The following is a 144,179-nucleotide window of genomic DNA, read 5'->3' as shown; positions in this document are numbered from 1 at the left end:
ATTGAATGGCCAGCAGAGGCCGTGTTGCAGAGGAGAATCTCTCTGCGTTGCTGAGACAAAATAAAATAAGAAATCAAATTCATCAGCCTTCTCCTTCCCTCTATCAATTTATATAGTAAGTTAAACTCGCGTTTAATCATATTGCTCTCATTAAAAGAAGTTCATAACATCTGATGGCTCTCAGGACCTTTTAGTGGGGTCTTCTGCGTAAATATAACTTTTCAAGACGGTAGTAATATAGGTTAACTGATAGGGATGTGCTAAAATGAAGAGGTTAGAATCTGTTACTCATAGTTTTTAATATTTCCACTAACTGTAGTATACCTTTTCCTCCCTTAACTTATCAGATCACTGAATTGCAATTGGTGTACCATACCCTAAAATAATTCCAGTGAGAAGGGTACGCTGTCACTTGGCTGCTAAATAGTTCTTTCTATCTACGTCCTCATATAGGTGCTAGAGTTGTGTAGAGAGTCGTAGCCAATGAGGCATAGGATTGAGAGAAGTGTGCTAGGTTGAAATTAGAATGGAGAATAGAATTTTTAGTGAACTTTGAATTTTCACAATATTATAGACGCTATTGTACTAATTATTAACGCTTTATGAAAATAATTTTATTTGGTAGTGTTGTCTTTAGTTTGGAAATATTCAAGTTCTAATAATGGACTAACTGGGTTTTTCCATCTGCAGATTATATTGAATGGCCAGCAGAGGCAGTGTTGCAGAGGAGAATCTCTCTGCGTTGCTGAGACAAAAAAAAAAGAAATCAAATTCATCAGCCTTCTCCATGCCTCTTTCAATTCATATGGTAAGTCAAACTCATGTTTTTTCGTTTTGCTCTCATTAAAAGAAGTTCATAACATCTGATGGCTTTCGGAACCTTTTAGTGGGGTCTTTCGCATAAATATAACTTTTCAAGACGGTAGCAATATAGGTTAACTGATAGGGATGTGCTAAAATGAAGAGGTTAAAATCTGTCACTCATAGTTTTTATTATTTCCACTAACTGTAGCATAAATCTTCCTCCCTTAACTTATTAGATCACTGAATTGCTATTGGTGTACCATACCCTAAAATAATTCCAGTGAGAAGGGTACACTGTCACTTGGCTGCTAAATAGTTCTTTCTATCTACGTCCTCATATAGGTGATAGAGTTGTGTAGAGAGTCGTAGCCAATGAGGCCTAGGATTGAGAGAAGTGTGCTAGGTTGAAATTAAACTGGAGAATAGAATTTTTAGTGAACTTTGAATTTTCACAATATTACAGACGCTATTGTACTAATTATTAGCGCTTTATGAAAATAATTGTATTTGCTAGTGTTGTCTTTAGTTTGGAAATATTCAAGTTCTAATAATGGACTAACAGTGGACTTTTCCATCTGCAGATTATATTGAATGGCCAGCAGAGGCCGTGTTGCAGAGGAGAATCTCTCTGCGTTGCTGAGACAAAATAAAATAAGAAATCAAATTCATCAGCCTTCTCCATCCCTCTATCAATTTATATGGTAAGTTAAACTCGCGTTTAATCATTTTGCTCTCATTAAAAGAAGTTCATAACATCTGATGGCTCTCAGGACCTTTTAGTGGGGTCTTCTGCGTAAATATAACTTTTCAAGACGGTAGTAATATAGGTTAACTGATAGGGATGTGCTAAAATGAAGAGGTTAGAATCTGTTACTCATAGTTTTTAATATTTCCACTAACTGTAGTATACCTTTTCCTCCCTTAACTTATCAGATCACTGAATTGCTATTGGTGTACCATAACCTAAAATAATTCCAGTGAGAAGGGTACGCTGTCACTTGGCTGCTAAATAGTTGTTTCTATCTACGTCCTCATATAGGTGCTAGAGTTGTGTAGAGAGTCGTAGCCAATGAGGCATAGGATTGATAGAAGTGTGCTAGGTTGAAATTAGAATGGAGAATAGAATTTTTAGTGAACTTTGAATTTTCACAATATTATAGACGCTATTGTACTAATAACGCTTTATGAAAATAATTGTATTTGGTAGTGTTGTCTTTAGTTTGGAAATATTCAAGTTCTAATAATGGACTAACAGTGGATTTTTCCATCTGCAGATTATATTGAATGGCCAGCAGGGGCAGTGATGCAGAGGAGAATCTCTCTGCGTTGCTGAGACAAAGAAAAAGAAATCAAATTCATCAGCCTTCTCCATGCCTCTTTCAATTCGTATGGTGAGTCAAACTCATGTTTTTTCATTTTGCTCTCATTAAAAGAAGTTCATAACATCTGATGGCTTTCGGGACCTTTTAGTGGGGTCTTTCGCATAAATATAACTTTTCAAGACGGTAGCAATATAGGTTAACTGATAGGGATGTGCTAAAATTAAGAGGTTAAAATCTGTCACTCATAGTTTTTATTATTTCCACTAACTGTAGCATAAATCTTCCTCCCTTAACTTATCAGATCACTGAATTGCTATTGGTGTACCATACCCTAAAAAAATTCCAGTGAGAAGGGTACGCTGTCACTTGGCTGCTAAATAGTTCTTTCTATCTACGTCCTCATATAGGTGCTAGAGTTGTGTAGAGAGTCGTAGCCAATGAGGCATAGGATTGAGAGAAGTGTGCTAGGTTGAAATTAGAATGGAGAATAGAATTTTTAGTGAACTTTGAATTTTCACAATATTATAGACGCTTTTGTACTAATAACGCTTTATGAAAATAATTTTATTTGGTAGTGTTGTCTTTAGTTTGGAAATATTCAAGTTCTAATAATGGACTAACAGTGGACTTTTCCATCTGCAGATTATATTGAATGGCCAGCAGAGGCAGTGATGCAGAGGAGAATCTCTCTGCGTTGCTGAGACAAAGAAAAAGAAATCAAATTCATCAGCCTTCTCCATGCCTCTTTCAATTCATATGGTAAGTCAAACTTATTTTTTTTTCGTTTTGCTCTCATTAAAAGGAGTTCATAACATCTGATGGCTTTCGGGACCTTTTAGTGGGGTCTTTCGCATAAATATAACTTTTCAAGACGGTAGCAATATAGGTTAACTGATAGGGATGTGCTAAAATGAAGAGGTTAAAATCTGTCACTCATAGTTTTTATTATTTCCACTAACTGTAGCATAAATCTTCCTCCCTTAACTTATTAGATCACTGAATTGCTATTGGTGTACCATACCCTAAAATAATTCCAGTGAGAAGGGTACGCTGTCACTTGGCTGCTAAATAGTTCTTTCTATCTACGTCCTCATATAGGTGCTAGAGTTGTGTAGAGAGTCGTAGCCAATGAGGCCTAGGATTGAGAGAAGTGTGCTAGGTTGAAATTAAACTGGAGAATAGAATTTTTAGTGAACTTTGAATTTTCACAATATTACAGACGCTATTGTACTAATTATTAGCGCTTTATGAAAATAATTGTATTTGCTAGTGTTGTCTTTAGTTTGGAAATATTCAAGTTCTAATAATGGACTAACAGTGGACTTTTCCATCTGCAGATTATATTGAATGGCCAGCAGAGGCCGTGTTGCAGAGGAGAATCTCTTTGCGTTGCTGAGACAAAATAAAAAAAGAAATCAATTTCATCAGCCTTCTCCATGCCTCTATCAATTTATATGGTAAATTAAACTCGCGTTTAATCATTTTGCTCTCATTAAAAGAAGTTCATAACATCTGATGGCTCTCAGGACCTTTTAGTGGGGTCTTCTGCGTAAATATAACTTTTCAAGACGGTAGTAATATAGGTTAACTGATAGGGATGTGCTAAAATGAAGAGGTTAGAATCTGTTACTCATAGTTTTTAATATTTCCACTAACTGTAGTATACCTTTTCCTCCCTTAACTTATCAGATCACTGAATTGCTATTGGTGTACCATAACCTAAAATAATTCCAGTGAGAAGGGTACGCTGTCACTTGGCTGCTAAATAGTTGTTTCTATCTACGTCCTCATATAGGTGCTAGAGTTGTGTAGAGAGTCGTAGCCAATGAGGCATAGGATTGATAGAAGTGTGCTAGGTTGAAATTAGAATGGAGAATAGAATTTTTAGTGAACTTTGAATTTTCACAATATTATAGACGCTATTGTACTAATAACGCTTTATGAAAATAATTTTATTTGGTAGTGTTGTCTTTAGTTTGGAAATATTCAAGTTCTAATAATGGACTAACAGTGGACTTTTCCATCTGCAGATTATATTGAATGGCCAGCAGAGGCAGTGATGCAGAGGAGAATCTCTCTGCGTTGCTGAGACAAAGAAAAAGAAATCAAATTCATCAGCCTTCTCCATGCCTCTTTCAATTCATATGGTAAGTCAAACTCATGTTTTTTCGTTTTGATCTCATTAAAAGAAGTTCATAACATCTGATGGCTTTCGGGACCTTTTAGTGGGGTCTTTCGCATAAATATAACTTTTCAAGACGGTAGCAATATAGGTTAACTGATAGGGATGTGCTAAAATGAAGAGGTTAAAATCTGTCACTCATAGTTTTTATTATTTCCACTAACTGTAGCATAAATCTTCCTCCCTTAACTTATCAGATCACTGAATTGCTATTGGTGTACCATACCCTAAAATAATTCCAGTGAGAAGGGTACGCTGTCACTTGGCTGCTAAATAGTTCTTTCTATCTACGTCCTCATATAGGTGCTAGAGTTGTGTAGAGAGTCATAGCCAATGAGGCATAGGATTGAGAGAAGTGTGCTAGGTTGAAATTAGAATGGAGAATATAATTTTTAGTGAACTTTGAATTTTCACAATATTATAGACGCTATTGTACTAATTATTAACGCTTTATGAAAATAATTTTATTTGGTAGTGTTGTCTTTAGTTTGGAAATATTCAAGTTCTAATAATGGACTAACAGTGGATTTTTCCATCTGCAGATTATATTGAATGGCCAGCAGAGGCAGTGTTGCAGAGGAGAATCTCTCTGCGTTGCTGAGACAAAAAAAAAAGAAATCAAATTCATCAGCCTTCTCCATGCCTCTTTCAATTCATATGGTAAGTCAAACTCATGTTTTTCCGTTTTGCTCTCATTAAAAGAAGTTCATAACATCTGATGGCTTTCGGGACCTTTTAGTGGGGTCTTTCGCATAAATATAACTTTTCAAGACGGTAGCAATATAGGTGAACTGATAGGGATGTGCTAAAATGAAGAGGTTAAAATCTGTCACTCATAGTTTTTATTATTTCCACTAACTGTAGCATAAATCTTCCTCCCTTAACTTATTAGATCACTGAATTGCTATTGGTGTACCATACCCTAAAATAATTCCAGTGAGAAGGGTACACTGTCACTTGGCTGCTAAATAGTTCTTTCTATCTACGTCCTCCTATAGGTGATAGAGTTGTGTAGAGAGTCGTAGCCAATGAGGCCTAGGATTGAGAGAAGTGTGCTAGGTTGAAATTAAACTGGAGAATAGAATTTTTAGTGAACTTTGAATTTTCACAATATTACAGACGCTATTGTACTAATTATTAGCGCTTTATGAAAATAATTTTATTTGCTAGTGTTGTCTTTAGTTTGGAAATATTCAAGTTCTAATAATGGACTAACAGTGGACTTTTCCATCTGCAGATTATATTGAATGGCCAGCAGAGGCCGTGTTGCAGAGGAGAATCTCTCTGCGTTGCTGAGACAAAATAAAATAAGAAATCAAATTCATCAGCCTTCTCCATCCCTCTATCAATTTATATGGTAAGTTAAACACGCGTTTAATTATTTTGCTCTCATTAAAAGAAGTTCATAACATCTGATGGCTCTCAGGACCTTTTAGTGGGGTCTTCTGCGTAAATATAACTTTTCAAGACGGTAGTAATATAGGTTAACTGATAGGGATGTGCTAAAATGAAGAGGTTAGAATCTGTTACTCATAGTTTTTAATATTTCCACTAACTGTAGTATACCTTTTCCTCCCTTAACTTATCAAATCACTGAATTGCTATTGGTGTACCATACCCTAAAATAATTCCAGTGAGAAGGGTACGCTGTCACTTGGCTGCTAAATAGTTCTTTCTATCTACGTCCTCATATAGGTGCTAGAGTTGTGTAGAGAGTCGTAGCCAATGAGGCATAGGATTGAGAGAAGTGTGCTAGGTTGAAATTAGAATGGAGAATAGAATTTTTAGTGAACTTTGAATTTTCACAATATTATAGACGCTATTGTACTAATAACGCTTTATGAAAATAATTGTATTTGGTAGTGTTGTCTTTAGTTTGGAAATATTCAAGTTCTAATAATGGACTAACAGTGGACTTTTCCATCTGCAGATTATATTGAATGGCCAGCAGAGGCAGTGATGCAGAGGAGAATCTCTCTGCGTTACTGAGACAAAGAAAAAGAAATCAAATTCATCAGCCTTCTCCATGCCTCTTTCAATTCATATGGTAAGTCAAACTCATGTTTTTTCGTTTTGCTCTCATTAAAAGAAGTTCATAACATCTGATGGCTTTCGGGACCTTTTAGTGGGGTCTTTCGCATAAATATAACTTTTCAAGACGGTAGCAATATAGGTCAACTGATAGGGATGTGCTAAAATGAAGAGGTTAAAATCTGTCACTCATAGTTTTTATTATTTCCACTAACTGTAGCATAAATCTTCCTCCCTTAACTTATCAGATCACTGAATTGCTATTGGTGTACCATACCCTAAAATAATTCCAGTGAGAAGGGTACGCTGTCACTTGGCTGCTAAATAGTTCTTTCTATCTACGTCCTCATATAGGTGCTAGAGTTGTGTAGAGAGTCGTAGCCAATGAGGCATAGGATTGAGAGAAGTGTGCTAGGTTGAAATTAGAATGGAGAATAGAATTTTTAGTGAACTTTGAATTTTCACAATATTATAGACGCTATTGTACTAATTATTAACGCTTTATGAAAATAATTTTATTTGGTAGTGTTGTCTTTAGTTTGGAAATATTCAAGTTCTAATAATGGACTAACAGTGGATTTTTCCATCTGCAGATTATATTGAATGGCCAGCAGAGGCAGTGTTGCAGAGGAGAATCTCTCTGCGTTGCTGAGACAAAAAAAAAAGAAATCAAATTCATCAGCCTTCTCCATGCCTCTTTCAATTCATATGGTAAGTCAAACTCATGTTTTTCCGTTTTGCTCTCATTAAAAGAAGTTCATAACATCTGATGGCTTTCGGGACCTTTTAGTGGGGTCTTTCGCATAAATATAACTTTTCAAGACGGTAGCAATATAGGTTAACTGATAGGGATGTGCTAAAATGAAGAGGTTAAAATCTGTCACTCATAGTTTTTATTATTTCCACTAACTGTAGCATAAATCTTCCTCCCTTAACTTATTAGATCACTGAATTGCTATTGGTGTACCATACCCTAAAATAATTCCAGTGAGAAGGGTACACTGTCACTTGGCTGCTAAATAGTTCTTTCTATCTACGTCCTCCTATAGGTGATAGAGTTGTGTAGAGAGTCGTAGCCAATGAGGCCTAGGATTGAGAGAAGTGTGCTAGGTTGAAATTAAACTGGAGAATAGAATTTTTAGTGAACTTTGAATTTTCACAATATTACAGACGCTATTGTACTAATTATTAGCGCTTTATGAAAATAATTGTATTTGCTAGTGTTGTCTTTAGTTTGGAAATATTCAAGTTCTAATAATGGACTAACAGTGGACTTTTCCATCTGCAGATTATATTGAATGGCCAGCAGAGGCCGTGTTGCAGAGGAGAATCTCTCTGCGTTGCTGAGACAAAATAAAATAAGAAATCAAATTCATCAGCCTTCTCCATCCCTCTATCAATTTATATGGTAAGTTAAACACGCGTTTAATTATTTTGCTCTCATTAAAAGAAGTTCATAACATCTGATGGCTCTCAGGACCTTTTAGTGGGGTCTTCTGCGTAAATATAACTTTTCAAGACGGTAGTAATATAGGTTAACTGATAGGGATGTGCTAAAATGAAGAGGTTAGAATCTGTTACTCATAGTTTTTAATATTTCCACTAACTGTAGTATACCTTTTCCTCCCTTAACTTATCAGATCACTGAATTGCTATTGGTGTACCATAACCTAAAATAATTCCAGTGAGAAGGGTACGCTGTCACTTGGCTGCTAAATAGTTGTTTCTATCTACGTCCTCATATAGGTGCTAGAGTTGTGTAGAGAGTCGTAGCCAATGAGGCATAGGATTGATAGAAGTGTGCTAGGTTGAAATTAGAATGGAGAATAGAATTTTTAGTGAACTTTGAATTTTCACAATATTATAGACGCTATTGTACTAATAACGCTTTATGAAAATATTTTTATTTGGTAGTGTTGTCTTTAGTTTGGAAATATTCAAGTTCTAATAATGGACTAACAGTGGACTTTTCCATCTGCAGATTATATTGAATGGCCAGCAGAGGCAGTGATGCAGAGGAGAATCTCTGTGCGTTGCTGAGACAAAGAAAAAGAAATCAAATTCATCAGCCTTCTCCATGCCTCTTTCAATTCATATGGTAAGTCAAACTCATGTTTTTTCGTTTTGCTCTCATTAAAAGAAGTTCATAACATCTGATGGCTTTCGGGACCTTTTAGTGGGGTCTTTCGCATAAATATAACTTTTCAAGACGGTAGCAATATAGGTTAACTGATAGGGATGTGCTAAAATGAAGAGGTTAAAATCTGTCACTCATAGTTTTTATTATTTCCACTAACTGTAGCATAAATCTTCCTCCCTTAACTTATCAGATCACTGAATTGCTATTGGTGTACCATACCCTAAAATAATTCCAGTGAGAAGGGTACGCTGTCACTTGGCTGCTAAATAGTTCTTTCTATCTACGTCCTCATATAGGTGCTAGAGTTGTGTAGAGAGTCGTAGCCAATGAGGCATAGGATTGAGAGAAGTGTGCTAGGTTGAAATTAGAATGGAGAATAGAATTTTTAGTGAACTTTGAATTTTCACAATATTATAGACGCTATTGTACTAATTATTAACGCTTTATGAAAATAATTTTATTTGGTAGTGTTGTCTTTAGTTTGGAAATATTCAAGTTCTAATAATGGACTAACAGTGGATTTTTCCATCTGCAGATTATATTGAATGGCCAGCAGAGGCAGTGTTGCAGAGGAGAATCTCTCTGCGTTGCTGAGACAAAAAAAAAAGAAATCAATTCATCAGCCTTCTCCATGCCTCTTTCAATTCATATGGTAAGTCAAACTCATGTTTTTCCGTTTTGCTCTCATTAAAAGAAGTTCATAACATCTGATGGCTTTCGGGACCTTTTAGTGGGGTCTTTCGCATAAATATAACTTTTCAAGACGGTAGCAATATAGGTTAACTGATAGGGATGTGCTAAAATGAAGAGGTTAAAATCTGTCACTCATAGTTTTTATTATTTCCACTAACTGTAGCATAAATCTTCCTCCCTTAACTTATTAGATCACTGAATTGCTATTGGTGTACCATACCCTAAAATAATTCCAGTGAGAAGGGTACACTGTCACTTGGCTGCTAAATAGTTCTTTCTATCTACGTCCTCATATAGGTGATAGAGTTGTGTAGAGAGTCGTAGCCAATGAGGCCTAGGATTGAGAGAAGTGTGCTAGGTTGAAATTAAACTGGAGAATAGAATTTTTAGTGAACTTTGAATTTTCACAATATTACAGACGCTATTGTACTAATTATTAGCGCTTTATGAAAATAATTGTTTTTGCTAGTGTTGTCTTTAGTTTGGAAATATTCAAGTTCTAATAATGGACTAACAGTGGACTTTTCCATCTGCAGATTATATTGAATGGCCAGCAGAGGCCGTGTTGCAGAGGAGAATCTCTCTGCGTTGCTGAGACAAAATAAAATAAGAAATCAAATTCATCAGCCTTCTCCATGCCTCTATCAATTTATATGGTAAATTAAACTCGCGTTTAATCATTTTGCTCTCATTAAAAGAAGTTCATAACATCTGATGGCTCTCAGGACCTTTTAGTGGGGTCTTCTGCGTAAATATAACTTTTCAAGACGGTAGTAATATAGGTTAACTGATAGGGATGTGCTAAAATGAAGAGGTTAGAATCTGTTACTCATAGTTTTTAATATTTCCACTAACTGTAGTATACATTTTCCTCCCTTAACTTATCAGATCACTGAATTGCTATTGGTGTACCATAACCTAAAATATTTCCAGTGAGAAGGGTACGCTGTCACTTGGCTGCTAAATAGTTGTTTCTATGTACGTCCTCATATAGGTGCTAGAGTTGTGTAGAGAGTCGTAGCCAATGAGGCATAGGATTGATAGAAGTGTGCTAGGTTGAAATTAGAATGGAGAATAGAATTTTTAGTGAACTTTGAATTTTCACAATATTATAGACGCTATTGTACTAATTATTAACGCTTTATGAAAATAATTGTATTTGGTAGTGTTGTCTTTAGTTTGGAAATATTCAAGTTCTAATAATGGACTAACAGTGGACTTTTCCATCTGCAGATTATATTGAATGGCCAGCAGAGGCAGTGATGCAGAGGAGAATCTCTCAGCGTTGCTGAGACAAAAAAAAAAGAAATCAAATTCATCAGCCTTCTCCATGCCTCTTTCAATTCATATGGTAAGTCAAACTCATGTTTTTCCGTTTTGCTCTCATTAAAAGAAGTTCATAACATCTGATGGCTTTCGGGACCTTTTAGTGGGGTCTTTCGCATAAATATAACTTTTCAAGACGGTAGCAATATAGGTTAACTGATAGGGATGTGCTAAAATGAAGAGGTTAAAATCTGTCACTCATAGTTTTTATTATTTCCACTAACTGTAGCATAAATCTTCCTCCCTTAACTTATTAGATCACTGAATTGCTATTGGTGTACCATACCCTAAAATAATTCCAGTGAGAAGGGTACACTGTCACTTGGCTGCTAAATAGTTCTTTCTATCTACGTCCTCCTATAGGTGATAGAGTTGTGTAGAGAGTCGTAGCCAATGAGGCCTAGGATTGAGAGAAGTGTGCTAGGTTGAAATTAAACTGGAGAATAGAATTTTTAGTGAACTTTGAATTTTCACAATATTACAGACGCTATTGTACTAATTATTAGCGCTTTATGAAAATAATTGTATTTGCTAGTGTTGTCTTTAGTTTGGAAATATTCAAGTTCTAATAATGGACTAACAGTGGACTTTTCCATCTGCAGATTATATTGAATGGCCAGCAGAGGCCGTGTTGCAGAGGAGAATCTCTCTGCGTTGCTGAGACAAAATAAAATAAGAAATCAAATTCATCAGCCTTCTCCATCCCTCTATCAATTTATATGGTAAGTTAAACACGCGTTTAATTATTTTGCTCTCATTAAAAGAAGTTCATAACATCTGATGGCTCTCAGGACCTTTTAGTGGGGTCTTCTGCGTAAATATAACTTTTCAAGACGGTAGTAATATAGGTTAACTGATAGGGATGTGCTAAAATGAAGAGGTTAGAATCTGTTACTCATAGTTTTTAATATTTCCACTAACTGTAGTATACCTTTTCCTCCCTTAACTTATCAGATCACTGAATTGCTATTGGTGTACCATAACCTAAAATAATTCCAGTGAGAAGGGTACGCTGTCACTTGGCTGCTAAATAGTTGTTTCTATGTACGTCCTCATATAGGTGCTAGAGTTGTGTAGAGAGTCGTAGCCAATGAGGCATAGGATTGATAGAAGTGTGCTAGGTTGAAATTAGAATGGAGAATAGAATTTTTAGTGAACTTTGAATTTTCACAATATTATAGACGCTATTGTACTAATTATTAACGCTTTATGAAAATAATTGTATTTGGTAGTGTTGTCTTTAGTTTGGAAATATTCAAGTTCTAATAATGGACTAACAGTGGACTTTTCCATCTGCAGATTATATTGAATGGCCAGCAGAGGCAGTGATGCAGAGGAGAATCTCTCTGCGTTGCTGAGACAAAGAAAAAGAAATCAAATTCATCAGCCTTCTCCATGCCTCTTTCAATTCATATGGTAAGTCAAACTCATGTTTTTCCGTTTTGCTCTCATTAAAAGAAGTTCATAACATCTGATGGCTTTCGGGACCTTTTAGTGGGGTCTTTCGCATAAATATAACTTTTCAAGACGGTAGCAATATAGGTTAACTGATAGGGATGTGCTAAAATGAAGATGTTAAAATCTGTCACTCATAGTTTTTATTATTTCCACTAACTGTAGCATAAATCTTCCTCCCTTAACTTATTAGATCACTGAATTGCTATTGGTGTACCATACCCTAAAATAATTCCAGTGAGAAGGGTACGCTCTCACTTGGCTGCTAAATAGTTTTCTATCTACGTCCTCATATAGGTGATAGAGTTGTGTAGAGAGTCGTAGCCAATGAGGCCTAGGATTGAGAGAAGTGTGCTAGGTTGAAATTAAACTGGAGAATAGAATTTTTAGTGAACTTTGAATTTTCACAATATTACAGACGCTATTGTACTAATTATTAGCGCTTTATGAAAATAATTGTATTTGCTAGTGTTGTCTTTAGTTTGGAAATATTCAAGTTCTAATAATGGACTAACAGTGGACTTTTCCATCTGCAGATTATATTGAATGGCCAGCAGAGGCCGTGTTGCAGAGGAGAATCTCTTTGCGTTGCTGAGACAAAATAAAAAAAGAAATCAAATTCATCAGCCTTCTCCATGCCTCTATCAATTTATATGGTAAATTAAACTCGCGTTTAATCATTTTGCTCTCATTAAAAGAAGTTCATAACATCTGATGGCTCTCAGGACCTTTTAGTGGGGTCTTCTGCGTAAATATAACTTTTCAAGACGGTAGTAATATAGGTTAACTGATAGGGATGTGCTAAAATGAAGAGGTTAGAATCTGTTACTCATAGTTTTTAATATTTCCACTAACTGTAGTATACCTTTTCCTCCCTTAACTTATCAGATCACTGAATTGCTATTGGTGTACCATACCCTAAAATAATTCCAGTGAGAAGGGTACGCTGTCACTTGGCTGCTAAATAGTTCTTTCTATCTACGTCCTCATATAGGTGCTAGAGTTGTGTAGAGAGTCGTAGCCAATGAGGCATAGGATTGAGAGAAGTGTGCTAGGTTGAAATTAGAATGGAGAATAGAATTTTTAGTGAACTTTGAATTTTCACAATATTATAGACGCTATTGTACTAATAACGCTTTATGAAAATAATTGTATTTGGTAGTGTTGTCTTTAGTTTGGAAATATTCAAGTTCTAATAATGGACTAACAGTGGACTTTTCCATCTGCAGATTATATTGAATGGCCAGCAGAGGCAGTGATGCAGAGGAGAATCTCTCTGCGTTACTGAGACAAAGAAAAAGAAATCAAATTCATCAGCCTTCTCCATGCCTCTTTCAATTCATATGGTAAGTCAAACTCATGTTTTTTCGTTTTGCTCTCATTAAAAGAAGTTCATAACATCTGATGGCTTTCGGGACCTTTTAGTGGGGTCTTTCGCATAAATATAACTTTTCAAGACGGTAGCAATATAGGTCAACTGATAGGGATGTGCTAAAATGAAGAGGTTAAAATCTGTCACTCATAGTTTTTATTATTTCCACTAACTGTAGCATAAATCTTCCTCCCTTAACTTATCAGATCACTGAATTGCTATTGGTGTACCATACCCTAAAATAATTCCAGTGAGAAGGGTACGCTGTCACTTGGCTGCTAAATAGTTCTTTCTATCTACGTCCTCATATAGGTGCTAGAGTTGTGTAGAGAGTCGTAGCCAATGAGGCATAGGATTGAGAGAAGTGTGCTAGGTTGAAATTAGAATGGAGAATAGAATTTTTAGTGAACTTTGAATTTTCACAATATTATAGACGCTATTGTACTAATTATTAACGCTTTATGAAAATAATTTTATTTGGTAGTGTTGTCTTTAGTTTGGAAATATTCAAGTTCTAATAATGGACTAACAGTGGATTTTTCCATCTGCAGATTATATTGAATGGCCAGCAGAGGCAGTGTTGCAGAGGAGAATCTCTCTGCGTTGCTGAGACAAAAAAAAAAGAAATCAAATTCATCAGCCTTCTCCATGCCTCTTTCAATTCATATGGTAAGTCAAACTCATGTTTTTCCGTTTTGCTCTCATTAAAAGAAGTTCATAACATCTGATGGCTTTCGGGACCTTTTAGTGGGGTCTTTCGCATAAATATAACTTTTCAAGACGGTAGCAATATAGGTTAACTGATAGGGATGTGCTAAAATGAAGAGGTTAAAATCTGTCACTCATAGTTTTTATTATTTCCACTAACTGTAGCATAAATCTTCCTCCCTTAACTTATTAGATCACTGAATTGCTATTGGTGTACCATACCCTAAAATAATTCCAGTGAGAAGGGTACACTGTCACTTGGCTGCTAAATAGTTCTTTCTATCTACGTCCTCCTATAGGTGATAGAGTTGTGTAGAGAGTCGTAGCCAATGAGGCCTAGGATTGAGAGAAGTGTGCTAGGTTGAAATTAAACTGGAGAATAGAATTTTTAGTGAACTTTGAATTTTCACAATATTACAGACGCTATTGTACTAATTATTAGCGCTTTATGAAAATAATTGTATTTGCTAGTGTTGTCTTTAGTTTGGAAATATTCAAGTTCTAATAATGGACTAACAGTGGACTTTTCCATCTGCAGATTATATTGAATGGCCAGCAGAGGCCGTGTTGCAGAGGAGAATCTCTCTGCGTTGCTGAGACAAAATAAAATAAGAAATCAAATTCATCAGCCTTCTCCATCCCTCTATCAATTTATATGGTAAGTTAAACACGCGTTTAATTATTTTGCTCTCATTAAAAGAAGTTCATAACATCTGATGGCTCTCAGGACCTTTTAGTGGGGTCTTCTGCGTAAATATAACTTTTCAAGACGGTAGTAATATAGGTTAACTGATAGGGATGTGCTAAAATGAAGAGGTTAGAATCTGTTACTCATAGTTTTTAATATTTCCACTAACTGTAGTATACCTTTTCCTCCCTTAACTTATCAGATCACTGAATTGCTATTGGTGTACCATAACCTAAAATAATTCCAGTGAGAAGGGTACGCTGTCACTTGGCTGCTAAATAGTTGTTTCTATCTACGTCCTCATATAGGTGCTAGAGTTGTGTAGAGAGTCGTAGCCAATGAGGCATAGGATTGATAGAAGTGTGCTAGGTTGAAATTAGAATGGAGAATAGAATTTTTAGTGAACTTTGAATTTTCACAATATTATAGACGCTATTGTACTAATAACGCTTTATGAAAATATTTTTATTTGGTAGTGTTGTCTTTAGTTTGGAAATATTCAAGTTCTAATAATGGACTAACAGTGGACTTTTCCATCTGCAGATTATATTGAATGGCCAGCAGAGGCAGTGATGCAGAGGAGAATCTCTGTGCGTTGCTGAGACAAAGAAAAAGAAATCAAATTCATCAGCCTTCTCCATGCCTCTTTCAATTCATATGGTAAGTCAAACTCATGTTTTTTCGTTTTGCTCTCATTAAAAGAAGTTCATAACATCTGATGGCTTTCGGGACCTTTTAGTGGGGTCTTTCGCATAAATATAACTTTTCAAGACGGTAGCAATATAGGTTAACTGATAGGGATGTGCTAAAATGAAGAGGTTAAAATCTGTCACTCATAGTTTTTATTATTTCCACTAACTGTAGCATAAATCTTCCTCCCTTAACTTATCAGATCACTGAATTGCTATTGGTGTACCATACCCTAAAATAATTCCAGTGAGAAGGGTACGCTGTCACTTGGCTGCTAAATAGTTCTTTCTATCTACGTCCTCATATAGGTGCTAGAGTTGTGTAGAGAGTCGTAGCCAATGAGGCATAGGATTGAGAGAAGTGTGCTAGGTTGAAATTAGAATGGAGAATAGAATTTTTAGTGAACTTTGAATTTTCACAATATTATAGACGCTATTGTACTAATTATTAACGCTTTATGAAAATAATTTTATTTGGTAGTGTTGTCTTTAGTTTGGAAATATTCAAGTTCTAATAATGGACTAACAGTGGATTTTTCCATCTGCAGATTATATTGAATGGCCAGCAGAGGCAGTGTTGCAGAGGAGAATCTCTCTGCGTTGCTGAGACAAAAAAAAAAGAAATCAATTCATCAGCCTTCTCCATGCCTCTTTCAATTCATATGGTAAGTCAAACTCATGTTTTTCCGTTTTGCTCTCATTAAAAGAAGTTCATAACATCTGATGGCTTTCGGGACCTTTTAGTGGGGTCTTTCGCATAAATATAACTTTTCAAGACGGTAGCAATATAGGTTAACTGATAGGGATGTGCTAAAATGAAGAGGTTAAAATCTGTCACTCATAGTTTTTATTATTTCCACTAACTGTAGCATAAATCTTCCTCCCTTAACTTATTAGATCACTGAATTGCTATTGGTGTACCATACCCTAAAATAATTCCAGTGAGAAGGGTACACTGTCACTTGGCTGCTAAATAGTTCTTTCTATCTACGTCCTCATATAGGTGATAGAGTTGTGTAGAGAGTCGTAGCCAATGAGGCCTAGGATTGAGAGAAGTGTGCTAGGTTGAAATTAAACTGGAGAATAGAATTTTTAGTGAACTTTGAATTTTCACAATATTACAGACGCTATTGTACTAATTATTAGCGCTTTATGAAAATAATTGTTTTTGCTAGTGTTGTCTTTAGTTTGGAAATATTCAAGTTCTAATAATGGACTAACAGTGGACTTTTCCATCTGCAGATTATATTGAATGGCCAGCAGAGGCCGTGTTGCAGAGGAGAATCTCTCTGCGTTGCTGAGACAAAATAAAATAAGAAATCAAATTCATCAGCCTTCTCCATGCCTCTATCAATTTATATGGTAAATTAAACTCGCGTTTAATCATTTTGCTCTCATTAAAAGAAGTTCATAACATCTGATGGCTCTCAGGACCTTTTAGTGGGGTCTTCTGCGTAAATATAACTTTTCAAGACGGTAGTAATATAGGTTAACTGATAGGGATGTGCTAAAATGAAGAGGTTAGAATCTGTTACTCATAGTTTTTAATATTTCCACTAACTGTAGTATACATTTTCCTCCCTTAACTTATCAGATCACTGAATTGCTATTGGTGTACCATAACCTAAAATATTTCCAGTGAGAAGGGTACGCTGTCACTTGGCTGCTAAATAGTTGTTTCTATGTACGTCCTCATATAGGTGCTAGAGTTGTGTAGAGAGTCGTAGCCAATGAGGCATAGGATTGATAGAAGTGTGCTAGGTTGAAATTAGAATGGAGAATAGAATTTTTAGTGAACTTTGAATTTTCACAATATTATAGACGCTATTGTACTAATTATTAACGCTTTATGAAAATAATTGTATTTGGTAGTGTTGTCTTTAGTTTGGAAATATTCAAGTTCTAATAATGGACTAACAGTGGACTTTTCCATCTGCAGATTATATTGAATGGCCAGCAGAGGCAGTGATGCAGAGGAGAATCTCTCAGCGTTGCTGAGACAAAAAAAAAAGAAATCAAATTCATCAGCCTTCTCCATGCCTCTTTCAATTCATATGGTAAGTCAAACTCATGTTTTTCCGTTTTGCTCTCATTAAAAGAAGTTCATAACATCTGATGGCTTTCGGGACCTTTTAGTGGGGTCTTTCGCATAAATATAACTTTTCAAGACGGTAGCAATATAGGTTAACTGATAGGGATGTGCTAAAATGAAGAGGTTAAAATCTGTCACTCATAGTTTTTATTATTTCCACTAACTGTAGCATAAATCTTCCTCCCTTAACTTATTAGATCACTGAATTGCTATTGGTGTACCATACCCTAAAATAATTCCAGTGAGAAGGGTACACTGTCACTTGGCTGCTAAATAGTTCTTTCTATCTACGTCCTCCTATAGGTGATAGAGTTGTGTAGAGAGTCGTAGCCAATGAGGCCTAGGATTGAGAGAAGTGTGCTAGGTTGAAATTAAACTGGAGAATAGAATTTTTAGTGAACTTTGAATTTTCACAATATTACAGACGCTATTGTACTAATTATTAGCGCTTTATGAAAATAATTGTATTTGCTAGTGTTGTCTTTAGTTTGGAAATATTCAAGTTCTAATAATGGACTAACAGTGGACTTTTCCATCTGCAGATTATATTGAATGGCCAGCAGAGGCCGTGTTGCAGAGGAGAATCTCTCTGCGTTGCTGAGACAAAATAAAATAAGAAATCAAATTCATCAGCCTTCTCCATCCCTCTATCAATTTATATGGTAAGTTAAACACGCGTTTAATTATTTTGCTCTCATTAAAAGAAGTTCATAACATCTGATGGCTCTCAGGACCTTTTAGTGGGGTCTTCTGCGTAAATATAACTTTTCAAGACGGTAGTAATATAGGTTAACTGATAGGGATGTGCTAAAATGAAGAGGTTAGAATCTGTTACTCATAGTTTTTAATATTTCCACTAACTGTAGTATACCTTTTCCTCCCTTAACTTATCAGATCACTGAATTGCTATTGGTGTACCATAACCTAAAATAATTCCAGTGAGAAGGGTACGCTGTCACTTGGCTGCTAAATAGTTGTTTCTATGTACGTCCTCATATAGGTGCTAGAGTTGTGTAGAGAGTCGTAGCCAATGAGGCATAGGATTGATAGAAGTGTGCTAGGTTGAAATTAGAATGGAGAATAGAATTTTTAGTGAACTTTGAATTTTCACAATATTATAGACGCTATTGTACTAATTATTAACGCTTTATGAAAATAATTGTATTTGGTAGTGTTGTCTTTAGTTTGGAAATATTCAAGTTCTAATAATGGACTAACAGTGGACTTTTCCATCTGCAGATTATATTGAATGGCCAGCAGAGGCAGTGATGCAGAGGAGAATCTCTCTGCGTTGCTGAGACAAAGAAAAAGAAATCAAATTCATCAGCCTTCTCCATGCCTCTTTCAATTCATATGGTAAGTCAAACTCATGTTTTTCCGTTTTGCTCTCATTAAAAGAAGTTCATAACATCTGATGGCTTTCGGGACCTTTTAGTGGGGTCTTTCGCATAAATATAACTTTTCAAGACGGTAGCAATATAGGTTAACTGATAGGGATGTGCTAAAATGAAGATGTTAAAATCTGTCACTCATAGTTTTTATTATTTCCACTAACTGTAGCATAAATCTTCCTCCCTTAACTTATTAGATCACTGAATTGCTATTGGTGTACCATACCCTAAAATAATTCCAGTGAGAAGGGTACGCTCTCACTTGGCTGCTAAATAGTTTTCTATCTACGTCCTCATATAGGTGATAGAGTTGTGTAGAGAGTCGTAGCCAATGAGGCCTAGGATTGAGAGAAGTGTGCTAGGTTGAAATTAAACTGGAGAATAGAATTTTTAGTGAACTTTGAATTTTCACAATATTACAGACGCTATTGTACTAATTATTAGCGCTTTATGAAAATAATTGTATTTGCTAGTGTTGTCTTTAGTTTGGAAATATTCAAGTTCTAATAATGGACTAACAGTGGACTTTTCCATCTGCAGATTATATTGAATGGCCAGCAGAGGCCGTGTTGCAGAGGAGAATCTCTTTGCGTTGCTGAGACAAAATAAAAAAAGAAATCAAATTCATCAGCCTTCTCCATGCCTCTATCAATTTATATGGTAAATTAAACTCGCGTTTAATCATTTTGCTCTCATTAAAAGAAGTTCATAACATCTGATGGCTCTCAGGACCTTTTAGTGGGGTCTTCTGCGTAAATATAACTTTTCAAGACGGTAGTAATATAGGTTAACTGATAGGGATGTGCTAAAATGAAGAGGTTAGAATCTGTTACTCATAGTTTTTAATATTTCCACTAACTGTAGTATACCTTTTCCTCCCTTAACTTATCAGATCACTGAATTGCTATTGGTGTACCATAACCTAAAATAATTCCAGTGAGAAGGGTACGCTGTCACTTGGCTGCTAAATAGTTGTTTCTATCTACGTCCTCATATAGGTGCTAGAGTTGTGTAGAGAGTCGTAGCCAATGAGGCATAGGATTGATAGAAGTGTGCTAGGTTGAAATTAGAATGGAGAATAGAATTTTTAGTGAACTTTGAATTTTCACAATATTATAGACGCTATTGTACTAATAACGCTTTATGAAAATAATTTTATTTGGTAGTGTTGTCTTTAGTTTGGAAATATTCAAGTTCTAATAATGGACTAACAGTGGACTTTTCCATCTGCAGATTATATTGAATGGCCAGCAGGGGCAGTGATGCAGAGGAGAATCTCTCTGCGTTGCTGAGACAAAGAAAAAGAAATCAAATTCATCAGCCTTCTCCATGCCTCTTTCAATTCATATGGTGAGTCAAACTCATGTTTTTTCGTTTTGCTCTCATTAAAAGAAGTTCATAACATCTGATGGCTTTCGGGACCTTTTAGTGGGGTCTTTCGCATAAATATAACTTTTCAAGACGGTAGCAATATAGGTTAACTGATAGGGATGTGCTAAAATGAAGAGGTTAAAATCTGTCACTCATAGTTTTTATTATTTCCACTAACTGTAGCATAAATCTTCCTCCCTTAACTTATCAGATCACTGAATTGCTATTGGTGTACCATACCCTAAAATAATTCCAGTGAGAAGGGTACGCTGTCACTTGGCTGCTAAATAGTTCTTTCTATCTACGTCCTCATATAGGTGCTAGAGTTGTGTAGAGAGTCGTAGCCAATGAGGCATAGGATTGAGAGAAGTGTGCTAGGTTGAAATTAGAATGGAGAATAGAATTTTTAGTGAACTTTGAATTTTCACAATATTATAGACGCTATTGTACTAATTATTAACGCTTTATGAAAATAATTTTATTTGGTAGTGTTGTCTTTAGTTTGGAAATATTCAAGTTCTAATAATGGACTAACAGTGGATTTTTCCATCTGCAGATTATATTGAATGGCCAGCAGAGGCAGTGTTGCAGAGGAGAATCTCTTTGCGTTGCTGAGACAAAAAAAAAAGAAATCAAATTCATCAGCCTTCTCCATGCCTCTTTCAATTCATATGGTAAGTCAAACTCATGTTTTTCCGTTTTGCTCTCATTAAAAGAAGTTCATAACATCTGATGGCTTTCGGGACCTTTTAGTGGGGTCTTTCGCATAAATATAACTTTTCAAGACGGTAGCAATATAGGTTAACTGATAGGGATGTGCTAAAATGAAGATGTTAAAATCTGTCACTCATAGTTTTTATTATTTCCACTAACTGTAGCATAAATCTTCCTCCCTTAACTTATTAGATCACTGAATTGCTATTGGTGTACCATACCCTAAAATAATTCCAGTGAGAAGGGTACGCTCTCACTTGGCTGCTAAATAGTTTTCTATCTACGTCCTCATATAGGTGCTAGAGTTGTGTAGAGAGTCGTAGCCAATGAGGCCTAGGATTGAGAGAAGTGTGCTAGGTTGAAATTAAACTGGAGAATAGAATTTTTAGTGAACTTTGAATTTTCACAATATTACAGACGCTATTGTACTAATTATTAGCGCTTTATGAAAATAATTGTATTTGCTAGTGTTGTCTTTAGTTTGGAAATATTCAAGTTCTAATAATGGACTAACAGTGGACTTTTCCATCTGCAGATTATATTGAATGGCCAGCAGAGGCCGTGTTGCAGAGGAGAATCTCTTTGCGTTGCTGAGACAAAATAAAAAAAGAAATCAAATTCATCAGCCTTCTCCATGCCTTTATCAATTTATATGGTAAATTAAACTCGCGTTTAATCATTTTGCTCTCATTAAAAGAAGTTCATAACATCTGATGGCTCTCAGGACCTTTTAGTGGGGTCTTCTGCGTAAATATAACTTTTCAAGACGGTAGTAATATAGGTTAACTGATAGGGATGTGCTAAAATGAAGAGGTTAGAATCTGTTACTCATAGTTTTTAATATTTCCACTAACTGTAGTATACATTTTCCTCCCTTAACTTATCAGATCACTGAATTGCTATTGGTGTACCATAACCTAAAATAATTCCAGTGAGAAGGGTATGCTGTCACTTGGCTGCTAAATAGTTGTTTCTATCTACGTCCTCATATAGGTGCTAGAGTTGTGTAGAGAGTCGTAGCCAATGAGGCATAGGATTGATAGAAGTGTGCCAGGTTGAAATTAGAATGGAGAATAGAATTTTTAGTGAACTTTGAATTTTCACAATATTATAGACGCTATTGTACTAATTATTAACGCTTTATGAAAATAATTGTATTTGGTAGTGTTGTCTTTAGTTTGGAAATATTCAAGTTCTAATAATGGACTAACAGTGGACTTTTCCATCTGCAGATTATATTGAATGGCCAGCAGAGGCAGTGATGCAGAGGAGAATCTCTCTGCGTTGCTGAGACAAAGAAAAAGAAATCAAATTCATCAGCCTTCTCCATGCCTCTTTCAATTCATATGGTAAGTCAAACTCATGTTTTTTCGTTTTGCTCTCATTAAAAGAAGTTCATAACATCTGATGGCTTTCGGAACCTTTTAGTGGGGTCTTTCGCATAAATATAACTTTTCAAGACGGTAGCAATATAGGTTAACTGATAGGGATGTGCTAAAATGAAGAGGTTAAAATCTGTCACTCATAGTTTTTATTATTTCCACTAACTGTAGCATAAATCTTCCTCCCTTAACTTATCAGATCACTGAATTGCTATTGGTGTACCATACCCTAAAATAATTCCAGTGAGAAGGGTACGCTGTCACTTGGCTGCTAAATAGTTCTTTCTATCTACGTCCTCATATAGGTGCTAGAGTTGTTTAGAGAGTCGTAGCCAATGAGGCATAGGATTGAGAGAAGTGTGCTAGGTTGAAATTAGAATGGAGAATAGAATTTTTAGTGAACTTTGAATTTTCACAATATTATAGACGCTATTGTACTAATAACGCTTTATGAAAATAATTTTATTTGGTAGTGTTGTCTTTAGTTTGGAAATATTCAAGTTCTAATAATGGACTAACAGTGGATTTTTCCATCTGCAGATTATATTGAATGGCCAGCAGAGGCAGTGTTGCAGAGGAGAATCTCTCTGCGTTGCTGAGACAAAAAAAAAAAGAAATCAAATTCATCAGCCTTCTCCATGCCTCTTTCAATTCATATGGTAAGTCAAACTCATGTTTTTCCGTTTTGCTCTCATTAAAAGAAGTTCATAACATCTGATGGCTTTCGGGACCTTTTAGTGGGGTCTTTCGCATAAATATAACTTTTCAAGACGGTAGCAATATAGGTTAACTGATAGGGATGTGCTAAAATGAAGAGGTTAAAATCTGTCACTCATAGTTTTTATTATTTCCACTAACTGTAGCATAAATCTTCCTCCCTTAACTTATTAGATCACTGAATTGCTATTGGTGTACCATACCCTAAAATAATTCCAGTGAGAAGGGTACACTGTCACTTGGCTGCTAAATAGTTCTTTCTATCTACGTCCTCATATAGGTGATAGAGTTGTGTAGAGAGTCGTAGCCAATGAGGCCTAGGATTGAGAGAAGTGTGCTAGGTTGAAATTAAACTGGAGAATAGAATTTTTAGTGAACTTTGAATTTTCACAATATTACAGACGCTATTGTACTAATTATTAGCGCTTTATGAAAATAATTGTATTTGCTAGTGTTGTCTTTAGTTTGGAAATATTCAAGTTCTAATAATGGACTAACAGTGGACTTTTCCATCTGCAGATTATATTGAATGGCCAGCAGAGGCCGTGTTGCAGAGGAGAATCTCTCTGCGTTGCTGAGACAAAATAAAATAAGAAATCAAATTCATCAGCCTTCTCCATCCCTCTATCAATTTATATGGTAAGTTAAACTCGCGTTTAATCATTTTGCTCTCATTAAAAGAAGTTCATAACATCTGATGGCTCTCAGGACCTTTTAGTGGGGTCTTCTGCGTAAATATAACTTTTCAAGACGGTAGTAATATAGGTTAACTGATAGGGATGTGCTAAAATGAAGAGGTTAGAATCTGTTACTCATAGTTTTTAATATTTCCACTAACTGTAGTATACCTTTTCCTCCCTTAACTTATCAGATCACTGAATTGCTATTGGTGTACCATAACCTAAAATAATTCCAGTGAGAAGGGTACGCTGTCACTTGGCTGCTAAATAGTTGTTTCTATCTACGTCCTCATATAGGTGCTAGAGTTGTGTAGAGAGTCGTAGCCAATGAGGCATAGGATTGATAGAAGTGTGCTAGGTTGAAATTAGAATGGAGAATAGAATTTTTAGTGAACTTTGAATTTTCACAATATTATAGACGCTATTGTACTAATAACGCTTTATGAAAATAATTTTATTTGGTAGTGTTGTCTTTAGTTTGGAAATATTCAAGTTCTAATAATGGACTAACAGTGGACTTTTCCATCTGCAGATTATATTGAATGGCCAGCAGGGGCAGTGATGCAGAGGAGAATCTCTCTGCGTTGCTGAGACAAAGAAAAAGAAATCAAATTCATCAGCCTTCTCCATGCCTCTTTCAATTCGTATGGTGAGTCAAACTCATGTTTTTTCGTTTTGCTCTCATTAAAAGAAGTTCATAACATCTGATGGCTTTCGGGACCTTTTAGTGGGGTCTTTCGCATAAATATAACTTTTCAAGACGGTAGCAATATAGGTTAACTGATAGGGATGTGCTAAAATTAAGAGGTTAAAATCTGTCACTCATAGTTTTTATTATTTCCACTAACTGTAGCATAAATCTTCCTCCCTTAACTTATCAGATCACTGAATTGCTATTGGTGTACCATACCCTAAAATAATTCCAGTGAGAAGGGTACGCTGTCACTTGGCTGCTAAATAGTTCTTTCTATCTACGTCCTCATATAGGTGCTAGAGTTGTGTAGAGAGTCGTAGCCAATGAGGCATAGGATTGAGAGAAGTGTGCTAGGTTGAAATTAGAATGGAGAATAGAATTTTTAGTGAACTTTGAATTTTCACAATATTATAGACGCTATTGTACTAATTATTAACGCTTTATGAAAATAATTTTATTTGGTAGTGTTGTCTTTAGTTTGGAAATATTCAAGTTCTAATAATGGACTAACAGTGGATTTTTCCATCTGCAGATTATATTGAATGGCCAGCAGAGGCAGTGTTGCAGAGGAGAATCTCTCTGCGTTGCTGAGACAAAAAAAAAAGAAATCAATTCATCAGCCTTCTCCATGCCTCTTTCAATTCATATGGTAAGTCAAACTCATGTTTTTCCGTTTTGCTCTCATTAAAAGAAGTTCATAACATCTGATGGCTTTCGGGACCTTTTAGTGGGGTCTTTCGCATAAATATAACTTTTCAAGACGGTAGCAATATAGGTTAACTGATAGGGATGTGCTAAAATGAAGAGGTTAAAATCTGTCACTCATAGTTTTTATTATTTCCACTAACTGTAGCATAAATCTTCCTCCCTTAACTTATTAGATCACTGAATTGCTATTGGTGTACCATACCCTAAAATAATTCCAGTGAGAAGGGTACACTGTCACTTGGCTGCTAAATAGTTCTTTCTATCTACGTCCTCATATAGGTGATAGAGTTGTGTAGAGAGTCGTAGCCAATGAGGCCTAGGATTGAGAGAAGTGTGCTAGGTTGAAATTAAACTGGAGAATAGAATTTTTAGTGAACTTTGAATTTTCACAATATTACAGACGCTATTGTACTAATTATTAGCGCTTTATGAAAATAATTGTATTTGCTAGTGTTGTCTTTAGTTTGGAAATATTCAAGTTCTAATAATGGACTAACAGTGGACTTTTCCATCTGCAGATTATATTGAATGGCCAGCAGAGGCCGTGTTGCAGAGGAGAATCTCTCTGCGTTGCTGAGACAAAATAAAATAAGAAATCAAATTCATCAGCCTTCTCCATGCCTCTATCAATTTATATGGTAAATTAAACTCGCGTTTAATCATTTTGCTCTCATTAAAAGAAGTTCATAACATCTGATGGCTCTCAGGACCTTTTAGTGGGGTCTTCTGCGTAAATATAACTTTTCAAGACGGTAGTAATATAGGTTAACTGATAGGGATGTGCTAAAATGAAGAGGTTAGAATCTGTTACTCATAGTTTTTAATATTTCCACTAACTGTAGTATACATTTTCCTCCCTTAACTTATCAGATCACTGAATTGCTATTGGTGTACCATAACCTAAAATATTTCCAGTGAGAAGGGTACGCTGTCACTTGGCTGCTAAATAGTTGTTTCTATGTACGTCCTCATATAGGTGCTAGAGTTGTGTAGAGAGTCGTAGCCAATGAGGCATAGGATTGATAGAAGTGTGCTAGGTTGAAATTAGAATGGAGAATAGAATTTTTAGTGAACTTTGAATTTTCACAATATTATAGACGCTATTGTACTAATTATTAACGCTTTATGAAAATAATTGTATTTGGTAGTGTTGTCTTTAGTTTGGAAATATTCAAGTTCTAATAATGGACTAACAGTGGACTTTTCCATCTGCAGATTATATTGAATGGCCAGCAGAGGCAGTGATGCAGAGGAGAATCTCTCTGCGTTGCTGAGACAAAGAAAAAGAAATCAAATTCATCAGCCTTCTCCATGCCTCTTTCAATTCATATGGTAAGTCAAACTCATGTTTTTTCGTTTTGATCTCATTAAAAGAAGTTCATAACATCTGATGGCTTTCGGGACCTTTTAGTGGGGTCTTTCGCATAAATATAACTTTTCAAGACGGTAGCAATATAGGTTAACTGATAGGGATGTGCTAAAATGAAGAGGTTAAAATCTGTCACTCATAGTTTTTATTATTTCCACTAACTGTAGCATAAATCTTCCTCCCTTAACTTATCAGATCACTGAATTGCTATTGGTGTACCATACCCTAAAATAATTCCAGTGAGAAGGGTACGCTGTCACTTGGCTGCTAAATAGTTCTTTCTATCTACGTCCTCATATAGGTGCTAGAGTTGTGTAGAGAGTCATAGCCAATGAGGCATAGGATTGAGAGAAGTGTGCTAGGTTGAAATTAGAATGGAGAATATAATTTTTAGTGAACTTTGAATTTTCACAATATTATAGACGCTATTGTACTAATTATTAACGCTTTATGAAAATAATTTTATTTGGTAGTGTTGTCTTTAGTTTGGAAATATTCAAGTTCTAATAATGGACTAACAGTGGATTTTTCCATCTGCAGATTATATTGAATGGCCAGCAGAGGCAGTGTTGCAGAGGAGAATCTCTCTGCGTTGCTGAGACAAAAAAAAAAGAAATCAAATTCATCAGCCTTCTCCATGCCTCTTTCAATTCATATGGTAAGTCAAACTCATGTTTTTCCGTTTTGCTCTCATTAAAAGAAGTTCATAACATCTGATGGCTTTCGGGACCTTTTAGTGGGGTCTTTCGCATAAATATAACTTTTCAAGACGGTAGCAATATAGGTGAACTGATAGGGATGTGCTAAAATGAAGAGGTTAAAATCTGTCACTCATAGTTTTTATTATTTCCACTAACTGTAGCATAAATCTTCCTCCCTTAACTTATTAGATCACTGAATTGCTATTGGTGTACCATACCCTAAAATAATTCCAGTGAGAAGGGTACACTGTCACTTGGCTGCTAAATAGTTCTTTCTATCTACGTCCTCCTATAGGTGATAGAGTTGTGTAGAGAGTCGTAGCCAATGAGGGCTAGGATTGAGAGAAGTGTGCTAGGTTGAAATTAAACTGGAGAATAGAATTTTTAGTGAACTTTGAATTTTCACAATATTACAGACGCTATTGTACTAATTATTAGCGCTTTATGAAAATAATTTTATTTGCTAGTGTTGTCTTTAGTTTGGAAATATTCAAGTTCTAATAATGGACTAACAGTGGACTTTTCCATCTGCAGATTATATTGAATGGCCAGCAGAGGCCGTGTTGCAGAGGAGAATCTCTCTGCGTTGCTGAGACAAAATAAAATAAGAAATCAAATTCATCAGCCTTCTCCATCCCTCTATCAATTTATATGGTAAGTTAAACACGCGTTTAATTATTTTGCTCTCATTAAAAGAAGTTCATAACATCTGATGGCTCTCAGGACCTTTTAGTGGGGTCTTCTGCGTAAATATAACTTTTCAAGACGGTAGTAATATAGGTTAACTGATAGGGATGTGCTAAAATGAAGAGGTTAGAATCTGTTACTCATAGTTTTTAATATTTCCACTAACTGTAGTATACCTTTTCCTCCCTTAACTTATCAAATCACTGAATTGCTATTGGTGTACCATACCCTAAAATAATTCCAGTGAGAAGGGTACGCTGTCACTTGGCTGCTAAATAGTTCTTTCTATCTACGTCCTCATATAGGTGCTAGAGTTGTGTAGAGAGTCGTAGCCAATGAGGCATAGGATTGAGAGAAGTGTGCTAGGTTGAAATTAGAATGGAGAATAGAATTTTTAGTGAACTTTGAATTTTCACAATATTATAGACGCTATTGTACTAATAACGCTTTATGAAAATAATTGTATTTGGTAGTGTTGTCTTTAGTTTGGAAATATTCAAGTTCTAATAATGGACTAACAGTGGACTTTTCCATCTGCAGATTATATTGAATGGCCAGCAGAGGCAGTGATGCAGAGGAGAATCTCTCTGCGTTACTGAGACAAAGAAAAAGAAATCAAATTCATCAGCCTTCTCCATGCCTCTTTCAATTCATATGGTAAGTCAAACTCATGTTTTTTCGTTTTGCTCTCATTAAAAGAAGTTCATAACATCTGATGGCTTTCGGGACCTTTTAGTGGGGTCTTTCGCATAAATATAACTTTTCAAGACGGTAGCAATATAGGTTAACTGATAGGGATGTGCTAAAATGAAGAGGTTAAAATCTGTCACTCATAGTTTTTATTATTTCCACTAACTGTAGCATAAATCTTCCTCCCTTAACTTATCAGATCACTGAATTGCTATTGGTGTACCATACCCTAAAATAATTCCAGTGAGAAGGGTACGCTGTCACTTGGCTGCTAAATAGTTCTTTCTATCTACGTCCTCATATAGGTGCTAGAGTTGTGTAGAGAGTCGTAGCCAATGAGGCATAGGATTGAGAGAAGTGTGCTAGGTTGAAATTAGAATGGAGAATAGAATTTTTAGTGAACTTTGAATTTTCACAATATTATAGACGCTATTGTACTAATTATTAACGCTTTATGAAAATAATTTTATTTGGTAGTGTTGTCTTTAGTTTGGAAATATTCAAGTTCTAATAATGGACTAACAGTGGACTTTTCCATCTGCAGATTATATTGAATGGCCAGCAGAGGCCGTGTTGCAGAGGAGAATCTCTCTGCGTTGCTGAGACAAAATAAAATAAGAAATCAAATTCATCAGCCTTCTCCATGCCTCTATCAATTTATATGGTAAATTAAACTCGCGTTTAATCATTTTGCTCTCATTAAAAGAAGTTCATAACATCTGATGGCTCTCAGGACCTTTTAGTGGGGTCTTCTGCGTAAATATAACTTTTCAAGACGGTAGTAATATAGGTTAACTGATAGGGATGTGCTAAAATGAAGAGGTTAGAATCTGTTACTCATAGTTTTTAATATTTCCACTAACTGTAGTATACATTTTCCTCCCTTTACTTATCAGATCACTGAATTGCTATTGGTGTACCATAACCTAAAATATTTCCAGTGAGAAGGGTACGCTGTCACTTGGCTGCTAAATAGTTGTTTCTATGTACGTCCTCATATAGGTGCTAGAGTTGTGTAGAGAGTCGTAGCCAATGAGGCATAGGATTGATAGAAGTGTGCTAGGTTGAAATTAGAATGGAGAATAGAATTTTTAGTGAACTTTGAATTTTCACAATATTATAGACGCTATTGTACTAATTATTAACGCTTTATGAAAATAATTGTATTTGGTAGTGTTGTCTTTAGTTTGGAAATATTCAAGTTCTAATAATGGACTAACAGTGGACTTTTCCATCTGCAGATTATATTGAATGGCCAGCAGAGGCAGTGATGCAGAGGAGAATCTCTCTGCGTTGCTGAGACAAAGAAAAAGAAATCAAATTCATCAGCCTTCTCCATGCCTCTTTCAATTCATATGGTAAGTCAAACTCATGTTTTTTCGTTTTGATCTCATTAAAAGAAGTTCATAACATCTGATGGCTTTCGGGACCTTTTAGTGGGGTCTTTCGCATAAATATAACTTTTCAAGACGGTAGCAATATAGGTTAACTGATAGGGATGTGCTAAAATGAAGAGGTTAAAATCTGTCACTCATAGTTTTTATTATTTCCACTAACTGTAGCATAAATCTTCCTCCCTTAACTTATCAGATCACTGAATTGCTATTGGTGTACCATACCCTAAAATAATTCCAGTGAGAAGGGTACGCTGTCACTTGGCTGCTAAATAGTTCTTTCTATCTACGTCCTCATATAGGTGCTAGAGTTGTGTAGAGAGTCATAGCCAATGAGGCATAGGATTGAGAGAAGTGTGCTAGGTTGAAATTAGAATGGAGAATATAATTTTTAGTGAACTTTGAATTTTCACAATATTATAGACGCTATTGTACTAATTATTAACGCTTTATGAAAATAATTTTATTTGGTAGTGTTGTCTTTAGTTTGGAAATATTCAAGTTCTAATAATGGACTAACAGTGGATTTTTCCATCTGCAGATTATATTGAATGGCCAGCAGAGGCAGTGTTGCAGAGGAGAATCTCTCTGCGTTGCTGAGACAAAAAAAAAAGAAATCAAATTCATCAGCCTTCTCCATGCCTCTTTCAATTCATATGGTAAGTCAAACTCATGTTTTTCCGTTTTGCTCTCATTAAAAGAAGTTCATAACATCTGATGGCTTTCGGGACCTTTTAGTGGGGTCTTTCGCATAAATATAACTTTTCAAGACGGTAGCAATATAGGTGAACTGATAGGGATGTGCTAAAATGAAGAGGTTAAAATCTGTCACTCATAGTTTTTATTATTTCCACTAACTGTAGCATAAATCTTCCTCCCTTAACTTATTAGATCACTGAATTGCTATTGGTGTACCATACCCTAAAATAATTCCAGTGAGAAGGGTACACTGTCACTTGGCTGCTAAATAGTTCTTTCTATCTACGTCCTCCTATAGGTGATAGAGTTGTGTAGAGAGTCGTAGCCAATGAGGCCTAGGATTGAGAGAAGTGTGCTAGGTTGAAATTAAACTGGAGAATAGAATTTTTAGTGAACTTTGAATTTTCACAATATTACAGACGCTATTGTACTAATTATTAGCGCTTTATGAAAATAATTTTATTTGCTAGTGTTGTCTTTAGTTTGGAAATATTCAAGTTCTAATAATGGACTAACAGTGGACTTTTCCATCTGCAGATTATATTGAATGGCCAGCAGAGGCCGTGTTGCAGAGGAGAATCTCTCTGCGTTGCTGAGACAAAATAAAATAAGAAATCAAATTCATCAGCCTTCTCCATCCCTCTATCAATTTATATGGTAAGTTAAACACGCGTTTAATTATTTTGCTCTCATTAAAAGAAGTTCATAACATCTGATGGCTCTCAGGACCTTTTAGTGGGGTCTTCTGCGTAAATATAACTTTTCAAGACGGTAGTAATATAGGTTAACTGATAGGGATGTGCTAAAATGAAGAGGTTAGAATCTGTTACTCATAGTTTTTAATATTTCCACTAACTGTAGTATACCTTTTCCTCCCTTAACTTATCAAATCACTGAATTGCTATTGGTGTACCATACCCTAAAATAATTCCAGTGAGAAGGGTACGCTGTCACTTGGCTGCTAAATAGTTCTTTCTATCTACGTCCTCATATAGGTGCTAGAGTTGTGTAGAGAGTCGTAGCCAATGAGGCATAGGATTGAGAGAAGTGTGCTAGGTTGAAATTAGAATGGAGAATAGAATTTTTAGTGAACTTTGAATTTTCACAATATTATAGACGCTATTGTACTAATAACGCTTTATGAAAATAATTGTATTTGGTAGTGTTGTCTTTAGTTTGGAAATATTCAAGTTCTAATAATGGACCAACAGTGGACTTTTCCATCTGCAGATTATATTGAATGGCCAGCAGAGGCAGTGATGCAGAGGAGAATCTCTCTGCGTTACTGAGACAAAGAAAAAGAAATCAAATTCATCAGCCTTCTCCATGCCTCTTTCAATTCATATGGTAAGTCAAACTCATGTTTTTTCGTTTTGCTCTCATTAAAAGAAGTTCATAACATCTGATGGCTTTCGGGACCTTTTAGTGGGGTCTTTCGCATAAATATAACTTTTCAAGACGGTAGCAATATAGGTCAACTGATAGGGATGTGCTAAAATGAAGAGGTTAAAATCTGTCACTCATAGTTTTTATTATTTCCACTAACTGTAGCATAAATCTTCCTCCCTTAACTTATCAGATCACTGAATTGCTATTGGTGTACCATACCCTAAAATAATTCCAGTGAGAAGGGTACGCTGTCACTTGGCTGCTAAATAGTTCTTTCTATCTACGTCCTCATATAGGTGCTAGAGTTGTGTAGAGAGTCGTAGCCAATGAGGCATAGGATTGAGAGAAGTGTGCTAGGTTGAAATTAGAATGGAGAATAGAATTTTTAGTGAACTTTGAATTTTCACAATATTATAGACGCTATTGTACTAATTATTAACGCTTTATGAAAATAATTTTATTTGGTAGTGTTGTCTTTAGTTTGGAAATATTCAAGTTCTAATAATGGACTAACAGTGGATTTTTCCATCTGCAGATTATATTGAATGGCCAGCAGAGGCAGTGTTGCAGAGGAGAATCTCTCTGCGTTGCTGAGACAAAAAAAAAAGAAATCAAATTCATCAGCCTTCTCCATGCCTCTTTCAATTCATATGGTAAGTCAAACTCATGTTTTTCCGTTTTGCTCTCATTAAAAGAAGTTCATAACATCTGATGGCTTTCGGGACCTTTTAGTGGGGTCTTTCGCATAAATATAACTTTTCAAGACGGTAGCAATATAGGTTAACTGATAGGGATGTGCTAAAATGAAGAGGTTAAAATCTGTCACTCATAGTTTTTATTATTTCCACTAACTGTAGCATAAATCTTCCTCCCTTAACTTATTAGATCACTGAATTGCTATTGGTGTACCATACCCTAAAATAATTCCAGTGAGAAGGGTACACTGTCACTTGGCTGCTAAATAGTTCTTTCTATCTACGTCCTCCTATAGGTGATAGAGTTGTGTAGAGAGTCGTAGCCAATGAGGCCTAGGATTGAGAGAAGTGTGCTAGGTTGAAATTAAACTGGAGAATAGAATTTTTAGTGAACTTTGAATTTTCACAATATTACAGACGCTATTGTACTAATTATTAGCGCTTTATGAAAATAATTGTATTTGCTAGTGTTGTCTTTAGTTTGGAAATATTCAAGTTCTAATAATGGACTAACAGTGGACTTTTCCATCTGCAGATTATATTGAATGGCCAGCAGAGGCCGTGTTGCAGAGGAGAATCTCTCTGCGTTGCTGAGACAAAATAAAATAAGAAATCAAATTCATCAGCCTTCTCCATCCCTCTATCAATTTATATGGTAAGTTAAACACGCGTTTAATTATTTTGCTCTCATTAAAAGAAGTTCATAACATCTGATGGCTCTCAGGACCTTTTAGTGGGGTCTTCTGCGTAAATATAACTTTTCAAGACGGTAGTAATATAGGTTAACTGATAGGGATGTGCTAAAATGAAGAGGTTAGAATCTGTTACTCATAGTTTTTAATATTTCCACTAACTGTAGTATACCTTTTCCTCCCTTAACTTATCAGATCACTGAATTGCTATTGGTGTACCATAACCTAAAATAATTCCAGTGAGAAGGGTACGCTGTCACTTGGCTGCTAAATAGTTGTTTCTATCTACGTCCTCATATAGGTGCTAGAGTTGTGTAGAGAGTCGTAGCCAATGAGGCATAGGATTGATAGAAGTGTGCTAGGTTGAAATTAGAATGGAGAATAGAATTTTTAGTGAACTTTGAATTTTCACAATATTATAGACGCTATTGTACTAATAACGCTTTATGAAAATATTTTTATTTGGTAGTGTTGTCTTTAGTTTGGAAATATTCAAGTTCTAATAATGGACTAACAGTGGACTTTTCCATCTGCAGATTATATTGAATGGCCAGCAGAGGCCGTGTTGCAGAGGAGAATCTCTCTGCGTTGCTGAGACAAAATAAAATAAGAAATCAAATTCATCAGCCTTCTCCATGCCTCTATCAATTTATATGGTAAATTAAACTCGCGTTTAATCATTTTGCTCTCATTAAAAGAAGTTCATAACATCTGATGGCTCTCAGGACCTTTTAGTGGGGTCTTCTGCGTAAATATAACTTTTCAAGACGGTAGTAATATAGGTTAACTGATAGGGATGTGCTAAAATGAAGAGGTTAGAATCTGTTACTCATAGTTTTTAATATTTCCACTAACTGTAGTATACATTTTCCTCCCTTAACTTATCAGATCACTGAATTGCTATTGGTGTACCATAACCTAAAATATTTCCAGTGAGAAGGGTACGCTGTCACTTGGCTGCTAAATAGTTGTTTCTATGTACGTCCTCATATAGGTGCTAGAGTTGTGTAGAGAGTCGTAGCCAATGAGGCATAGGATTGATAGAAGTGTGCTAGGTTGAAATTAGAATGGAGAATAGAATTTTTAGTGAACTTTGAATTTTCACAATATTATAGACGCTATTGTACTAATTATTAACGCTTTATGAAAATAATTGTATTTGGTAGTGTTGTCTTTAGTTTGGAAATATTCAAGTTCTAATAATGGACTAACAGTGGACTTTTCCATCTGCAGATTATATTGAATGGCCAGCAGAGGCAGTGATGCAGAGGAGAATCTCTCTGCGTTGCTGAGACAAAAAAAAAAGAAATCAAATTCATCAGCCTTCTCCATGCCTCTTTCAATTCATATGGTAAGTCAAACTCATGTTTTTCCGTTTTGCTCTCATTAAAAGAAGTTCATAACATCTGATGGCTTTCGGGACCTTTTAGTGGGGTCTTTCGCATAAATATAACTTTTCAAGACGGTAGCAATATAGGTTAACTGATAGGGATGTGCTAAAATGAAGAGGTTAAAATCTGTCACTCATAGTTTTTATTATTTCCACTAACTGTAGCATAAATCTTCCTCCCTTAACTTATTAGATCACTGAATTGCTATTGGTGTACCATACCCTAAAATAATTCCAGTGAGAAGGGTACGCTCTCACTTGGCTGCTAAATAGTTTTCTATCTACGTCCTCATATAGGTGATAGAGTTGTGTAGAGAGTCGTAGCCAATGAGGCCTAGGATTGAGAGAAGTGTGCTAGGTTGAAATTAAACTGGAGAATAGAATTTTTAGTGAACTTTGAATTTTCACAATATTACAGACGCTATTGTACTAATTATTAGCGCTTTATGAAAATAATTGTATTTGCTAGTGTTGTCTTTAGTTTGGAAATATTCAAGTTCTAATAATGGACTAACAGTGGACTTTTCCATCTGCAGATTATATTGAATGGCCAGCAGAGGCCGTGTTGCAGAGGAGAATCTCTTTGCGTTGCTGAGACAAAATAAAAAAAGAAATCAAATTCATCAGCCTTCTCCATGCCTCTATCAATTTATATGGTAAATTAAACTCGCGTTTAATCATTTTGCTCTCATTAAAAGAAGTTCATAACATCTGATGGCTCTCAGGACCTTTTAGTGGGGTCTTCTGCGTAAATATAACTTTTCAAGACGGTAGTAATATAGGTTAACTGATAGGGATGTGCTAAAATGAAGAGGTTAGAATCTGTTACTCATAGTTTTTAATATTTCCACTAACTGTAGTATACCTTTTCCTCCCTTAACTTATCAGATCACTGAATTGCTATTGGTGTACCATAACCTAAAATAATTCCAGTGAGAAGGGTACGCTGTCACTTGGCTGCTAAATAGTTGTTTCTATCTACGTCCTCATATAGGTGCTAGAGTTGTGTAGAGAGTCGTAGCCAATGAGGCATAGGATTGATAGAAGTGTGCTAGGTTGAAATTAGAATGGAGAATAGAATTTTTAGTGAACTTTGAATTTTCACAATATTATAGACGCTATTGTACTAATAACGCTTTATGAAAATAATTTTATTTGGTAGTGTTGTCTTTAGTTTGGAAATATTCAAGTTCTAATAATGGACTAACAGTGGACTTTTCCATCTGCAGATTATATTGAATGGCCAGCAGGGGGAGTGATGCAGAGGAGAATCTCTCTGCGTTGCTGAGACAAAGAAAAAGAAATCAAATTCATCAGCCTTCTCCATGCCTCTTTCAATTCATATGGTGAGTCAAACTCATGTTTTTTCGTTTTGCTCTCATTAAAAGAAGTTCATAACATCTGATGGCTTTCGGGACCTTTTAGTGGGGTCTTTCGCATAAATATAACTTTTCAAGACGGTAGCAATATAGGTTAACTGATAGGGATGTGCTAAAATGAAGAGGTTAAAATCTGTCACTCATAGTTTTTATTATTTCCACTAACTGTAGCATAAATCTTCCTCCCTTAACTTATCAGATCACTGAATTGCTATTGGTGTACCATACCCTAAAATAATTCCAGTGAGAAGGGTACGCTGTCACTTGGCTGCTAAATAGTTCTTTCTATCTACGTCCTCATATAGGTGCTAGAGTTGTGTAGAGAGTCGTAGCCAATGAGGCATAGGATTGAGAGAAGTGTGCTAGGTTGAAATTAGAATGGAGAATAGAATTTTTAGTGAACTTTGAATTTTCACAATATTATAGACGCTATTGTACTAATTATTAACGCTTTATGAAAATAATTTTATTTGGTAGTGTTGTCTTTAGTTTGGAAATATTCAAGTTCTAATAATGGACTAACAGTGGATTTTTCCATCTGCAGATTATATTGAATGGCCAGCAGAGGCAGTGTTGCAGAGGAGAATCTCTTTGCGTTGCTGAGACAAAAAAAAAAGAAATCAAATTCATCAGCCTTCTCCATGCCTCTTTCAATTCATATGGTAAGTCAAACTCATGTTTTTCCGTTTTGCTCTCATTAAAAGAAGTTCATAACATCTGATGGCTTTCGGGACCTTTTAGTGGGGTCTTTCGCATAAATATAACTTTTCAAGACGGTAGCAATATAGGTTAACTGATAGGGATGTGCTAAAATGAAGATGTTAAAATCTGTCACTCATAGTTTTTATTATTTCCACTAACTGTAGCATAAATCTTCCTCCCTTAACTTATTAGATCACTGAATTGCTATTGGTGTACCATACCCTAAAATAATTCCAGTGAGAAGGGTACGCTCTCACTTGGCTGCTAAATAGTTTTCTATCTACGTCCTCATATAGGTGCTAGAGTTGTGTAGAGAGTCGTAGCCAATGAGGCCTAGGATTGAGAGAAGTGTGCTAGGTTGAAATTAAACTGGAGAATAGAATTTTTAGTGAACTTTGAATTTTCACAATATTACAGACGCTATTGTACTAATTATTAGCGCTTTATGAAAATAATTGTATTTGCTAGTGTTGTCTTTAGTTTGGAAATATTCAAGTTCTAATAATGGACTAACAGTGGACTTTTCCATCTGCAGATTATATTGAATGGCCAGCAGAGGCCGTGTTGCAGAGGAGAATCTCTTTGCGTTGCTGAGACAAAATAAAAAAAGAAATCAAATTCATCAGCCTTCTCCATGCCTTTATCAATTTATATGGTAAATTAAACTCGCGTTTAATCATTTTGCTCTCATTAAAAGAAGTTCATAACATCTGATGGCTCTCAGGACCTTTTAGTGGGGTCTTCTGCGTAAATATAACTTTTCAAGACGGTAGTAATATAGGTTAACTGATAGGGATGTGCTAAAATGAAGAGGTTAGAATCTGTTACTCATAGTTTTTAATATTTCCACTAACTGTAGTATACATTTTCCTCCCTTAACTTATCAGATCACTGAATTGCTATTGGTGTACCATAACCTAAAATAATTCCAGTGAGAAGGGTATGCTGTCACTTGGCTGCTAAATAGTTGTTTCTATCTACGTCCTCATATAGGTGCTAGAGTTGTGTAGAGAGTCGTAGCCAATGAGGCATAGGATTGATAGAAGTGTGCCAGGTTGAAATTAGAATGGAGAATAGAATTTTTAGTGAACTTTGAATTTTCACAATATTATAGACGCTATTGTACTAATTATTAACGCTTTATGAAAATAATTGTATTTGGTAGTGTTGTCTTTAGTTTGGAAATATTCAAGTTCTAATAATGGACTAACAGTGGACTTTTCCATCTGCAGATTATATTGAATGGCCAGCAGAGGCAGTGATGCAGAGGAGAATCTCTCTGCGTTGCTGAGACAAAGAAAAAGAAATCAAATTCATCAGCCTTCTCCATGCCTCTTTCAATTCATATGGTAAGTCAAACTCATGTTTTTTCGTTTTGCTCTCATTAAAAGAAGTTCATAACATCTGATGGCTTTCGGAACCTTTTAGTGGGGTCTTTCGCATAAATATAACTTTTCAAGACGGTAGCAATATAGGTTAACTGATAGGGATGTGCTAAAATGAAGAGGTTAAAATCTGTCACTCATAGTTTTTATTATTTCCACTAACTGTAGCATAAATCTTCCTCCCTTAACTTATCAGATCACTGAATTGCTATTGGTGTACCATACCCTAAAATAATTCCAGTGAGAAGGGTACGCTGTCACTTGGCTGCTAAATAGTTCTTTCTATCTACGTCCTCATATAGGTGCTAGAGTTGTTTAGAGAGTCGTAGCCAATGAGGCATAGGATTGAGAGAAGTGTGCTAGGTTGAAATTAGAATGGAGAATAGAATTTTTAGTGAACTTTGAATTTTCACAATATTATAGACGCTATTGTACTAATAACGCTTTATGAAAATAATTTTATTTGGTAGTGTTGTCTTTAGTTTGGAAATATTCAAGTTCTAATAATGGACTAACAGTGGATTTTTCCATCTGCAGATTATATTGAATGGCCAGCAGAGGCAGTGTTGCAGAGGAGAATCTCTCTGCGTTGCTGAGACAAAAAAAAAAAGAAATCAAATTCATCAGCCTTCTCCATGCCTCTTTCAATTCATATGGTAAGTCAAACTCATGTTTTTCCGTTTTGCTCTCATTAAAAGAAGTTCATAACATCTGATGGCTTTCGGGACCTTTTAGTGGGGTCTTTCGCATAAATATAACTTTTCAAGACGGTAGCAATATAGGTTAACTGATAGGGATGTGCTAAAATGAAGAGGTTAAAATCTGTCACTCATAGTTTTTATTATTTCCACTAACTGTAGCATAAATCTTCCTCCCTTAACTTATTAGATCACTGAATTGCTATTGGTGTACCATACCCTAAAATAATTCCAGTGAGAAGGGTACACTGTCACTTGGCTGCTAAATAGTTCTTTCTATCTACGTCCTCATATAGGTGATAGAGTTGTGTAGAGAGTCGTAGCCAATGAGGCCTAGGATTGAGAGAAGTGTGCTAGGTTGAAATTAAACTGGAGAATAGAATTTTTAGTGAACTTTGAATTTTCACAATATTACAGACGCTATTGTACTAATTATTAGCGCTTTATGAAAATAATTGTATTTGCTAGTGTTGTCTTTAGTTTGGAAATATTCAAGTTCTAATAATGGACTAACAGTGGACTTTTCCATCTGCAGATTATATTGAATGGCCAGCAGAGGCCGTGTTGCAGAGGAGAATCTCTCTGCGTTGCTGAGACAAAATAAAATAAGAAATCAAATTCATCAGCCTTCTCCATCCCTCTATCAATTTATATGGTAAGTTAAACTCGCGTTTAATCATTTTGCTCTCATTAAAAGAAGTTCATAACATCTGATGGCTCTCAGGACCTTTTAGTGGGGTCTTCTGCGTAAATATAACTTTTCAAGACGGTAGTAATATAGGTTAACTGATAGGGATGTGCTAAAATGAAGAGGTTAGAATCTGTTACTCATAGTTTTTAATATTTCCACTAACTGTAGTATACCTTTTCCTCCCTTAACTTATCAGATCACTGAATTGCTATTGGTGTACCATAACCTAAAATAATTCCAGTGAGAAGGGTACGCTGTCACTTGGCTGCTAAATAGTTGTTTCTATCTACGTCCTCATATAGGTGCTAGAGTTGTGTAGAGAGTCGTAGCCAATGAGGCATAGGATTGATAGAAGTGTGCTAGGTTGAAATTAGAATGGAGAATAGAATTTTTAGTGAACTTTGAATTTTCACAATATTATAGACGCTATTGTACTAATAACGCTTTATGAAAATAATTTTATTTGGTAGTGTTGTCTTTAGTTTGGAAATATTCAAGTTCTAATAATGGACTAACAGTGGACTTTTCCATCTGCAGATTATATTGAATGGCCAGCAGGGGCAGTGATGCAGAGGAGAATCTCTCTGCGTTGCTGAGACAAAGAAAAAGAAATCAAATTCATCAGCCTTCTCCATGCCTCTTTCAATTCGTATGGTGAGTCAAACTCATGTTTTTTCGTTTTGCTCTCATTAAAAGAAGTTCATAACATCTGATGGCTTTCGGGACCTTTTAGTGGGGTCTTTCGCATAAATATAACTTTTCAAGACGGTAGCAATATAGGTTAACTGATAGGGATGTGCTAAAATTAAGAGGTTAAAATCTGTCACTCATAGTTTTTATTATTTCCACTAACTGTAGCATAAATCTTCCTCCCTTAACTTATCAGATCACTGAATTGCTATTGGTGTACCATACCCTAAAATAATTCCAGTGAGAAGGGTACGCTGTCACTTGGCTGCTAAATAGTTCTTTCTATCTACGTCCTCATATAGGTGCTAGAGTTGTGTAGAGAGTCGTAGCCAATGAGGCATAGGATTGAGAGAAGTGTGCTAGGTTGAAATTAGAATGGAGAATAGAATTTTTAGTGAACTTTGAATTTTCACAATATTATAGACGCTATTGTACTAATAACGCTTTATGAAAATAATTTTATTTGGTAGTGTTGTCTTTAGTTTGGAAATATTCAAGTTCTAATAATGGACTAACAGTGGACTTTTCCATCTGCAGATTATATTGAATGGCCAGCAGAGGCAGTGATGCAGAGGAGAATCTCTCTGCGTTGCTGAGACAAAGAAAAAGAAATCAAATTCATCAGCCTTCTCCATGCCTCTTTCAATTCATATGGTCAGTCAAACTTATTTTTTTTTCGTTTTGCTCTCATTAAAAGGAGTTCATAACATCTGATGGCTTTCGGGACCTTTTAGTGGGGTCTTTCGCATAAATATAACTTTTCAAGACGGTAGCAATATAGGTTAACTGATAGGGATGTGCTAAAATGAAGAGGTTAAAATCTGTCACTCATAGTTTTTATTATTTCCACTAACTGTAGCATAAATCTTCCTCCCTTAACTTATTAGATCACTGAATTGCTATTGGTGTACCATACCCTAAAATAATTCCAGTGAGAAGGGTACGCTGTCACTTGGCTGCTAAATAGTTCTTTCTATCTACGTCCTCATATAGGTGCTAGAGTTGTGTAGAGAGTCGTAGCCAATGAGGCCTAGGATTGAGAGAAGTGTGCTAGGTTGAAATTAAACTGGAGAATAGAATTTTTAGTGAACTTTGAATTTTCACAATATTACAGACGCTATTGTACTAATTATTAGCGCTTTATGAAAATAATTGTATTTGCTAGTGTTGTCTTTAGTTTGGAAATATTCAAGTTCTAATAATGGACTAACAGTGGACTTTTCCATCTGCAGATTATATTGAATGGCCAGCAGAGGCCGTGTTGCAGAGGAGAATCTCTTTGCGTTGCTGAGACAAAATAAAAAAAGAAATCAATTTCATCAGCCTTCTCCATGCCTCTATCAATTTATATGGTAAATTAAACTCGCGTTTAATCATTTTGCTCTCATTAAAAGAAGTTCATAACATCTGATGGCTCTCAGGACCTTTTAGTGGGGTCTTCTGCGTAAATATAACTTTTCAAGACGGTAGTAATATAGGTTAACTGATAGGGATGTGCTAAAATGAAGAGGTTAGAATCTGTTACTCATAGTTTTTAATATTTCCACTAACTGTAGTATACCTTTTCCTCCCTTAACTTATCAGATCACTGAATTGCTATTGGTGTACCATAACCTAAAATAATTCCAGTGAGAAGGGTACGCTGTCACTTGGCTGCTAAATAGTTGTTTCTATCTACGTCCTCATATAGGTGCTAGAGTTGTGTAGAGAGTTGTAGCCAATGAGGCATAGGATTGAGAGAAGTGTGCTAGGTTGAAATTAGAATGGAGAATAGAATTTTTAGTGAACTTTGAATTTTCACAATATTATAGACGCTATTGTACTAATTATTAACGCTTTATGAAAATAATTTTATTTGGTAGTGTTGTCTTTAGTTTGGAAATATTCAAGTTCTAATAATGGACTAACAGTGGATTTTTCCATCTGCAGATTATATTGAATGGCCAGCAGAGGCAGTGTTGCAGAGGAGAATCTCTCTGCGTTGCTGAGACAAAAAAAAAAGAAATCAATTCATCAGCCTTCTCCATGCCTCTTTCAATTCATATGGTAAGTCAAACTCATGTTTTTCCGTTTTGCTCTCATTAAAAGAAGTTCATAACATCTGATGGCTTTCGGGACCTTTTAGTGGGGTCTTTCGCATAAATATAACTTTTCAAGACGGTAGCAATATAGGTTAACTGATAGGGATGTGCTAAAATGAAGAGGTTAAAATCTGTCACTCATAGTTTTTATTATTTCCACTAACTGTAGCATAAATCTTCCTCCCTTAACTTATTAGATCACTGAATTGCTATTGGTGTACCATACCCTAAAATAATTCCAGTGAGAAGGGTACACTGTCACTTGGCTGCTAAATAGTTCTTTCTATCTACGTCCTCATATAGGTGATAGAGTTGTGTAGAGAGTCGTAGCCAATGAGGCCTAGGATTGAGAGAAGTGTGCTAGGTTGAAATTAAACTGGAGAATAGAATTTTTAGTGAACTTTGAATTTTCACAATATTACAGACGCTATTGTACTAATTATTAGCGCTTTATGAAAATAATTGTATTTGCTAGTGTTGTCTTTAGTTTGGAAATATTCAAGTTCTAATAATGGACTAACAGTGGACTTTTCCATCTGCAGATTATATTGAATGGCCAGCAGAGGCCGTGTTGCAGAGGAGAATCTCTCTGCGTTGCTGAGACAAAATAAAATAAGAAATCAAATTCATCAGCCTTCTCCATGCCTCTATCAATTTATATGGTAAATTAAACTCGCGTTTAATCATTTTGCTCTCATTAAAAGAAGTTCATAACATCTGATGGCTCTCAGGACCTTTTAGTGGGGTCTTCTGCGTAAATATAACTTTTCAAGACGGTAGTAATATAGGTTAACTGATAGGGATGTGCTAAAATGAAGAGGTTAGAATCTGTTACTCATAGTTTTTAATATTTCCACTAACTGTAGTATACATTTTCCTCCCTTAACTTATCAGATCACTGAATTGCTATTGGTGTACCATAACCTAAAATAATTCCAGTGAGAAGGGTACGCTGTCACTTGGCTGCTAAATAGTTGTTTCTATCTACGTCCTCATATAGGTGCTAGAGTTGTGTAGAGAGTCGTAGCCAATGAGGCATAGGATTGATAGAAGTGTGCTAGGTTGAAATTAGAATGGAGAATAGAATTTTTAGTGAACTTTGAATTTTCACAATATTATAGACGCTATTGTACTAATAACGCTTTATGAAAATAATTTTATTTGGTAGTGTTGTCTTTAGTTTGGAAATATTCAAGTTCTAATAATGGACTAACAGTGGACTTTTCCATCTGCAGATTATATTGAATGGCCAGCAGGGGCAGTGATGCAGAGGAGAATCTCTCTGCGTTGCTGAGACAAAGAAAAATAAATCAAATTCATCAGCCTTCTCCATGCCTCTTTCAATTCATATGGTGAGTCAAACTCATGTTTTTTCGTTTTGCTCTCATTAAAAGAAGTTCATAACATCTGATGGCTTTCGGGACCTTTTAGTGGGGTCTTTCGCATAAATATAACTTTTCAAGACGGTAGCAATATAGGTTAACTGATAGGGATGTGCTAAAATGAAGAGGTTAAAATCTGTCACTCATAGTTTTTATTATTTCCACTAACTGTAGCATAAATCTTCCTCCCTTAACTTATCAGATCACTGAATTGCTCTTGGTGTACCATACCCTAAAATAATTCCAGTGAGAAGGGTACGCTGTCACTTGGCTGCTAAATAGTTCTTTCTATCTACGTCCTCATATAGGTGCTAGAGTTGTGTAGAGAGTCGTAGCCAATGAGGCATAGGATTGAGAGAAGTGTGCTAGGTTGAAATTAGAATGGAGAATAGAATTTTTAGTGAACTTTGAATTTTCACAATATTATAGACGCTATTGTACTAATAACGCTTTATGAAAATAATTTTATTTGGTAGTGTTGTCTTTAGTTTGGAAATATTCAAGTTCTAATAATGGACTAACAGTGGATTTTTCCATCTGCAGATTATATTGAATGGCCAGCAGAGGCAGTGTTGCAGAGGAGAATCTCTCTGCGTTGCTGAGACAAAAAAAAAAGAAATCAAATTCATCAGCCTTCTCCATGCCTCTTTCAATTCATATGGTAAGTCAAACTCATGTTTTTCCGTTTTGCTCTCATTAAAAGAAGTTCATAACATCTGATGGCTTTCGGGACCTTTTAGTGGGGTCTTTCGCATAAATATAACTTTTCAAGACGGTAGCAATATAGGTTAACTGATAGGGATGTGCTAAAATGAAGAGGTTAAAATCTGTCACTCATAGTTTTTATTATTTCCACTAACTGTAGCATAAATCTTCCTCCCTTAACTTATTAGATCACTGAATTGCTATTGGTGTACCATACCCTAAAATAATTCCAGTGAGAAGGGTACACTGTCACTTGGCTGCTAAATAGTTCTTTCTATCTACGTCCTCATATAGGTGATAGAGATGTGTAGAGAGTAGTAGCCAATGAGGCCTAGGATTGAGAGAAGTGTGCTAGGTTGAAATTAAACTGGAGAATAGAATTTTTAGTGAACTTTGAATTTTCACAATATTACAGACGCTATTGTACTAATTATTAGCGCTTTATGGAAATAATTGTATTTGCTAGTGTTGTCTTTAGTTTGGAAATATTCAATTTCTAATAATGGACTAACAGTGGACTTTTCCATCTGCAGATTATATTGAATGGCCAGCAGAGGCCGTGTTGCAGAGGAGAATCTCTCTGCGTTGCTGAGACAAAATAAAATAAGAAATCAAATTCATCAGCCTTCTCCTTCCCTCTATCAATTTATATGGTAAGTTAAACTCGCGTTTAATCATTTTGCTCTCATTAAAAGAAGTTCATAACATCTGATGGCTCTCAGGACCTTTTAGTGGGGTCTTCTGCGTAAATATAACTTTTCAAGACGGTAGTAATATAGGTTAACTGATAGGGATGTGCTAAAATGAAGAGGTTAGAATCTGTTACTCATAGTTTTTAATATTTCCACTAACTGTAGTATACCTTTTCCTCCCTTAACTTATCAGATCACTGAATTGCAATTGGTGTACCATACCCTAAAATAATTCCAGTGAGAAGGGTACGCTGTCACTTGGCTGCTAAATAGTTGTTTCTATCTACGTCCTCATATAGGTGCTAGAGTTGTGTAGAGAGTCGTAGCCAATGAGGCATAGGATTGAGAGAAGTGTGCTAGGTTGAAATGGGAATGGAGAATAGAATTTTTAGTGAACTTTGAATTTTCACAATATTATAGACGCTATTGTACTAATTATTAACGCTTTATGAAAATAATTTTATTTGGTAGTGTTGTCTTTAGTTTGGAAATATTCAAGTTCTAATAATGGACTAACAGTGGACTTTTCCATCTGCAGATTATATTGAATGGCCAGCAGGGGCAGTGATGCAGAGGAGAATCTCTCTGCGTTGCTGAGACAAAGAAAAAGAAATCAAATTCATCAGCCTTCTCCATGCCTCTTTCAATTCGTATGGTGAGTCAAACTCATTTTTTTTCGTTTTGCTCTCATTAAAAGGAGTTCATAACATCTGATGGCTTTCGGGACCTTTTAGTGGGGTCTTTCGCATAAATATAACTTTTCAAGACGGTAGCAATATAGGTTAACTGATAGGGATGTGCTAAAATGAAGAGGTTAAAATCTTTCACTCATAGTTTTTATTATTTCCACTAACTGTAGCATAAATCTTCCTCCCTTAACTTATTAGATCACTGAATTGCTATTGGTGTACCATACCCTAAAATAATTCCAGTGAGAAGGGTACGCTGTCACTTGGCTGCTAAATAGTTCTTTCTATCTACGTCCTCATATAGGTGCTAGAGTTGTGTAGAGAGTCGTAGCCAATGAGGCCTAGGATTGAGAGAAGTGTGCTAGGTTGAAATTAAACTGGAGAATAGAATTTTTAGTGAACTTTGAATTTTCACAATATTACAGACGCTATTGTACTAATTATTAGCGCTTTATGAAAATAATTGTATTTGCTAGTGTTGTCTTTAGTTTGGAAATATTCAAGTTCTAATAATGGACTAACAGTGGACTTTTCCATCTGCAGATTATATTGAATGGCCAGCAGAGGCCGTGTTGCAGAGGAGAATCTCTCTGCGTTGCTGAGACAAAATAAAATAAGAAATCAAATTCATCAGCCTTCTCCATGCCTCTATCAATTTATATGGTAAATTAAACTCGCGTTTAATCATTTTGCTCTCATTAAAAGAAGTTCATAACATCTGATGGCTCTCAGGACCTTTTAGTGGGGTCTTCTGCGTAAATATAACTTTTCAAGACGGTAGTAATATAGGTTAACTGATAGGGATGTGCTAAAATGAAGAGGTTAGAATCTGTTACTCATAGTTTTTAATATTTCCACTAACTGTAGTATACATTTTCCTCCCTTAACTTATCAGATCACTGAATTGCTATTGGTGTACCATAACCTAAAATAATTCCAGTGAGAAGGGTACGCTGTCACTTGGCTGCTAAATAGTTGTTTCTATCTACGTCCTCATATAGGTGCTAGAGTTGTGTAGAGAGTCGTAGCCAATGAGGCATAGGATTGATAGAAGTGTGCTAGGTTGAAATTAGAATGGAGAATAGAATTTTTAGTGAACTTTGAATTTTCACAATATTATAGACGCTATTGTACTAATTATTAACGCTTTATGAAAATAATTTTATTTGGTAGTGTTGTCTTTAGTTTGGAAATATTCAAGTTCTAATAATGGACTAACAGTGGACTTTTCCATCTGCAGATTATATTGAATGGCCAGCAGAGGCAGTGATGCAGAGGAGAATCTCTCTGCGTTGCTGAGACAAAGAAAAAGAAATCAAATTCATCAGCCTTCTCCATGCCTCTTTCAATTCATATGGTAAGTCAAACTCATGTTTTTTCGTTTTGCTCTCATTAAAAGAAGTTCATAACATCTGATGGCTTTCGGAACCTTTTAGTGGGGTCTTTCGCATAAATATAACTTTTCAAGACGGTAGCAATATAGGTTAACTGATAGGGATGTGCTAAAATGAAGAGGTTAAAATCTGTCACTCATAGTTTTTATTATTTCCACTAACTGTAGCATAAATCTTCCTCCCTTAACTTATCAGATCACTGAATTGCTATTGGTGTACCATACCCTAAAATAATTCCAGTGAGAAGGGTACGCTGTCACTTGGCTGCTAAATAGTTCTTTCTATCTACGTCCTCATATAGGTGCTAGAGTTGTGTAGAGAGTCGTAGCCAATGAGGCATAGGATTGAGAGAAGTGTGCTAGGTTGAAATTAGAATGGAGAATAGAATTTTTAGTGAACTTTGAATTTTCACAATATTATAGACGCTATTGTACTAATTATTAACGCTTTATGAAAATAATTTTATTTGGTAGTGTTGTCTTTAGTTTGGAAATATTCAAGTTATAATAATGGACTAACAGTGGATTTTTCCATCTGCAGATTATATTGAATGGCCAGCAGAGGCAGTGTTGCAGAGGAGAATCTCTCTGCGTTGCTGAGACAAAAAAAAAAGAAATCAATTCATCAGCCTTCTCCATGCCTCTTTCAATTCATATGGTAAGTCAAACTCATGTTTTTCCGTTTTGCTCTCATTAAAAGAAGTTCATAACATCTGATGGCTTTCGGGACCTTTTAGTGGGGTCTTTCGCATAAATATAACTTTTCAAGACGGTAGCAATATAGGTTAACTGATAGGGATGTGCTAAAATGAAGAGGTTAAAATCTGTCACTCATAGTTTTTATTATTTCCACTAACTGTAGCATAAATCTTCCTCCCTTAACTTATTAGATCACTGAATTGCTATTGGTGTACCATACCCTAAAATAATTCCAGTGAGAAGGGTACACTGTCACTTGGCTGCTAAATAGTTCTTTCTATCTACGTCCTCATATAGGTGATAGAGTTGTGTAGAGAGTCGTAGCCAATGAGGCCTAGGATTGAGAGAAGTGTGCTAGGTTGAAATTAAACTGGAGAATAGAATTTTTAGTGAACTTTGAATTTTCACAATATTACAGACGCTATTGTACTAATTATTAGCGCTTTATGAAAATAATTGTATTTGCTAGTGTTGTCTTTAGTTTGGAAATATTCAAGTTCTAATAATGGACTAACAGTGGACTTTTCCATCTGCAGATTATATTGAATGGCCAGCAGAGGCCGTGTTGCAGAGGAGAATCTCTCTGCGTTGCTGAGACAAAATAAAATAAGAAATCAAATTCATCAGCCTTCTCCATGCCTCTATCAATTTATATGGTAAATTAAACTCGCGTTTAATCATTTTGCTCTCATTAAAAGAAGTTCATAACATCTGATGGCTCTCAGGACCTTTTAGTGGGGTCTTCTGCGTAAATATAACTTTTCAAGACGGTAGTAATATAGGTTAACTGATAGGGATGTGCTAAAATGAAGAGGTTAGAATCTGTTACTCATAGTTTTTAATATTTCCACTAACTGTAGTATACATTTTCCTCCCTTAACTTATCAGATCACTGAATTGCTATTGGTGTACCATAACCTAAAATATTTCCAGTGAGAAGGGTACGCTGTCACTTGGCTGCTAAATAGTTGTTTCTATGTACGTCCTCATATAGGTGCTAGAGTTGTGTAGAGAGTCGTAGCCAATGAGGCATAGGATTGATAGAAGTGTGCTAGGTTGAAATTAGAATGGAGAATAGAATTTTTAGTGAACTTTGAATTTTCACAATATTATAGACGCTATTGTACTAATTATTAACGCTTTATGAAAATAATTGTATTTGGTAGTGTTGTCTTTAGTTTGGAAATATTCAAGTTCTAATAATGGACTAACAGTGGACTTTTCCATCTGCAGATTATATTGAATGGCCAGCAGAGGCAGTGATGCAGAGGAGAATCTCTCTGCGTTGCTGAGACAAAGAAAAAGAAATCAAATTCATCAGCCTTCTCCATGCCTCTTTCAATTCATATGGTAAGTCAAACTCATGTTTTTTCGTTTTGCTCTCATTAAAAGAAGTTCATAACATCTGATGGCTTTCGGGACCTTTTAGTGGGGTCTTTCGCATAAATATAACTTTTCAAGACGGTAGCAATATAGGTTAACTGATAGGGATGTGCTAAAATGAAGAGGTTAAAATCTGTCACTCATAGTTTTTATTATTTCCACTAACTGTAGCATAAATCTTCCTCCCTTAACTTATTAGATTACTGAATTGCTATTGGTGTACCATACCCTAAAATAATTCCAGTGAGAAGGGTACACTGTCACTTGGCTGCTAAATAGTTCTTTCTATCTACGTCCTCATATAGGTGATAGTTGTGTAGAGAGTCGTAGCCAATGAGGCCTAGGATTGAGAGAAGTGTGCTAGGTTGAAATTAAACTGGAGAATAGAATTTTTAGTGAACTTTGAATTTTCACAATATTACAGACGCTATTGTACTAATTATTAGCGCTTTATGAAAATAATTGTATTTGCTAGTGTTGTCTTTAGTTTGGAAATATTCAAGTTCTAATAATGGACTAACAGTGGACTTTTCCATCTGCAGATTATATTGAATGGCCAGCAGAGGCCGTGTTGCAGAGGAGAATCTCTCTGCGTTGCTGAGACAAAATAAAATAAGAAATCAAATTCATCAGCCTTCTCCATGCCTCTATCAATTTATATGGTAAATTAAACTCGCGTTTAATCATTTTGCTCTCATTAAAAGAAGTTCATAACATCTGATGGCTCTCAGGACCTTTTAGTGGGGTCTTCTGCGTAAATATAACTTTTCAAGACGGTAGTAATATAGGTTAACTGATAGGGATGTGCTAAAATGAAGAGGTTAGAATCTGTTACTCATAGTTTTTAATATTTCCACTAACTGTAGTATACATTTTCCTCCCTTAACTTATCAGATCACTGAATTGCTATTGGTGTACCATAACCTAAAATATTTCCAGTGAGAAGGGTACGCTGTCACTTGGCTGCTAAATAGTTGTTTCTATGTACGTCCTCATATAGGTGCTAGAGTTGTGTAGAGAGTCGTAGCCAATGAGGCATAGGATTGATAGAAGTGTGCTAGGTTGAAATTAGAATGGAGAATAGAATTTTTAGTGAACTTTGAATTTTCACAATATTATAGACGCTATTGTACTAATTATTAACGCTTTATGAAAATAATTGTATTTGGTAGTGTTGTCTTTAGTTTGGAAATATTCAAGTTCTAATAATGGACTAACAGTGGACTTTTCCATCTGCAGATTATATTGAATGGCCAGCAGAGGCAGTGATGCAGAGGAGAATCTCTCTGCGTTGCTGAGACAAAGAAAAAGAAATCAAATTCATCAGCCTTCTCCATGCCTCTTTCAATTCATATGGTAAGTCAAACTCATGTTTTTTCGTTTTGCTCTCATTAAAAGAAGTTCATAACATCTGATGGCTTTCGGGACCTTTTAGTGGGGTCTTTCGCATAAATATAACTTTTCAAGACGGTAGCAATATAGGTTAACTGATAGGGATGTGCTAAAATGAAGAGGTTAAAATCTGTCACTCATAGTTTTTATTATTTCCACTAACTGTAGCATAAATCTTCCTCCCTTAACTTATCAGATCACTGAATTGCTATTGGTGTACCATACCCTAAAATAATTCCAGTGAGAAGGGTACGCTGTCACTTGGCTGCTAAATAGTTCTTTCTATCTACGTCCTCATATAGGTGCTAGAGTTGTGTAGAGAGTCGTAGCCAATGAGGCATAGGATTGAGAGAAGTGTGCTAGGTTGAAATTAGAATGGAGAATAGAATTTTTAGTGAACTTTGAATTTTCACAATATTATAGACGCTATTGTACTAATTATTAACGCTTTATGAAAATAATTTTATTTGGTAGTGTTGTCTTTATTTGGAAATATTCAAGTTCTAATAATGGACTAACAGTGGATTTTTCCATCTGCAGATTATATTGAATGGCCAGCAGAGGCAGTGTTGCAGAGGAGAATCTCTCTGCGTTGCTGAGACAAAAAAAAAAGAAATCAAATTCATCAGCCTTCTCCATGCCTCTTTCAATTCATATGGTAAGTCAAACTCATGTTTTTCCGTTTTGCTCTCCTTAAAAGAAGTTCATAACATCTGATGGCTTTCGGGACCTTTTAGTGGGGTCTTTCGCATAAATATAACTTTTCAAGACGGTAGCAATATAGGTGAACTGATAGGGATGTGCTAAAATGAAGAGGTTAAAATCTGTCACTCATAGTTTTTATTATTTCCACTAACTGTAGCATAAATCTTCCTCCCTTAACTTATTAGATCACTGAATTGCTATTGGTGTACCATACCCTAAAATAATTCGAGTGAGAAGGGTACACTGTCACTTGGCTGCTAAATAGTTCTTTCTATCTACGTCCTCATATAGGTGCTAGAGTTGTGTAGAGAGTCGTAGCCAATGAGGCCTAGGATTGAGAGAAGTGTGCTAGGTTGAAATTAAACTGGAGAATAGAATTTTTAGTGAACTTTGAATTTTCACAATATTACAGACGCTATTGTACTAATTATTAGCGCTTTATGAAAATAATTGTATTTGCTAGTGTTGTCTTTAGTTTGGAAATATTCAATTTCTAATAATGGACTAACAGTGGACTTTTCCATCTGCAGATTATATTGAATGGCCAGCAGAGGCCGTGTTGCAGAGGAGAATCTCTCTGCGTTGCTGAGACAAAATAAAATAAGAAATCAAATTCATCAGCCTTCTCCATCCCTCTATCAATTTATATGGTAAGTTAAACTCGCGTTTAATCATTTTGCTCTCATTAAAAGAAGTTCATAACATCTGATGGCTCTCAGGACCTTTTAGTGGGGTCTTCTGCGTAAATATAACTTTTCAAGACGGTAGTAATATAGGTTAACTGATAGGGATGTGCTAAAATGAAGAGGTTAGAATCTGTTACTCATAGTTTTTAATATTTCCACTAACTGTAGTATACCTTTTCCTCCCTTAACTTATCAGATCACTGAATTGCTATTGGTGTACCATAACCTAAAATAATTCCAGTGAGAAGGGTACGCTGTCACTTGGCTGCTAAATAGTTGTTTCTATCTACGTCCTCATATAGGTGCTAGAGTTGTGTAGAGAGTCGTAGCCAATGAGGCATAGGATTGAGAGAAGTGTGCTAGGTTGAAATTAGAATGGAGAATAGAATTTTTAGTGAACTTTGAATTTTCACAATATTATAGACGCTATTGTACTAATAACGCTTTATGAAAATAATTTTATTTGGTAGTGTTGTCTTTAGTTTGGAAATATTCAAGTTCTAATAATGGACTAACAGTGGACTTTTCCATCTGCAGATTATATTGAATGGCCAGCAGAGGCAGTGATGCAGAGGAGAATCTCTCTGCGTTGCTGAGACAAAGAAAAAGAAATCAAATTCATCAGCCTTCTCCATGCCTCTTTCAATTCATATGGTCAGTCAAACTTATTTTTTTTTCGTTTTGCTCTCATTAAAAGGAGTTCATAACATCTGATGGCTTTCGGGACCTTTTAGTGGGGTCTTTCGCATAAATATAACTTTTCAAGACGGTAGCAATATAGGTTAACTGATAGGGATGTGCTAAAATGAAGAGGTTAAAATCTGTCACTCATAGTTTTTATTATTTCCACTAACTGTAGCATAAATCTTCCTCCCTTAACTTATTAGATCACTGAATTGCTATTGGTGTACCATACCCTAAAATAATTCCAGTGAGAAGGGTACGCTGTCACTTGGCTGCTAAATAGTTCTTTCTATCTACGTCCTCATATAGGTGCTAGAGTTGTGTAGAGAGTCGTAGCCAATGAGGCCTAGGATTGAGAGAAGTGTGCTAGGTTGAAATTAAACTGGAGAATAGAATTTTTAGTGAACTTTGAATTTTCACAATATTACAGACGCTATTGTACTAATTATTAGCGCTTTATGAAAATAATTGTATTTGCTAGTGTTGTCTTTAGTTTGGAAATATTCAAGTTCTAATAATGGACTAACAGTGGACTTTTCCATCTGCAGATTATATTGAATGGCCAGCAGAGGCCGTGTTGCAGAGGAGAATCTCTTTGCGTTGCTGAGACAAAATAAAAAAAGAAATCAATTTCATCAGCCTTCTCCATGCCTCTATCAATTTATATGGTAAATTAAACTCGCGTTTAATCATTTTGCTCTCATTAAAAGAAGTTCATAACATCTGATGGCTCTCAGGACCTTTTAGTGGGGTCTTCTGCGTAAATATAACTTTTCAAGACGGTAGTAATATAGGTTAACTGATAGGGATGTGCTAAAATGAAGAGGTTAGAATCTGTTACTCATAGTTTTTAATATTTCCACTAACTGTAGTATACCTTTTCCTCCCTTAACTTATCAGATCACTGAATTGCTATTGGTGTACCATAACCTAAAATAATTCCAGTGAGAAGGGTACGCTGTCACTTGGCTGCTAAATAGTTGTTTCTATCTACGTCCTCATATAGGTGCTAGAGTTGTGTAGAGAGTCGTAGCCAATGAGGCATAGGATTGATAGAAGTGTGCTAGGTTGAAATTAGAATGGAGAATAGAATTTTTAGTGAACTTTGAATTTTCACAATATTATAGACGCTATTGTACTAATAACGCTTTATGAAAATAATTTTATTTGGTAGTGTTGTCTTTAGTTTGGAAATATTCAAGTTCTAATAATGGACTAACAGTGGACTTTTCCATCTGCAGATTATATTGAATGGCCAGCAGAGGCAGTGATGCAGAGGAGAATCTCTCTGCGTTGCTGAGACAAAGAAAAAGAAATCAAATTCATCAGCCTTCTCCATGCCTCTTTCAATTCATATGGTAAGTCAAACTTATTTTTTTTTCGTTTTGCTCTCATTAAAAGGAGTTCATAACATCTGATGGCTTTCGGGACCTTTTAGTGGGGTCTTTCGCATAAATATAACTTTTCAAGACGGTAGCAATATAGGTTAACTGATAGGGATGTGCTAAAATGAAGAGGTTAAAATCTTTCACTCATAGTTTTTATTATTTCCACTAACTGTAGCATAAATCTTCCTCCCTTAACTTATTAGATCACTGAATTGCTATTGGTGTACCATACCCTAAAATAATTCCAGTGAGAAGGGTACGCTGTCACTTGGCTGCTAAATAGTTCTTTCTATCTACGTCCTCATATAGGTGCTAGAGTTGTGTAGAGAGTCGTAGCCAATGAGGCCTAGGATTGAGAGAAGTGTGCTAGGTTGAAATTAAACTGGAGAATAGAATTTTTAGTGAACTTTGAATTTTCACAATATTACAGACGCTATTGTACTAATTATTAGCGCTTTATGAAAATAATTGTATTTGCTAGTGTTGTCTTTAGTTTGGAAATATTCAAGTTCTAATAATGGACTAACAGTGGACTTTTCCATCTGCAGATTATATTGAATGGCCAGCAGAGGCCGTGTTGCAGAGGAGAATCTCTTTGCGTTGCTGAGACAAAATAAAAAAAGAAATCAATTTCATCAGCCTTCTCCATGCCTCTATCAATTTATATGGTAAATTAAACTCGCGTTTAATCATTTTGCTCTCATTAAAAGAAGTTCATAACATCTGATGGCTCTCAGGACCTTTTAGTGGGGTCTTCTGCGTAAATATAACTTTTCAAGACGGTAGTAATATAGGTTAACTGATAGGGATGTGCTAAAATGAAGAGGTTAGAATCTGTTACTCATAGTTTTTAATATTTCCACTAACTGTAGTATACCTTTTCCTCCCTTAACTTATCAGATCACTGAATTGCTATTGGTGTACCATAACCTAAAATAATTCCAGTGAGAAGGGTACGCTGTCACTTGGCTGCTAAATAGTTGTTTCTATCTACATCCTCATATAGGTGCTAGAGTTGTGTAGAGAGTCGTAGCCAATGAGGCATAGGATTGATAGAAGTGTGCTAGGTTGAAATTAGAATGGAGAATAGAATTTTTAGTGAACTTTGAATTTTCACAATATTATAGACGCTATTGTACTAATTATTAACGCTTTATGAAAATAATTTTATTTGGTAGTGTTGTCTTTAGTTTGGAAATATTCAAGTTCTAATAATGGACTAACAGTGGACTTTTCCATCTGCAGATTATATTGAATGGCCAGCAGAGGCAGTGATGCAGAGGAGAATCTCTCTGCGTTGCTGAGACAAAGAAAAAGAAATCAAATTCATCAGCCTTCTCCATGCCTCTTTCAATTCATATGGTAAGTCAAACTCATGTTTTTTCGTTTTGCTCTCATTAAAAGAAGTTCATAACATCTGATGGCTTTCGGAACCTTTTAGTGGGGTCTTTCGCATAAATATAACTTTTCAAGACGGTAGCAATATAGGTTAACTGATAGGGATGTGCTAAAATGAAGAGGTTAAAATCTGTCACTCATAGTTTTTATTATTTCCACTAACTGTAGCATAAATCTTCCTCCCTTAACTTATCAGATCATTGAATTGCTATTGGTGTACCATACCCTAAAATAATTCCAGTGAGAAGGGTACGCTGTCACTTGGCTGCTAAATAGTTCTTTCTATCTACGTCCTCATATAGGTGCTAGAGTTGTGTAGAGAGTCGTAGCCAATGAGGCATAGGATTGAGAGAAGTGTGCTAGGTTGAAATTAGAATGGAGAATAGAATTTTTAGTGAACTTTGAATTTTCACAATATTATAGACGCTATTGTACTAATTATTAACGCTTTATGAAAATAATTTTATTTGGTAGTGTTGTCTTTAGTTTGGAAATATTCAAGTTCTAATAATGGACTAACAGTGGATTTTTCCATCTGCAGATTATATTGAATGGCCAGCAGAGGCAGTGTTGCAGAGGAGAATCTCTCTGCGTTGCTGAGACAAAAAAAAAAGAAATCAATTCATCAGCCTTCTCCATGCCTCTTTCAATTCATATGGTAAGTCAAACTCATGTTTTTCCGTTTTGCTCTCATTAAAAGAAGTTCATAACATCTGATGGCTTTCGGGACCTTTTAGTGGGGTCTTTCGCATAAATATAACTTTTCAAGACGGTAGCAATATAGGTTAACTGATAGGGATGTGCTAAAATGAAGAGGTTAAAATCTGTCACTCATAGTTTTTATTATTTCCACTAACTGTAGCATAAATCTTCCTCCCTTAACTTATTAGATCACTGAATTGCTATTGGTGTACCATACCCTAAAATAATTCCAGTGAGAAGGGTACACTGTCACTTGGCTGCTAAATAGTTCTTTCTATCTACGTCCTCATATAGGTGATAGAGTTGTGTAGAGAGTCGTAGCCAATGAGGCCTAGGATTGAGAGAAGTGTGCTAGGTTGAAATTAAACTGGAGAATAGAATTTTTAGTGAACTTTGAATTTTCACAATATTACAGACGCTATTGTACTAATTATTAGCGCTTTATGGAAATAATTGTATTTGCTAGTGTTGTCTTTAGTTTGGAAATATTCAATTTCTAATAATGGACTAACAGTGGACTTTTCCATCTGCAGATTATATTGAATGGCCAGCAGAGGCCGTGTTGCAGAGGAGAATCTCTCTGCGTTGCTGAGACAAAATAAAATAAGAAATCAAATTCATCAGCCTTCTCCTTCCCTCTATCAATTTATATGGTAAGTTAAACTCTCGTTTAATCATTTTGCTCTCATTAAAAGAAGTTCATAACATCTGATGGCTCTCAGGACCTTTTAGTGGGGTCTTCTGCGTAAATATAACTTTTCAAGACGGTAGTAATATAGGTTAACTGATAGGGATGTGCTAAAATGAAGAGGTTAGAATCTGTTACTCATAGTTTTTAATATTTCCACTAACTGTAGTATACCTTTTCCTCCCTTAACTTATCAGATCACTGAATTGCAATTGGTGTACCATACCCTAAAATAATTCCAGTGAGAAGGGTACGCTGTCACTTGGCTGCTAAATAGTTCTTTCTATCTACGTCCTCATATAGGTGCTAGAGTTGTGTAGAGAGTCGTAGCCAATGAGGCATAGGATTGAGAGAAGTGTGCTAGGTTGAAATTAGAATGGAGAATAGAATTTTTAGTGAACTTTGAATTTTCACAATATTATAGACGCTATTGTACTAATTATTAACGCTTTATGAAAATAATTTTATTTGGTAGTGTTGTCTTTAGTTTGGAAATATTCAAGTTCTAATAATGGACTAACAGTGGATTTTTCCATCTGCAGATTATATTGAATGGCCAGCAGAGGCAGTGTTGCAGAGGAGAATCTCTCTGCGTTGCTGAGACAAAAAAAAAAGAAATCAAATTCATCAGCCTTCTCCATGCCTCTTTCAATTCATATGGTAAGTCAAACTCATGTTTTTCCGTTTTGCTCTCATTAAAAGAAGTTCATAACATCTGATGGCTTTCGGGACCTTTTAGTGGGGTCTTTCGCATAAATATAACTTTTCAAGACGGTAGCAATATAGGTTAACTGATAGGGATGTGCTAAAATGAAGAGGTTAAAATCTGTCACTCATAGTTTTTATTATTTCCACTAACTGTAGCATAAATCTTCCTCCCTTAACTTATTAGATCACTGAATTGCTATTGGTGTACCATACCCTAAAATAATTCCAGTGAGAAGGGTACACTGTCACTTGGCTGCTAAATAGTTCTTTCTATCTACGTCCTCATATAGGTGCTAGAGTTGTGTAGAGAGTCGTAGCCAATGAGGCCTAGGATTGAGAGAAGTGTGCTAGGTTGAAATTAAACTGGAGAATAGAATTTTTAGTGAACTTTGAATTTTCACAATATTACAGACGCTATTGTACTAATTATTAGCGCTTTATGAAAATAATTGTATTTGCTAGTGTTGTCTTTAGTTTGGAAATATTCAAGTTCTAATAATGGACTAACAGTGGACTTTTCCATCTGCAGATTATATTGAATGGCCAGCAGAGGCCGTGTTGCAGAGGAGAATCTCTCTGCGTTGCTGAGACAAAATAAAATAAGAAATCAAATTCATCAGCCTTCTCCATCCCTCTATCAATTTATATGGTAAGTTAAACTCGCGTTTAATCATTTTGCTCTCATTAAAAGAAGTTCATAACATCTGATGGCTCTCAGGACCTTTTAGTGGGGTCTTCTGCGTAAATATAACTTTTCAAGACGGTAGTAATATAGGTTAACTGATAGGGATGTGCTAAAATGAAGAGGTTAGAATCTGTTACTCATAGTTTTTAATATTTCCACTAACTGTAGTATACCTTTTCCTCCCTTAACTTATCAGATCACTGAATTGCTATTGGTGTACCATAACCTAAAATAATTCCAGTGAGAAGGGTACGCTGTCACTTGGCTGCTAAATAGTTGTTTCTATCTACGTCCTCATATAGGTGCTAGAGTTGTGTAGAGAGTCGTAGCCAATGAGGCATAGGATTGAGAGAAGTGTGCTAGGTTGAAATTAGAATGGAGAATAGAATTTTTAGTGAACTTTGAATTTTCACAATATTATAGACGCTATTGTACTAATAACGCTTTATGAAAATAATTTTATTTGGTAGTGTTGTCTTTAGTTTGGAAATATTCAAGTTCTAATAATGGACTAACAGTGGACTTTTCCATCTGCAGATTATATTGAATGGCCAGCAGAGGCAGTGATGCAGAGGAGAATCTCTCTGCGTTGCTGAGACAAAGAAAAAGAAATCAAATTCATCAGCCTTCTCCATGCCTCTTTCAATTCATATGGTCAGTCAAACTTATTTTTTTTTCGTTTTGCTCTCATTAAAAGGAGTTCATAACATCTGATGGCTTTCGGGACCTTTTAGTGGGGTCTTTCGCATAAATATAACTTTTCAAGACGGTAGCAATATAGGTTAACTGATAGGGATGTGCTAAAATGAAGAGGTTAAAATCTGTCACTCATAGTTTTTATTATTTCCACTAACTGTAGCATAAATCTTCCTCCCTTAACTTATTAGATCACTGAATTGCTATTGGTGTACCATACCCTAAAATAATTCCAGTGAGAAGGGTACGCTGTCACTTGGCTGCTAAATAGTTCTTTCTATCTACGTCCTCATATAGGTGCTAGAGTTGTGTAGAGAGTCGTAGCCAATGAGGCCTAGGATTGAGAGAAGTGTGCTAGGTTGAAATTAAACTGGAGAATAGAATTTTTAGTGAACTTTGAATTTTCACAATATTACAGACGCTATTGTACTAATTATTAGCGCTTTATGAAAATAATTGTATTTGCTAGTGTTGTCTTTAGTTTGGAAATATTCAAGTTCTAATAATGGACTAACAGTGGACTTTTCCATCTGCAGATTATATTGAATGGCCAGCAGAGGCCGTGTTGCAGAGGAGAATCTCTTTGCGTTGCTGAGACAAAATAAAAAAAGAAATCAATTTCATCAGCCTTCTCCATGCCTCTATCAATTTATATGGTAAATTAAACTCGCGTTTAATCATTTTGCTCTCATTAAAAGAAGTTCATAACATCTGATGGCTCTCAGGACCTTTTAGTGGGGTCTTCTGCGTAAATATAACTTTTCAAGACGGTAGTAATATAGGTTAACTGATAGGGATGTGCTAAAATGAAGAGGTTAGAATCTGTTACTCATAGTTTTTAATATTTCCACTAACTGTAGTATACCTTTTCCTCCCTTAACTTATCAGATCACTGAATTGCTATTGGTGTACCATAACCTAAAATAATTCCAGTGAGAAGGGTACGCTGTCACTTGGCTGCTAAATAGTTGTTTCTATCTACGTCCTCATATAGGTGCTAGAGTTGTGTAGAGAGTCGTAGCCAATGAGGCATAGGATTGATAGAAGTGTGCTAGGTTGAAATTAGAATGGAGAATAGAATTTTTAGTGAACTTTGAATTTTCACAATATTATAGACGCTATTGTACTAATAACGCTTTATGAAAATAATTTTATTTGGTAGTGTTGTCTTTAGTTTGGAAATATTCAAGTTCTAATAATGGACTAACAGTGGACTTTTCCATCTGCAGATTATATTGAATGGCCAGCAGAGGCAGTGATGCAGAGGAGAATCTCTCTGCGTTGCTGAGACAAAGAAAAAGAAATCAAATTCATCAGCCTTCTCCATGCCTCTTTCAATTCATATGGTAAGTCAAACTTATTTTTTTTTCGTTTTGCTCTCATTAAAAGGAGTTCATAACATCTGATGGCTTTCGGGACCTTTTAGTGGGGTCTTTCGCATAAATATAACTTTTCAAGACGGTAGCAATATAGGTTAACTGATAGGGATGTGCTAAAATGAAGAGGTTAAAATCTTTCACTCATAGTTTTTATTATTTCCACTAACTGTAGCATAAATCTTCCTCCCTTAACTTATTAGATCACTGAATTGCTATTGGTGTACCATACCCTAAAATAATTCCAGTGAGAAGGGTACGCTGTCACTTGGCTGCTAAATAGTTCTTTCTATCTACGTCCTCATATAGGTGCTAGAGTTGTGTAGAGAGTCGTAGCCAATGAGGCCTAGGATTGAGAGAAGTGTGCTAGGTTGAAATTAAACTGGAGAATAGAATTTTTAGTGAACTTTGAATTTTCACAATATTACAGACGCTATTGTACTAATTATTAGCGCTTTATGAAAATAATTGTATTTGCTAGTGTTGTCTTTAGTTTGGAAATATTCAAGTTCTAATAATGGACTAACAGTGGACTTTTCCATCTGCAGATTATATTGAATGGCCAGCAGAGGCCGTGTTGCAGAGGAGAATCTCTTTGCGTTGCTGAGACAAAATAAAAAAAGAAATCAATTTCATCAGCCTTCTCCATGCCTCTATCAATTTATATGGTAAATTAAACTCGCGTTTAATCATTTTGCTCTCATTAAAAGAAGTTCATAACATCTGATGGCTCTCAGGACCTTTTAGTGGGGTCTTCTGCGTAAATATAACTTTTCAAGACGGTAGTAATATAGGTTAACTGATAGGGATGTGCTAAAATGAAGAGGTTAGAATCTGTTACTCATAGTTTTTAATATTTCCACTAACTGTAGTATACCTTTTCCTCCCTTAACTTATCAGATCACTGAATTGCTATTGGTGTACCATAACCTAAAATAATTCCAGTGAGAAGGGTACGCTGTCACTTGGCTGCTAAATAGTTGTTTCTATCTACATCCTCATATAGGTGCTAGAGTTGTGTAGAGAGTCGTAGCCAATGAGGCATAGGATTGATAGAAGTGTGCTAGGTTGAAATTAGAATGGAGAATAGAATTTTTAGTGAACTTTGAATTTTCACAATATTATAGACGCTATTGTACTAATTATTAACGCTTTATGAAAATAATTTTATTTGGTAGTGTTGTCTTTAGTTTGGAAATATTCAAGTTCTAATAATGGACTAACAGTGGACTTTTCCATCTGCAGATTATATTGAATGGCCAGCAGAGGCAGTGATGCAGAGGAGAATCTCTCTGCGTTGCTGAGACAAAGAAAAAGAAATCAAATTCATCAGCCTTCTCCATGCCTCTTTCAATTCATATGGTAAGTCAAACTCATGTTTTTTCGTTTTGCTCTCATTAAAAGAAGTTCATAACATCTGATGGCTTTCGGAACCTTTTAGTGGGGTCTTTCGCATAAATATAACTTTTCAAGACGGTAGCAATATAGGTTAACTGATAGGGATGTGCTAAAATGAAGAGGTTAAAATCTGTCACTCATAGTTTTTATTATTTCCACTAACTGTAGCATAAATCTTCCTCCCTTAACTTATCAGATCATTGAATTGCTATTGGTGTACCATACCCTAAAATAATTCCAGTGAGAAGGGTACGCTGTCACTTGGCTGCTAAATAGTTCTTTCTATCTACGTCCTCATATAGGTGCTAGAGTTGTGTAGAGAGTCGTAGCCAATGAGGCATAGGATTGAGAGAAGTGTGCTAGGTTGAAATTAGAATGGAGAATAGAATTTTTAGTGAACTTTGAATTTTCACAATATTATAGACGCTATTGTACTAATTATTAACGCTTTATGAAAATAATTTTATTTGGTAGTGTTGTCTTTAGTTTGGAAATATTCAAGTTCTAATAATGGACTAACAGTGGATTTTTCCATCTGCAGATTATATTGAATGGCCAGCAGAGGCAGTGTTGCAGAGGAGAATCTCTCTGCGTTGCTGAGACAAAAAAAAAAGAAATCAATTCATCAGCCTTCTCCATGCCTCTTTCAATTCATATGGTAAGTCAAACTCATGTTTTTCCGTTTTGCTCTCATTAAAAGAAGTTCATAACATCTGATGGCTTTCGGGACCTTTTAGTGGGGTCTTTCGCATAAATATAACTTTTCAAGACGGTAGCAATATAGGTTAACTGATAGGGATGTGCTAAAATGAAGAGGTTAAAATCTGTCACTCATAGTTTTTATTATTTCCACTAACTGTAGCATAAATCTTCCTCCCTTAACTTATTAGATCACTGAATTGCTATTGGTGTACCATACCCTAAAATAATTCCAGTGAGAAGGGTACACTGTCACTTGGCTGCTAAATAGTTCTTTCTATCTACGTCCTCATATAGGTGATAGAGTTGTGTAGAGAGTCGTAGCCAATGAGGCCTAGGATTGAGAGAAGTGTGCTAGGTTGAAATTAAACTGGAGAATAGAATTTTTAGTGAACTTTGAATTTTCACAATATTACAGACGCTATTGTACTAATTATTAGCGCTTTATGGAAATAATTGTATTTGCTAGTGTTGTCTTTAGTTTGGAAATATTCAATTTCTAATAATGGACTAACAGTGGACTTTTCCATCTGCAGATTATATTGAATGGCCAGCAGAGGCCGTGTTGCAGAGGAGAATCTCTCTGCGTTGCTGAGACAAAATAAAATAAGAAATCAAATTCATCAGCCTTCTCCTTCCCTCTATCAATTTATATGGTAAGTTAAACTCTCGTTTAATCATTTTGCTCTCATTAAAAGAAGTTCATAACATCTGATGGCTCTCAGGACCTTTTAGTGGGGTCTTCTGCGTAAATATAACTTTTCAAGACGGTAGTAATATAGGTTAACTGATAGGGATGTGCTAAAATGAAGAGGTTAGAATCTGTTACTCATAGTTTTTAATATTTCCACTAACTGTAGTATACCTTTTCCTCCCTTAACTTATCAGATCACTGAATTGCAATTGGTGTACCATACCCTAAAATAATTCCAGTGAGAAGGGTACGCTGTCACTTGGCTGCTAAATAGTTCTTTCTATCTACGTCCTCATATAGGTGCTAGAGTTGTGTAGAGAGTCGTAGCCAATGAGGCATAGGATTGAGAGAAGTGTGCTAGGTTGAAATTAGAATGGAGAATAGAATTTTTAGTGAACTTTGAATTTTCACAATATTATAGACGCTATTGTACTAATTATTAACGCTTTATGAAAATAATTTTATTTGGTAGTGTTGTCTTTAGTTTGGAAATATTCAAGTTCTAATAATGGACTAACAGTGGATTTTTCCATCTGCAGATTATATTGAATGGCCAGCAGAGGCAGTGTTGCAGAGGAGAATCTCTCTGCGTTGCTGAGACAAAAAAAAAAGAAATCAAATTCATCAGCCTTCTCCATGCCTCTTTCAATTCATATGGTAAGTCAAACTCATGTTTTTCCGTTTTGCTCTCATTAAAAGAAGTTCATAACATCTGATGGCTTTCGGGACCTTTTAGTGGGGTCTTTCGCATAAATATAACTTTTCAAGACGGTAGCAATATAGGTTAACTGATAGGGATGTGCTAAAATGAAGAGGTTAAAATCTGTCACTCATAGTTTTTATTATTTCCACTAACTGTAGCATAAATCTTCCTCCCTTAACTTATTAGATCACTGAATTGCTATTGGTGTACCATACCCTAAAATAATTCCAGTGAGAAGGGTACACTGTCACTTGGCTGCTAAATAGTTCTTTCTATCTACGTCCTCATATAGGTGATAGAGTTGTGTAGAGAGTCGTAGCCAATGAGGCCTAGGATTGAGAGAAGTGTGCTAGGTTGAAATTAAACTGGAGAATAGAATTTTTAGTGAACTTTGAATTTTCACAATATTACAGACGCTATTGTACTAATTATTAGCGCTTTATGAAAATAATTGTATTTGCTAGTGTTGTCTTTAGTTTGGAAATATTCAAGTTCTAATAATGGACTAACAGTGGACTTTTCCATCTGCAGATTATATTGAATGGCCAGCAGAGGCCGTGTTGCAGAGGAGAATCTCTCTGCGTTGCTGAGACAAAATAAAATAAGAAATCAAATTCATCAGCCTTCTCCATCCCTCTATCAATTTATATGGTAAGTTAAACTCGCGTTTAATCATTTTGCTCTCATTAAAAGAAGTTCATAACATCTGATGGCTCTCAGGACCTTTTAGTGGGGTCTTCTGCGTAAATATAACTTTTCAAGACGGTAGTAATATAGGTTAAGTGATAGGGATGTGCTAAAATGAAGAGGTTAAAATCTGTCACTCATAGTTTTTATTATTTCCACTAACTGTAGCATAAATCTTCCTCCCTTAACTTATTAGATCACTGAATTGCTATTGGTGTACCATAACCTAAAATAATTCCAGTGAGAAGGGTACGCTGTCACTTGGCTGCTAAATAGTTGTTTCTATCTACGTCCTCATATAGGTGCTAGAGTTGTGTAGAGAGTCGTAGCCAATGAGGCATAGGATTGATAGAAGTGTGCTAGGTTGAAATTAGAATGGAGAATAGAATTTTTAGTGAACTTTGAATTTTCACAATATTATAGACGCTATTGTACTAATAACGCTTTATGAAAATAATTTTATTTGGTAGTGTTGTCTTTAGTTTGGAAATATTCAAGTTCTAATAATGGACTAACAGTGGACTTTTCCATCTGCAGATTATATTGAATGGCCAGCAGGGGCAGTGATGCAGAGGAGAATCTCTCTGCGTTGCTGAGACAAAGAAAAAGAAATCAAATTCATCAGCCTTCTCCATGCCTCTTTCAATTCGTATGGTGAGTCAAACTCATGTTTTTTTGTTTTGCTCTCATTAAAAGAAGTTCATAACATCTGATGGCTTTCGGGACCTTTTAGTGGGGTCTTTCGCATAAATATAACTTTTCAAGACGGTAGCAATATAGGTTAACTGATAGGGATGTGCTAAAATTAAGAGGTTAAAATCTGTCACTCATAGTTTTTATTATTTCCACTAACTGTAGCATAAATCTTCCTCCCTTAACTTATCAGATCACTGAATTGCTATTGGTGTACCATACCCTAAAATAATTCCAGTGAGAAGGGTACGCTGTCACTTGGCTGCTAAATAGTTCTTTCTATCTACGTCCTCATATAGGTGCTAGAGTTGTGTAGAGAGTCATAGCCAATGAGGCATAGGATTGAGAGAAGTGTGCTAGGTTGAAATTAGAATGGAGAATAGAATTTTTAGTGAACTTTGAATTTTCACAATATTATAGACGCTATTGTACTAATAACGCTTTATGAAAATAATTTTATTTGGTAGTGTTGTCTTTAGTTTGGAAATATTCAAGTTCTAATAATGGACTAACAGTGGACTTTTCCATCTGCAGATTATATTGAATGGCCAGCAGAGGCAGTGATGCAGAGGAGAATCTCTCTGCGTTGCTGAGACAAAGAAAAAGAAATCAAATTCATCAGCCTTCTCCATGCCTCTTTCAATTCATATGGTCAGTCAAACTTATTTTTTTTTCGTTTTGCTCTCATTAAAAGGAGTTCATAACATCTGATGGCTTTCGGGACCTTTTAGTGGGGTCTTTCGCATAAATATAACTTTTCAAGACGGTAGCAATATAGGTTAACTGATAGGGATGTGCTAAAATGAAGAGGTTAAAATCTGTCACTCATAGTTTTTATTATTTCCACTAACTGTAGCATAAATCTTCCTCCCTTAACTTATTAGATCACTGAATTGCTATTGGTGTACCATACCCTAAAATAATTCCAGTGAGAAGGGTACGCTGTCACTTGGCTGCTAAATAGTTCTTTCTATCTACGTCCTCATATAGGTGCTAGAGTTGTGTAGAGAGTCGTAGCCAATGAGGCCTAGGATTGAGAGAAGTGTGCTAGGTTGAAATTAAACTGGAGAATAGAATTTTTAGTGAACTTTGAATTTTCACAATATTACAGACGCTATTGTACTAATTATTAGCGCTTTATGAAAATAATTGTATTTGCTAGTGTTGTCTTTAGTTTGGAAATATTCAAGTTCTAATAATGGACTAACAGTGGACTTTTCCATCTGCAGATTATATTGAATGGCCAGCAGAGGCCGTGTTGCAGAGGAGAATCTCTTTGCGTTGCTGAGACAAAATAAAAAAAGAAATCAATTTCATCAGCCTTCTCCATGCCTCTATCAATTTATATGGTAAATTAAACTCGCGTTTAATCATTTTGCTCTCATTAAAAGAAGTTCATAACATCTGATGGCTCTCAGGACCTTTTAGTGGGGTCTTCTGCGTAAATATAACTTTTCAAGACGGTAGTAATATAGGTTAACTGATAGGGATGTGCTAAAATGAAGAGGTTAGAATCTGTTACTCATAGTTTTTAATATTTCCACTAACTGTAGTATACCTTTTCCTCCCTTAACTTATCAGATCACTGAATTGCTATTGGTGTACCATAACCTAAAATAATTCCAGTGAGAAGGGTACGCTGTCACTTGGCTGCTAAATAGTTGTTTCTATCTACGTCCTCATATAGGTGCTAGAGTTGTGTAGAGAGTCGTAGCCAATGAGGCCTAGGATTGAGAGAAGTGTGCTAGGTTGAAATTAAACTGGAGAATAGAATTTTTAGTGAACTTTGAATTTTCACAATATTATAGACGCTATTGTACTAATTATTAACGCTTTATGAAAATAATTTTATTTGGTAGTGTTGTCTTTAGTTTGGAAATATTCAAGTTCTAATAATGGACTAACAGTGGATTTTTCCATCTGCAGATTATATTGAATGGCCAGCAGAGGCAGTGTTGCAGAGGAGAATCTCTCTGCGTTGCTGAGACAAAAAAAAAAAGAAATCAATTCATCAGCCTTCTCCATGCCTCTTTCAATTCATATGGTAAGTCAAACTCATGTTTTTCCGTTTTGCTCTCATTAAAAGAAGTTCATAACATCTGATGGCTTTCGGGACCTTTTAGTGGGGTCTTTCGCATAAATATAACTTTTCAAGACGGTAGCAATATAGGTTAACTGATAGGGATGTGCTAAAATGAAGAGGTTAAAATCTGTCACTCATAGTTTTTATTATTTCCACTAACTGTAGCATAAATCTTCCTCCCTTAACTTATTAGATCACTGAATTGCTATTGGTGTACCATACCCTAAAATAATTCCAGTGAGAAGGGTACACTGTCACTTGGCTGCTAAATAGTTCTTTCTATCTACGTCCTCATATAGGTGATAGAGTTGTGTAGAGAGTCGTAGCCAATGAGGCCTAGGATTGAGAGAAGTGTGCTAGGTTGAAATTAAACTGGAGAATAGAATTTTTAGTGAACTTTGAATTTTCACAATATTACAGACGCTATTGTACTAATTATTAGCGCTTTATGGAAATAATTGTATTTGCTAGTGTTGTCTTTAGTTTGGAAATATTCAATTTCTAATAATGGACTAACAGTGGACTTTTCCATCTGCAGATTATATTGAATGGCCAGCAGAGGCCGTGTTGCAGAGGAGAATCTCTCTGCGTTGCTGAGACAAAATAAAATAAGAAATCAAATTCATCAGCCTTCTCCTTCCCTCTATCAATTTATATGGTAAGTTAAACTCTCGTTTAATCATTTTGCTCTCATTAAAAGAAGTTCATAACATCTGATGGCTCTCAGGACCTTTTAGTGGGGTCTTCTGCGTAAATATAACTTTTCAAGACGGTAGTAATATAGGTTAACTGATAGGGATGTGCTAAAATGAAGAGGTTAGAATCTGTTACTCATAGTTTTTAATATTTCCACTAACTGTAGTATACCTTTTCCTCCCTTAACTTATCAGATCACTGAATTGCAATTGGTGTACCATACCCTAAAATAATTCCAGTGAGAAGGGTACGCTGTCACTTGGCTGCTAAATAGTTCTTTCTATCTACGTCCTCATATAGGTGCTAGAGTTGTGTAGAGAGTCGTAGCCAATGAGGCATAGGATTGAGAGAAGTGCGCTAGGTTGAAATTAGAATGGAGAATAGAATTTTTAGTGAACTTTGAATTTTCACAATATTATAGACGCTATTGTACTAATTATTAACGCTTTATGAAAATAATTTTATTTGGTAGTGTTGTCTTTAGTTTGGAAATATTCAAGTTCTAATAATGGACTAACAGTGGATTTTTCCATCTGCAGATTATATTGAATGGCCAGCAGAGGCAGTGTTGCAGAGGAGAATCTCTCTGCGTTGCTGAGACAAAAAAAAAAGAAATCAAATTCATCAGCCTTCTCCATGCCTCTTTCAATTCATATGGTAAGTCAAACTCATGTTTTTCCGTTTTGCTCTCATTAAAAGAAGTTCATAACATCTGATGGCTTTCGGGACCTTTTAGTGGGGTCTTTCGCATAAATATAACTTTTCAAGACGGTAGCAATATAGGTTAACTGATAGGGATGTGCTAAAATGAAGAGGTTAAAATCTGTCACTCATAGTTTTTATTATTTCCACTAACTGTAGCATAAATCTTCCTCCCTTAACTTATTAGATCACTGAATTGCTATTGGTGTACCATACCCTAAAATAATTCCAGTGAGAAGGGTACACTGTCACTTGGCTGCTAAATAGTTCTTTCTATCTACGTCCTCATATAGGTGATAGAGTTGTGTAGAGAGTCGTAGCCAATGAGGCCTAGGATTGAGAGAAGTGTGCTAGGTTGAAATTAAACTGGAGAATAGAATTTTTAGTGAACTTTGAATTTTCACAATATTACAGACGCTATTGTACTAATTATTAGCGCTTTATGAAAATAATTGTATTTGCTAGTGTTGTCTTTAGTTTGGAAATATTCAAGTTCTAATAATGGACTAACAGTGGACTTTTCCATCTGCAGATTATATTGAATGGCCAGCAGAGGCCGTGTTGCAGAGGAGAATCTCTCTGGGTTGCTGAGACAAAATAAAATAAGAAATCAAATTCATCAGCCTTCTCCATCCCTCTATCAATTTATATGGTAAGTTAAACTCGCGTTTAATCATTTTGCTCTCATTAAAAGAAGTTCATAACATCTGATGGCTCTCAGGACCTTTTAGTGGGGTCTTTCGCATAAATATAACTTTTCAAGACGGTAGCAATATAGGTTAACTGATAGGGATGTGCTAAAATTAAGAGGTTAAAATCTGTCACTCATAGTTTTTATTATTTCCACTAACTGTAGCATAAATCTTCCTCCCTTAACTTATCAGATCACTGAATTGCTATTGGTGTACCATACCCTAAAATAATTCCAGTGAGAAGGGTACGCTGTCACTTGGCTGCTAAATAGTTCTTTCTATCTACGTCCTCATATAGGTGCTAGAGTTGTGTAGAGAGTCGTAGCCAATGAGGCATAGGATTGAGAGAAGTGTGCTAGGTTGAAATTAGAATGGAGAATAGAATTTTTAGTGAACTTTGAATTTTCACAATATTATAGACGCTATTGTACTAATAACGCTTTATGAAAATAATTTTATTTGGTAGTGTTGTCTTTAGTTTGGAAATATTCAAGTTCTAATAATGGACTAACAGTGGACTTTTCCATCTGCAGATTATATTGAATGGCCAGCAGAGGCAGTGATGCAGAGGAGAATCTCTCTGCGTTGCTGAGACAAAGAAAAAGAAATCAAATTCATCAGCCTTCTCCATGCCTCTTTCAATTCATATGGTCAGTCAAACTTATTTTTTTTTCGTTTTGCTCTCATTAAAAGGAGTTCATAACATCTGATGGCTTTCGGGACCTTTTAGTGGGGTCTTTCGCATAAATATAACTTTTCAAGACGGTAGCAATATAGGTTAACTGATAGGGATGTGCTAAAATGAAGAGGTTAAAATCTGTCACTCATAGTTTTTATTATTTCCACTAACTGTAGCATAAATCTTCCTCCCTTAACTTATTAGATCACTGAATTGCTATTGGTGTACCATACCCTAAAATAATTCCAGTGAGAAGGGTACGCTGTCACTTGGCTGCTAAATAGTTCTTTCTATCTACGTCCTCATATAGGTGCTAGAGTTGTGTAGAGAGTCGTAGCCAATGAGGCCTAGGATTGAGAGAAGTGTGCTAGGTTGAAATTAAACTGGAGAATAGAATTTTTAGTGAACTTTGAATTTTCACAATATTACAGACGCTATTGTACTAATTATTAGCGCTTTATGAAAATAATTGTATTTGCTAGTGTTGTCTTTAGTTTGGAAATATTCAAGTTCTAATAATGGACTAACAGTGGACTTTTCCATCTGCAGATTATATTGAATGGCCAGCAGAGGCCGTGTTGCAGAGGAGAATCTCTTTGCGTTGCTGAGACAAAATAAAAAAAGAAATCAATTTCATCAGCCTTCTCCATGCCTCTATCAATTTATATGGTAAATTAAACTCGCGTTTAATCATTTTGCTCTCATTAAAAGAAGTTCATAACATCTGATGGCTCTCAGGACCTTTTAGTGGGGTCTTCTGCGTAAATATAACTTTTCAAGACGGTAGTAATATAGGTTAACTGATAGGGATGTGCTAAAATGAAGAGGTTAGAATCTGTTACTCATAGTTTTTAATATTTCCACTAACTGTAGTATACCTTTTCCTCCCTTAACTTATCAGATCACTGAATTGCTATTGGTGTACCATAACCTAAAATAATTCCAGTGAGAAGGGTACGCTGTCACTTGGCTGCTAAATAGTTGTTTCTATGTACGTCCTCATATAGGTGATAGAGTTGTGTAGAGAGTCGTAGCCAATGAGGCCTAGGATTGATAGAAGTGTGCTAGGTTGAAATTAGAATGGAGAATAGAATTTTTAGTGAACTTTGAATTTTCACAATATTATAGACGCTATTGTACTAATTATTAACGCTTTATGAAAATAATTTTATTTGGTAGTGTTGTCTTTAGTTTGGAAATATTCAAGTTCTAATAATGGACTAACAGTGGACTTTTCCATCTGCAGATTATATTGAATGGCCAGCAGAGGCAGTGATGCAGAGGAGAATCTCTCTGCGTTGCTGAGACAAAGAAAAAGAAATCAAATTCATCAGCCTTCTCCATGCCTCTTTCAATTCATATGGTAAGTCAAACTCATGTTTTTTCGTTTTGCTCTCATTAAAAGAAGTTCATAACATCTGATGGCTTTCGGAACCTTTTAGTGGGGTCTTTCGCATAAATATAACTTTTCAAGACGGTAGCAATATAGGTTAACTGATAGGGATGTGCTAAAATGAAGAGGTTAAAATCTGTCACTCATAGTTTTTATTATTTCCACTAACTGTAGCATAAATCTTCCTCCCTTAACTTATCAGATCACTGAATTGCTATTGGTGTACCATACCCTAAAATAATTCCAGTGAGAAGGGTACGCTGTCACTTGGCTGCTAAATAGTTCTTTCTATCTACGTCCTCATATAGGTGCTAGAGTTGTGTAGAGAGTCGTAGCCAATGAGGCATAGGATTGAGAGAAGTGTGCTAGGTTGAAATTAGAATGGAGAATAGAATTTTTAGTGAACTTTGAATTTTCACAATATTATAGACGCTATTGTACTAATTATTAACGCTTTATGAAAATAATTTTATTTGGTAGTGTTGTCTTTAGTTTGGAAATATTCAAGTTCTAATAATGGACTAACAGTGGATTTTTCCATCTGCAGATTATATTGAATGGCCAGCAGAGGCAGTGTTGCAGAGGAGAATCTCTCTGCGTTGCTGAGACAAAAAAAAAAGAAATCAATTCATCAGCCTTCTCCATGCCTCTTTCAATTCATATGGTAAGTCAAACTCATGTTTTTCCGTTTTGCTCTCATTAAAAGAAGTTCATAACATCTGATGGCTTTCGGGACCTTTTAGTGGGGTCTTTCGCATAAATATAACTTTTCAAGACGGTAGCAATATAGGTTAACTGATAGGGATGTGCTAAAATGAAGAGGTTAAAATCTGTCACTCATAGTTTTTATTATTTCCACTAACTGTAGCATAAATCTTCCTCCCTTAACTTATTAGATCACTGAATTGCTATTGGTGTACCATACCCTAAAATAATTCCAGTGAGAAGGGTACACTGTCACTTGGCTGCTAAATAGTTCTTTCTATCTACGTCCTCATATAGGTGATAGAGTTGTGTAGAGAGTCGTAGCCAATGAGGCCTAGGATTGAGAGAAGTGTGCTAGGTTGAAATTAAACTGGAGAATAGAATTTTTAGTGAACTTTGAATTTTCACAATATTACAGACGCTATTGTACTAATTATTAGCGCTTTATGAAAATAATTGTATTTGCTAGTGTTGTCTTTAGTTTGGAAATATTCAAGTTCTAATAATGGACTAACAGTGGACTTTTCCATCTGCAGATTATATTGAATGGCCAGCAGAGGCCGTGTTGCAGAGGAGAATCTCTCTGCGTTGCTGAGACAAAATAAAATAAGAAATCAAATTCATCAGCCTTCTCCATGCCTCTATCAATTTATATGGTAAATTAAACTCGCGTTTAATCATTTTGCTCTCATTAAAAGAAGTTCATAACATCTGATGGCTCTCAGGACCTTTTAGTGGGGTCTTCTGCGTAAATATAACTTTTCAAGACGGTAGTAATATAGGTTAACTGATAGGGATGTGCTAAAATGAAGAGGTTAGAATCTGTTACTCATAGTTTTTAATATTTCCACTAACTGTAGTATACATTTTCCTCCCTTAACTTATCAGATCACTGAATTGCTATTGGTGTACCATAACCTAAAATATTTCCAGTGAGAAGGGTACGCTGTCACTTGGCTGCTAAATAGTTGTTTCTATGTACGTCCTCATATAGGTGCTAGAGTTGTGTAGAGAGTCGTAGCCAATGAGGCATAGGATTGATAGAAGTGTGCTAGGTTGAAATTAGAATGGAGAATAGAATTTTTAGTGAACTTTGAATTTTCACAATATTATAGACGCTATTGTACTAATTATTAACGCTTTATGAAAATAATTGTATTTGGTAGTGTTGTCTTTAGTTTGGAAATATTCAAGTTCTAATAATGGACTAACAGTGGACTTTTCCATCTGCAGATTATATTGAATGGCCAGCAGAGGCAGTGATGCAGAGGAGAATCTCTCTGCGTTGCTGAGACAAAGAAAAAGAAATCAAATTCATCAGCCTTCTCCATGCCTCTTTCAATTCATATGGTAAGTCAAACTCATGTTTTTTCGTTTTGCTCTCATTAAAAGAAGTTCATAACATCTGATGGCTTTCGGGACCTTTTAGTGGGGTCTTTCGCATAAATATAACTTTTCAAGACGGTAGCAATATAGGTTAACTGATAGGGATGTGCTAAAATGAAGAGGTTAAAATCTGTCACTCATAGTTTTTATTATTTCCACTAACTGTAGCATAAATCTTCCTCCCTTAACTTATTAGATCACTGAATTGCTATTGGTGTACCATACCCTAAAATAATTCCAGTGAGAAGGGTAGACTGTCACTTGGCTGCTAAATAGTTCTTTCTATCTACGTCCTCATATAGGTGATAGAGTTGTGTAGAGAGTCGTAGCCAATGAGGCCTAGGATTGAGAGAAGTGTGCTAGGTTGAAATTAAACTGGAGAATAGAATTTTTAGTGAACTTTGAATTTTCACAATATTACAGACGCTATTGTACTAATTATTAGCGCTTTATGAAAATAATTGTATTTGCTAGTGTTGTCTTTAGTTTGGAAATATTCAAGTTCTAATAATGGACTAACAGTGGACTTTTCCATCTGCAGATTATATTGAATGGCCAGCAGAGGCCGTGTTGCAGAGGAGAATCTCTCTGCGTTGCTGAGACAAAATAAAATAAGAAATCAAATTCATCAGCCTTCTCCATGCCTCTATCAATTTATATGGTAAATTAAACTCGCGTTTAATCATTTTGCTCTCATTAAAAGAAGTTCATAACATCTGATGGCTCTCAGGACCTTTTAGTGGGGTCTTCTGCGTAAATATAACTTTTCAAGACGGTAGTAATATAGGTTAACTGATAGGGATGTGCTAAAATGAAGAGGTTAGAATCTGTTACTCATAGTTTTTAATATTTCCACTAACTGTAGTATACATTTTCCTCCCTTAACTTATCAGATCACTGAATTGCTATTGGTGTACCATAACCTAAAATATTTCCAGTGAGAAGGGTACGCTGTCACTTGGCTGCTAAATAGTTGTTTCTATGTACGTCCTCATATAGGTGCTAGAGTTGTGTAGAGAGTCGTAGCCAATGAGGCATAGGATTGATAGAAGTGTGCTAGGTTGAAATTAGAATGGAGAATAGAATTTTTAGTGAACTTTGAATTTTCACAATATTATAGACGCTATTGTACTAATTATTAACGCTTTATGAAAATAATTGTATTTGGTAGTGTTGTCTTTAGTTTGGAAATATTCAAGTTCTAATAATGGACTAACAGTGGACTTTTCCATCTGCAGATTATATTGAATGGCCAGCAGAGGCAGTGATGCAGAGGAGAATCTCTCTGCGTTGCTGAGACAAAGAAAAAGAAATCAAATTCATCAGCCTTCTCCATGCCTCTTTCAATTCATATGGTAAGTCAAACTCATGTTTTTTCGTTTTGCTCTCATTAAAAGAAGTTCATAACATCTGATGGCTTTCGGGACCTTTTAGTGGGGTCTTTCGCATAAATATAACTTTTCAAGACGGTAGCAATATAGGTTAACTGATAGGGATGTGCTAAAATGAAGAGGTTAAAATCTGTCACTCATAGTTTTTATTATTTCCACTAACTGTAGCATAAATCTTCCTCCCTTAACTTATCAGATCACTGAATTGCTATTGGTGTACCATACCCTAAAATAATTCCAGTGAGAAGGGTACGCTGTCACTTGGCTGCTAAATAGTTCTTTCTATCTACGTCCTCATATAGGTGCTAGAGTTGTGTAGAGAGTCGTAGCCAATGAGGCATAGGATTGAGAGAAGTGTGCTAGGTTGAAATTAGAATGGAGAATAGAATTTTTAGTGAACTTTGAATTTTCACAATATTATAGACGCTATTGTACTAATTATTAACGCTTTATGAAAATAATTTTATTTGGTAGTGTTGTCTTTAGTTTGGAAATATTCAAGTTCTAATAATGGACTAACAGTGGATTTTTCCATCTGCAGATTATATTGAATGGCCAGCAGAGGCCGTGTTGCAGAGGAGAATCTCTCTGCGTTGCTGAGACAAAATAAAATAAGAAATCAAATTCATCAGCCTTCTCCATGCCTCTATCAATTTATATGGTAAATTAAACTCGCGTTTAATCATTTTGCTCTCATTAAAAGAAGTTCATAACATCTGATGGCTCTCAGGACCTTTTAGTGGGGTCTTCTGCGTAAATATAACTTTTCAAGACGGTAGTAATATAGGTTAACTGATAGGGATGTGCTAAAATGAAGAGGTTAGAATCTGTTACTCATAGTTTTTAATATTTCCACTAACTGTAGTATACATTTTCCTCCCTTAACTTATCAGATCACTGAATTGCTATTGGTGTACCATAACCTAAAATATTTCCAGTGAGAAGGGTACGCTGTCACTTGGCTGCTAAATAGTTGTTTCTATGTACGTCCTCATATAGGTGCTAGAGTTGTGTAGAGAGTCGTAGCCAATGAGGCATAGGATTGATAGAAGTGTGCTAGGTTGAAATTAGAATGGAGAATAGAATTTTTAGTGAACTTTGAATTTTCACAATATTATAGACGCTATTGTACTAATTATTAACGCTTTATGAAAATAATTGTATTTGGTAGTGTTGTCTTTAGTTTGGAAATATTCAAGTTCTAATAATGGACTAACAGTGGACTTTTCCATCTGCAGATTATATTGAATGGCCAGCAGAGGCAGTGATGCAGAGGAGAATCTCTCTGCGTTGCTGAGACAAAGAAAAAGAAATCAAATTCATCAGCCTTCTCCATGCCTCTTTCAATTCATATGGTAAGTCAAACTCATGTTTTTTCGTTTTGCTCTCATTAAAAGAAGTTCATAACATCTGATGGCTTTCGGGACCTTTTAGTGGGGTCTTTCGCATAAATATAACTTTTCAAGACGGTAGCAATATAGGTTAACTGATAGGGGTGTGCTAAAATGAAGAGGTTAAAATCTGTCACTCATAGTTTTTATTATTTCCACTAACTGTAGCATAAATCTTCCTCCCTTAACTTATCAGATCACTGAATTGCTATTGGTGTACCATACCCTAAAATAATTCCAGTGAGAAGGGTAGACTGTCACTTGGCTGCTAAATAGTTCTTTCTATCTACGTCCTCATATAGGTGATAGAGTTGTGTAGAGAGTCGTAGCCAATGAGGCCTAGGATTGAGAGAAGTGTGCTAGGTTGAAATTAAACTGGAGAATAGAATTTTTAGTGAACTTTGAATTTTCACAATATTACAGACGCTATTGTACTAATTATTAGCGCTTTATGAAAATAATTGTATTTGCTAGTGTTGTCTTTAGTTTGGAAATATTCAAGTTCTAATAATGGACTAACAGTGGACTTTTCCATCTGCAGATTATATTGAATGGCCAGCAGAGGCCGTGTTGCAGAGGAGAATCTCTCTGCGTTGCTGAGACAAAATAAAATAAGAAATCAAATTCATCAGCCTTCTCCATGCCTCTATCAATTTATATGGTAAATTAAACTCGCGTTTAATCATTTTGCTCTCATTAAAAGAAGTTCATAACATCTGATGGCTCTCAGGACCTTTTAGTGGGGTCTTCTGCGTAAATATAACTTTTCAAGACGGTAGTAATATAGGTTAACTGATAGGGATGTGCTAAAATGAAGAGGTTAGAATCTGTTACTCATAGTTTTTAATATTTCCACTAACTGTAGTATACATTTTCCTCCCTTAACTTATCAGATCACTGAATTGCTATTGGTGTACCATAACCTAAAATATTTCCAGTGAGAAGGGTACGCTGTCACTTGGCTGCTAAATAGTTGTTTCTATGTACGTCCTCATATAGGTGCTAGAGTTGTGTAGAGAGTCGTAGCCAATGAGGCATAGGATTGATAGAAGTGTGCTAGGTTGAAATTAGAATGGAGAATAGAATTTTTAGTGAACTTTGAATTTTCACAATATTATAGACGCTATTGTACTAATTATTAACGCTTTATGAAAATAATTGTATTTGGTAGTGTTGTCTTTAGTTTGGAAATATTCAAGTTCTAATAATGGACTAACAGTGGACTTTTCCATCTGCAGATTATATTGAATGGCCAGCAGAGGCAGTGATGCAGAGGAGAATCTCTCTGCGTTGCTGAGACAAAGAAAAAGAAATCAAATTCATCAGCCTTCTCCATGCCTCTTTCAATTCATATGGTAAGTCAAACTCATGTTTTTTCGTTTTGCTCTCATTAAAAGAAGTTCATAACATCTGATGGCTTTCGGGACCTTTTAGTGGGGTCTTTCGCATAAATATAACTTTTCAAGACGGTAGCAATATAGGTTAACTGATAGGGATGTGCTAAAATGAAGAGGTTAAAATCTGTCACTCATAGTTTTTATTATTTCCACTAACTGTAGCATAAATCTTCCTCCCTTAACTTATTAGATCACTGAATTGCTATTGGTGTACCATACCCTAAAATAATTCGAGTGAGAAGGGTACACTGTCACTTGGCTGCTAAATAGTTCTTTCTATCTACGTCCTCATATAGGTGCTAGAGTTGTGTAGAGAGTCGTAGCCAATGAGGCCTAGGATTGAGAGAAGTGTGCTAGGTTGAAATTAAACTGGAGAATAGAATTTTTAGTGAACTTTGAATTTTCACAATATTACAGACGCTATTGTACTAATTATTAGCGCTTTATGAAAATAATTGTATTTGCTAGTGTTGTCTTTAGTTTGGAAATATTCAATTTCTAATAATGGACTAACAGTGGACTTTTCCATCTGCAGATTATATTGAATGGCCAGCAGAGGCCGTGTTGCAGAGGAGAATCTCTCTGCGTTGCTGAGACAAAATAAAATAAGAAATCAAATTCATCAGCCTTCTCCATCCCTCTATCAATTTATATGGTAAGTTAAACTCGCGTTTAATCATTTTGCTCTCATTAAAAGAAGTTCATAACATCTGATGGCTCTCAGGACCTTTTAGTGGGGTCTTCTGCGTAAATATAACTTTTCAAGACGGTAGTAATATAGGTTAACTGATAGGGATGTGCTAAAATGAAGAGGTTAGAATCTGTTACTCATAGTTTTTAATATTTCCACTAACTGTAGTATACCTTTTCCTCCCTTAACTTATCAGATCACTGAATTGCTATTGGTGTACCATAACCTAAAATAATTCCAGTGAGAAGGGTACGCTGTCACTTGGCTGCTAAATAGTTCTTTCTATCTACGTCCTCATATAGGTGCTAGAGTTGTGTAGAGAGTCGTAGCCAATGAGGCATAGGATTGAGAGAAGTGTGCTAGGTTGAAATTAGAATGGAGAATAGAATTTTTAGTGAACTTTGAATTTTCACAATATTATAGACGCTATTGTACTAATTATTAACGCTTTATGAAAATAATTTTATTTGGTAGTGTTGTCTTTAGTTTGGAAATATTCAAGTTCTAATAATGGACTAACAGTGGATTTTTCCATCTGCAGATTATATTGACTGGCCAGCAGAGGCAGTGTTGCAGAGGAGAATCTCTCTGCGTTGCTGAGACAAAAAAAAAAGAAATCAATTCATCAGCCTTCTCCATGCCTCTTTCAATTCATATGGTAAGTCAAACTCATGTTTTTCCGTTTTGCTCTCATTAAAAGAAGTTCATAACATCTGATGGCTTTCGGGACCTTTTAGTGGGGTCTTTCGCATAAATATAACTTTTCAAGACGGTAGCAATATAGGTTAACTGATAGGGATGTGCTAAAATGAAGAGGTTAAAATCTGTCACTCATAGTTTTTATTATTTCCACTAACTGTAGCATAAATCTTCCTCCCTTAACTTATTAGATCACTGAATTGCTATTGGTGTACCATACCCTAAAATAATTCCAGTGAGAAGGGTACACTGTCACTTGGCTGCTAAATAGTTCTTTCTATCTACGTCCTCATATAGGTGCTAGAGTTGTGTAGAGAGTCGTAGCCAATGAGGCCTAGGATTGAGAGAAGTGTGCTAGGTTGAAATTAAACTGGAGAATAGAATTTTTAGTGAACTTTGAATTTTCACAATATTACAGACGCTATTGTACTAATTATTAGCGCTTTATGAAAATAATTGTATTTGCTAGTGTTGTCTTTAGTTTGGAAATATTCAAGTTCTAATAATGGACTAACAGTGGACTTTTCCATCTGCAGATTATATTGAATGGCCAGCAGAGGCCGTGTTGCAGAGGAGAATCTCTCTGCGTTGCTGAGACAAAATAAAATAAGAAATCAAATTCATCAGCCTTCTCCATGCCTCTATCAATTTATATGGTAAATTAAACTCGCGTTTAATCATTTTGCTCTCATTAAAAGAAGTTCATAACATCTGATGGCTCTCAGGACCTTTTAGTGGGGTCTTCTGCGTAAATATAACTTTTCAAGACGGTAGTAATATAGGTTAACTGATAGGGATGTGCTAAAATGAAGAGGTTAGAATCTGTCACTCATAGTTTTTATTATTTCCACTAACTGTAGCATAAATCTTCCTCCCTTAACTTATCAGATCACTGAATTGCTATTGGTGTACCATACCCTAAAATAATTCCAGTGAGAAGGGTACGCTGTCACTTGGCTGCTAAATAGTTCTTTCTATCTACGTCCTCATATAGGTGCTAGAGTTGTGTAGAGAGTCGTAGCCAATGAGGCATAGGATTGAGAGAAGTGTGCTAGGTTGAAATTAGAATGGAGAATAGAATTTTTAGTGAACTTTGAATTTTCACAATATTATAGACGCTATTGTACTAATTATTAACGCTTTATGAAAATAATTTTATTTGGTAGTGTTGTCTTTAGTTTGGAAATATTCAAGTTCTAATAATGGACTAACAGTGGATTTTTCCATCTGCAGATTATATTGAATGGCCAGCAGAGGCAGTGTTGCAGAGGAGAATCTCTCTGCGTTGCTGAGACAAAAAAAAAAGAAATCAATTCATCAGCCTTCTCCATGCCTCTTTCAATTCATATGGTAAGTCAAACTCATGTTTTTCCGTTTTGCTCTCATTAAAAGAAGTTCATAACATCTGATGGCTTTCGGGACCTTTTAGTGGGGTCTTTCGCATAAATATAACTTTTCAAGACGGTAGCAATATAGGTTAACTGATAGGGATGTGCTAAAATGAAGAGGTTAAAATCTGTCACTCATAGTTTTTATTATTTCCACTAACTGTAGCATAAATCTTCCTCCCTTAACTTATTAGATCACTGAATTGCTATTGGTGTACCATACCCTAAAATAATTCCAGTGAGAAGGGTACACTGTCACTTGGCTGCTAAATAGTTCTTTCTATCTACGTCCTCATATAGGTGATAGAGTTGTGTAGAGAGTCGTAGCCAATGAGGCCTAGGATTGAGAGAAGTGTGCTAGGTTGAAATTAAACTGGAGAATAGAATTTTTAGTGAACTTTGAATTTTCACAATATTACAGACGCTATTGTACTAATTATTAGCGCTTTATGAAAATAATTGTATTTGCTAGTGTTGTCTTTAGTTTGGAAATATTCAAGTTCTAATAATGGACTAACAGTGGACTTTTCCATCTGCAGATTATATTGAATGGCCAGCAGAGGCCGTGTTGCAGAGGAGAATCTCTCTGCGTTGCTGAGACAAAATAAAATAAGAAATCAAATTCATCAGCCTTCTCCATGCCTCTATCAATTTATATGGTAAATTAAACTCGCGTTTAATCATTTTGCTCTCATTAAAAGAAGTTCATAACATCTGATGGCTCTCAGGACCTTTTAGTGGGGTCTTCTGCGTAAATATAACTTTTCAAGACGGTAGTAATATAGGTTAACTGATAGGGATGTGCTAAAATGAAGAGGTTAGAATCTGTTACTCATAGTTTTTAATATTTCCACTAACTGTAGTATACATTTTCCTCCCTTAACTTATCAGATCACTGAATTGCTATTGGTGTACCATAACCTAAAATATTTCCAGTGAGAAGGGTACGCTGTCACTTGGCTGCTAAATAGTTGTTTCTATGTACGTCCTCATATAGGTGCTAGAGTTGTGTAGAGAGTCGTAGCCAATGAGGCATAGGATTGATAGAAGTGTGCTAGGTTGAAATTAGAATGGAGAATAGAATTTTTAGTGAACTTTGAATTTTCACAATATTATAGACGCTATTGTACTAATTATTAACGCTTTATGAAAATAATTGTATTTGGTAGTGTTGTCTTTAGTTTGGAAATATTCAAGTTCTAATAATGGACTAACAGTGGACTTTTCCATCTGCAGATTATATTGAATGGCCAGCAGAGGCAGTGATGCAGAGGAGAATCTCTCTGCGTTGCTGAGACAAAGAAAAAGAAATCAAATTCATCAGCCTTCTCCATGCCTCTTTCAATTCATATGGTAAGTCAAACTCATGTTTTTTCGTTTTGCTCTCATTAAAAGAAGTTCATAACATCTGATGGCTTTCGGGACCTTTTAGTGGGGTCTTTCGCATAAATATAACTTTTCAAGACGGTAGCAATATAGGTTAACTGATAGGGATGTGCTAAAATGAAGAGGTTAAAATCTGTCACTCATAGTTTTTATTATTTCCACTAACTGTAGCATAAATCTTCCTCCCTTAACTTATTAGATCACTGAATTGCTATTGGTGTACCATACCCTAAAATAATTCCAGTGAGAAGGGTAGACTGTCACTTGGCTGCTAAATAGTTCTTTCTATCTACGTCCTCATATAGGTGATAGAGTTGTGTAGAGAGTCGTAGCCAATGAGGCCTAGGATTGAGAGAAGTGTGCTAGGTTGAAATTAAACTGGAGAATAGAATTTTTAGTGAACTTTGAATTTTCACAATATTACAGACGCTATTGTACTAATTATTAGCGCTTTATGAAAATAATTGTATTTGCTAGTGTTGTCTTTAGTTTGGAAATATTCAAGTTCTAATAATGGACTAACAGTGGACTTTTCCATCTGCAGATTATATTGAATGGCCAGCAGAGGCCGTGTTGCAGAGGAGAATCTCTCTGCGTTGCTGAGACAAAATAAAATAAGAAATCAAATTCATCAGCCTTCTCCATGCCTCTATCAATTTATATGGTAAATTAAACTCGCGTTTAATCATTTTGCTCTCATTAAAAGAAGTTCATAACATCTGATGGCTCTCAGGACCTTTTAGTGGGGTCTTCTGCGTAAATATAACTTTTCAAGACGGTAGTAATATAGGTTAACTGATAGGGATGTGCTAAAATGAAGAGGTTAGAATCTGTTACTCATAGTTTTTAATATTTCCACTAACTGTAGTATACATTTTCCTCCCTTAACTTATCAGATCACTGAATTGCTATTGGTGTACCATAACCTAAAATATTTCCAGTGAGAAGGGTACGCTGTCACTTGGCTGCTAAATAGTTGTTTCTATGTACGTCCTCATATAGGTGCTAGAGTTGTGTAGAGAGTCGTAGCCAATGAGGCATAGGATTGATAGAAGTGTGCTAGGTTGAAATTAGAATGGAGAATAGAATTTTTAGTGAACTTTGAATTTTCACAATATTATAGACGCTATTGTACTAATTATTAACGCTTTATGAAAATAATTGTATTTGGTAGTGTTGTCTTTAGTTTGGAAATATTCAAGTTCTAATAATGGACTAACAGTGGACTTTTCCATCTGCAGATTATATTGAATGGCCAGCAGAGGCAGTGATGCAGAGGAGAATCTCTCTGCGTTGCTGAGACAAAGAAAAAGAAATCAAATTCATCAGCCTTCTCCATGCCTCTTTCAATTCATATGGTAAGTCAAACTCATGTTTTTTCGTTTTGCTCTCATTAAAAGAAGTTCATAACATCTGATGGCTTTCGGGACCTTTTAGTGGGGTCTTTCGCATAAATATAACTTTTCAAGACGGTAGCAATATAGGTTAACTGATAGGGATGTGCTAAAATGAAGAGGTTAAAATCTGTCACTCATAGTTTTTATTATTTCCACTAACTGTAGCATAAATCTTCCTCCCTTAACTTATCAGATCACTGAATTGCTATTGGTGTACCATACCCTAAAATAATTCCAGTGAGAAGGGTACGCTGTCACTTGGCTGCTAAATAGTTCTTTCTATCTACGTCCTCATATAGGTGCTAGAGTTGTGTAGAGAGTCGTAGCCAATGAGGCATAGGATTGAGAGAAGTGTGCTAGGTTGAAATTAGAATGGAGAATAGAATTTTTAGTGAACTTTGAATTTTCACAATATTATAGACGCTATTGTACTAATTATTAACGCTTTATGAAAATAATTTTATTTGGTAGTGTTGTCTTTAGTTTGGAAATATTCAAGTTCTAATAATGGACTAACAGTGGATTTTTCCATCTGCAGATTATATTGAATGGCCAGCAGAGGCCGTGTTGCAGAGGAGAATCTCTCTGCGTTGCTGAGACAAAATAAAATAAGAAATCAAATTCATCAGCCTTCTCCATGCCTCTATCAATTTATATGGTAAATTAAACTCGCGTTTAATCATTTTGCTCTCATTAAAAGAAGTTCATAACATCTGATGGCTCTCAGGACCTTTTAGTGGGGTCTTCTGCGTAAATATAACTTTTCAAGACGGTAGTAATATAGGTTAACTGATAGGGATGTGCTAAAATGAAGAGGTTAGAATCTGTTACTCATAGTTTTTAATATTTCCACTAACTGTAGTATACATTTTCCTCCCTTAACTTATCAGATCACTGAATTGCTATTGGTGTACCATAACCTAAAATATTTCCAGTGAGAAGGGTACGCTGTCACTTGGCTGCTAAATAGTTGTTTCTATGTACGTCCTCATATAGGTGCTAGAGTTGTGTAGAGAGTCGTAGCCAATGAGGCATAGGATTGATAGAAGTGTGCTAGGTTGAAATTAGAATGGAGAATAGAATTTTTAGTGAACTTTGAATTTTCACAATATTATAGACGCTATTGTACTAATTATTAACGCTTTATGAAAATAATTGTATTTGGTAGTGTTGTCTTTAGTTTGGAAATATTCAAGTTCTAATAATGGACTAACAGTGGACTTTTCCATCTGCAGATTATATTGAATGGCCAGCAGAGGCAGTGATGCAGAGGAGAATCTCTCTGCGTTGCTGAGACAAAGAAAAAGAAATCAAATTCATCAGCCTTCTCCATGCCTCTTTCAATTCATATGGTAAGTCAAACTCATGTTTTTTCGTTTTGCTCTCATTAAAAGAAGTTCATAACATCTGATGGCTTTCGGGACCTTTTAGTGGGGTCTTTCGCATAAATATAACTTTTCAAGACGGTAGCAATATAGGTTAACTGATAGGGGTGTGCTAAAATGAAGAGGTTAAAATCTGTCACTCATAGTTTTTATTATTTCCACTAACTGTAGCATAAATCTTCCTCCCTTAACTTATCAGATCACTGAATTGCTATTGGTGTACCATACCCTAAAATAATTCCAGTGAGAAGGGTAGACTGTCACTTGGCTGCTAAATAGTTCTTTCTATCTACGTCCTCATATAGGTGATAGAGTTGTGTAGAGAGTCGTAGCCAATGAGGCCTAGGATTGAGAGAAGTGTGCTAGGTTGAAATTAAACTGGAGAATAGAATTTTTAGTGAACTTTGAATTTTCACAATATTACAGACGCTATTGTACTAATTATTAGCGCTTTATGAAAATAATTGTATTTGCTAGTGTTGTCTTTAGTTTGGAAATATTCAAGTTCTAATAATGGACTAACAGTGGACTTTTCCATCTGCAGATTATATTGAATGGCCAGCAGAGGCCGTGTTGCAGAGGAGAATCTCTCTGCGTTGCTGAGACAAAATAAAATAAGAAATCAAATTCATCAGCCTTCTCCATGCCTCTATCAATTTATATGGTAAATTAAACTCGCGTTTAATCATTTTGCTCTCATTAAAAGAAGTTCATAACATCTGATGGCTCTCAGGACCTTTTAGTGGGGTCTTCTGCGTAAATATAACTTTTCAAGACGGTAGTAATATAGGTTAACTGATAGGGATGTGCTAAAATGAAGAGGTTAGAATCTGTTACTCATAGTTTTTAATATTTCCACTAACTGTAGTATACATTTTCCTCCCTTAACTTATCAGATCACTGAATTGCTATTGGTGTACCATACCCTAAAATAATTCCAGTGAGAAGGGTACACTGTCACTTGGCTGCTAAATAGTTCTTTCTATCTACGTCCTCATATAGGTGCTAGAGTTGTGTAGAGAGTCGTAGCCAATGAGGCCTAGGATTGAGAGAAGTGTGCTAGGTTGAAATTAAACTGGAGAATAGAATTTTTAGTGAACTTTGAATTTTCACAATATTACAGACGCTATTGTACTAATTATTAGCGCTTTATGAAAATAATTGTATTTGCTAGTGTTGTCTTTAGTTTGGAAATATTCAAGTTCTAATAATGGACTAACAGTGGACTTTTCCATCTGCAGATTATATTGAATGGCCAGCAGAGGCCGTGTTGCAGAGGAGAATCTCTCTGCGTTGCTGAGACAAAATAAAATAAGAAATCAAATTCATCAGCCTTCTCCATGCCTCTATCAATTTATATGGTAAATTAAACTCGCGTTTAATCATTTTGCTCTCATTAAAAGAAGTTCATAACATCTGATGGCTCTCAGGACCTTTTAGTGGGGTCTTCTGCGTAAATATAACTTTTCAAGACGGTAGTAATATAGGTTAACTAATAGGGATGTGCTAAAATGAAGAGGTTAGAATCTGTTACTCATAGTTTTTATTATTTCCACTAACTGTAGCATAAATCTGCCTCCCTTAACTTATCAGATCACTGAATTGCTATTGGTGTACCATACCCTAAAATAATTCCAGTGAGAAGGGTACGCTGTCACTTGGCTGCTAAATAGTTCTTTCTATCTACGTCCTCATATAGGTGCTAGAGTTGTGTAGAGAGTCGTAGCCAATGAGGCATATGATTGAGAGAAGTGTGCTGGGTTGAAATTAAACTGGATAATAGAATTTTTAGTGAACTTTGAATTTTCACAATATTATAGACGCTATTGTACTAACTATTAACGCTTTATGAAAATAATTTTATTTGGTAGTGTTGTCTTTAGTTTGGAAATATTCAAGTTCTAATAATGGACTAACAGTGGACTTTTCCATCTGCAGATTATATTGAATGGCCAGCAGAGGCAGTGATGCAGAGGAGAATCTCTCTGCGTTGCTGAGACAAAGAAAAAGAAATCAAATTCATCAGCCTTCTCCATGCCTCTTTCAATTCATATGGTAAGTCAAACTTATTTTTTTTTCGTTTTGCTCTCATTAAAAGGAGTTCATAACATCTGATGGCTTTCGGGACCTTTTAGTGGGGTCTTTCGCATAAATATAACTTTTCAAGACGGTAGCAATATAGGTTAACTGATAGGGATGTGCTAAAATGAAGAGGTTAAAATCTGTCACTCATAGTTTTTATTATTTCCACTAACTGTAGCATAAATCTTCCTCCCTTAACTTATTAGATCACTGAATTGCTATTGGTGTACCATACCCTAAAATAATTCCAGTGAGAAGGGTACGCTGTCACTTGGCTGCTAAATAGTTCTTTCTATCTACGTCCTCATATAGGTGCTAGAGTTGTGTAGAGAGTCGTAGCCAATGAGGCCTAGGATTGAGAGAAGTGTGCTAGGTTGAAATTAAACTGGAGAATAGAATTTTTAGTGAACTTTGAATTTTCACAATATTACAGACGCTATTGTACTAATTATTAGCGCTTTATGAAAATAATTGTATTTGCTAGTGTTGTCTTTAGTTTGGAAATATTCAAGTTCTAATAATGGACTAACAGTGGATTTTTCCATCTGCAGATTATATTGAATGGCCAGCAGAGGCAGTGTTGCAGAGGAGAATCTCTCTGCGTTGCTGAGACAAAAAAAAAAGAAATCAAATTCATCAGCCTTCTCCATGCCTCTTTCAATTCATATGGTAAGTCAAACTCATGTTTTTCCGTTTTGCTCTCATTAAAAGAAGTTCATAACATCTGATGGCTTTCGGGACCTTTTAGTGGGGTCTTTCGCATAAATATAACTTTTCAAGACGGTAGCAATATAGGTTAACTGATAGGGATGTGCTAAAATGAAGAGGTTAGAATCTGTTACTCATAGTTTTTAATATTTCCACTAACTGTAGTATACCTTTTCCTCCCTTAACTTATCAGATCAATGAATTGCTATTGGTGTACCATAACCTAAAATAATTCCAGTGAGAAGGGTACGCTGTCACTTGGCTGCTAAATAGTTGTTTCTATCTACGTCCTCATATAGGTGCTAGAGTTGTGTAGAGAGTCGTAGCCAATGAGGCATAGGATTGATAGAAGTGTGCTAGGTTGAAATTAGAATGGAGAATAGAATTTTTAGTGAACTTTGAATTTTCACAATATTATAGACGCTATTGTACTAATAACGCTTTATGAAAATAATTTTATTTGGTAGTGTTGTCTTTAGTTTGGAAATATTCAAGTTCTAATAATGGACTAACAGTGGACTTTTCCATCTGCAGATTATATTGAATGGCCAGCAGAGGCAGTGATGCAGAGGAGAATCTCTCTGCGTTGCTGAGACAAAGAAAAAGAAATTAAATTCATCAGCCTTCTCCATGCCTCTTTCAATTCATATGGTAAGTCAAACTCATGTTTTTTCGTTTTGCTCTCATTAAAAGAAGTTCATAACATCTGATGGCTTTCGGAACCTTTTAGTGGGGTCTTTCGCATAAATATAACTTTTCAAGACGGTAGCAATATAGGTTAACTGATAGGGATGTGCTAAAATGAAGAGGTTAAAATCTGTCACTCATAGTTTTTATTATTTCCACTAACTGTAGCATAAATCTTCCTCCCTTAACTTATCAGATCACTGAATTGCTATTGGTGTACCATACCCTAAAATAATTCCAGTGAGAAGGGTACGCTGTCACTTGGCTGCTAAATAGTTCTTTCTATCTACGTCCTCATATAGGTGCTAGAGTTGTGTAGAGAGTCGTAGCCAATGAGGCATAGGATTGAGAGAAGTGTGCTAGGTTGAAATTAGAATGGAGAATAGAATTTTTAGTGAACTTTGAATTTTCACAATATTATAGACGCTATTGTACTAATTATTAACGCTTTATGAAAATAATTTTATTTGGTAGTGTTGTCTTTAGTTTGGAAATATTCAAGTTCTAATAATGGACTAACAGTGGATTTTTCCATCTGCAGATTATATTGAATGGCCAGCAGAGGCAGTGTTGCAGAGGAGAATCTCTCTGCGTTGCTGAGACAAAAAAAAAAGAAATCAAATTCATCAGCCTTCTCCATGCCTCTTTCAATTCATATGGTAAGTCAAACTCATGTTTTTTCGTTTTGCTCTCATTAAAAGAAGTTCATAACATCTGATGGCTTTCGGGACCTTTTAGTGGGGTCTTTCGCATAAATATAACTTTTCAAGACGGTAGCAATATAGGTTAACTGATAGGGATGTGCTATAATGAAGAGGTTAAAATCTGTCACTCATAGCTTTTATTATTTCCACTAACTGTAGCATAAATCTTCCTCCCTTAACTTATCAGATCACTGAATTGCTATTGGTGTACCATACCCTAAAATAATTCCAGTGAGAAGGGTACGCTGTCACTTGGCTGCTAAATAGTTCTTTCTATCTACGTCCTCATATAGGTGCTAGAGTTGTGTAGAGAGTCGTAGCCAATGAGGCATAGGATTGAGAGAAGTGTGCTAGGTTGAAATTAGAATGGAGAATAGAATTTTTAGTGAACTTTGAATTTTCACAATATTATAGACGCTATTGTACTAATAACGCTTTATGAAAATAATTTTATTTGGTAGTGTTGTCTTTAGTTTGGAAATATTCAAGTTCTAATAATGGACTAACAGTGGACTTTTCCATCTGCAGATTATATTGAATGGCCAGCAGAGGCAGTGATGCAGAGGAGAATCTCTCTGCGTTGCTGAGACAAAGAAAAAGAAATTAAATTCATCAGCCTTCTCCATGCCTCTTTCAATTCATATGGTAAGTCAAACTCATGTTTTTTCGTTTTGCTCTCATTAAAAGAAGTTCATAACATCTGATGGCTTTCGGAACCTTTTAGTGGGGTCTTTCGCATAAATATAACTTTTCAAGACGGTAGCAATATAGGTTAACTGATAGGGATGTGCTAAAATGAAGAGGTTAAAATCTGTCACTCATAGTTTTTATTATTTCCACTAACTGTAGCATAAATCTTCCTCCCTTAACTTATCAGATCACTGAATTGCTATTGGTGTACCATACCCTAAAATAATTCCAGTGAGAAGGGTACGCTGTCACTTGGCTGCTAAATAGTTCTTTCTATCTACGTCCTCATATAGGTGCTAGAGTTGTGTAGAGAGTCGTAGCCAATGAGGCATAGGATTGAGAGAAGTGTGCTAGGTTGAAATTAGAATGGAGAATAGAATTTTTAGTGAACTTTGAATTTTCACAATATTATAGACGCTATTGTACTAATTATTAACGCTTTATGAAAATAATTTTATTTGGTAGTGTTGTCTTTAGTTTGGAAATATTCAAGTTCTAATAATGGACTAACAGTGGATTTTTCCATCTGCAGATTATATTGAATGGCCAGCAGAGGCAGTGTTGCAGAGGAGAATCTCTCTGCGTTGCTGAGACAAAAAAAAAAGAAATCAAATTCATCAGCCTTCTCCATGCCTCTTTCAATTCATATGGTAAGTCAAACTCATGTTTTTCCGTTTTGCTCTCATTAAAAGAAGTTCATAACATCTGATGGCTTTCGGGACCTTTTAGTGGGGTCTTTCGCATAAATATAACTTTTCAAGACGGTAGCAATATAGGTTAACTGATAGGGATGTGCTAAAATGAAGAGGTTAGAATCTGTTACTCATAGTTTTTAATATTTCCACTAACTGTAGTATACCTTTTCCTCCCTTAACTTATCAGATCACTGAATTGCTATTGGTGTACCATAACCTAAAATAATTCCAGTGAGAAGGGTACGCTGTCACTTGGCTGCTAAATAGTTGTTTCTATCTACGTCCTCATATAGGTGCTAGAGTTGTGTAGAGAGTCGTAGCCAATGAGGCATAGGATTGATAGAAGTGTGCTAGGTTGAAATTAGAATGGAGAATAGAATTTTTAGTGAACTTTGAATTTTCACAATATTATAGACGCTATTGTACTAATAACGCTTTATGAAAATAATTTTATTTGGTAGTGTTGTCTTTAGTTTGGAAATATTCAAGTTCTAATAATGGACTAACAGTGGACTTTTCCATCTTCAGATTATATTGAATGGCCAGCAGAGGCAGTGATGCAGAGGAGAATCTCTCTGCGTTGCTGAGACAAAGAAAAAGAAATTAAATTCATCAGCCTTCTCCATGCCTCTTTCAATTCATATGGTAAGTCAAACTCATGTTTTTTCGTTTTGCTCTCATTAAAAGAAGTTCATAACATCTGATGGCTTTCGGAACCTTTTAGTGGGGTCTTTCGCATAAATATAACTTTTCAAGACGGTAGCAATATAGGTTAACTGATAGGGATGTGCTAAAATGAAGAGGTTAAAATCTGTCACTCATAGTTTTTATTATTTCCACTAACTGTAGCATAAATCTTCCTCCCTTAACTTATCAGATCACTGAATTGCTATTGGTGTACCATACCCTAAAATAATTCCAGTGAGAAGGGTACGCTGTCACTTGGCTGCTAAATAGTTCTTTCTATCTACGTCCTCATATAGGTGCTAGAGTTGTGTAGAGAGTCGTAGCCAATGAGGCATAGGATTGAGAGAAGTGTGCTAGGTTGAAATTAGAATGGAGAATAGAATTTTTAGTGAACTTTGAATTTTCACAATATTATAGACGCTATTGTACTAATTATTAACGCTTTATGAAAATAATTTTATTTGGTAGTGTTGTCTTTAGTTTGGAAATATTCAAGTTCTAATAATGGACTAACAGTGGATTTTTCCATCTGCAGATTATATTGAATGGCCAGCAGAGGCAGTGTTGCAGAGGAGAATCTCTCTGCGTTGCTGAGACAAAAAAAAAAGAAATCAAATTCATCAGCCTTCTCCATGCCTCTTTCAATTCATATGGTAAGTCAAACTCATGTTTTTTCGTTTTGCTCTCATTAAAAGAAGTTCATAACATCTGATGGCTTTCGGGACCTTTTAGTGGGGTCTTTCGCATAAATATAACTTTTCAAGACGGTAGCAATATAGGTTAACTGATAGGGATGTGCTATAATGAAGAGGTTAAAATCTGTCACTCATAGTTTTTATTATTTCCACTAACTGTAGCATAAATCTTCCTCCCTTAACTTATCAGATCACTGAATTGCTATTGGTGTACCATACCCTAAAATAATTCCAGTGAGAAGGGTACGCTGTCACTTGGCTGCTAAATAGTTCTTTCTATCTACGTCCTCATATAGGTGCTAGAGTTGTGTAGAGAGTCGTAGCCAATGAGGCATAGGATTGAGAGAAGTGTGCTAGGTTGAAATTAGAATGGAGAATAGAATTTTTAGTGAACTTTGAATTTTCACAATATTATAGACGCTATTGTACTAATTATTAACGCTTTATGAAAATAATTTTATTTGGTAGTGTTGTCTTTAGTTTGGAAATATTCAAGTTCTAATAATGGACTAACAGTGGATTTTTCCATCTGCAGATTATATTGAATGGCCAGCAGAGGCAGTGTTGCAGAGGAGAATCTCTCTGCGTTGCTGAGACAAAAAAAAAAGAAATCAAATTCATCAGCCTTCTCCATGCCTCTTTCAATTCATATGGTAAGTCAAACTCATGTTTTTCCGTTTTGCTCTCATTAAAAGAAGTTCATAACATCTGATGGCTTTCGGGACCTTTTAGTGGGGTCTTTCGCATAAATATAACTTTTCAAGACGGTAGCAATATAGGTTAACTGATAGGGATGTGCTAAAATGAAGAGGTTAGAATCTGTTACTCATAGTTTTTAATATTTCCACTAACTGTAGTATACCTTTTCCTCCCTTAACTTATCAGATCACTGAATTGCTATTGGTGTACCATAACCTAAAATAATTCCAGTGAGAAGGGTACGCTGTCACTTGGCTGCTAAATAGTTGTTTCTATCTACGTCCTCATATAGGTGCTAGAGTTGTGTAGAGAGTCGTAGCCAATGAGGCATAGGATTGATAGAAGTGTGCTAGGTTGAAATTAGAATGGAGAATAGAATTTTTAGTGAACTTTGAATTTTCACAATATTATAGACGCTATTGTACTAATAACGCTTTATGAAAATAATTTTATTTGGTAGTGTTGTCTTTAGTTTGGAAATATTCAAGTTCTAATAATGGACTAACAGTGGACTTTTCCATCTGCAGATTATATTGAATGGCCAGCAGAGGCAGTGATGCAGAGGAGAATCTCTCTGCGTTGCTGAGACAAAGAAAAAGAAATTAAATTCATCAGCCTTCTCCATGCCTCTTTCAATTCATATGGTAAGTCAAACTCATGTTTTTTCGTTTTGCTCTCATTAAAAGAAGTTCATAACATCTGATGGCTTTCGGAACCTTTTAGTGGGGTCTTTCGCATAAATATAACTTTTCAAGACGGTAGCAATATAGGTTAACTGATAGGGATGTGCTACAATGAAGAGGTTAAAATCTGTCACTCATAGTTTTTATTATTTCCACTAACTGTAGCATAAATCTTCCTCCCTTAACTTATCAGATCACTGAATTGCTATTGGTGTACCATACCCTAAAATAATTCCAGTGAGAAGGGTACGCTGTCACTTGGCTGCTAAATAGTTCTTTCTATCTACGTCCTCATATAGGTGCTAGAGTTGTGTAGAGAGTCGTAGCCAATGAGGCATAGGATTGAGAGAAGTGTGCTAGGTTGAAATTAGAATGGAGAATAGAATTTTTAGTGAACTTTGAATTTTCACAATATTATAGACGCTATTGTACTAATTATTAACGCTTTATGAAAATAATTTTATTTGGTAGTGTTGTCTTTAGTTTGGAAATATTCAAGTTCTAATAATGGACTAACAGTGGATTTTTCCATCTGCAGATTATATTGAATGGCCAGCAGAGGCAGTGTTGCAGAGGAGAATCTCTCTGCGTTGCTGAGACAAAAAAAAAAGAAATCAAATTCATCAGCCTTCTCCATGCCTCTTTCAATTCATATGGTAAGTCAAACTCATGTTTTTTCGTTTTGCTCTCATTAAAAGAAGTTCATAACATCTGATGGCTTTCGGGACCTTTTAGTGGGGTCTTTCGCATAAATATAACTTTTCAAGACGGTAGCAATATAGGTTAACTGATAGGGATGTGCTATAATGAAGAGGTTAAAATCTGTCACTCATAGTTTTTATTATTTCCACTAACTGTAGCATAAATCTTCCTCCCTTAACTTATCAGATCACTGAATTGCTATTGGTGTACCATACCCTAAAATAATTCCAGTGAGAAGGGTACGCTGTCACTTGGCTGCTAAATAGTTCTTTCTATCTACGTCCTCATATAGGTGCTAGAGTTGTGTAGAGAGTCGTAGCCAATGAGGCATAGGATTGAGAGAAGTGTGCTAGGTTGAAATTAGAATGGAGAATAGAATTTTTAGTGAACTTTGAATTTTCACAATATTATAGACGCTATTGTACTAATAACGCTTTATGAAAATAATTTTATTTGGTAGTGTTGTCTTTAGTTTGGAAATATTCAAGTTCTAATAATGGACTAACAGTGGACTTTTCCATCTGCAGATTATATTGAATGGCCAGCAGAGGCAGTGATGCAGAGGAGAATCTCTCTGAGTTGCTGAGACAAAGAAAAAGAAATCAAATTCATCAGCCTTCTCCATGCCTCTTTCAATTCATATGGTAAGTCAAACTCATGTTTTTTCGTTTTGCTCTCATTAAAAGAAGTTCATAACATCTGAAGGCTTTCGGGACCTTTTAGTGGGGTCTTTCGCATAAATATAACTTTTCAAGACGGTAGCAATATAGGTTAACTGATAGGGATGTGCTAAAATGAAGAGGTTAAAATCTGTCACTCATAGTTTTTATTATTTCCACTAACTGTAGCATAAATCTTCCTCCCTTAACTTATCAGATCACTGAATTGCTATTGGTGTACCATACCCTAAAATAATTCCAGTGAGAAGGGTACGCTGTCACTTGGCTGCTAAATAGTTCTTTCTATCTACGTCCTCATATAGGTGCTAGAGTTGTGTAGAGAGTCGTAGCCAATGAGGCATAGGATTGAGAGAAGTGTGCTAGGTTGAAATTAGAATGGAGAATAGAATTTTTAGTGAACTTTGAATTTTCACAATATTATAGACGCTATTGTACTAATTATTAACGCTTTATGAAAATAATTTTATTTGGTAGTGTTGTCTTTAGTTTGGAAATATTCAAGTTCTAATAATGGACTAACAGTGGATTTTTCCATCTGCAGATTATATTGAATGGCCAGCAGAGGCAGTGTTGCAGAGGAGAATCTCTCTGCGTTGCTGAGACAAAAAAAAAAGAAATCAAATTCATCAGCCTTCTCCATGCCTCTTTCAATTCATATGGTAAGTCAAACTCATGTTTTTCCGTTTTGCTCTCATTAAAAGAAGTTCATAACATCTGATGGCTTTCGGGACCTTTTAGTGGGGTCTTTCGCATAAATATAACTTTTCAAGACGGTAGCAATATAGGTTAACTGATAGGGATGTGCTAAAATGAAGAGGTTAACATCTGTCACTCATAGTTTTTATTATTTCCACTAACTGTAGCATAAATCTTCCTCCCTTAACTTATTAGATCACTGAATTGCTATTGGTGTACCATACCCTAAAATAATTCCAGTGAGAAGGGTACACTGTCACTTGGCTGCTAAATAGTTCTTTCTATCTACGTCCTCATATAGGTGCTAGAGTTGTGTAGAGAGTCGTAGCCAATGAGGCCTAGGATTGAGAGAAGTGTGCTAGGTTGAAATTAAACTGGAGAATAGAATTTTTAGTGAACTTTGAATTTTCACAATATTACAGACGCTATTGTACTAATTATTAGCGCTTTATGAAAATAATTGTATTTGCTAGTGTTGTCTTTAGTTTGGAAATATTCAATTTCTAATAATGGACTAACAGTGGACTTTTCCATCTGCAGATTATATTGAATGGCCAGCAGAGGCCGTGTTGCAGAGGAGAATCTCTCTGCGTTGCTGAGACAAAATAAAATAAGAAATCAAATTCATCAGCCTTCTCCATCCCTCTATCAATTTATATGGTAAGTTAAACTCGCGTTTAATCATTTTGCTCTCATTAAAAGAAGTTCATAACATCTGATGGCTCTCAGGACCTTTTAGTGGGGTCTTCTGCGTAAATATAACTTTTCAAGACGGTAGTAATATAGGTTAACTGATAGGGATGTGCTAAAATGAAGAGGTTAGAATCTGTTACTCATAGTTTTTAATATTTCCACTAACTGTAGTATACCTTTTCCTCCCTTAACTTATCAGATCACTGAATTGCTATTGGTGTACCATAACCTAAAATAATTCCAGTGAGAAGGGTACGCTGTCACTTGGCTGCTAAATAGTTGTTTCTATCTACGTCCTCATATAGGTGCTAGAGTTGTGTAGAGAGTCGTAGCCAATGAGGCATAGGATTGATAGAAGTGTGCTAGGTTGAAATTAGAATGGAGAATAGAATTTTTAGTGAACTTTGAATTTTCACAATATTATAGACGCTATTGTACTAATAACGCTTTATGAAAATAATTTTATTTGGTAGTGTTGTCTTTAGTTTGGAAATATTCAAGTTCTAATAATGGACTAACAGTGGACTTTTCCATCTGCAGATTATATTGAATGGCCAGCAGGGGCAGTGATGCAGAGGAGAATCTCTCTGCGTTGCTGAGACAAAGAAAAAGAAATCCAATTCATCAGCCTTCTCCATGCCTCTTTCAATTCATATGGTGAGTCAAACTCATGTTTTTTCGTTTTGCTCTCATTAAAAGAAGTTCATAACATCTGATGGCTTTCGGGACCTTTTAGTGGGGTCTTTCGCATAAATATAACTTTTCAAGACGGTAGCAATATAGGTTAACTGATAGGGATGTGCTAAAATGAAGAGGTTAAAATCTGTCACTCATAGTTTTTATTATTTCCACTAACTGTAGCATAAATCTTCCTCCCTTAACTTATCAGATCACTGAATTGCTATTGGTGTACTGTGGAAATGTGGATTTTCCTGGTCAGTTATGTCCCCTATCTTGGACCCCAACGGTTCTATGTGCATGTCACAAGTACATGTATGTTCCCTCCAGTTCCAGTTATGAAGACGCAAATACATGTGCGTCCACCGTCAACATGTCCTCTGTCAGATCCGCCATGAATATGTCGGATATTCCATTCCTAAATATGAAAGGCCACCGGCTTTATATGGTTCACTTATGCCATTTTTCAGTCCAAGGCAAGTAGGCCCTGATTCTGTCATCAAACTCTTTTTGCCTTCTGCTTCTGAAAGCTCCAGTCTGAACCTGCATCTGTGACCATGAACTCTGTCTCATTCTCTGCGCAGCCCACGAAGCCTGACATCAGCCTATTCTCTGCCAAGAGCTGTATTTCACCTTCGAATTATCTGCTTCCCCCTCAGCCGATGCATTCCTGCCTAGTAGCTTAAGTAAACATTCCTCCAGTTACCAAGCAAAAGGCCCGGTTTCTCTGCCCTCATGCAAGTAATTCATAGCCCTGTCACCATGGAATATTCCCATCCTCTCGCATTCAGTGTAGACACTTAGACGCTTGTACACACACGCACAGTCAGTATAGAATAGATTCTGTCCGAGAGTCCTTCTTTATGGATAACATAGTTCTTTAAACATAGGATGTTAGATATGATTTGGGATTAGGTTGATCTGACCCCCAGACTTTTCGTCTCCACATATAGAGCTAATGTCAAGTTCCCTTCACCCCCTAGTTACACGTCAATTACACGTGATGCTGCTGCGCGCGCATCTATGTCAAGTATTATCTTATAGATCCACCTATGCATGATATCATAACCAATCATGTGTCTTTTTACTCCTTGTAAACACCCATTTTCGGTTACGCAGGTACCACGTCAAGTTCCTTATCAATTATTACGCCTACTGTATTTGCTTCATTATAACGTATGTACTATAAAAGTTACTTCTTGTCAATAAAGTATGTACTTCACTTCCTGAACCCCGTGGTGATGGAACTTGAAGCATCCGATTATAATCGATTATTGGAATAAAGCCCATTCAGAAACTCTAATATCACGGATTCTGCCTCTCATTTTACTGAGCTATTTTATTATGATTATGTATCAAATTCAGTCCAGGTAAAGGAATTTTTATTTACCACATGATGGCGCCCGAACAGGGACACTTTCTCATCTCATGCGCCGGCGGTGAGTTGTAGGCCCGGTCTCCTGCCACAGCTGGACGGACAATTACGCGTACCAGCAGGATTTCCTGTATCTCCCTCCGGTCAAGCGGGGGCGACTGAGACTACGATCAACACCCAGACGAGGCGGTGAGAAGTGCGAAGTATCCCGACCAGAGCCTAGCTGAGAGAGCAAGATCCGAGGTATATCGAGACCCACCAGTTCGAAGTCTAGCCCAGTTCCCGACGAGTCGAGTCGAGTCCAGTCCGGTTCAAGTTCAAGTTACTGAGGCCTTCCGTTTCCGAAGCTACCCGGTGAGTACCATTTCTGGGGAGGCATTTCTGACGTGCACATAGGTTGTGCCGGTCAAGACGGGTTTGGGTACACAAATCCGGTCTGCACTGTTTTAGCAGTGTATCTGTACTGTTTAGCAGTATATCAAGTATTCCGAAGTATCTAGTAAGTGTCAAGAATTAAGCATGGTGATTTAGTTATGCAGACGATCATCATTGTTGTTTCAGTTAAAGGTTTAATGTTTTAATGTTAAATGTGTTAAAACGTCTTGCATATTGTGGTATGAATGGTTGTTCATTAGTGTGCTTTTTGTATTAAGTGTGTTCAAAATTAAGTATCGGATCAGTTGTCAATATGCCGCTCTTTTCGAAATTAAGACAGATCACTACTAGGAAAGGGGTACTTGAAGAAGCCGTCCCTATTCCTCCTAGGGATACTCCAGGGCACTTTATGTATCAGAAGCATGGCTTAGATGCCATATTATTTCTTGATTTATGGGTAGATTATACCAAGGGATTGCCGGAAAGTCAGAGGTGGCCCGCAGCGGGAACCTGGGATGCAGAGTGCATCATGAAAGTCGAGGAAGAATTATGGAAAAGAAAAGTCAGACAGTCACAGAAAGACGCTGTTGAGTTATGGCGTAAAGAATCTCATAGACGTACAGAAAAAGCACGTAGACAGGAAGAGAAGAGTAAAGAAAGTTCAAATAAAGTTCAAGAAAATCTATTAATTGAGGAAGGTATCCGAGTGAAATCGGAACAAATAGATAGACAAAGAAATGCCCTTATGAATGGTATGTATCCTCTTCTAGCCGAAGGATTACCAAAGGCTGCTCCAGAGATGCCAAAAGACTTGCCACCCCCATTATTTCCAATTAAGGTACATCCTAAAGGACATCCCAGAACCGCCGAAGATGTTTTTCTTTCCTCATATCTAGATGACGCAGCTCCCGAGTATGCTAACCCCGCACCACATAGACCGTCTGGCGGGGGGGTTCAACGTCAGGATCAGGTATCTGTCCCTGTGCAACAGCAAGTCCCGACACTAGCTTCGGCAAGCACATCTGTTTCCGCATCTGTCTCCACAGTCGATTCTACAGTGGTGTCCACACCTATAGTTGCTGTGTCACGTTCGACGAATCCTTTCACACCCGACACCCCAGATGGGGCCACGGGAGGTGCTAGCAATACTTTTACGCCACCTAGAATAAATAAACTTGTTTTTCAAGAGTCAGCGCATTCACGTACACCCAAATTCGTAAGTGAACGTGCGCTTAAGGAACTTCTTATAGATTGTAGATATGACCCGGTGGTCGGTAAAGAGGACGAAATGGTCCTGGCATCATTACGTATCAGACGAGCCGCAGGGTATTTAGCGAGGTTACCAGGAATGACTGCGCATCTAGATAAAATATATCATTTTGTTCAAACAGGGCGAGATCCAGAATGTATTAACAGAGCTATGGAATTCCAGAAAGTAGAGATACAAGGGGAACTGCTACGTTTCCTCATAAACTGTGTGATCAGAAATCAGGACCGACCGGGGGTAGACCCGGATGCAATGCATATTCTTACAAAATGGAGCCAGAATATATCAGAAGGAAGACACGATAATCAAAATTGTATAATAGCCATGTGCCGAAAGATCCGTAAAGAAATAGAACGGATACACGAAGAGAGATTACAGACCGACGAGTTCGAACAAAGCGAGGAAGAAGGGTCAGGACCACCCGCAGGACAGTTGGACACCATAGCCTATGTAGGTAGAGGAAGATCTTGTCATAGGGATCAGACTAGATGTCATATTGACTCAATACGTCCGATATGTCCAGATAATAACAGGAATTTCCAAATACCTATAATTAATATAAGGTCTAACGAGCATTCGTTCCAAACTGCTGACAAACTACTCCGAGAACGAAGGGGTTATCATTTTCTCGATTCCATGGATGAACAAGATTTAGCCAGGGCAGCTGTCCACTGGGTGGACAGTCCCGGAAAATATAGTGATGCTACAGTAGTACGCACATTTTTGAATCTCACCCCAGATGAACAGAGGTTGGCTGGGATTTATATGATTCAACAACTCATTATACTATATCGGAGTCAGCATTCGGACCCTGGTCCGTTACCTGACATATTGACTGAATTGCTTACAAATAAATGGAGAGGTCCAGGTACTGAATTAATTAAAGAAATTCTAATGTCAAGAAAGCAGTATATTCTTTTTATATGCTCAGAGCATACCTCATTGCCCAGCAAGGAAAGAACAACATATCACATGGATAGACAGAATCCCTTACGAGAGGTACACCCAATAAAGGGCGAGGGCGACGAGTTTAGGCGCGTATTTGTATATACGCCCATATCAAAAATAGAACTGTTAGAAATGAAGAAAGTGGTACCTAGTCATGACAAAGACCCAGCGGGTTTTCACCGAGAAATTAAAGACATGTTACTCATGGGAGAGTATACCTATCCCGACATTATGACGATATTAAAGGTGTTGATGCCTACTGGCATTTATGAGAAACTCAAGGAAAAGGAGTGGGAGGTAGGAGACCAAAAGATAGAATGGTCAGTGTTAGAGGCGGAAGAAAAGGCCCGAACTGCAGGAGCAGGACTCGGGGATAAAACTAAAGCACTACCAGGTTTGCTAGTACAGGTACTGCCACGTTTATTAACTACGAAAAAGGAAGATTGGGGTACAATTTCAGCCTGTAAACAGAAGCAAGATGAAGACACTAGTGATTACTATGCCCGATTTGAAAAATGTTTTGGTATAAATAGTGGCATAAAAGCAAGTAGCGAATCATACCCGCATCTGTTTGTAACAAAATTAGTAGAAAATGCTCTGTCCCCGGTAAAGAATAGAGTATTAAAATTCGAGAGTACCTGGCAAGGTAACACTCCAACACAAATGTTACAAATGTTACAGTACCATCACAATAGAATTAAAGAGGAACAGGAACATGAACACAGACGCATGAAAGACACAAAAATGAAAATGCTAGTTGCCCAGACAGTACCAGCTGAAGGACATAAAAAGGGTATGACACATTCCGATTCAGCAGGACCGGCAAAAGGGACATGCAATTATTGTAAAAAGCCAGGTCATTACGTACACGATTGTCCAGTTTTAAAACATAATATCGCCATAGGTAAAACACAAGAAAGACCACGGCCACTCAGACAGGATCAGAATGAACAAGGAGCTATGCAGCATGCCCAGGCCATGCCAGCCGCACAACAGCCAATACAGTTTGTGCCAGCTGCACCACCGTTGCCTGCTGCTGCCACACAGACCACAACACGACAAATGTATCAGACTGCACAGTATGAATATCCTGAGTATCAGCGTTACGCATGAACTAGCCTAGAGAGGGAAGTTGACTTACCCCTTATCGAGATTCCTGTAGATCAAGAAGGACCTTATGTACATAGTGAATTATTAGGTCAAGATAGAAAATTCTTACTCGATACAGGGGCAAGTCGAACAACTATAAAACGTAGTGAAGTTCCAGGGGCACCCCTCTCAGGCTCTCAGAATATCTCCCTTGGTTTTTCAGGAAAACCTATTGTTAATGAAGTATCACAGCCTCTTCCACTTACGATAGGACCTTTGACACGAACTACAGATTTATTGCTTACTAAATCATGCCCAGAAAATCTGTTAGGAATTAAAACTCTGAAAGCCGTAGGAGCCATAATATGTTGTTCTCCGGAAGGAGTAAGGTTGTTTTTACGTGATTTTAAAGGTCACTATGTGTCTAGAGACATGGATCCCCGACTACAGACTTTACCTACACATCTATGGGCACAAGGCCCTACTGATGTTGGTTGCATGAATATTACACCATATCGAGTCACACTCAAGACAGGAGTGGTGCTACCACGAATGCGACAATACAAGTTACCACCAGATGCTGTAGTGGCTTTACTACAAATCATTGACGAGCTAATTGCCCAAGGAGTAGTTGTAGAAACAGACTCCAATGTATGTAATTCACCGATAATTCCGATTCTTAAACGAACAGATCCTACAGCCCCGCCAGTATATCGATTGGTTATTGATCTGCGCGAGTTAAACAAATGCATTGTGCCACAATTCCCTGTGGTCCCAGATATCTCGTCATTATTGACAGCTATTGATTCCGAAGCAACATTCTTCACTGTAATTGATCTCAAAAATGCCTTTTTCAGCGTCCCAATAGATCCGGAAAGTCAATATTTGTTCGGATTCAGTTTAAATGGGCGCAGCTTTAAATTCTCACGCGCACCTCAAGGATTTACAGAAAGCCCCAGCATCTATAGCCAAGCACTGAAACGAGAACTTGACAGTATCCACATGCCAGTTAACACCGCTCTGCTTCAATACGTCGATGATCTGCTGATCACCGCAAGAAGCGAACCTGAATGTGAAAAAGCATCGCTGACAGTTTTACAATTCCTAGCCGAAAAGGGGCACAAGGTGTCCCCTTCTAAGCTGCAATTCTGTGTCCAGCGAGTTGTTTACCTTGGACACTCGCTGTCCAAGGAGGGAAGGCAGCTTACACCCGACCGCATTCAGTTAATAGCTAACATGCCAATACCCAAGACACAAAAGGAAGTACGAGCTTTCATAGGCCTCACGTCATATTGCAGGCAGTGGATCCCTCAGTACGCATTTCTAGCAAAATCACTCATTCAGTTAACCACACAGGAGGCAGCCACACCGACTGTTCTCCCTTGGACTCAGGAACACACACAAGCTTTTGAAAGCTTAAAGAAAGCTTTATGTCAAGCACCCGTTTTAGCAATGCCATGTTACAGAAAACAGTTTACACTCTTTGTTACAGAACGCGAAGGTACTGCCTTGTCAGTACTCGCACAGGAACAAGCAGGAGCACACAAACCATGTGCTTATTTTTCTAGTACATTAGATCCCGTAGCTCAGGCTTTGCCTGCATGCCTGAAATCAGTGGCAGCGACAGCTTTGGCAATCAGACAAAGCGATGCTATAGTGTTGGGACATCCATTGACAGTTCAAGTACCACACGCAGTAGAGGTTCTTGTGAATAGAACGCAAACACAACACTTGACCATAGCCAGACTTACAGGATATGAGCTTACATTGTTTCAGCCACATATAGAAATCAGACGCTGTAACACATTGAATCCTGACACACTTCTACCTGTAATAGGAACAGACCCACTAGCCCATGACTGTATTGAAGTTATTACGATAACAACGAAACCCAGACAAGACTTAACCGATGTCCCATTATCAGACCCAGACCTGACATTGTATGTAGACGGTTCATGCATGAGAACAAGTACAGGAGAGTTAGTGGCCGCTTACGCAGTCACAACAGATACTGAAGTCATTGAAACTAATCGTATAAATACTTTGTCAGCTCAAGCCGCAGAGCTCATCGCTCTGACACAAGCCTGTATTCAAGCCACGAATAAAAAAGTCAACATATACACTGACTCACGTTATGCATTCGGAGTTGTACACGACTTCGGCGTGCTGTGGCGAGAGAGAGGTTATTTAACTTCCCACGGTGCCCACATTCAGCACGGACCCCTCATTCATGCCTTATTAGATGCAATACATCTACCCACTGCAATATCAATCATGAAATGTAAAGCTCATACGAAGGTTACTGATATCATTTCTCAAGGCAATGATCTAGCCGACAGAACAGCTAAACAGACTGCTCAAACTCAAATCCCCGACGTGACAAAGACAATAGTCCCGACACATTGCATGACAGTTAAAGATCCTACTCTTGACGTAATTGACATACAGACACATGCTACACCAGATGAAATAAAGAAATGGACTGAATTAGGGGGGATCCAAACGGACCAAGGATGGATGATGAAGGAAAAGTCTGTATGGTTCCTTCCTGACTCAATGGTCCAAGTTATAATAAACACTATACATAGTCCAGCGCATCTAGGAGAAAAAGCTATGCTAGACAGCATTCAACACATTTGGTTCAATAAACATTTACGAGCAGCAGCAAAACAAAAGGTCCGTACCTGTATGATCTGTTGTCAGTTTAACCCAGGAAAAAGCGTTCCCGTAGAACAGGGTGGATTTCATACTCCTAACCATCCTTTTGAAGTACTCCAGATGGACTATATCCAGATGGAACGATGTCGAGGATTCAAATATGTTCTTGTAGTTGTCTGCGCTCTGTCCCGTTGGACAGAGGCATACCCGGTTTCAGATTACACTGCCCCGACTACTGCCAAACAGTTGGTTCGAGAATTCTTCCCACGATACGGTTTACCACGTGCTGTTTACTCAGATAACGGCCAGCCGTTCTCATCCGAATTAATGAGACACGTTTCACTTCTGTTAGGATATCAGTGGAAATTCCACTGTGTCCGACACCCCGAGGCAGCAGGCCTCGTAGAAAGACATAACCAGATCCTGAAAATCAGAATGTCCAAAATATACAGAGAAAAAGGTGTCGACTGGGTAGTAGCGCTACCCGTTGCACTCTTTTACATGAGAATGGTAGCACACTCTCGAACAGGGCTATCCCTGTATGAGGTGATCTTCGGCAGACCACCGAATATGTGGGGGACGCCTATACCTCGCAAAATAACTGATGTTGACTGTAATATGCTGACAGATTACTTGGCTTCCTTGATGTCTGCACTACAATCTTGTCGTTCACAGGTAGCTGCAGCTTTTCCCGACAACACCGAGGTGAAACCCCATGACGTTGTTCCGGGTGATTTGGTGTTTGTGAGGAATTTCGACCGAAAGACCCAGCTGGAGCCCAGGTGGAAAGCACCCAAGTTGGTCCTGTTGACCACGAGGACAGCCGTGAAGATCGAGGGCCGTAAGGGCTGGATTCATTCAAGCCACGTCAAGAAATTTCATGGACTACCCTCGGATATAGACATTGTGCCCTGCACTCCCTCACAGACTGATTCAGAACTTCCTTTTGTTGAACAAAATGACTCTAAGAACTACAAACTAAAGCTTAGGCCCAAACAGTCGAGCAATTTGATTGTTTAAGTCCTCTCCAAGGTGAAGCGGTTGAATTGTCTCTGACATGTATCCCTTGGACCTGAGTAGAGAAAATACCCGGAAAATGTTGAAACGACAGGCGTATTGTAAATCACTGCGTAGCTACTGTATGGGGACATTATTCATTCTGTTTTTATTGAGTCTTTTAATAATTATTACGAGTATGTTGTTGCACATATATTACCCTATTTCTAGACATGTTTATAATGTTACTACTGAACATTCTTTTAGTGACTTACCTCCGCATGAATTATCTTATAGACTTGCGCTGCGCAATAACACATTCATTAGTATGTTACATCATTCCCATCAGACTAGTAATGCCACAAATTGTTGGGTGTGTGGCCGACTCCCTCCCTATCAGAATTATGAAGGAGTCCTGCCTTTCTTTCCACATCCATTCACACATAATGGCTCCTGTGGAGCATGGTTTAGTTTAATCAATTCCATAGACTCAGACACAGCAGTTTACCAAGATCATTGGATATGGGGAAACCTGAACCTAGTCTTACTCAAGGTCTGCTACCCTGACAAGGAGGGTCGCCCCAAAAGAACAGGAACTGATCTAGAAAATGAAGTATATGGATTAGGTAATTTTACACCTAATCTCATGATTCTAAATGTCGTATCCGAAGTTGAACTAGTCTTGCCCACCATGTCAGTATTCCCAGCGAAGGGTGAATTGTGTGTAAGAAAGGTTGGTTCCATACCTATGGGCCATAGTAAATGCAATACTATAGTAGAATTCCGTGATCAAGGCAAATCTTCATTTAGAGCTTCTCGCCACTCCTACTTCATATGTGGTCAGACTGCATATATGCGTCTACCTCCAGATTGGGATGGTACCTGCTACATTGCATTCCTTTTGCCACCTGTTTTTCTAGCTCCTCCTGATTACTACAGAAATATTCATTTAGTACACAACAGAAAGCGGAGAGATCTCCCCATTGTCGATTACACTGAAACGGCATGGGACAAGTATGTAGATTTTAATGAAGGCATCTTTCCCTATATAGGTACTGTTACTAATAGTAAGCTGATACGTAGATTAACCAGAACCCTTGAAGCAGTAGTGAATGAGACTATTTCCGCCTTGGGCAATTTAACAGAAGAGCAGTCTGCTATGCGGATTGTTGTGCTTCAAAATCGTCTTGTCCTTGACGTCATCCTGGCTGATAGGGGCGGAGCTTGTAGGGTCATCGGATCAAGTTGCTGCGTATTCATACCAGAAAATTCGCCATCTGTATATAAAGCCATCACTCGCCTTCATAAGATTGTAAACCAGATACACCAGAACCCAGGCACTTGGACTTGGTCCAGTTGGTTTTGGAGTGTGATATCAGCCTGGGGATGGAGAGTTTTATCCTTCCTAGGTATTGGCTTTCTCATACTATTCAGTTGCTGTCTATGTCTACAATGTGGACCAGCGATTTGTGGTCTGTGTGCCACATCGTGTATTCCACCACCAAGATTTCATTCAAGATCCCGGAAGAAGAAAGAAGAACAAATGATGCTATGTGAACAGATCGATGGATTGATGAAGATCGATATCTCTTGAAGGGCAAGTAGGGGGACAAGGAGGGAATGTGGATTTTCCTGGTCAGTTATGTCCCCTATCTTGGACCCCAACGGTTCTATGTGCATGTCACAAGTACATGTATGTTCCCTCCAGTTCCAGTTATGAAGACGCAAATACATGTGCGTCCACCGTCAACATGTCCTCTGTCAGATCCGCCATGAATATGTCGGATATTCCATTCCTAAATATGAAAGGCCACCGGCTTTATATGGTTCACTTATGCCATTTTTCAGTCCAAGGCAAGTAGGCCCTGATTCTGTCATCAAACTCTTTTTGCCTTCTGCTTCTGAAAGCTCCAGTCTGAACCTGCATCTGTGACCATGAACTCTGTCTCATTCTCTGCGCAGCCCACGAAGCCTGACATCAGCCTATTCTCTGCCAAGAGCTGTATTTCACCTTCGAATTATCTGCTTCCCCCTCAGCCGATGCATTCCTGCCTAGTAGCTTAAGTAAACATTCCTCCAGTTACCAAGCAAAAGGCCCGGTTTCTCTGCCCTCATGCAAGTAATTCATAGCCCTGTCACCATGGAATATTCCCATCCTCTCGCATTCAGTGTAGACACTTAGACGCTTGTACACACACGCACAGTCAGTATAGAATAGATTCTGTCCGAGAGTCCTTCTTTATGGATAACATAGTTCTTTAAACATAGGATGTTAGATATGATTTGGGATTAGGTTGATCTGACCCCCAGACTTTTCGTCTCCACATATAGAGCTAATGTCAAGTTCCCTTCACCCCCTAGTTACACGTCAATTACACGTCATGCTGCTGCGCGCGCATCTATGTCAAGTATTATCTTATAGATCCACCTATGCATGATATCATAACCAATCATGTGTCTTTTTACTCCTTGTAAACACCCATTTTCGGTTACGCAGGTACCACGTCAAGTTCCTTATCAATTATTACGCCTACTGTATTTGCTTCATTATAACGTATGTACTATAAAAGTTACTTCTTGTCAATAAAGTATGTACTTCACTTCCTGAACCCCGTGGTGATGGAACTTGAAGCATCCGATTATAATCGATTATTGGAATAAAGCCCATTCAGAAACTCTAATATCACGGATTCTGCCTCTCATTTTACTGAGCTATTTTATTATGATTATGTATCAAATTCAGTCCAGGTAAAGGAATTTTTATTTACCACAGTACCATACCCTAAAATAATTCCAGTGAGAAGGGTATGCTGTCACTTGGCTGCTAAATAGTTCTTTCTATCTACGTCCTCATATAGGTGCTAGAGTTGTGTAGAGAGTCGTAGCCAATGAGGCATAGGATTGAGAGAAGTGTGCTAGGTTGAAATTAGAATGGAGAATAGAATTTTTAGTGAACTTTGAATTTTCACAATATTATAGACGCTATTGTACTAATAACGCTTTATGAAAATAATTTTATTTGGTAGTGTTGTCTTTAGTTTGGAAATATTCAAGTTCTAATAATGGACTAACAGTGGATTTTTCCATCTGCAGATTATATTGAATGGCCAGCAGAGGCAGTGTTGCAGAGGAGAATCTCTTTGCGTTGCTGAGACAAAAAAAATGAAATCAAATTCATCAGCCTTCTCCATGCCTCTTTCAATTCATATGGTAAGTCAAACTCATGTTTTTCCGTTTTGCTCTCATTAAAAGAAGTTCATAACATCTGATGGCTTTCGGGACCTTTTAGTGGGGTCTTTCGCATAAATATAACTTTTCAAGACGGTAGCAATATAGGTTAACTGATAGGGATGTGCTAAAATGAAGAGGTTAAAATCTGTCACTCATAGTTTTTATTATTTCCACTAACTGTAGCATAAATCTTCCTCCCTTAACTTATTAGATCACTGAATTGCTATTGGTGTACCATACCCTAAAATAATTCCAGTGAGAAGGGTACACTGTCACTTGGCTGCTAAATAGTTCTTTCTATCTACGTCCTCATATAGGTGATAGAGTTGTGTAGAGAGTCGTAGCCAATGAGGCCTAGGATTGAGAGAAGTGTGCTAGGTTGAAATTAAACTGGAGAATAGAATTTTTAGTGAACTTTGAATTTTCACAATATTACAGACGCTATTGTACTAATTATTAGCGCTTTATGAAAATAATTGTATTTGCTAGTGTTGTCTTTAGTTTGGAAATATTCAATTTCTAATAATGGACTAACAGTGGACTTTTCCATCTGCAGATTATATTGAATGGCCAGCAGAGGCCGTGTTGCAGAGGAGAATCTCTCTGCGTTGCTGAGACAAAATAAAATAAGAAATCAAATTCATCAGCCTTCTCCATCCCTCTATCAATTTATATGGTAAGTTAAACTCGCGTTTAATCATTTTGCTCTCATTAAAAGAAGTTCATAACATCTGATGGCTCTCAGGACCTTTTAGTGGGGTCTTCTGCGTAAATATAACTTTTCAAGACGGTAGTAATATAGGTTAACTGATAGGGTTGTGCTAAAATGAAGAGGTTAGAATCTGTTACTCATAGTTTTTAATATTTCCACTAACTGTAGTATACCTTTTCCTCCCTTAACTTATCAGATCACTGAATTGCTATTGGTGTACCATAACCTAAAATAATTCCAGTGAGAAGGGTACGCTGTCACTTGGCTGCTAAATAGTTGTTTCTATCTACGTCCTCATATAGGTGCTAGAGTTGTGTAGAGAGTCGTAGCCAATGAGGCATAGGATTGATAGAAGTGTGCTAGGTTGAAATTAGAATGGAGAATAGAATTTTTAGTGAACTTTGAATTTTCACAATATTATAGACGCATAGTACTAATAACGCTTTAAGAAAATAATTTTATTTGGTAGTGTTGTCTTTTGTTTGGAAATATTCAAGTTCTAATAATGGACTAACAGTGGACTTTTCCATCTGCAGATTATATTGAATGGCCAGCAGGGGCAGTGATGCAGAGGAGAATCTCTCTGCGTTGCTGAGACAAAGAAAAAGAAATCAAATTCATCAGCCTTCTCCATGCCTCTTTCAATTCATATGGTGAGTCAAACTCATGTTTTTTCGTTTTGCTCTCATTAAAAGAAGTTCATAACATCTGATGGCTTTCGGGACCTTTTAGTGGGGTCTTTCGCATAAATATAACTTTTCAAGACGGTAGCAATATAGGTTAACTGATAGGGATGTGCTAAAATGAAGAGGTTAAAATCTGTCACTCATAGTTTTTATTATTTCCACTAACTGTAGCATAAATCTTCCTCCCTTAACTTATCAGATCACTGAATTGCTATTGGTGTACCATACCCTAAAATAATTCCAGTGAGAAGGGTACGCTGTCACTTGGCTGCTAAATAGTTCTTTCTATCTACGTCCTCGTATAGGTGCTAGAGTTGTGTAGAGAGTCATAGCCAATGAGGCATAGGATTGAGAGAAGTGTGCTAGGTTGAAATTAGAATGGAGAATAGAATTTTTAGTGAACTTTGAATTTTCACAATATTATAGACGCTATTGTACTAATAACGCTTTATGAAAATAATTTTATTTGGTAGTGTTGTCTTTAGTTTGGAAATATTCAAGTTCTAATAATGGACTAACAGTGGACTTTTCCATCTGCAGATTATATTGAATGGCCAGCAGAGGCAGTGATGCAGAGGAGAATCTCCCTGCGTTGCTGAGACAAAGAAAAAGAAATCAAATTCATCAGCCTTCTCCATGCCTCTTTCAATTCATATGGTAAGTCAAACTCATGTTTTTTCGTTTTGCTCTCATTAAAAGAAGTTCATAACATCTGATGGCTTTCGGGACCTTTTAGTGGGGTCTTTCGCATAAATATAACTTTTCAAGACGGTAGCAATATAGGTTAACTGATAGGGATGTGCTAAAATGAAAAGGTTAAAATCTGTCACTCATAGTTTTTATTATTTCCACTAACTGTAGCATAAATCTTCCTCCCTTAACTTATCAGATCACTGAATTGCTATTGGTGTACCATACCCTAAAATAATTCCAGTGAGAAGGGTACGCTGTCACTTGGCTGCTAAATAGTTTTCTATCTACGTCCTCATATAGGTGCTAGAGTTGTGTAGAGAGTCGTAGCCAATGAGGCATAGGATTGAGAGAAGTGTGCTAGGTTGAAATTAGAATGGAGAATAGAATTTTTAGTGAACTTTGAATTTTCACAATATTATAGACGCTATTGTACTAATTATTAACGCTTTATGAAAATAATTTTATTTGGTAGTGTTGTCTTTAGTTTGGAAATATTCAAGTTCTAATAATGGACTAACAGTGGATTTTTCCATCTGCAGGTTATATTGAATGGCCAGCAGAGGCAGTGTTGCAGAGGAGAATCTCTCTGCGTTGCTGAGACAGAAAAAAAAGAAATTAAATTCATCAGCCTTCTCCATGCCTCTATCAATTTATATGGTAAGTTAAACTCCCGTTTAATCATTTTGCTCTCATTAAAAGAAGTTCATAACATCTGATGGCTCTCAGGACCTTTTAGTGGGGTCTTCTGCGTAAATATAACTTTTCAAGACGGTAGTAATATAGGTTAACTGATAGGGATGTGCTAAAATGAAGAGGTTAGAATCTGTTACTCATAGTTTTTAATATTTCCACTAACTGTAGTATACATTTTCCTCCCTTAACTTATCAGATCACTGAATTGCTATTGGTGTACCATACCCTAAAATAATTCCAGTGAGAAGGGTACGCTGTCACTTGGCTGCTAAATAGTTCTTTCTATCTACGTCCTCATATAGGTGCTAGAGTTGTGTAGAGAGTCGTAGCCAATGAGGCATAGGATTGAGAGAAGTGTGCTAGGTTGAAATTAGAATGGAGAATATAATTTTTAGTGAACTTTGAATTTTCACAATATTATAGACGCTATTGTACTAATTATTAACGCTTTATGAAAATAATTTTATTTGGTAGTGTTGTCTTTAGTTTGGAAATATTCAAGTTCTAATAATGGACTAACAGTGGACTTTTCCATCTGCAGATTATATTGAATGGCCAGCAGAGGCAGTGATGCAGAGGAGAATCTCCCTGCGTTGCTGAGACAAAGAAAAAGAAATCAAATTCATCAGCCTTCTCCATGCCTCTTTCAATTCATATGGTAAGTCAAACTCATGTTTTTTCGTTTTGCTCTCATTAAAAGAAGTTCATAACATCTGATGGCTTTCGGGACCTTTTAGTGGGGTCTTTCGCATAAATATAACTTTTCAAGACGGTAGCAATATAGGTTAACTGATAGGGATGTGCTAAAATGAAGAGGTTAAAATCTGTCACTCATAGTTTTTATTATTTCCACTAACTGTAGCATAAATCTTCCTCCCTTAACTTATCAGATCACTGAATTGCTATTGGTGTACCATACCCTAAAATAATTCCAGTGAGAAGGGTACGCTGTCACTTGGCTGCTAAATAGTTTTCTATCTACGTCCTCATATAGGTGCTAGAGTTGTGTAGAGAGTCGTAGCCAATGAGGCATAGGATTGAGAGAAGTGTGCTAGGTTGAAATTAGAATGGAGAATAGAATTTTTAGTGAACTTTGAATTTTCACAATATTATAGACGCTATTGTACTAATAACGCTTTATGAAAATAATTTTATTTGGTAGTGTTGTCTTTAGTTTGGAAATATTCAAGTTCTAATAATGGACTAACAGTGGACTTTTCCATCTGCAGATTATATTGAATGGCCAGCAGAGGCAGTGATGCAGAGGAGAATCTCCCTGCGTTGCTGAGACAAAGAAAAAGAAATCAAATTCATCAGCCTTCTCCATGCCTCTTTCAATTCATATGGTAAGTCAAACTCATGTTTTTTCGTTTTGCTCTCATTAAAAGAAGTTCATAACATCTGATGGCTTTCGGGACCTTTTAGTGGGGTCTTTCGCATAAATATAACTTTTCAAGACGGTAGCAATATAGGTTAACTGATAGGGATGTGCTAAAATGAAGAGGTTAAAATCTGTCACTCATAGTTTTTATTATTTCCACTAACTGTAGCATAAATCTGCCTCCCTTAACTTATCAGATCACTGAATTGCTATTGGTGTACCATACCCTAAAATAATTCCAGTGAGAAGTGTACGCTGTCACTTGGCTGCTAAATAGTTCTTTCTATCTACGTCCTCATATAGGTGCTAGAGTTGTGTAGAGAGTCGTAGCCAATGAGGCATATGATTGAGAGAAGTGTGCTAGGTTGAAATTAAACTGGAGAATAGAATTTTTAGTGAACTTTGAATTTTCACAATATTATAGACGCTATTGTACTAATTATTAACGCTTTATGAAAATAATTTTATTTGGTAGTGTTGTCTTTAGTTTGGAAATATTCAAGTTCTAATAATGGACTAACAGTGGACTTTTCCATCTGCAGATTATATTGAATGGCCAGCAGAGGCAGTGTTGCAGAGGAGAATCTCTCTGCGTTGCTGAGACAAAATAAAAAAAGAAATCAAATTCATCAGCCTTCTCCATGCCTCTATCAATTTATATGGTAAGTTAAACTCGCGTTTAATCATTTTGCTCTCATTAAAAGAAGTTCATAACATCTGATGGCTCTCAGGACCTTTTAGTGGGGTCTTCTGCATAAATATAACTTTTCAAGACGGTAGTAATTTAGGTTAACTGATAGGGATGTGCTAAAATGAAGAGGTTAGAATCTGTTACTCATAGTTTTTAATATTTCCACTAACTGTAGTATACATTTTCCTCCCTTAACTTATCAGATCACTGAATTGCTATTGGTATACCATAACCTAAAATATTTCCAGTGAGAAGGGTACGCTGTCACTTGGCTGCTAAATAGTTGTTTCTATCTACGTCCTCATATAGGTGCTAGAGTTGTGTAGAGAGTCGTAGCCAATGAGGCATAGGATTGATAGAAGTGTGCTAGGTTGAAATTAGAATGGAGAATAGAATTTTTAGTGAACTTTGAATTTTCACAATATTATAGACGCTATTGTACTAATTATTAACGCTTTATGAAAATAATTTTATTTGGTAGTGTTGTCTTTAGTTTGGAAATATTCAAGTTCTAATAATGGACTAACAGTGGACTTTTCCATCTGCAGATTATATTGAATGGCCAGCAGAGGCAGTGATGCAGAGGAGAATCTCTCTGCATTGCTGAGACAAAGAAAAAGAAATCAAATTCATCAGCCTTCTCCATGCCTCTTTCAATTCATATGGTAAGTCAAACTCATGTTTTTTCGTTTTGCTCTCATTAAAAGAAGTTCATAACATCTGATGGCTTTCGGGACCTTTTAGTGGGGATTTTCGCATAAATATAACTTTTAAAGACGGTAGCAATATAGGTTAACTAATAGGGATGTGCTAAAATGAAGAGGTTAAAATCTGTCACTCATAGTTTTTATTATTTCCACTAACTGTAGCATAAATCTGCCTCCCTTAACTTATCAGATCACTGAATTGCTATTGGTGTACCATACCCTAAAATAATTCCAGTGAGAAGGGTACGCTGTCACTTGGCTGCTAAATAGTTCTTTCTATCTACGTCCTCATATAGGTGCTAGAGTTGTGTAGAGAGTCGTAGCCAATGAGGCATAGGATTGATAGAAGTGTGCTAGGTTGAAATTAGAATGGAGAATAGAATTTTTAGTGAACTTTGAATTTTCACAATATTATAGACGCATAGTACTAATAACGCTTTATGAAAATAATTTTATTTGGTAGTGTTGTCTTTTGTTTGGAAATATTCAAGTTCTAATAATGGACTAACAGTGGACTTTTCCATCTGCAGATTATATTGAATGGCCAGCAGGGGCAGTGATGCAGAGGAGAATCTCTCTGCGTTGCTGAGACAAAGAAAAAGAAATCAAATTCATCAGCCTTCTCCATGCCTCTTTCAATTCATATGGTGAGTCAAACTCATGTTTTTTCGTTTTGCTCTCATTAAAAGAAGTTCATAACATCTGATGGCTTTCGGGACCTTTTAGTGGGGTCTTTCGCATAAATATAACTTTTCAAGACGGTAGCAATATAGGTTAACTGATAGGGATGTGCTAAAATGAAGAGGTTAAAATCTGTCACTCATAGTTTTTATTATTTCCACTAACTGTAGCATAAATCTTCCTCCCTTAACTTATCAGATCACTGAATTGCTATTGGTGTACCATACCCTAAAATAATTCCAGTGAGAAGGGTACGCTGTCACTTGGCTGCTAAATAGTTCTTTCTATCTACGTCCTCGTATAGGTGCTAGAGTTGTGTAGAGAGTCGTAGCCAATGAGGCATAGGATTGAGAGAAGTGTGCTAGGTTGAAATTAGAATGGAGAATAGAATTTTTAGTGAACTTTGAATTTTCACAATATTATAGACGCTATTGTACTAATAACGCTTTATGAAAATAATTTTATTTGGTAGTGTTGTCTTTAGTTTGGAAATATTCAAGTTCTAATAATGGACTAACAGTGGACTTTTCCATCTGCAGATTATATTGAATGGCCAGCAGAGGCAGTGATGCAGAGGAGAATCTCCCTGCGTTGCTGAGACAAAGAAAAAGAAATCAAATTCATCAGCCTTCTCCATGCCTCTTTCAATTCATATGGTAAGTCAAACTCATGTTTTTTCGTTTTGCTCTCATTAAAAGAAGTTCATAACATCTGATGGCTTTCGGGACCTTTTAGTGGGGTCTTTCGCATAAATATAACTTTTCAAGACGGTAGCAATATAGGTTAACTGATAGGGATGTGCTAAAATGAAGAGGTTAAAATCTGTCACTCATAGTTTTTATTATTTCCACTAACTGTAGCATAAATCTTCCTCGCTTAACTTATCAGATCACTGAATTGCTATTGGTGTACCATACCCTAAAATAATTCCAGTGAGAAGGGTACGCTGTCACTTGGCTGCTAAATAGTTTTCTATCTACGTCCTCATATAGGTGCTAGAGTTGTGTAGAGAGTCGTAGCCAATGAGGCATAGGATTGAGAGAAGTGTGCTAGGTTGAAATTAGAATGGAGAATAGAATTTTTAGTGAACTTTGAATTTTCACAATATTATAGACGCTATTGTACTAATTATTAACGCTTTATGAAAATAATTTTATTTGGTAGTGTTGTCTTTAGTTTGGAAATATTCAAGTTCTAATAATGGACTAACAGTGGATTTTTCCATCTGCAGGTTATATTGAATGGCCAGCAGAGGCAGTGTTGCAGAGGAGAATCTCTCTGCGTTGCTGAGACAGAAAAAAAAGAAATTAAATTCATCAGCCTTCTCCATGCCTCTATCAATTTATATGGTAAGTTAAACTCCCGTTTAATCATTTTGCTCTCATTAAAAGAAGTTCATAACATCTGATGGCTCTCAGGACCTTTTAGTGGGGTCTTCTGCGTAAATATAACTTTTCAAGACGGTAGTAATATAGGTTAACTGATAGGGATGTGCTAAAATGAAGAGGTTAGAATCTGTTACTCATAGTTTTTAATATTTCCACTAACTGTAGTATACATTTTCCTCCCTTAACTTATCAGATCACTGAATTGCTATTGGTGTACCATACCCTAAAATAATTCCAGTGAGAAGGGTACGCTGTCACTTGGCTGCTAAATAGTTCTTTCTATCTACGTCCTCATATAGGTGCTAGAGTTGTGTAGAGAGTCGTAGCCAATGAGGCATAGGATTGAGAGAAGTGTGCTAGGTTGAAATTAGAATGGAGAATATAATTTTTAGTGAACTTTGAATTTTCACAATATTATAGACGCTATTGTACTAATTATTAACGCTTTATGAAAATAATTTTATTTGGTAGTGTTGTCTTTAGTTTGGAAATATTCAAGTTCTAATAATGGACTAACAGTGGACTTTTCCATCTGCAGATTATATTGAATGGCCAGCAGAGGCAGTGATGCAGAGGAGAATCTCCCTGCGTTGCTGAGACAAAGAAAAAGAAATCAAATTCATCAGCCTTCTCCATGCCTCTTTCAATTCATATGGTAAGTCAAACTCATGTTTTTTCGTTTTGCTCTCATTAAAAGAAGTTCATAACATCTGATGGCTTTCGGGACCTTTTAGTGGGGTCTTTCGCATAAATATAACTTTTCAAGACGGTAGCAATATAGGTTAACTGATAGGGATGTGCTAAAATGAAGAGGTTAAAATCTGTCACTCATAGTTTTTATTATTTCCACTAACTGTAGCATAAATCTGCCTCCCTTAACTTATCAGATCACTGAATTGCTATTGGTGTACCATACCCTAAAATAATTCCAGTGAGAAGTGTACGCTGTCACTTGGCTGCTAAATAGTTCTTTCTATCTACGTCCTCATATAGGTGCTAGAGTTGTGTAGAGAGTCGTAGCCAATGAGGCATATGATTGAGAGAAGTGTGCTAGGTTGAAATTAAACTGGAGAATAGAATTTTTAGTGAACTTTGAATTTTCACAATATTATAGACGCTATTGTACTAATTATTAACGCTTTATGAAAATAATTTTATTTGGTAGTGTTGTCTTTAGTTTGGAAATATTCAAGTTCTAATAATGGACTAACAGTGGACTTTTCCATCTGCAGATTATATTGAATGGCCAGCAGAGGCAGTGTTGCAGAGGAGAATCTCTCTGCGTTGCTGAGACAAAATAAAAAAAGAAATCAAATTCATCAGCCTTCTCCATGCCTCTATCAATTTATATGGTAAGTTAAACTCGCGTTTAATCATTTTGCTCTCATTAAAAGAAGTTCATAACATCTGATGGCTCTCAGGACCTTTTAGTGGGGTCTTCTGCATAAATATAACTTTTCAAGACGGTAGTAATTTAGGTTAACTGATAGGGATGTGCTAAAATGAAGAGGTTAGAATCTGTTACTCATAGTTTTTAATATTTCCACTAACTGTAGTATACATTTTCCTCCCTTAACTTATCAGATCACTGAATTGCTATTGGTATACCATAACCTAAAATATTTCCAGTGAGAAGGGTACGCTGTCACTTGGCTGCTAAATAGTTGTTTCTATCTACGTCCTCATATAGGTGCTAGAGTTGTGTAGAGAGTCGTAGCCAATGAGGCATAGGATTGATAGAAGTGTGCTAGGTTGAAATTAGAATGGAGAATAGAATTTTTAGTGAACTTTGAATTTTCACAATATTATAGACGCTATTGTACTAATTATTAACGCTTTATGAAAATAATTTTATTTGGTAGTGTTGTCTTTAGTTTGGAAATATTCAAGTTCTAATAATGGACTAACAGTGGACTTTTCCATCTGCAGATTATATTGAATGGCCAGCAGAGGCAGTGATGCAGAGGAGAATCTCTCTGCATTGCTGAGACAAAGAAAAAGAAATCAAATTCATCAGCCTTCTCCATGCCTCTTTCAATTCATATGGTAAGTCAAACTCATGTTTTTTCGTTTTGCTCTCATTAAAAGAAGTTCATAACATCTGATGGCTTTCGGGACCTTTTAGTGGGGATTTTCGCATAAATATAACTTTTCAAGACGGTAGCAATATAGGTTAACTAATAGGGATGTGCTAAAATGAAGAGGTTAAAATCTGTCACTCATAGTTTTTATTATTTCCACTAACTGTAGCATAAATCTGCCTCCCTTAACTTATCAGATCACTGAATTGCTATTGGTGTACCATACCCTAAAATAATTCCAGTGAGAAGGGTACGCTGTCACTTGGCTGCTAAATAGTTCTTTCTATCTACGTCCTCATATAGGTGCTAGAGTTGTGTAGAGAGTCGTAGCCAATGAGGCATAGGATTGATAGAAGTGTGCTAGGTTGAAATTAGAATGGAGAATAGAATTTTTAGTGAACTTTGAATTTTCACAATATTATAGACGCATAGTACTAATAACGCTTTATGAAAATAATTTTATTTGGTAGTGTTGTCTTTTGTTTGGAAATATTCAAGTTCTAATAATGGACTAACAGTGGACTTTTCCATCTGCAGATTATATTGAATGGCCAGCAGGGGCAGTGATGCAGAGGAGAATCTCTCTGCGTTGCTGAGACAAAGAAAAAGAAATCAAATTCATCAGCCTTCTCCATGCCTCTTTCAATTCATATGGTGAGTCAAACTCATGTTTTTTCGTTTTGCTCTCATTAAAAGAAGTTCATAACATCTGATGGCTTTCGGGACCTTTTAGTGGGGTCTTTCGCATAAATATAACTTTTCAAGACGGTAGCAATATAGGTTAACTGATAGGGATGTGCTAAAATGAAGAGGTTAAAATCTGTCACTCATAGTTTTTATTATTTCCACTAACTGTAGCATAAATCTTCCTCCCTTAACTTATCAGATCACTGAATTGCTATTGGTGTACCATACCCTAAAATAATTCCAGTGAGAAGGGTACGCTGTCACTTGGCTGCTAAATAGTTCTTTCTATCTACGTCCTCGTATAGGTGCTAGAGTTGTGTAGAGAGTCGTAGCCAATGAGGCATAGGATTGAGAGAAGTGTGCTAGGTTGAAATTAGAATGGAGAATAGAATTTTTAGTGAACTTTGAATTTTCACAATATTATAGACGCTATTGTACTAATAACGCTTTATGAAAATAATTTTATTTGGTAGTGTTGTCTTTAGTTTGGAAATATTCAAGTTCTAATAATGGACTAACAGTGGACTTTTCCATCTGCAGATTATATTGAATGGCCAGCAGAGGCAGTGATGCAGAGGAGAATCTCCCTGCGTTGCTGAGACAAAGAAAAAGAAATCAAATTCATCAGCCTTCTCCATGCCTCTTTCAATTCATATGGTAAGTCAAACTCATGTTTTTTCGTTTTGCTCTCATTAAAAGAAGTTCATAACATCTGATGGCTTTCGGGACCTTTTAGTGGGGTCTTTCGCATAAATATAACTTTTCAAGACGGTAGCAATATAGGTTAACTGATAGGGATGTGCTAAAATGAAGAGGTTAAAATCTGTCACTCATAGTTTTTATTATTTCCACTAACTGTAGCATAAATCTTCCTCCCTTAACTTATCAGATCACTGAATTGCTATTGGTGTACCATACCCTAAAATAATTCCAGTGAGAAGGGTACGCTGTCACTTGGCTGCTAAATAGTTTTCTATCTACGTCCTCATATAGGTGCTAGAGTTGTGTAGAGAGTCGTAGCCAATGAGGCATAGGATTGAGAGAAGTGTGCTAGGTTGAAATTAGAATGGAGAATAGAATTTTTAGTGAACTTTGAATTTTCACAATATTATAGACGCTATTGTACTAATTATTAACGCTTTATGAAAATAATTTTATTTGGTAGTGTTGTCTTTAGTTTGGAAATATTCAAGTTCTAATAATGGACTAACAGTGGATTTTTCCATCTGCAGGTTATATTGAATGGCCAGCAGAGGCAGTGTTGCAGAGGAGAATCTCTCTGCGTTGCTGAGACAGAAAAAAAAGAAATTAAATTCATCAGCCTTCTCCATGCCTCTATCAATTTATATGGTAAGTTAAACTCCCGTTTAATCATTTTGCTCTCATTAAAAGAAGTTCATAACATCTGATGGCTCTCAGGACCTTTTAGTGGGGTCTTCTGCGTAAATATAACTTTTCAAGACGGTAGTAATATAGGTTAACTGATAGGGATGTGCTAAAATGAAGAGGTTAGAATCTGTTACTCATAGTTTTTAATATTTCCACTAACTGTAGTATACATTTTCCTCCCTTAACTTATCAGATCACTGAATTGCTATTGGTGTACCATACCCTAAAATAATTCCAGTGAGAAGGGTACGCTGTCACTTGGCTGCTAAATAGTTCTTTCTATCTACGTCCTCATATAGGTGCTAGAGTTGTGTAGAGAGTCGTAGCCAATGAGGCATAGGATTGAGAGAAGTGTGCTAGGTTGAAATTAGAATGGAGAATATAATTTTTAGTGAACTTTGAATTTTCACAATATTATAGACGCTATTGTACTAATTATTAACGCTTTATGAAAATAATTTTATTTGGTAGTGTTGTCTTTAGTTTGGAAATATTCAAGTTCTAATAATGGACTAACAGTGGACTTTTCCATCTGCAGATTATATTGAATGGCCAGCAGAGGCAGTGATGCAGAGGAGAATCTCTCTGCATTGCTGAGACAAAGAAAAAGAAATCAAATTCATCAGCCTTCTCCATGCCTCTTTCAATTCATATGGTAAGTCAAACTCATGTTTTTTCGTTTTGCTCTCATTAAAAGAAGTTCATAACATCTGATGGCTTTCGGGACCTTTTAGTGGGGATTTTCGCATAAATATAACTTTTCAAGACGGTAGCAATATAGGTTAACTAATAGGGATGTGCTAAAATGAAGAGGTTAAAATCTGTCACTCATAGTTTTTATTATTTCCACTAACTGTAGCATAAATCTGCCTCCCTTAACTTATCAGATCACTGAATTGCTATTGGTGTACCATACCCTAAAATAATTCCAGTGAGAAGTGTACGCTGTCACTTGGCTGCTAAATAGTTCTTTCTATCTACGTCCTCATATAGGTGCTAGAGTTGTGTAGAGAGTCGTAGCCAATGAGGCATAGGATTGAGAGAAGTGTGCTAGGTTGAAATTAAACTGGAGAATAGAATTTTTAGTGAACTTTGAATTTTCACAATATTATAGACGCTATTGTACTAATTATTAACGCTTTATGAAAATAATTTTATTTGGTAGTGTTGTCTTTAGTTTGGAAATATTCAAGTTCTAATAATGGACTAACAGTGGACTTTTCCATCTGCAGATTATATTGAATGGCCAGCAGAGGCAGTGTTGCAGAGGAGAATCTCTCTGCGTTGCTGAGACAAAATAAAAAAAGAAATCAAATTCATCAGCCTTCTCCATGCCTCTATCAATTTATATGGTAAGTTAAACTCGCGTTTAATCATTTTGCTCTCATTAAAAGAAGTTCATAACATCTGATGGCTCTCAGGACCTTTTAGTGGGGTCTTCTACATAAATATAACTTTTCAAGACGGTAGTAATTTAGGTTAACTGATAGGGATGTGCTAAAATGAAGAGGTTAGAATCTGTTACTCATAGTTTTTAATATTTCCACTAACTGTAGTATACATTTTCCTCCCTTAACTTATCAGATCACTGAATTGCTATTTGTGTACCATACCCTAAAATAATTCCAGTGAGAAGGGTACGCTGTCACTTGGCTGCTAAATAGTTCTTTCTATCTACGTCCTCATATAGGTGCTAGAGTTGTGTAGAGAGTTGTAGCCAATGAGGCATAGGATTGAGAGAAGTGTGCTAGGTTGAAATTAGAATGGAGAATAGAATTTTTAGTGAACTTTGAATTTTCACAATATTATAGACGCTATTGTACAAATTATTAACGCTTTATGAAAATAATTTTATTTGGTAGTGTTGTCTTTAGTTTGGAAATATTCAAGTTCTAATAATGGACTAACAGTGGATTTTTCCATCTGCAGATTATATTGAATGGCCAGCAGAGGCAGTGTTGCAGAGGAGAATCTCTCTGCGTTGCTGAGACAAAAAAAAAAGAAATCAAATTCATCAGCCTTCTCCATGCCTCTTTCAATTCATATGGTAAGTCAAACTCATGTTTTTTCGTTTTGCTCTCATTAAAAGAAGTTCATAACATCTGATGGCTTTCGGGACCTTTTAGTGGGGATTTTCGCGTAAATATAACTTTTCAAGACGGTAGCAATATAGGTTAACTAATAGGGATGTGCTAAAATGAAGAGGTTAAAATCTGTCACTCATAGTTTTTATTATTTCCACTAACTGTAGCATAAATCTGCCTCCCTTAACTTATCAGATCACTGAATTGCTATTGGTGTACCATACCCTAAAATAATTCCAGTGAGAAGTGTACGCTGTCACTTGGCTGCTAAATAGTTCTTTCTATCTACGTCCTCATATAGGTGCTAGAGTTGTGTAGAGAGTCGTAGCCAATGAGGCATAGGATTGATAGAAGTGTGCTAGGTTGAAATTAGAATGGAGAATAGAATTTTTAGTGAACTTTGAATTTTCACAATATTATAGACGCTATTGTACTAATTATTAACGCTTTATGAAAATAATTGTATTTGCTAGTGTTGTCTTTAGTTTGGAAATATTCAAGTTCTAATAATGGACTAACAGTGGACTTTTCCATCTGCAGATTATATTGAATGGCCAGCAGAGGCCGTGTTGCAGAGGAGAATCTCTCTGCGTTGCTGAGACAAAATAAAATAAGAAATCAAATTCATCAGCCTTCTCCATCCCTCTATCAATTTATATGGTAAGTTAAACTCGCGTTTAATCATTTTGCTCTCATTAAAAGAATTTCATAACATCTGATGGCTCTCAGGACCTTTTCGTGGGGTCTTCTGCGTAAATATAACTTTTCAAGACGGTAGTAATATAGGTTAACTGATAGGGATGTGCTAAAATGAAGAGGTTAGAATCTGTTACTCATAGTTTTTAATATTTCCACTAACTGTAGTATACATTTTCCTCCCTTAACTTATCAGATCACTGAATTGCTATTGGTGTACCATAACCTATAATAATTCCAGTGAGAAGGGTACGCTGTCACTTGGCTGCTAAATAGTTGTTTCTATCTACGTCCTCATAAAGGTGCTAGAGTTGTGTAGAGAGTCGTAGCCAATGAGGCATAGGATTGATAGAAGTGTGCTAGGTTGAAATTAGAATGGAGAATAGAATTTTTAGTGAACTTTGAATTTTCACAATATTATAGACACTATTGTACTAATTATTAACGCTTTATGAAAATAATTTTATTTGGTAGTGTTGTCTTTAGTTTGGAAATATTCAAGTTCTAATAATGGACTAACAGTGGACTTTTCCATCTGCAGATTATATTGAATGGCCAGCAGAGGCAGTGATGCAGAGGAGAATCTCTCTGCGTTGCTGAGACAAAGAAAAAGAAATCAAATTCATCAGCCTTCTGCATGCCTCTTTCAATTCATATGGTAAGTCAAGCTCATGTTTTTTCGTTTTGCTCTCATTAAAAGAAGTTCATAACATCTGATGGCTTTCGGGACCTTTTAGTGGGGATTTTCGCATAAATATAACTTTTCAAGACGGTAGCAATATAGGTTAACTGATAGGGATGTGCTAAAATGAAGAGGTTAAAATCTGTCACTCATAGTTTTTATTATTTCCACTAACTGTAGCATAAATCTTCCTCCCTTAACTTATCAGATCACTGAATTGCTATTGGTGTACCATACCCTAAAATAATTCCAGTGAGAAGGGTACGCTGTCACTTGGCTGCTAAATAGTTTTCTATCTACGTCCTCATATAGGTGCTAGAGTTGTGTAGAGAGTCGTAGCCAATGAGGCATAGGATTGAGAGAAGTGTGCTAGGTTGAAATTAGAATGGAGAATAGAATTTTTAGTGAACTTTGAATTTTCACAATATTATAGACGCTATTGTACTAATTATTAACGCTTTATGAAAATAATTTTATTTGGTAGTGTTGTCTTTAGTTTGGAAATATTCAAGTTCTAATAATGGACTAACAGTGGATTTTTCCATCTGCAGGTTATATTGAATGGCCAGCAGAGGCAGTGTTGCAGAGGAGAATCTCTCTGCGTTGCTGAGACAGAAAAAAAAGAAATTAAATTCATCAGCCTTCTCCATGCCTCTATCAATTTATATGGTAAGTTAAACTCCCGTTTAATCATTTTGCTCTCATTAAAAGAAGTTCATAACATCTGATGGCTCTCAGGACCTTTTAGTGGGGTCTTCTGCGTAAATATAACTTTTCAAGACGGTAGTAATATAGGTTAACTGATAGGGATGTGCTAAAATGAAGAGGTTAGAATCTGTTACTCATAGTTTTTAATATTTCCACTAACTGTAGTATACATTTTCCTCCCTTAACTTATCAGATCACTGAATTGCTATTGGTGTACCATACCCTAAAATAATTCCAGTGAGAAGGGTACGCTGTCACTTGGCTGCTAAATAGTTTTCTATCTACGTCCTCATATAGGTGCTAGAGTTGTGTAGAGAGTCGTAGCCAATGAGGCATAGGATTGAGAGAAGTGTGCTAGGTTGAAATTAGAATGGAGAATAGAATTTTTAGTGAACTTTGAATTTTCACAATATTATAGACGCTATTGTACTAATTATTAACGCTTTATGAAAATAATTTTATTTGGTAGTGTTGTCTTTAGTTTGGAAATATTCAAGTTCTAATAATGGACTAACAGTGGATTTTTCCATCTGCAGATTATATTGAATGGCCAGCAGAGGCAGTGTTGCAGAGGAGAATCTCTCTGCGTTGCTGAGACAGAAAAAAAAGAAATTAAATTCATCAGCCTTCTCCATGCCTCTATCAATTTATATGGTAAGTTAAACTCCCGTTTAATCATTTTGCTCTCATTAAAAGAAGTTCATAACATCTGATGGCTCTCAGGACCTTTTAGTGGGGTCTTCTGCGTAAATATAACTTTTCAAGACGGTAGTAATATAGGTTAACTGATAGGGATGTGCTAAAATGAAGAGGTTAGAATCTGTTACTCATAGTTTTTAATATTTCCACTAACTGTAGTATACATTTTCCTCCCTTAACTTATCAGATCACTGAATTGCTATTGGTGTACCATACCCTAAAATAATTCCAGTGAGAAGGGTACGCTGTCACTTGGCTGCTAAATAGTTCTTTCTATCTACGTTCTCATATAGGTGCTAGAGTTGTGTAGAGAGTCGTAGCCAATGAGGCATAGGATTGAGAGAAGTGTGCTAGGTTGAAATTAGAATGGAGAATATAATTTTTAGTGAACTTTGAATTTTCACAATATTATAGACGCTATTGTACTAATAACGCTTTATGAAAATAATTTTATTTGGTAGTGTTGTCTTTAGTTTGGAAATATTCAAGTTCTAATAATGGACTAACAGTGGACTTTTCCATCTGCAGAGTATATTTAATGGCCAGCAGAGGCAGTGATGCAGAGGAGAATCTCTCTGCGTTGCTGAGACAAAGAAAAAGAAATCAAATTCATCAGCCTTCTCCATGCCTCTTTCAATTCATATGGTGAGTCAAACTCATGTTTTTTCGTTTTGCTCTCATTAAAAGAAGTTCATAGTATCTGATGGCTTTCGGGACCTTTTAGTGGGGTCTTTCGCATAAATATAACTTTTCAAGACAGTAGCAATATAGGTTAACTGATAGGGATGTGCTAAAATGAAGAGGTTAAAATCTGTCACTCATAGTTTTTATTATTTCCACTAACTGTAGCATAAATCTTCCTCCCTTAACTTATCAGATCACTGAATTGCTATTGGTGTACCATACCCTAAACTAATTCCAGTGAGAAGGGTACGCTGTCACTTGGCTGCTAAATAGTTCTTTCTATCTACGTCCTCGTATAGGTGCTAGAGTTGTGTAGAGAGTCGTAGCCAATGAGGCATAGGATTGAGAGAAGTGTGCTAGGTTGAAATTAGAATGGAGAATAGAATTTTTAGTGAACTTTGAATTTTCACAATATTATAGACGCTATTGTACTAATAACGCTTTATGAAAATAATTTTATTTGGTAGTGTTGTCTTTAGTTTGGAAATATTCAAGTTCTAATAATGGACTAACAGTGGACTTTTCCATCTGCAGATTATATTGAATGGCCAGCAGAGGCAGTGATGCAGAGGAGAATCTCCCTGCGTTGCTGAGACAAAGAAAAAGAAATCAAATTCATCAGCCTTCTCCATGCCTCTTTCAATTCATATGGTAAGTCAAACTCATGTTTTTTCGTTTTGCTCTCATTAAAAGAAGTTCATAACATCTGATGGCTTTCGGGACCTTTTAGTGGGGTCTTTCGCATAAATATAACTTTTCAAGACGGTAGCAATATAGGTTAACTGATAGGGATGTGCTAAAATGAAGAGGTTAAAATCTGTCACTCATAGTTTTTATTATTTCCACTAACTGTAGCATAAATCTGCCTCCCTTAACTTATCAGATCACTGAATTGCTATTGGTGTACCATACCCTAAAATAATTCCAGTGAGAAGTGTACGCTGTCACTTGGCTGCTAAATAGTTCTTTCTATCTACGTCCTCATATAGGTGCTAGAGTTGTGTAGAGAGTCGTAGCCAATGAGGCATATGATTGAGAGAAGTGTGCTAGGTTGAAATTAAACTGGAGAATAGAATTTTTAGTGAACTTTGAATTTTCACAATATTATAGACGCTATTGTACTAATTATTAACGCTTTATGAAAATAATTTTATTTGGTAGTGTTGTCTTTAGTTTGGAAATATTCAAGTTCTAATAATGGACTAACAGTGGACTTTTCCATCTGCAGATTATATTGAATGGCCAGCAGAGGCAGTGTTGCAGAGGAGAATCTCTCTGCGTTGCTGAGACAAAATAAAAAAAGAAATCAAATTCATCAGCCTTCTCCATGCCTCTATCAATTTATATGGTAAGTTAAACTCGCGTTTAATCATTTTGCTCTCATTAAAAGAAGTTCATAACATCTGATGGCTCTCAGGACCTTTTAGTGGGGTCTTCTGCATAAATATAACTTTTCAAGACGGTAGTAATTTAGGTTAACTGATAGGGATGTGCTAAAATGAAGAGGTTAGAATCTGTTACTCATAGTTTTTAATATTTCCACTAACTGTAGTATACATTTTCCTCCCTTAACTTATCAGATCACTGAATTGCTATTGGTATACCATAACCTAAAATATTTCCAGTGAGAAGGGTACGCTGTCACTTGGCTGCTAAATAGTTGTTTCTATCTACGTCCTCATATAGGTGCTAGAGTTGTGTAGAGAGTCGTAGCCAATGAGGCATAGGATTGATAGAAGTGTGCTAGGTTGAAATTAGAATGGAGAATAGAATTTTTAGTGAACTTTGAATTTTCACAATATTATAGACGCTATTGTACTAATTATTAACGCTTTATGAAAATAATTTTATTTGGTAGTGTTGTCTTTAGTTTGGAAATATTCAAGTTCTAATAATGGACTAACAGTGGACTTTTCCATCTGCAGATTATATTGAATGGCCAGCAGAGGCAGTGATGCAGAGGAGAATCTCTCTGCATTGCTGAGACAAAGAAAAAGAAATCAAATTCATCAGCCTTCTCCATGCCTCTTTCAATTCATATGGTAAGTCAAACTCATGTTTTTTCGTTTTGCTCTCATTAAAAGAAGTTCATAACATCTGATGGCTTTCGGGACCTTTTAGTGGGGATTTTCGCATAAATATAACTTTTCAAGACGGTAGCAATATAGGTTAACTAATAGGGATGTGCTAAAATGAAGAGGTTAAAATCTGTCACTCATAGTTTTTATTATTTCCACTAACTGTAGCATAAATCTGCCTCCCTTAACTTATCAGATCACTGAATTGCTATTGGTGTACCATACCCTAAAATAATTCCAGTGAGAAGTGTACGCTGTCACTTGGCTGCTAAATAGTTCTTTCTATCTACGTCCTCATATAGGTGCTAGAGTTGTGTAGAGAGTCGTAGCCAATGAGGCATATGATTGAGAGAAGTGTGCTAGGTTGAAATTAAACTGGAGAATAGAATTTTTAGTGAACTTTGAATTTTCACAATATTATAGACGCTATTGTACTAATTATTAACGCTTTATGAAAATAATTTTATTTGGTAGTGTTGTCTTTAGTTTGGAAATATTCAAGTTCTAATAATGGACTAACAGTGGACTTTTCCATCTGCAGATTATATTGAATGGCCAGCAGAGGCAGTGTTGCAGAGGAGAATCTCTCTGCGTTGCTGAGACAAAATAAAAAAAGAAATCAAATTCATCAGCCTTCTCCATGCCTCTATCAATTTATATGGTAAGTTAAACTCGCGTTTAATCATTTTGCTCTCATTAAAAGAAGTTCATAACATCTGATGGCTCTCAGGACCTTTTAGTGGGGTCTTCTGCATAAATATAACTTTTCAAGACGGTAGTAATTTAGGTTAACTGATAGGGATGTGCTAAAATGAAGAGGTTAGAATCTGTTACTCATAGTTTTTAATATTTCCACTAACTGTAGTATACATTTTCCTCCCTTAACTTATCAGATCACTGAATTGCTATTGGTATACCATAACCTAAAATATTTCCAGTGAGAAGGGTACGCTGTCACTTGGCTGCTAAATAGTTGTTTCTATCTACGTCCTCATATAGGTGCTAGAGTTGTGTAGAGAGTCGTAGCCAATGAGGCATAGGATTGATAGAAGTGTGCTAGGTTGAAATTAGAATGGAGAATAGAATTTTTAGTGAACTTTGAATTTTCACAATATTATAGACGCTATTGTACTAATTATTAACGCTTTATGAAAATAATTTTATTTGGTAGTGTTGTCTTTAGTTTGGAAATATTCAAGTTCTAATAATGGACTAACAGTGGACTTTTCCATCTGCAGATTATATTGAATGGCCAGCAGAGGCAGTGATGCAGAGGAGAATCTCTCTGCATTGCTGAGACAAAGAAAAAGAAATCAAATTCATCAGCCTTCTCCATGCCTCTTTCAATTCATATGGTAAGTCAAACTCATGTTTTTTCGTTTTGCTCTCATTAAAAGAAGTTCATAACATCTGATGGCTTTCGGGACCTTTTAGTGGGGATTTTCGCATAAATATAACTTTTCAAGACGGTAGCAATATAGGTTAACTAATAGGGATGTGCTAAAATGAAGAGGTTAAAATCTGTCACTCATAGTTTTTATTATTTCCACTAACTGTAGCATAAATCTGCCTCCCTTAACTTATCAGATCACTGAATTGCTATTGGTGTACCATACCCTAAAATAATTCCAGTGAGAAGTGTACGCTGTCACTTGGCTGCTAAATAGTTCTTTCTATCTACGTCCTCATATAGGTGCTAGAGTTGTGTAGAGAGTCGTAGCCAATGAGGCATAGGATTGAGAGAAGTGTGCTAGGTTGAAATTAAACTGGAGAATAGAATTTTTAGTGAACTTTGAATTTTCACAATATTATAGACGCTATTGTACTAATTATTAACGCTTTATGAAAATAATTTTATTTGGTAGTGTTGTCTTTAGTTTGGAAATATTCAAGTTCTAATAATGGACTAACAGTGGACTTTTCCATCTGCAGATTATATTGAATGGCCAGCAGAGGCAGTGTTGCAGAGGAGAATCTCTCTGCGTTGCTGAGACAAAATAAAAAAAGAAATCAAATTCATCAGCCTTCTCCATGCCTCTATCAATTTATATGGTAAGTTAAACTCGCGTTTAATCATTTTGCTCTCATTAAAAGAAGTTCATAACATCTGATGGCTCTCAGGACCTTTTAGTGGGGTCTTCTACATAAATATAACTTTTCAAGACGGTAGTAATTTAGGTTAACTGATAGGGATGTGCTAAAATGAAGAGGTTAGAATCTGTTACTCATAGTTTTTAATATTTCCACTAACTGTAGTATACATTTTCCTCCCTTAACTTATCAGATCACTGAATTGCTATTTGTGTACCATACCCTAAAATAATTCCAGTGAGAAGGGTACGCTGTCACTTGGCTGCTAAATAGTTCTTTCTATCTACGTCCTCATATAGGTGCTAGAGTTGTGTAGAGAGTTGTAGCCAATGAGGCATAGGATTGAGAGAAGTGTGCTAGGTTGAAATTAGAATGGAGAATAGAATTTTTAGTGAACTTTGAATTTTCACAATATTATAGACGCTATTGTACAAATTATTAACGCTTTATGAAAATAATTTTATTTGGTAGTGTTGTCTTTAGTTTGGAAATATTCAAGTTCTAATAATGGACTAACAGTGGATTTTTCCATCTGCAGATTATATTGAATGGCCAGCAGAGGCAGTGTTGCAGAGGAGAATCTCTCTGCGTTGCTGAGACAAAAAAAAAAGAAATCAAATTCATCAGCCTTCTCCATGCCTCTTTCAATTCATATGGTAAGTCAAACTCATGTTTTTTCGTTTTGCTCTCATTAAAAGAAGTTCATAACATCTGATGGCTTTCGGGACCTTTTAGTGGGGATTTTCGCGTAAATATAACTTTTCAAGACGGTAGCAATATAGGTTAACTAATAGGGATGTGCTAAAATGAAGAGGTTAAAATCTGTCACTCATAGTTTTTATTATTTCCACTAACTGTAGCATAAATCTGCCTCCCTTAACTTATCAGATCACTGAATTGCTATTGGTGTACCATACCCTAAAATAATTCCAGTGAGAAGTGTACGCTGTCACTTGGCTGCTAAATAGTTCTTTCTATCTACGTCCTCATATAGGTGCTAGAGTTGTGTAGAGAGTCGTAGCCAATGAGGCATAGGATTGATAGAAGTGTGCTAGGTTGAAATTAGAATGGAGAATAGAATTTTTAGTGAACTTTGAATTTTCACAATATTATAGACGCTATTGTACTAATTATTAACGCTTTATGAAAATAATTGTATTTGCTAGTGTTGTCTTTAGTTTGGAAATATTCAAGTTCTAATAATGGACTAACAGTGGACTTTTCCATCTGCAGATTATATTGAATGGCCAGCAGAGGCCGTGTTGCAGAGGAGAATCTCTCTGCGTTGCTGAGACAAAATAAAATAAGAAATCAAATTCATCAGCCTTCTCCATCCCTCTATCAATTTATATGGTAAGTTAAACTCGCGTTTAATCATTTTGCTCTCATTAAAAGAATTTCATAACATCTGATGGCTCTCAGGACCTTTTCGTGGGGTCTTCTGCGTAAATATAACTTTTCAAGACGGTAGTAATATAGGTTAACTGATAGGGATGTGCTAAAATGAAGAGGTTAGAATCTGTTACTCATAGTTTTTAATATTTCCACTAACTGTAGTATACATTTTCCTCCCTTAACTTATCAGATCACTGAATTGCTATTGGTGTACCATAACCTATAATAATTCCAGTGAGAAGGGTACGCTGTCACTTGGCTGCTAAATAGTTGTTTCTATCTACGTCCTCATAAAGGTGCTAGAGTTGTGTAGAGAGTCGTAGCCAATGAGGCATAGGATTGATAGAAGTGTGCTAGGTTGAAATTAGAATGGAGAATAGAATTTTTAGTGAACTTTGAATTTTCACAATATTATAGACACTATTGTACTAATTATTAACGCTTTATGAAAATAATTTTATTTGGTAGTGTTGTCTTTAGTTTGGAAATATTCAAGTTCTAATAATGGACTAACAGTGGACTTTTCCATCTGCAGATTATATTGAATGGCCAGCAGAGGCAGTGATGCAGAGGAGAATCTCTCTGCGTTGCTGAGACAAAGAAAAAGAAATCAAATTCATCAGCCTTCTGCATGCCTCTTTCAATTCATATGGTAAGTCAAGCTCATGTTTTTTCGTTTTGCTCTCATTAAAAGAAGTTCATAACATCTGATGGCTTTCGGGACCTTTTAGTGGGGATTTTCGCATAAATATAACTTTTCAAGACGGTAGCAATATAGGTTAACTGATAGGGATGTGCTAAAATGAAGAGGTTAAAATCTGTCACTCATAGTTTTTATTATTTCCACTAACTGTAGCATAAATCTTCCTCCCTTAACTTATCAGATCACTGAATTGCTATTGGTGTACCATACCCTAAAATAATTCCAGTGAGAAGGGTACGCTGTCACTTGGCTGCTAAATAGTTTTCTATCTACGTCCTCATATAGGTGCTAGAGTTGTGTAGAGAGTCGTAGCCAATGAGGCATAGGATTGAGAGAAGTGTGCTAGGTTGAAATTAGAATGGAGAATAGAATTTTTAGTGAACTTTGAATTTTCACAATATTATAGACGCTATTGTACTAATTATTAACGCTTTATGAAAATAATTTTATTTGGTAGTGTTGTCTTTAGTTTGGAAATATTCAAGTTCTAATAATGGACTAACAGTGGATTTTTCCATCTGCAGGTTATATTGAATGGCCAGCAGAGGCAGTGTTGCAGAGGAGAATCTCTCTGCGTTGCTGAGACAGAAAAAAAAGAAATTAAATTCATCAGCCTTCTCCATGCCTCTATCAATTTATATGGTAAGTTAAACTCCCGTTTAATCATTTTGCTCTCATTAAAAGAAGTTCATAACATCTGATGGCTCTCAGGACCTTTTAGTGGGGTCTTCTGCGTAAATATAACTTTTCAAGACGGTAGTAATATAGGTTAACTGATAGGGATGTGCTAAAATGAAGAGGTTAGAATCTGTTACTCATAGTTTTTAATATTTCCACTAACTGTAGTATACATTTTCCTCCCTTAACTTATCAGATCACTGAATTGCTATTGGTGTACCATACCCTAAAATAATTCCAGTGAGAAGGGTACGCTGTCACTTGGCTGCTAAATAGTTTTCTATCTACGTCCTCATATAGGTGCTAGAGTTGTGTAGAGAGTCGTAGCCAATGAGGCATAGGATTGAGAGAAGTGTGCTAGGTTGAAATTAGAATGGAGAATAGAATTTTTAGTGAACTTTGAATTTTCACAATATTATAGACGCTATTGTACTAATTATTAACGCTTTATGAAAATAATTTTATTTGGTAGTGTTGTCTTTAGTTTGGAAATATTCAAGTTCTAATAATGGACTAACAGTGGATTTTTCCATCTGCAGATTATATTGAATGGCCAGCAGAGGCAGTGTTGCAGAGGAGAATCTCTCTGCGTTGCTGAGACAGAAAAAAAAGAAATTAAATTCATCAGCCTTCTCCATGCCTCTATCAATTTATATGGTAAGTTAAACTCCCGTTTAATCATTTTGCTCTCATTAAAAGAAGTTCATAACATCTGATGGCTCTCAGGACCTTTTAGTGGGGTCTTCTGCGTAAATATAACTTTTCAAGACGGTAGTAATATAGGTTAACTGATAGGGATGTGCTAAAATGAAGAGGTTAGAATCTGTTACTCATAGTTTTTAATATTTCCACTAACTGTAGTATACATTTTCCTCCCTTAACTTATCAGATCACTGAATTGCTATTGGTGTACCATACCCTAAAATAATTCCAGTGAGAAGGGTACGCTGTCACTTGGCTGCTAAATAGTTCTTTCTATCTACGTTCTCATATAGGTGCTAGAGTTGTGTAGAGAGTCGTAGCCAATGAGGCATAGGATTGAGAGAAGTGTGCTAGGTTGAAATTAGAATGGAGAATATAATTTTTAGTGAACTTTGAATTTTCACAATATTATAGACGCTATTGTACTAATAACGCTTTATGAAAATAATTTTATTTGGTAGTGTTGTCTTTAGTTTGGAAATATTCAAGTTCTAATAATGGACTAACAGTGGACTTTTCCATCTGCAGAGTATATTTAATGGCCAGCAGAGGCAGTGATGCAGAGGAGAATCTCTCTGCGTTGCTGAGACAAAGAAAAAGAAATCAAATTCATCAGCCTTCTCCATGCCTCTTTCAATTCATATGGTGAGTCAAACTCATGTTTTTTCGTTTTGCTCTCATTAAAAGAAGTTCATAGTATCTGATGGCTTTCGGGACCTTTTAGTGGGGTCTTTCGCATAAATATAACTTTTCAAGACAGTAGCAATATAGGTTAACTGATAGGGATGTGCTAAAATGAAGAGGTTAAAATCTGTCACTCATAGTTTTTATTATTTCCACTAACTGTAGCATAAATCTTCCTCCCTTAACTTATCAGATCACTGAATTGCTATTGGTGTACCATACCCTAAACTAATTCCAGTGAGAAGGGTACGCTGTCACTTGGCTGCTAAATAGTTCTTTCTATCTACGTCCTCGTATAGGTGCTAGAGTTGTGTAGAGAGTCGTAGCCAATGAGGCATAGGATTGAGAGAAGTGTGCTAGGTTGAAATTAGAATGGAGAATAGAATTTTTAGTGAACTTTGAATTTTCACAATATTATAGACGCTATTGTACTAATAACGCTTTATGAAAATAATTTTATTTGGTAGTGTTGTCTTTAGTTTGGAAATATTCAAGTTCTAATAATGGACTAACAGTGGACTTTTCCATCTGCAGATTATATTGAATGGCCAGCAGAGGCAGTGATGCAGAGGAGAATCTCCCTGCGTTGCTGAGACAAAGAAAAAGAAATCAAATTCATCAGCCTTCTCCATGCCTCTTTCAATTCATATGGTAAGTCAAACTCATGTTTTTTCGTTTTGCTCTCATTAAAAGAAGTTCATAACATCTGATGGCTTTCGGGACCTTTTAGTGGGGTCTTTCGCATAAATATAACTTTTCAAGACGGTAGCAATATAGGTTAACTGATAGGGATGTGCTAAAATGAAGAGGTTAAAATCTGTCACTCATAGTTTTTATTATTTCCACTAACTGTAGCATAAATCTGCCTCCCTTAACTTATCAGATCACTGAATTGCTATTGGTGTACCATACCCTAAAATAATTCCAGTGAGAAGTGTACGCTGTCACTTGGCTGCTAAATAGTTCTTTCTATCTACGTCCTCATATAGGTGCTAGAGTTGTGTAGAGAGTCGTAGCCAATGAGGCATATGATTGAGAGAAGTGTGCTAGGTTGAAATTAAACTGGAGAATAGAATTTTTAGTGAACTTTGAATTTTCACAATATTATAGACGCTATTGTACTAATTATTAACGCTTTATGAAAATAATTTTATTTGGTAGTGTTGTCTTTAGTTTGGAAATATTCAAGTTCTAATAATGGACTAACAGTGGACTTTTCCATCTGCAGATTATATTGAATGGCCAGCAGAGGCAGTGTTGCAGAGGAGAATCTCTCTGCGTTGCTGAGACAAAATAAAAAAAGAAATCAAATTCATCAGCCTTCTCCATGCCTCTATCAATTTATATGGTAAGTTAAACTCGCGTTTAATCATTTTGCTCTCATTAAAAGAAGTTCATAACATCTGATGGCTCTCAGGACCTTTTAGTGGGGTCTTCTGCATAAATATAACTTTTCAAGACGGTAGTAATTTAGGTTAACTGATAGGGATGTGCTAAAATGAAGAGGTTAGAATCTGTTACTCATAGTTTTTAATATTTCCACTAACTGTAGTATACATTTTCCTCCCTTAACTTATCAGATCACTGAATTGCTATTGGTATACCATAACCTAAAATATTTCCAGTGAGAAGGGTACGCTGTCACTTGGCTGCTAAATAGTTGTTTCTATCTACGTCCTCATATAGGTGCTAGAGTTGTGTAGAGAGTCGTAGCCAATGAGGCATAGGATTGATAGAAGTGTGCTAGGTTGAAATTAGAATGGAGAATAGAATTTTTAGTGAACTTTGAATTTTCACAATATTATAGACGCTATTGTACTAATTATTAACGCTTTATGAAAATAATTTTATTTGGTAGTGTTGTCTTTAGTTTGGAAATATTCAAGTTCTAATAATGGACTAACAGTGGACTTTTCCATCTGCAGATTATATTGAATGGCCAGCAGAGGCAGTGATGCAGAGGAGAATCTCTCTGCATTGCTGAGACAAAGAAAAAGAAATCAAATTCATCAGCCTTCTCCATGCCTCTTTCAATTCATATGGTAAGTCAAACTCATGTTTTTTCGTTTTGCTCTCATTAAAAGAAGTTCATAACATCTGATGGCTTTCGGGACCTTTTAGTGGGGATTTTCGCATAAATATAACTTTTCAAGACGGTAGCAATATAGGTTAACTAATAGGGATGTGCTAAAATGAAGAGGTTAAAATCTGTCACTCATAGTTTTTATTATTTCCACTAACTGTAGCATAAATCTGCCTCCCTTAACTTATCAGATCACTGAATTGCTATTGGTGTACCATACCCTAAAATAATTCCAGTGAGAAGTGTACGCTGTCACTTGGCTGCTAAATAGTTCTTTCTATCTACGTCCTCATATAGGTGCTAGAGTTGTGTAGAGAGTCGTAGCCAATGAGGCATAGGATTGATAGAAGTGTGCTAGGTTGAAATTAGAATGGAGAATAGAATTTTTAGTGAACTTTGAATTTTCACAATATTATAGACGCTATTGTACTAATTATTAACGCTTTATGAAAATAATTTTATTTGGTAGTGTTGTCTTTAGTTTGGAAATATTCAAGTTCTAATAATGGACTAACAGTGGACTTTTCCATCTGCAGATTATATTGAATGGCCAGCAGAGGCAGTGTTGCAGAGGAGAATCTCTCTGCGTTGCTGAGACAAAATAAAAAAAGAAATCAAATTCATCAGCCTTCTCCATGCCTCTATCAATTTATATGGTAAGTTAAACTCGCGTTTAATCATTTTGCTCTCATTAAAAGAAGTTCATAACATCTGATGGCTCTCAGGACCTTTTAGTGGGGTCTTCTACATAAATATAACTTTTCAAGACGGTAGTAATTTAGGTTAACTGATAGGGATGTGCTAAAATGAAGAGGTTAGAATCTGTTACTCATAGTTTTTAATATTTCCACTAACTGTAGTATACATTTTCCTCCCTTAACTTATCAGATCACTGAATTGCTATTTGTGTACCATACCCTAAAATAATTCCAGTGAGAAGGGTACGCTGTCACTTGGCTGCTAAATAGTTCTTTCTATCTACGTCCTCATATAGGTGCTAGAGTTGTGTAGAGAGTTGTAGCCAATGAGGCATAGGATTGAGAGAAGTGTGCTAGGTTGAAATTAGAATGGAGAATAGAATTTTTAGTGAACTTTGAATTTTCACAATATTATAGACGCTATTGTACAAATTATTAACGCTTTATGAAAATAATTTTATTTGGTAGTGTTGTCTTTAGTTTGGAAATTTTCAAGTTCTAATAATGGACTAACAGTGGATTTTTCCATCTGCAGATTATATTGAATGGCCAGCAGAGGCAGTGTTGCAGAGGAGAATCTCTCTGCGTTGCTGAGACAAAAAAAAAAGAAATCAAATTCATCAGCCTTCTCCATGCCTCTTTCAATTCATATGGTAAGTCAAACTCATGTTTTTTCGTTTTGCTCTCATTAAAAGAAGTTCATAACATCTGATGGCTTTCGGGACCTTTTAGTGGGGATTTTCGCATAAATATAACTTTTCAAGACGGTAGCAATATAGGTTAACTAATAGGGATGTGCTAAAATGAAGAGGTTAAAATCTGTCACTCATAGTTTTTATTATTTCCACTAACTGTAGCATAAATCTGCCTCCCTTAACTTATCAGATCACTGAATTGCTATTGGTGTACCATACCCTAAAATAATTCCAGTGAGAAGTGTACGCTGTCACTTGGCTGCTAAATAGTTCTTTCTATCTACGTCCTCATATAGGTGCTAGAGTTGTGTAGAGAGTCGTAGCCAATGAGGCATAGGATTGATAGAAGTGTGCTAGGTTGAAATTAGAATGGAGAATAGAATTTTTAGTGAACTTTGAATTTTCACAATATTATAGACGCTATTGTACTAATTATTAACGCTTTATGAAAATAATTGTATTTGCTAGTGTTGTCTTTAGTTTGGAAATATTCAAGTTCTAATAATGGACTAACAGTGGACTTTTCCATCTGCAGATTATATTGAATGGCCAGCAGAGGCCGTGTTGCAGAGGAGAATCTCTCTGCGTTGCTGAGACAAAATAAAATAAGAAATCAAATTCATCAGCCTTCTCCATCCCTCTATCAATTTATATGGTAAGTTAAACTCGCGTTTAATCATTTTGCTCTCATTAAAAGAATTTCATAACATCTGATGGCTCTCAGGACCTTTTCGTGGGGTCTTCTGCGTAAATATAACTTTTCAAGACGGTAGTAATATAGGTTAACTGATAGGGATGTGCTAAAATGAAGAGGTTAGAATCTGTTACTCATAGTTTTTAATATTTCCACTAACTGTAGTATACATTTTCCTCCCTTAACTTATCAGATCACTGAATTGCTATTGGTGTACCATAACCTAAAATAATTCCAGTGAGAAGGGTACGCTGTCACTTGGCTGCTAAATAGTTGTTTCTATCTACGTCCTCATATAGGTGCTAGAGTTGTGTAGAGAGTCGTAGCCAATGAGGCATAGGATTGATAGAAGTGTGCTAGGTTGAAATTAGAATGGAGAATAGAATTTTTAGTGAACTTTGAATTTTCACAATATTATAGACACTATTGTACTAATTATTAACGCTTTATGAAAATAATTTTATTTGGTAGTGTTGTCTTTAGTTTGGAAATATTCAAGTTCTAATAATGGACTAACAGTGGACTTTTCCATCTGCAGATTATATTGAATGGCCAGCAGAGGCAGTGATGCAGAGGAGAATCTCTCTGCGTTGCTGAGACAAAGAAAAAGAAATCAAATTCATCAGCCTTCTGCATGCCTCTTTCAATTCATATGGTAAGTCAAACTCATGTTTTTTCGTTTTGCTCTCATTAAAAGAAGTTCATAACATCTGATGGCTTTCGGGACCTTTTAGTGGGGATTTTCGCATAAATATAACTTTTCAAGACGGTAGCAATATAGGTTAACTAATAGGGATGTGCTAAAATGAAGAGGTTAAAATCTGTCACTCATAGTTTTTATTATTTCCACTAACTGTAGCATAAATCTGCCTCCCTTAACTTATCAGATCACTGAATTGCTAATGGTGTACCATACCCTAAAATAATTCCAGTGAGAAGGGTACGCTGTCACTTGGCTGCTAAATAGTTCTTTCTATCTACGTCCTCATATAGGTGCTAGAGTTGTGTAGAGAGTCGTAGCCAATGAGGCATATGATTGAGAGAAGTGTGCTAGGTTGAAATTAAACTGGATAATCGAATTTTTAGTGAACTTTGAATTTTCACAATATTATAGACGCTATTGTACTAACTATTAACGCTTTATGAAAATAATTTTATTTGGTAGTGTTGTCTTTAGTTTGGAAATATTCAAGTTCTAATAATGGACTAACAGTGGACTTTTCCATCTGCAGATTATATTGAATGGCCAGCAGAGGCAGTGATGCAGAGGAGAATCTCTCTGCGTTGCTGAGACAAAGAAAAAGAAATCAAATTCATCAGCCTTCTCCATGCCTCTTTCAATTCATATGGTAAGTCAAACTTATTTTTTTTTCGTTTTGCTCTCATTAAAAGAAGTTCATAACATCTGATGGCTTTCGGGACCTTTTAGTGGGGTCTTTCGCATAAATATAACTTTTCAAGACGGTAGCAATATAGGTTAACTGATAGGGATGTGCTAAAATGAAGAGGTTAAAATCTGTCACTCATAGTTTTTATTATTTCCACTAACTGTAGCATAAATCTTCCTCCCTTAACTTATCAGATCACTGAATTGCTATTGGTGTACCATACCCTAAAATAATTCCAGTGAGAAGGGTACGCTGTCACTTGGCTGCTAAATAGTTCTTTCTATCTACGTCCTCATATAGGTGCTAGAGTTGTGTAGAGAGTCGTAGCCAATGAGGCATAGGATTGAGAGAAGTGTGCTAGGTTGAAATTAGAATGGAGAATAGAATTTTCAGTGAACTTTGAATTTTCACAATATTATAGACGCTATTGTACTAATTATTAACGCTTTATGAAAATAATTTTATTTGGTAGTGTTGTCTTTAGTTTGGAAATATTCAAGTTCTAATAATGGACTAACAGTGGACTTTTCCATCTGCAGATTATATTGAATGGCCAGCAGAGGCCGTGTTGCAGAGACGAATCTCTCTGCGTTGCTGAGACAAAATAAAAAAAGAAATCAAATTCATCAGCCTTCTCCATCCCTCTATCAATTTATATGGTAAGTTAAACTCGCGTTTAATCATTTTGCTCTCATTAAAAGAAGTTCATAACATCTGATGGCTCTCAGGACCTTTTAGTGGGGTCTTCTGCATAAATATAACTTTTCAAGACGGTAGTAATATAGGTTAACTGATAGGGATGTGCTAAAATGAAGAGGTTAGAATCTGTTACTCATAGTTTCTAATATCTCCACTAACTGTAGTATACATTTTCCTCCCTTAACTTATCAGATCACTGAATTGCTATTGGTGTACCATACCCTAAAATAATTCCAGTGAGAAGGGTACGCTGTCACTTGGCTGCTAAATAGTTCTTTCTATATACGTCCTCATATAGGTGCTAGAGTTGTGTAGAGAGTCGTAGCCAATGAGGCATAGGATTGAGAGAAGTGTGCTAGGTTGAAATTAGAATGGAGAATAGAATTTTCAGTGAACTTTGAATTTTCACAATATTATAGACGCTATTGTACTAATTATTAACGCTTTATGAAAATAATTTTATTTGGTAGTGTTGTCTTTAGTTTGGAAATATTCAAGTTCTAATAATGGACTAACAGTGGACTTTTCCATCTGCAGATTATATTGAATGGCCAGCAGAGGCCGTGTTGCAGAGACGAATCTCTCTGCGTTGCTGAGACAAAATAAAAAAAGAAATCAAATTCATCAGCCTTCTCCATCCCTCTATCAATTTATATGGTAAGTTAAACTCGCGTTTAATCATTTTGCTCTCATTAAAAGAAGTTCATAACATCTGATGGCTCTCAGGACCTTTTAGTGGGGTCTTCTGCGTAAATATAACTTTTCAAGACGGTAGTAATATAGGTTAACTGATAGGGATGTGCTAAAATGAAGAGGTTAGAATCTGTTACTCATAGTTTTTAATATTTCCACTAACTGTAGTATACATTTTCCTCCCTTAACTTATCAGATCACTGAATTGCTATTGGTGTACCATAACCTAAAATAATTCCAGTGAGAAGGGTACGCTGTCACTTGGCTGCTAAATAGTTGTTTCTATCTACGTCCTCATATAGGTGCTAGAGTTGTGTAGAGAGTCGTAGCCAATGAGGCATAGGATTGATAGAAGTGTGCTAGGTTGAAATTAGAATGGAGAATAGAATTTTTAGTGAACTTTGAATTTTCACAATATTATAGACACTATTGTACTAATTATTAACGCTTTATGAAAATAATTTTATTTGGTAGTGTTGTCTTTAGTTTGGAAATATTCAAGTTCTAATAATGGACTAACAGTGGACTTTTCCATCTGCAGATTATATTGAATGGCCAGCAGAGGCAGTGATGCAGAGGAGAATCTCTCTGCGTTGCTGAGACAAAGAAAAAGAAATCAAATTCATCAGCCTTCTGCATGCCTCTTTCAATTCATATGGTAAGTCAAACTCATGTTTTTTCGTTTTGCTCTCATTAAAAGAAGTTCATAACATCTGATGGCTTTCGGGACCTTTTAGTGGGGATTTTCGCATAAATATAACTTTTCAAGACGGTAGCAATATAGGTTAACTAATAGGGATGTGCTAAAATGAAGAGGTTAAAATCTGTCACTCATAGTTTTTATTATTTCCACTAACTGTAGCATAAATCTGCCTCCCTTAACTTATCAGATCACTGAATTGCTAATGGTGTACCATACCCTAAAATAATTCCAGTGAGAAGGGTACGCTGTCACTTGGCTGCTAAATAGTTCTTTCTATCTACGTCCTCATATAGGTGCTAGAGTTGTGTAGAGAGTCGTAGCCAATGAGGCATATGATTGAGAGAAGTGTGCTAGGTTGAAATTAAACTGGATAATCGAATTTTTAGTGAACTTTGAATTTTCACAATATTATAGACGCTATTGTACTAACTATTAACGCTTTATGAAAATAATTTTATTTGGTAGTGTTGTCTTTAGTTTGGAAATATTCAAGTTCTAATAATGGACTAACAGTGGACTTTTCCATCTGCAGATTATATTGAATGGCCAGCAGAGGCAGTGATGCAGAGGAGAATCTCTCTGCGTTGCTGAGACAAAGAAAAAGAAATCAAATTCATCAGCCTTCTCCATGCCTCTTTCAATTCATATGGTAAGTCAAACTTATTTTTTTTTCGTTTTGCTCTCATTAAAAGAAGTTCATAACATCTGATGGCTTTCGGGACCTTTTAGTGGGGTCTTTCGCATAAATATAACTTTTCAAGACGGTAGCAATATAGGTTAACTGATAGGGATGTGCTAAAATGAAGAGGTTAAAATCTGTCACTCATAGTTTTTATTATTTCCACTAACTGTAGCATAAATCTTCCTCCCTTAACTTATCAGATCACTGAATTGCTATTGGTGTACCATACCCTAAAATAATTCCAGTGAGAAGGGTACGCTGTCACTTGGCTGCTAAATAGTTCTTTCTATCTACGTCCTCATATAGGTGCTAGAGTTGTGTAGAGAGTCGTAGCCAATGAGGCATAGGATTGAGAGAAGTGTGCTAGGTTGAAATTAGAATGGAGAATAGAATTTTCAGTGAACTTTGAATTTTCACAATATTATAGACGCTATTGTACTAATTATTAACGCTTTATGAAAATAATTTTATTTGGTAGTGTTGTCTTTAGTTTGGAAATATTCAAGTTCTAATAATGGACTAACAGTGGACTTTTCCATCTGCAGATTATATTGAATGGCCAGCAGAGGCCGTGTTGCAGAGACGAATCTCTCTGCGTTGCTGAGACAAAATAAAAAAAGAAATCAAATTCATCAGCCTTCTCCATCCCTCTATCAATTTATATGGTAAGTTAAACTCGCGTTTAATCATTTTGCTCTCATTAAAAGAAGTTCATAACATCTGATGGCTCTCAGGACCTTTTAGTGGGGTCTTCTGCATAAATATAACTTTTCAAGACGGTAGTAATATAGGTTAACTGATAGGGATGTGCTAAAATGAAGAGGTTAGAATCTGTTACTCATAGTTTCTAATATCTCCACTAACTGTAGTATACATTTTCCTCCCTTAACTTATCAGATCACTGAATTGCTATTGGTGTACCATAACCTAAAATAATTCCAGTGAGAAGGGTACGCTGTCACTTGGCTGCTAAATAGTTGTTTCTATCTACGTCCTCATATAGGTGCTAGAGTTGTGTAGAGAGTCGTAGCCAATGAGGCATAGGATTGATAGAAGTGTGCTAGGTTGAAATTAGAATGGAGAATAGAATTTTTAGTGAACTTTGAATTTTCACAATATTATAGACGCTATTGTACTAATTATTAACGCTTTATGAAAATAATTTTATTTGGTAGTGTTGTCTTTAGTTTGGAAATATTCAAGTTCTAATAATGGACTAACAGTGGACTTTTCCATCTGCAGATTATATTGAATGGCCAGCAGAGGCCGTGTTGCAGAGGAGAATCTCTCTGCGTTGCTGAGACAAAATAAAATAGGAAATCAAATTCATCAGCCTTCTCCATCCCTCTATCAATTTATATGGTAAGTTAAACTCGCGTTTAATCATTTTGCTCTCATTAAAAGAATTTCATAACATCTGATGGCTCTCAGGACCTTTTAGTGGGGTCTTCTGCGTAAATATAACTTTTCAAGACGGTAGTAATATAGGTTAACTGATAGGGATGTGCTAAAATGAAGAGGTTAGAATCTGTTACTCATAGTTTTTAATATTTCCACTAACTGTAGTATACATTTT

The sequence above is a fragment of the Triturus cristatus genome, chromosome 10, assembly GCF_964204655.1.
Source record: "Triturus cristatus chromosome 10, aTriCri1.1, whole genome shotgun sequence".
Taxonomy (NCBI): domain Eukaryota; kingdom Metazoa; phylum Chordata; class Amphibia; order Caudata; family Salamandridae; genus Triturus; species Triturus cristatus.
Note: the sequence above shows the minus strand (reverse complement) of the source record.